At 45.0% G+C, this 144,179-nt stretch overlaps 2 protein-coding genes across 3 annotated transcripts; one reads left to right on the top strand and one right to left on the bottom strand.

The window, feature by feature from the left end:
* Positions 1 to 12,268: 12,268 nt before the first annotated feature.
* LOC148508311 (D-beta-hydroxybutyrate dehydrogenase, mitochondrial-like) lies at positions 12,269 to 33,959 on the bottom strand. The gene is made up of 5 exons (XM_088444818.1): positions 33,616 to 33,959; positions 31,679 to 31,789; positions 22,337 to 22,478; positions 21,250 to 21,402; positions 12,269 to 12,988 (listed from the first exon to the last, which is right to left on the bottom strand). The coding sequence occupies exons 1-5, from the start codon at positions 33,829 to 33,831 to the stop codon at positions 12,519 to 12,521; spliced, it is 1,092 nt and encodes a 363-aa protein (XP_088300944.1). The 5' UTR covers positions 33,832 to 33,959; the 3' UTR covers positions 12,269 to 12,518.
* A 35-nt stretch (positions 33,960 to 33,994) lies between these two features.
* BDH1 (3-hydroxybutyrate dehydrogenase 1) lies at positions 33,995 to 95,500 on the top strand. Of its 2 annotated transcripts, none has more exons than XM_088444819.1 (7): positions 33,995 to 34,096; positions 34,605 to 34,710; positions 77,029 to 77,098; positions 78,187 to 78,294; positions 82,842 to 82,983; positions 89,920 to 90,072; positions 91,767 to 95,500. In XM_088444819.1, exons 2-7 carry the CDS (start codon positions 34,640 to 34,642, stop codon positions 92,234 to 92,236), a joined length of 1,014 nt encoding a protein of 337 aa, XP_088300945.1. In that variant the 5' UTR covers positions 33,995 to 34,096; positions 34,605 to 34,639; the 3' UTR covers positions 92,237 to 95,500. The 2 variants fall into 2 exon arrangements, with proteins under 2 accessions (XP_088300945.1, XP_088300946.1); XM_088444820.1 differs by having other exon boundaries at positions 34,004 to 34,096; positions 34,568 to 34,710.
* Positions 95,501 to 144,179: the final 48,679 nt, after the last annotated feature.

Below are 144,179 nucleotides of genomic sequence, written 5' to 3' on the forward strand. Positions count from 1 at the left end.
TTTCAATCTCCAGCCAGGGGCATGTACGAGATCCGGGGCAGCCCTGTCTCTGGTCTTCCTCTGCCGGCACTGGAATGACGTTTTTGTGTATATTGTGGCGCAGCACACGTGGCGTCATGATTTCACGTGTGCCACACTGCTAAGACTTAAAAAGGACCCGCAGCAAGAAGATGAGAAGCCGGAAGACTAAGGTAAGTGACTGGCCTGGAGCCAGAGGGATATGGGGGACTAGAACTGGATAAACAGAAAGGGACTGGGGAGATACTGTGGGGCTGGAGTGAGACAAGCATGCTGGAGAGACACAAGGAGGCTGGAGCTTGGAAAACACTGGGTTTGGAGAGATACAACAAGGCTGGAGCTGTGAAGGCACTGTGGGGCTGGAGAGTCACAAGGAAGCTAGAGCTGTGGAGACACTTGGGTGCTGGAAAAACATAAGGAGGCTGGAGCTGGAGAGAACTAGTGATAGGTGAGGCTGGAAAGGCACAGGGAGGAGAGGCTGGAGGGACACAAGGAGGCTGAAGAGAAACAGTAATCTTCATTAAGGTAACATTCTAAAGAAACGATATTACTAATACAAATGGTATACTAAATTAGCAAATACTGTTTAAAATATAATATTGTTTGATCAGGGAAGGTCACATTTTGCCCTTCACCAGGGCCAGCAACAGAAATCTCTGGGCCCGGTACACTGATGCCTCTGGGGGACCACCTTCTCACCACCACCCCCGATCCTGCACATCCATCCCCTGCATGTGTGATAGGTGAAGCATGATAATGTTAACTGAAAGATATGCCAGCCTTTAAATAAAGTAAAAATACACTATGACTTAGCGCACTGTCTCTCTGTCGCTGATGATGCAGGCTGTAGTTCTTGTCTACCATCTCTTGCAAGGTCCACTTGATGACAGTACTGTGGAAGCCTCAGGGGTAGGAGGGATGGTGTCTGCAGTCAGCCATCCTCATTCCTAAGCCCCTCATCACCTTCCTCAAATTCAGTCTCTCATCACCATCCTCTGCCCCTATCACCTTCTGCCCCCAGCCCCTTCCTCTGCCACCATCACCTTTCACCTCGGGGCCTGGTACGGGTGTACCCTTAGTCCCTCCCTGTTGCTGGGCCTACCCTTCACCAAAACTTGTTACTATGTATTAGCTAGTTGAACCTCTGTTATAGGCTATTCCATATCAAATCAACACACTTTTTGTTAAAATGTTACCTCACCAGCTCAGATTTTGTTCAAATTTGGTATATGTAGAGTATATATGTAAAGTTTTCAAAAATCTATCAAAAACGCCAGCATATTTTCAAATCACCATAGAAGCTCTCCTATTTAAGCTAGAGAGGTGGGAGTGGTGTCATTTTACTGTGTTTTGTATGCCCTTTCCTATGATATACATAGGCTTTGTGAGGAAAAATTTTTCCAAATTCAAACTGAAAATTTTTGATCATAATTATCTCAAAAAGTGGGAAGATAATGGGTTCATAGTTAAAAATAACTAATTTTAAAGCAAGGTAGTTTATTCAAAAAACCCAGGTGTATTACAAGTAGTAAGGCAATAATAGATTTGATGGCTTCATTAGTTTAATTATATAAATCAAGTTGAGTAGAAATACTTGACATTGTATTAGTCAGTCAACAATGTTAGCTAAAGATACAGTAGTTTGACAATGCCTCAGTGGTTTTTAAAGTGTCATCAGGAGACATGACAAATTCTTCCAGTTGGAGCTATAGGGTCGACTTTGCATAAGACTTCGCCCAACACTTACCCACCTCCGCTGCCACGATCGAAGCTCAGCTCCGATCGAGCAAAAAAAAAAGGTAAAAAAAAAGAAAAAAGGCTGACGGGAGAGCCTCTGTGCAGCCGCAGCAGGTCCTCCCATAAGCCTTTGCGGAGCCTGTCAGTCACCACTGACGGCTCTGCCTCCGTCCAGCTCCTCTGCAGCTCAGCTCCTCTCCTCACCTACAGGACAGCAGTCTAAGCCTGCACAGTGACGCTGCGGCCGAGAGAAGCAGCAGGCAGCCAAAAAGAGCAGCTGAAGGTAAGTTGTGGCGGCAGGGGGTGGGGGCAAGGTTCAGACAAACACTGGGGCAGGTGGGAATGAGGCTGACACTTTTGGGCTGACCACACGGGCTGACACACAGGGGCAGGTGGAAATGAGGCTGACACACATTGGGGCTGGGCACACGGGCTGAGACACAAAGATGCTGGGGGGAATGAGACTGACACACATTGGGGCTAGGGCACACAGGGGCTGGGGGGAATGAGGCTGACACACATTTGGGCTGAGACACACACGGGCTGGTGGGAATGAGGCTGAGACACACACTGGGGCTGGGGAATGGGGTTGAGACACACACTGGGGCTGGGGAATGGGGTTGAGACACACACTGGGGCTGGGGGGAATGAGGCTGAAATACGGGCTGAGACACACACTGGGGCTGGAGGGAATGAGGCGAACACACACAGGCTGAGGCGCACTATGGCTGGGGAATGGAGTTGAGACACACTGGGGCTGGGGGGATGAGGCAGACACACTGGGGCTGGTGGAAATGAGGTGGACACACACTGGGTTTGAGACACACTCTGGCTGGGGAATGGGGTTGAGACACACTCTGGGGCTGGGGGGAATGAGGCTGACACACACTGGGTCTGTGGGAATGGGTCTGAGAGGCACACTGGGTCTGGGTGAATGGGTCTGAGAGACCCACTTGGTCTGAGGGAACGGGTCTGAGAGACACACTGGGTCTAGGAAATGAGGCTGAAACACACTGGGGCTGGGGGAATGATGCTGAGAGCTACAGGTGGGCCTGGGTATGGAGAGATGCAGGGGGTCCTGGAGAGAGACATAGAGGCCTGAAGATGGAGAGACACAGGGAGCCTGGAGAACCACAAGGGGCCTGGAAAACCACAAGGGGACCTGAGGATGGGGAGATGTAAAAGGGCCTAGAGTAACACAGGGGGCCTGGAAAGACACAGAAATTGTTTGATCAGGGAAATTCACATTTTGCCCTGCACAAAAACTTTTGTTACTATACACTATCTGTTTATGATGATGACATTGGTTATATTTCTACGTAAACAGGCATCTTCCAGACAGTCTGATCTACATGAATACCGTCTGAAGACGCCGGCCAGTGAGGCTCAAATTCTTCAGAGGTTCCCCGTTGCAAAAAGCCCGCCACATAGGTAAGAAAAAAAGACTCCCAAACTGACTGGCCTGTACCTAGTGTAGTGGAATGGGATCCCCAAAAAGAGTGCATCATTCAAGATTTCTGTCGCTGACCCTGCTCCCCTCAGTGGCTGGCAAAAGCCACTCCAGGCCCTAAGAGGGAGGAGGATCCTGCCCTCCTCCACAGACCCCACCCCCTCAACAGACCCACCCCCATAAGGGCTGCTTCCAGAAATTTCCCGGGCTGGTTTTCCATCCCAATCCACCCCTGGGTGAGCTCATCAGCTCCTTCTGCCTCCAGTATCGTCTCTATGCTGAATACACACTGATCTACCTTCTCCTACCCTGACCTTTTCCCCTCTTTCCTCACTCATATTTCTAGCTGTCTATCTGCGTTTTTCTCCTGGATGTCCCAGTGCTTTCTTAAACTTAACATGTCTAAGACTGACCTGACAATCTTACAACCTTCCTGAATAACCTCACCTCCCTCAATCTCAGTATCTATTAACAGCATCTTCTTCTCCTCTTGGCCACAAGTATGCTGTCTTGGAGTTATTCTTGGCTCCTCCCTCTCCTTTAAAACTTCATTCAGTACCTTTCGCAGTACTGCCATTTCCAACTCACAAACATCTGCAGGATCAGACCCTTCCTCACACCGGAGACAGTTAAGACCCTCATTGGTCATCTCTAGACTGAAATACTGTAACCTCCTCTTATCTGGCCTCCCTGTCACCCACTCCAATCTGTCCTCAATGCTACTGCCCGACTCACCTACCTCTCGAACTGCACTGGTGTGCCTCCCTCTCAAACAAGCCCTTCATTGGCTCCCCTTTTCACCCCAATTCAAACTCCTCTCAGTCACTTACAAAGACCTCACCCAATCCTCTATTTACATCTCTGACCACATCTCCCTTTACACTCCTGTTTGCTCTCTACAATCCACAAATGAACGCCACCTCTCCCCCAGCTGACTACTTCCTACTACTTATGCAAACATAAACAATGTATAGATAATATATAGAAGCACGCACATAAAAACAAGTAAAGTTTCTCAGTAGTGTATAATACAGGGTTAGCTCAGACCTGCCTACAAGATTTTGCCCATGCTGCTCTCTACCACTGGAACTCACTATCTTTCTAGAAGACTGCCCACCTCTCTAAATGTCAAACAGGCTCTAAATACTCACTTCTATATCACAGCTTTTCAGCGAATATAGATAATATATAGAAGCACGCACATAAAAACAAGTAAAGTTTCTCAGTAGTGTATAATACAGGGTTAGCTCAGACCTGGTATACAAGATTTTGCCCATGCTGCTCTCTACCACTGGAACTCACTATCTTTCTAGAAGACTGCCCACCTCTCTAAATGTCAAACAGGCTCTCAATACTCACTTCTATATCACAGCTTTTCAGCGAATATCCTTACCCACTGCTCCATGCTCGCTGTTTCTCAGCTCTATGTCAACCCTATCCGTCTCCCGCTCCCCTTTAGACTGTAAGCTTTCACGAGCAGGGCCTTCTTCCCTCATGTGCTTTTCCTTCCCTCACTTATACCATCATCTCTTTTCCATTGCTAACAACAGCACCACTGCAAGCCACTTTTTTTTTTTTTCTTCTCATACTGTTTGTTTACGTACTCTATAAGGTGCTGCAGACCCCTTGTGTCGCCATATAAGGGATAATAATGTTCAAATACTATGCTCATATTCAGAATAAATGATTTGATTGTGCATCAAACAACTAAGCATTATGCTGTGCTGCATGTACAGAATAATTAGCAAATATATGTACAATGGTCTCAATTAGACTAAAACACCGAACATTTCCAGTGAATGAGCCCTTTTTGATATACGGTTATGGAGCAATGTCAGCACTGGCGGATCCAGGGGGGGGGGGCGATTGTGGCGATCGCCCCCCTTAGAAGTCGGAGCAGATCAGACTCCGCTTCCGCAGGACATCGCTCCGCGTCCCCATAGAATCCAGCAGCTGGTCATGTTGTCACGCTGCTGCAGGCATTAGGGGGAGATCCGGGCACTAGAGTGTGACCTACTATAGTAGCAGATGTCCCCTGTCTATGTGCAAGAGTTAAGGAGCGACGGCCATTTTCCTAAGGCCAAGTTCCCATTGGGGTAGCATGCCCGGCTCCCAAGTCCCACATGCCGAATACACCAATCCCCCCTCTCTTCCTCTCTGTTATAGGTGAGGTCCAGGAGCTGTGGGGATCGAGCTGCTAGTGAGACTGAAACAGGGGACTGATTGGGGAGAGTGCTGGGGTGGAGACAGGCAGAGTGCATGCTGTGGAAGTAGTAAAGTACATCACAGGAGAGCACCCAGCTCAGGGATAATGTGGTACCATAACAAGGTAATAACAGCACATATGTTCCTTATATTTCAGTGTGTTTGTATTAGGGATGTGCAGGCTCGGATAGGTTCGAGTTTGCACGTGGAGTTCGGATTTTTCCCTCCAAAAAAACGGAACTCAGAACGAGGCAAAACGTCATCTTACATGGACGAACATCATCATTCCTGGACAAAAGACCAGTTTTGTTGGAAATGGTGAAGGCTGTGATCTTGCCTCATTATTGCTTTCTCATGGTTTCAAACTAGGGCCCAGATATCACTATCAAACTAGGCCCAGATATCACACCCACCTCATTGGCTGGCAAGGTGAGGGGGGAGGAGTCCGGACTGGAAAGGGGAGGAGTCTGTGCTAAACCAGAAACCAACACGCCCTAAAAGAAAAGTCTAGATCCATCACTAAATGCCAGATACTCTAAAAAATACCAAATAGCAGAGAGGAAATATGCTGGATTTTAGCCTTTGCGCAGTCTCTGTTCCATCAAAATGTACAAACTTTTCTGGTACATAATTCACTTTTCAAAATGTATTCAAATGTAACCCTCTCTCCCGTAACTTATAAAGAGACCCTAGGTTACCAGACTTTACAATATATATGCCTCCACCTAGGCTGGGGTTATAGGGCTAGCCTAGGAATGCCCTGTTTGAGTTATATGGTGTAATATGATGAATTTAATGTGACATGTAATTCATACAATACTGGTGCATTAACACTTTAATGAATTGACCACTTGTTACTTCTAGGAATTGGAGGAGCGTCATCGAGGGAAGCCTGTGGAGAAAAGTAAGTATTGCACAGTGCTTATAGTAGGTTAACACTTTGTATTTACATATGTTATAAATTCAGAGGAAAAACAAATTGATACAAGATTCATTACCTATATAACAACACCAATTTTACTTCCATATACAAATGGAATACCTTTTACACTAATATAAACTATTATAAAGTTTAATACCTTTACACAAAGTGTTGCTCAGAATTTTAGTCTCTGCCTATGAAGTTCATTAATGTAGCAGATAAATGTCCTTAATATGTCCAGAACCACCCGAGCATAAATCCTAGTACCACTTGGCAGCGCAAAAGGAAGTTCAAAGTCCATTAAAGTTCAACACAGTCTTCCTTAGTAATATTGCTGCAAATGTATATCCATATACACTGACAAATTTAGAAGAATTACATATAAGTCAGTAGAGGTAAGCCAGTACTATATATACAGCTAAATTATACTGTCTTTCTTTCTTATATAAGCCGGCTGAGAGCCGAAAGCATTCCTGAAGTGATTCTTCCTCAAACTACCTTTTCCTCCCCTGAATCCTTTCTAAATGATAATGTAAGACCAATAATTAGCTTCTGTCTCCATACAACGACTGCATTAGTCTTATAGTCTTATCCTTTCTGTTAGTCTGAAACTCAATGTCCGCAGTATGGGTGTCAGCTTCTATACTGTATATATTTCTCTCTGAGTTCAGAGCAATTAGTGGACTACTGTGGCTACTTAATGCTGCTTGCAGGGCAGTGTACTTCTCTTTATCTACTCACTCGCTCCGTCTTGCGCTGTGACTCAGCTGATCATGAAGGGTGGGCTAGGGCTTCAGTTACCTGTAACTGCAACTCTATTACACTGATTAGCTGATGTACAGGGATTGGAGGCCTTGCCCTCTGCCTCTGTAGCTGCCTGTCGTGGCTCTCCGCTTCTTCACCCTTATGATACGGCAGCCTGCTTACGACCGGCATCCGGATCTTCCGGAATAGCCGCCGCCCCTTTTCACTTCTGCAGATACAAAGTCCGCGGCCCGCCAGAGCTCAGCATGTCCTGCAGTGACTTCTCCCAGCTCACGGTAAGAGCCCTCACTGGCTTCAGTGCTGGAGGCTCTCCGGCGCAGCCACCAACCGTCGCTAATAGCCAAGCGGTACCAGAGAGAGACTATCCGACCTGAGTGCTCAAGGGGGAACTGCAGACTGACTTACCTGTCACCCCAGTGCCTATACCCCCACTCTACAGCCGTGCAACCAGTCCCTAACTACCAGCTGCACAAACCCTTCTCTCCTGTCCCTGCATTACTAATAGACTACCTAGCTGCTCATGCCATTTCTAGCACTTTCCTAGGTAGTCTCATGCCACTGCACCTGGCTCTACCTCCAGGACCCAATATGCTTGCAATGTTAATATACATATAATGCACTCCATTACATTTTATTTTATGCAGTTATATATTCTTATATATTCGATATATATATTTCCTACCTATATTACAGCGACAATCCTTTCTAAATAAATAACATCTAAACACGAGTTTATCCATATTTATCTGGAAATATACATCAAAAACATACAGATATGTCCACATACACTTCCCTAAATATTAGCCATATATAAAATATGGCTACACTGGCACCTAGGAAAATATTTACCCAATATGCCCTCTTCCCTGAGATTGTTACATGCAAATCAATAAATCTCTACATCTTTTAATTGATTCAGAGGATAGGTTATACAGAGGAAAGAACTCTTTTTAGGCGCAGTCTTATTAAGTCTGAAAATATAAAAAACTTTACTTTTATTAGTAATTACTAAAACACTTATGCAAACATAAACAATGTATAGATAATATATAGAAGCACGCACATAAAAACAAGTAAAGTTTCTCAGTAGTGTATAATACAGGGTTAGCTCAGACCTGGTGTACGTGGACCCAAATTATAGTCACAAACAAATCAAATGTACAAATTATAACCTCAGTTTGTAGAAAATCAGTCCATGGTCACCACAAAAATAGAATACATTGTAACCAAGATTGTTGTATAAACAAAAATGAATTATTGACCACATATTGTAGCAGAAAATACAAGATAGTGGGAGACGGAGAGGCTGTGGGTGATGGGAAAAGCTGACTGGGAGAGGCAGTGGGTGATATAAAAGGTTGATGGGTAGAGGCAGTGGGAGACAGGGAGAAAGAGGGTGATGCATTGGAGAGGCAGAGGGTGACAGGAGAGAGGGTGACGGGGGAGATAATGACTTAGGGGAGAGGCAGAGGGTGATGAGGGAAAGCAAAGGGTGACAAGGAGATGGTGACAGGGAGAGGCAGTGGGTAAGAAGGAGAGGCAGTGGTGATGCCAGGTAGTGGATGACGGAGAGAGGCAAAGGGTGATATATACAGGGCCACTGGGCTGGATGGGAAGGGGTAGTGAGATGGTGGTGGGAGGGGACACACACACACTAGGCTGGACTGGCTTGAGGGGTTCCTGCTGCAGGGCAGTTAGATGGGGAAGTGGGGGATCAGTGAGAGGGTGAGGGACACTGGGCTGGATGGGGGGCACTGGGCAGGATGGGAAAAGGGCAGTGAGAAAAGTGGTAGGGGGAACACTGGGCTGAATGAGGGGGGGATCGCTTTGACTGGACTGGCTGGGGGGGTTCTAGGTGGGGTGGGGGGGCAGTGATATGGGCACAGTGAGGGGGGGCAGTAATGGTGGGGAACACTGGGTTGGACAGTGCCTCTGAGACATAGGGAGCAGTCAGAGGTGTGTCAGGGACATAGAGAGAAGTTAGGGACCAGCAGGTGACAGGTCTGGGTAGCAGCGTATAGCAGGGCATGGGGCTGTACCACTGACCCGTGGGTGTACACCTGGCAAACAGAGACAGTAACTGACCAAAAAGAGCAGCAGCAGAGTCAGCAACAGCTCCAGTCCCGGCCTCCTGTATCCCATGTTGTGGCTCCTGTAACTTCCACTCCCTGAGGAAAGCATGTCACAGCACAGCGCGGAAACCGCAGAGTGATGTCCACAGCACAGCTCCTCCTCCCCCCCTGAAGTCCACAGCACAGCTCCTCCCACCCAATGCAGCAGCCACATTTATAGGTTGAGGAACTTTTGTAGGGAGGTGGACGCTGGTTCATGGGGAGGGGCCAGCCAACCGGAAGAGCATACGTAAGCTGGGGCCGGGTCATTAGGTTAACAATATCTTTTAATATATGTAAAAATATAAAATGTGCTGTCGCGGCCCGTGGATAGGGGCGGGACTCGGACGGCTACTGGCAGGCTGCTGTAGCATGAAAAAAATCCTGTCTACAGCAGCACAATAGATGCTGTGGGCCTGTTATGATTAGGGATGTGCAGGCTCGGATAGGTTCGAATTTTCCCACCAAGTCTGGATTTTTCCCGCCAAAAATCGAGTCTCTGAAAGAGGAAAAACGCCATCTTTCATGGACAAACAATCATTCCTGGACAAAAGTCCATGAAAGATGATATTTGTCCATGAAAGATGACGTTTTGCCTCTTTCTGAGACGCGATTTTTGGCAGGAACAATCCGTACTTGGTGGGAAAATTCTAACCTATCCGAGCCTGCACATCCATAGTTATGATGGGAGGTCCTGGAGCTGAAGCTCCACCGGCCCCATTGTTATTTTGGCCATGAGGATAACTGGAGAGGAGGATGCAAGGCTGCTTTGGTATGTGTACAGAAGAAGTCCTGTGTAGTCTGATGCACTTTTCACCAGCTGGCTTGTTCACAGAGTCAGTTCTGGGTTTGTAGCTTGGGTAAGTATAATCTTACAGATAATCTTAAATGAGTATATTGAACTGACATTAGTAGCAGCTAATATTAGGCTGTGAAGTCAGAGTGAAGGGGACATCTGGATAAAGAGGGCACGTTTTATATAAGAAATGCGGCCCAATTTACGGGGACAGCCCCCAAAGGCTCCAGATATGAGAAACCTTAGGCAAATATTTTACCAGATGTTAGTGCAGCTTTAAACCAATTACAACACCAAAATGAAAAGTTAAAATAATCAAGGTAGGAGAGGAATATGAAATAATAGTTTATTTATGCTGCTTTTTTTTTTTTTAGATCACCAAATGATTTAAGTAAACTCCACAGCAAAAGTCACTGAATCAAACATAATACAGGCTACCAGCATGTTAGAACCAGGAGCGTACAATCATGTTCTGATCTCACACGGTTGTCCTTACACATGTTAATCACACAGTGCAGATAACTTTATTTTTGGGGGTTATTTCTGTGATTAGTGAGGACACAGTTTGACTCATTACTTTAGTGACATCACACACTTCTCAAATAGAGGCTTATGAATGTAGCAATATTCACAGTTGGCAGCATAGCTGCAATACATTTCAGGAGCTTAGAATTGTGTAATATTCAGGTCAAAATAAATAATAGGATTGTTAGCACATGTGTATTGGAAGCTTAGGCCAGTGGTGCCCAAACTCTGTCTTCAAGACACCCCAACAGTCCAGGTTTTGAGGATATCCATGCTAGGGCATAGAAGGTTAAATCAAATTGTCTTAAGTACTAATTAAGCCAGCTGAGCTCAAGCATGGGTATCCTGAAAACCTGGACTGTTGGAGTGCTTTTAGGGGAGAGTTTGGGAACCACTGGCTTAGGCATATTTTCCTGAATGTTCTTAACAGATGATCATTCACAGCATTGTAGTCATTGGACGGCTTATGTTGTATCCACAAGGATCAAGACAACTCAAAACCATATTTAATGGAAGGCATTCATTACAGAATTATTTTATAACATGAACATTAGTTTAGACCAGTGGTTCTAAAACTCGGTCCTCAGGACCCCACAGTGTACATTTTCCTGGGCACCCAGCACTGGAGCACAGGTGTATTCATTACTCACTGACACAATTTAAAAGATTCACAGGTAGATCTAATTATTTAACTTAGGATTCTGTGAGGGGACCTGGAAAGCATGCACTGTTTGGGGTCCTGAGGACAGAGTTTGAGAACCTGTGATTTAGACCACAGGTTCTCAAACTCGGTCCTCAGGACCTCACACAGTGCATGTTTTCTAAGTCTCCTCACAATCACAAGTAAAATAATTATCTTCACCTGTGGATCTTTCAAAATGTGTCAGTGAGTAATGAATACACCTGTGCACCTGCTGGGTGACCTGGAAAATGTGACCTGTGTGGGGTCCTGAGGACAGAGTTTGAGAACCACTGATTTAGACAACTTTGTTTTCTTTCTAGATCAGGGGTTCCCAGCTCCAGTACCACCAACAGGTCATGTTTTGTGAATCTCCTTAATCATGCACATGTGAGTTAATCTATTTTGTTTGGTCAATAATTATCCTACCTGCTTCACAAAATATGACCTGTTGGGAAATCTTGAGGGATGAGGTTGATGACCACTGTTCCAAATGAATTGCCTAAATTAGTGAAGATGTGTATTCATGTTTCAACAGACAGAAAACTCTGTCTTCACTATTTTAAATTCCTCCTATTCAGAGTTTAGTCTGCTGTGTACTGCACCATTCTGCCTTAGGACTGCTGTAGCACCTGTACAGGTTCTAATGCTGGCACAATGGGGAGTGCAGAGCCACCAATAGACTGTCTGGGGTTCAAATAGAAATTCACAACTTATCAACTCAGATCCTATAAAACAGATATATAGAAAAGTAACATTTGCATGTTTTGACTAAACTTGAATTGTCACTATTTTGAAGCAAAAAATATATTTTTTTAAAATAATATATATATTTTTCACAAATCCGGAACTCAGATTAGAAAATATACAATTATACTTGCTCACGGAGCCTTCCTTGTGGTGTGGAACCCATTATGTATACAAGCAGCAAGAGGCGGCACTCAGAGGCTTCCAAGCAATGTGAAATTTATTCCACCACCATCAACGTTTCAAGGAGCGTATCCTGATGAGGATACGCTCCTCGAAACGTTGATGTTGGTAGAATAAATTTTACATTACTTGGAAGCGTCCGAGTGCCACCTCTAGCTGCATATTAATATATATGTTTTATTTATTTATACATAAAGCACATAATAAGAGCTTATAAAACAAATTAGTCAATAGAGGAGCCCCACATACATTTTCTTCACTTTTGGGTGGTAAGGCTAGGGAAGCCAGTGACCTACATTTTCCTGCAGCTTACATGGTGCTACACACACACACATTCGTTTTTCAACAATTGCTTGACAATTTATTTTTTTATAGTCTCTTCAGTGAATATAAATCAGGTCTGCTACAGCAGCAGGAAGATGTGACATAATCTGGAGCTTTATCCAGCAGTAGGTGTCGGTGGGATTGTACCGTGTGTATGGGTATTTAGAGCTCAGAGCATCTGTTATTGCATGAAGAACAGCAGTCATATCTTTTATGCCTGAGCTAACAAAGGCTTTCATTTTAGCAACCTGATGAGAGAAATGAGCTTTCCCATAATCCGCACGTACAACTTCTGAGGCGCTCCCCCACATTTCTTCTCCTCGTCTTTCCACTCCCTCCTTGGTGAATATGCCAGTAGCAGCAACAAAGTTTCCAGGCTCAATGGTAATGATCTTCACACCCCACTTGTACATTTCCTGCCTCAGGCAGTCTGAGAAGGCTTCCACTCCATATTTAGAAACACAGTAGCTAGATCGTGATGGACTGCCCATTCTTCCAAGCATGCTAGCCATGAAAACCACTCGACCTCAAGAAGAAAATAAACAAAAAATAAATAAAATAATGCATCCACCAATAAAAGCACTCCAGTAGAGGATAACCACACTGTATTGATAGAGGCTTACTATGTATGTATGTATGTATGTATGTATGTATGTATGAATAACATATGTTGGAAAGAGCAGTGCTAAATTACGGGCCTAATGAACCAGGTACTGACGTTGGGAATGGATGGGAGTGGCTGGTAATTCGGTGGGTGTGGTTTTGCACAGCAAATACAATGATTTAAATATTTTTATTTCAAATATGTATAACGAAATAAAATTTTGTTTTCTAGAACTCTATATAAAGCGACTCCATCATGTTGTGATAAGTATACCTCATTGTGTAATGCAAAGCTGCTTCATCTGATGACCAGTATATCTGCACAGTTCCAACATTATGGAGCCTGTTAGTGAATGGTGGAATTTGAGCCCCATAAACTACAATTTTTGTTGTTTGATCCTTCTACAAAAATAAATGATTTTTAGTGCACAGCATAAGTAGGAGCATGATATCACCTGAAAAAATGCTTATCTGCATATGGTAAAGCACAGGACTGTGTCAAGATTTCTGCAACTACAGAAGAAAGCACATTTACAAGAACAAATGTGACACATGAAAAATACAGTCCCAAGTGATTTGGGACCATGTAGAAAGCCACATGCTGTTTTAAAAGGCAAATTGTAATATATACCCATATTTGCCAATCTTTTGACTGCAGGCAAGTCGGCACTGCAGGGCTTTGGCAGATGTGGCAGAGTCTGGGGACGTGACGTCGCAATCACGTCATCGTGTCCCCTGCCCCCCCCCACTATGCAATGCCGAGATTACCAGAATTGTGGAATGGGGAGTGGAGCCACGATAACGCGATTCAACAAGAATTGAGCTGCCCACCTCACTGGGGAAGTGGGTGGCCGTGTTCCCTGGAAGACTTTGCCACCTTTCAGGGTGGCCAGGAGCGCCACCCGATTTTCGGGTGCCTCCCAGCCATTCCGCGAGGGTAGGAAAGTATGTAATTACCACATTTTCTTGCATAAACACAGTAGTGTTTCTGTTTTGCACTCCTCTGCCACATTTATAATGGATTTATACTGAGAGCATCAAGCAGGATGAACCTCTGCCCTGTGCTACTGCTTTCCTGCACCCCCTCTTGCTGCTCACTCACCTCTGCCTTTTGTTCTACTTTACTACTCCGAGTTTTGTTTTTGTTTTATATATTATTCATTTAATAGATGAAAAAAAAAAATACAATGGAGCCTACACAAAGGCTCTAAGTAACAGAATACAAAATTGACATCTCGTATAATAAATTTTGCTATACATACTATTTTCCTACATATTTTTTGTAGACAAAATTAGAGAGAGAAATAAAAAGCAAAACAGATAGAGAAAAAGCGTGGTGCGGCAGACCACATAGAAGAGAAAGAGAAGAGAGGGGAAAAAAAAAAAATAAAGACGTAAATCCAACTGGACTGCTGTACAATTCCATCTATATCTGTAGAAGCCCCTTATTGGTATGCTAAGGGTGTTTGAAAATTCGAGGTCCATGGATCCCATATTTTAATAAAACTTTTGGAGGAATTGCGTTATATGCTTGTCATATACTACATAGAATATATGTGCCATACCTTAGCTATGATCTCATGTATCATAGAGACTTGGTTGTTGTCCACGTTGTTGCAATACTACAGGTAGCAGCCGAAATAACATGTCTAATAAGTTTGTGTTGGTGAGGAGTGGCATCTGGGGCACAGAGAGGCAATAAAAAATACTGAGGATTAAAGGGGATATTTAACCCAAGGTGTGAAGGAGAAATCTAATTTCCACCCAAAGAGACAAGTTTTGGACAGGACCACCAGGTGTGTAAAAAATTTCCGATATCAGTGCCACATCTCCAACACAAATTTAAAGTATCAGGGAACATTTTATGCAGTCGTGATGGAACATAGGAGCTCATTCAGACCCGCTCGCTAAGATGCAAACTCTCGCTGCTGCCGATGGTATGCAGTGTGTATGTAACACAGACAATTGCTAAGGTAGCGCTAGTACCTATAGGCCCTACCGGGATGCTATCTGTGAGGAAAGAATAGGGGCTCACCTTCCCTAGATAGTTATATCAAAAAGACAAAACCTCCGGCGCTTCCTATAGTGCCAATATACAACTAGGGTATAGTAACGGTGCAAATCGGTAATAATATATAACATATCTTATTACCGATTTGCACTGTGTTACTACACCCTAATTGTATATGGGCACTATAGGAAGCGCCGGAGGTTTTGTCTTTTTGATGGTATGCGGTGTGTATGCATCGCGGTGCGTGCGCATACCTTAACGAAAGTTCACAATGCGTTCGCTTGCTGCGCATAGACAGCCCAGCAGAGTGAGTGACAGTGGAAGCAGTCTGTAGGTGGTAACAGGGGCTGGCCATTAAAAACAGGCGAGTGGAGGTGCAAACGTAGGCGTGCTGAGCAGGTCTGGTGCTAGGCATCTCGGCACCCTGTGCCGTCCAGTGTACCCCCCGCCCCTTCTCTCACAGCGCCCTCCCCCTGTGGTTACATATTTACTACTGCCGGACCTCAACGGTGTTTTAGAGCTGTGCATAATTAAGAGACAGCATCATACTACACGTCACCTGGCTTGTTTTTACACTGAATTGCTAGCAGTGCTTGCAGCAGGGTATAGTCAACCTCAAGCGCTGTGATCGCATCAGATGTTACCCGGTGTACCGACTGTTGCATACACTTCCTGGACATGACGTGCACAAGTGGGCATCTTAAGACAGGCTGGTGGGTGTCTGCATACACTATGTGATCACTCTCTAAGAAATACTGGGCGTGCTAATGTATTGCTGTGCGATTGCACTACCTATGCAATTTGCATACACATCGTGCGAGCAGCTCTGAATCAGCGCTATAGTACCACCTGTAGAAAAGTTTCTAAGCATTTCCTTTTATGCGGACACATAGGGCCAAATGTAATAGGGTGAGAGTTTAGAAAATGTGAGAGATTAGCAGTAAACTCTCACATTGGTTGAGTTTTATCTTCAAAATGGGAAAACATCTGAATGAAATTTTAAATCGTGAGAGTTTTTTAAGTCTAAAAAACATGCAAGTTCGCTCTGTTACTTTGTTTTTGGACTATTACATTGGCAAAGTTTAAATGGTGTCAGAAACTCTCTTTTCTAAACTCTCAAACTATTACATTTGGCCCATAGAGCTAGAAGCTACATTAGCAGAAATATCAGCCCAGTCCTCACTATCTAGGGTTCCATCTATATCCGCCTCCACAACAAATTCATGTGGGTATTTTAAATCAGTGATAAGCTGCCCATCCACTAGGCGAGCTGAAAATGACTGCACAATTACGACATTGTAATCGTGCAGTCGTTTGTCAGTCTGTGATGAGCCTACACTGAACGAGCAGTCGTTCAGTGCAGGCTCATCAATCATCTGCAAACATGCTCAACCTGACATTTTCGTCAGGTTGACCAGCTTGTTTGCATTATGATAGATGTCTTAACGACCAGCGGGCACGCGCATCGATGGTCGTTTTAGACATTTTAGTGAACAATCTTCAAACGATTAATGAACGATAACGACGTCGTTATCGTTCAATTTAATCGCCTAGTGCAGGGGTCTTCAAACTTGGCCCTCCAGATGCTGTGGAACTACACATCCCAGCATGCACTGCACATAGTTTTAGCATGCTGTTATATCAAAAAGGTGGCAGTGCATGCTGGGATGTGTAGTTCCACAGCAGCTGGAGGGCCAAGTTTGAAGACCCCTGGCCTAGTGGATGGGCAGCATAAGATTGTGAGAGCTCTGAGTATAACGTTGAGATAAGACCCTTAGAACTAGTGCCACGAAGGGATAATGATTTGCAGATGGTTAACGATCTACTAATGAGCCGATTTTTCATGGTGGAATGAAAGTGTCTTAGCTGTAAACATTGATAAAAGTGCTTATGTGGTATGTTAAAATTGGCTTGTAAATGTAGGGAATATTGAATCATGGGTAATATCGTTCAGGACCCTAATACCTTTATCTTGCCAGTGCCTAAAAGAAGCAGGACGAAAGCCTGGTAGGAAATCAGGGTTATCGAACAAAGGAACTATGGGGCTTGGATACGGAGCAATGTGAAATCGTCGATTAGCAAAATCCAACATTTCTAAAGAGAGTGATATGACTGGGTGGGCTGACACGAGTTTAGGTCTAGCCAACCGAGGAAGCCATAATGAAGTAGAAAGCGATTCTACTCGGATAGCGTTTGCTTCAAGCAGAACCCATACTCTTTACGATTTTGGTTGTCTCCACATTGAACAAGCCTGGCAGCAAAGTAATAAAGTTTGAAGTTTGAGAGACCTAGATGTAAGTTTATGCAAAATGTCACGTCTGACCCTCGGACGCTTTTTGGACCATATAAATTGGGAAGTAATATGAAGCAAATATTTAAAAACATATGAAGGGATCTGCACCGGTAATGTATGAAATAAATATATTAATCGCGGCAATAGGTTCACCTTAACTGCATCGATCCAACCAATCCACAAAATATAGCAGCCACCCCAGATGTCAATATCTGCCTTAAATTGTGTTAAAAGCTTGGGATAGTTAGCTTGGAATAATTGGTTATAGTCTCACTAAAAATTAACACCTAAATATCTAATATGTCGTCGATGACATTGAAATGGGTAACTACTCTCTAATATAGGTTTAAGATCTCCTGGAATTAAAAGTCCAGAACTTCCGTTTTTTGAGAATTGACTTTGTAACCCGAGTGGTCACCGTATTCTTCAATCTCTTTAAATAGATGAGGGAGAGAAGAAATCGGATTAGAAACAGTCAAGAGATCATCATCAGCGTATAACGCAATTTTATGTTCAACAATATTTACTCTAATACCCTTGATACTGGGATTAGACCGAATTTTAGCTGCCAAAGGCTCAATCACTAGTGCACAAATCAAAAGATACAAGGGACAACCTTGTCTTGTGCCATTGGAGATGTTAAAAGACAGAAACTTTAGGAGCGGCATTAAGTGCAGCAATACTGTCATCGAATCTCCTTCCAAAGCCCATCGATCTGAGGACTCTAAACATAAACAGCCAGGAGATATGGTCAAATGCTTATTCTGCATCTAATCCTAGAACCATAGCAGGAAGCCTTTGACCGTGTATGGAGTGGATCAGATCAATGGATCGTCGGGTGTTATCAGATGCCTGGCGACCAGATATAAACCCCACCTGGTCCAGGTGAATCAGAGAGGGCTTAATATATTTGCTAAAACTTTTGCATATATTTTTAGATCTACTCCAAGTTTTTGCGCACAGTGGCGCTTGTGGGCGTGCAGAGTTTTTAATACATTGGGTTTTTTTTCCTGTCCGGTGGTATGGCATTTACACAAGATGATACAGTACAACCATATTAACTTTAAAACAGCATATGGTTACTGATAATTAGTATTGGGGCTAAAAGTAATCACCATTTTCTTTTTCCTGTTTTATAGCTTATTGATAGGAAAATCCTATGCAATAAACATTATATCTTACTTTTAGAACAGTCATAAATTACTGAAGCCTCAGATAGGTAGCAATAAGTAATCCACAGTGCTAACAAATCCATCCATGCCTCTCATTGCAGACTGTCCCCACAGTGCTAACACATCCATGCCTCTCATTGCAGACTGTCCCCACAGTGCCAATACATCCATGCCTCTCATTGCAGACTGTCCCCACAGTGCTAACATATCCATGCCTCTCATTGGACACTGTCCCCACAGTGCTAACACATCCATGCCTCTCATTGCACACTGTCCCCACAGTGCTAACACATCCATGCCTCTCATTGCACACTGTCCCCACAGTGCCAATACATCCATGCATCTTGTTGCATGTTCCAACAAATATCTCCCAACCTTTTGCTCAGTACCTGCTCCCTTTCTGGTTTACATTACATTTTTGAGTAGGTCCACATTCTTATGGATTCAATATCTTGTACCAGAAAACTTTCCCCTAACCTCCAAATGGTCTGTAGTCAGGAAGCCGGCGGTCGAAATGCCTACCGCCGGCTTCCCGATTGAAATCCTGGCAAGGCAGTAATAGGCGTCTAAATACCGACGCCTATCATCAGCCCCACGCCGAAGTCCTGACGCCCGGCATACCGAACGTAGGTAAGCCTGGCGTCGGGACCTGTTAGCCACGGGGGGACTTAGGGTTAGGCACCCCTAAGGGAGGGTTAGGTTGTATATTTGCACTCTGCAGGGGCTGTGCTAACTTGTTTTTACATAGAACTTTAGTAAAACTTGCAATATGATCTCTATACAGTATCAGGGCTGGGACACAAGGGCAGAAGCTGGAATGCAAATGCTAAAAGTAAACTATGGCACCTAACATTTGTGCGACATTTCTAATTAAGTCAATGGGTACACACTCATTGGCGTTTTAGATGCATTTTTAATGCTACTAAAATTCATATCAAAATTCATGTTTAATATGAATTTTTACAATTGCATTAAACTATTTCACATGGGTTGAAACGCTGCAAACAGTTAAATTTAAAAAGTAGTATTCTGAAAAAAACTACTGCAGCATCAGTAATAACACAAATATATGTGAACTTAATTAGAACAATGATTTTTTTTTTTCACGCTACAGGTGTTAAAAATACATGGTAAATGTAATTCAGATGTCAGCAGGTGTGTACCTGAAAGATCCTGCTGGCTCCTATATCCAAGTGGCTTCTGAATTCCACATTATAGTGCTCACCCAGATGTCGCTTCTAGATCTAACCGACTAGCTTCTTAATCACATACTGTATATTGTGTAAATGAATACCTGCTTTGGGGGCCTATGCATCATTCTGTGCTTTTACATAAAATTATACAGGAAATGGTATGAAGAATTTTATATGGAAAAAAAAGCTCCTTAAAACAGTAGTCTCAACTTCCCAATAAAATTAAAAAGGATAACGACCAGGTTTCAAGAAAGCAACCCACAAAAAGCTACAAATCTGTTAAATGTCTACATTCTTTGTTTTTTATGATAAAGGCACCTATGATTACATATGGTATAAGTCTAGATTTTGTTCAAAGCGGTTCCCTAAGTGGCCTCCCACTGGCATCTAATTTCTACTGATTTTCGTCATCCTAAAAAAAAAAAAAAAGTGTCCACGTAAACACGTTACATATTGTACAGCACCTCCAGTCGTATTTTGTCTTTGCAGGTTTCACAACATAACTTAATTATAAAAGAATGTATGAATAAATTAATCCTTTAATCCCCACAAAGTCTGGGATTTAGCAGTTTAAAATCCTTTAATTCAGTAGTGAGTCAATTTTGGGAGACAACCCGGTTTACAATAAAAGGACACTTTACAATGAAATAGATTTGTATCTTTCTGCCAACCAAAATGATGACAAAATAAAACCCTTTTATTTAACGCACAGTGGAGTCAGTTATGGATTGTGCTGCGCTTTTGAATGTTTCTCAAAAGGAGAGCTATTTCTCAAATTTGGGCGTACCGTGGTGCCAAACCACATCTTCTAAAATTAAAGTGGACATGTCACATGCACACAGCTACCCATTAATCAGATGTCAGACAACATAACTAAACACGTTATGGCACAGTTTTCCCAGCTCCGCCATTACAGTCCAGATTATAAGATATCCATGCAGATGGTTAAATCAGAATGACTGAGATACTAATTAAGTCATCTGTGCTCAAGCATGGATAGTTTTAAAACCTGGACTGTAATGGCAGAGTTTGGGAACCTCTGCTTTATGGCATGTTACATTTACTGTGTGTATAACTGTGTAGTGACTAAATTCACATGCCTCTAAGAAGTTAGCCAAGACATGCATAGTAGACTCCAGAAAAACCATCCCGTAACAAACTATATGAAAAAGTTGGAATTTCAAGAATCTGAAAAATATAATTTAAATAATGCTAAAGATGCCAGTGTATAAAGTAAGCAAGGAAAGGTGTGACTCCGCACAAGACACAAAATAGTTGAGTCAAAGACAGCATGGGATTTCGGTGACCAAAAAAAAAACCCTACTACCTGTAGAAGAGTGTCCTACTGTTGAATCAGTTTGACCTGTCAACACAGGCTCTTATATTGTAAATTAATTTAGTCATCCTACAAACAATGTATTAGGAGAAAACTGCTATACTGTAGATCGAGAGGACAAGTTTTGTTAAAAAAAAATAATAAAAAAAAATGAATAAATCAAACCGAATACTACTTACCTTTACTGTGACGTACTAGCGGCAAGAATGCTTTTGTCACTCTTATAGTTCCCCACAAGTTCACATCTGCTATTTCTTTATATGTGCCCAAACTTGTAAACTCCACTTCTCCAAATGTAGAGATGCCAGCATTATTCACCAAGCCCCACAAACCTGCAAAACAAAAAAAAAAAAACCACACAGGAGCTGATTCAGGGCCGCTCGCAAGTGGCCCGATGGTAATGCACTGCGCATGCGCCGCGTCCAGCGTGCGTGAGTCCCGCTGAGCGACTGAAATTCAGTCGCTACAGGGCTCGCTACAAAATGGGGCGGCTGTCGATGGTGAGTGACAGCTCGCCCCATTTTGTGGGTGGGTGGCTGAACAAACGCAGGCATTCCCTTAAGAACGCCTGGAGTTTGTTGGGAGGGGTTACTGACATCACTACTGATGACAGTAGTGGACTTCCTGCTCTATTAGAGCAGGAAGCCCACTCGGGCTTGCGGCAACTATACCCTACCCGAGGCTCTCGTCGCAAGCCTGATGGTCGCGATAACCGCGATGGTCTCCTGCCCACTCACACAAGCTGTGGGTGGTCTCCCACAGCTTTGTGAGCAGCCGGAGATTTAAAAAAAAAAAAAAAAAAACGCCCAATTTCAGAGCGAGCGCCCGCCCGCCAGCAGCGAGCGGCTCTGAATCAGGGCCATAGTGCACCGTGAGCTGTATTTTATTGATATTGACTTTATCTAGTTTATAGTCAGGATAGATTTTCAGTACTGATGAACAGGTGTTTCTGTGTAGATGATGCCCTGCAATACTGTATATTATAAATATTGCATCATAAGTATGTACAACATACATGTAGTTTGTGTGAATATTGTGGGTGTAGTGGCAATTCTTCTAGTAATCTACATAACAGTTTCCTAGACAACCCAGCACCACTAAAGAAATGGATGTGTATGTTTCAAAACTATTAAAGCTGCTTCTGCTCCTCCACCTTCTACCTCCACGCTCAGGTTATCCATCTCCCCATTAAATTGCAGACATGCAGCAGCCAGTTTTGCTTGTTAACACTCTGAAAAACCGCACTGTACAGTATGTAAATTATACCTTTATCAGGGTCCTCAAGGTGCTTCCTTACAAACTCCACAGCTTGGTTAACTTCCTCCTCACTGCAGACATTCATTTGAAGCACTCTCATGCGGTTACAATGGAAACTTTCCAGCTCCTGGGCACCATCACCGTTCTTATCCTGCATTACAGGTGTGTTGGAATAAGATGGGCCACTGTGCATGGTGAAATTTGCAGCCACAATTCATTGTTCTATGTACAAAATATTATATCTGTGTGTAGCCAAATTGGCCACAGATATGGTAATTTGAAGCAGATTGATACGTCCAGATTTCACAGAGGTTCAATACATATTACAATAAATTTTCTATTAGCTTTTACTTACTGTACTCTGGAAATTAATGGATGTTTAGTCTGAGGACACCTTTAAATATCCTTCAGTATTACAGTGCTTCAAGTGCTTAGATATCAGCAAAAAGCATGGTCATTTTTGGTTCTATGCACTAATAATCGCAGCACTGCCGCGATTATTATGTATTCATCTCGCCAGGAATATTTTAATTTTTAATTAAAAATATCCTGGTTATGTACAACAGGGAACTAGATTGTAAGCTCCTAGTAACAGGGTCCTCCTCCCCACTATCTCACAGCCTTCTTTCTCTAGCACTTTTATTACAGCCTTCACCTTCCCAGCTGTATTGTGTATGGAGAATTGTGTTGCTAATTGTTACTTGTGTTCGGTTTATAATTTGGTTACTGTATTGTAATGTAATGTTCTGTGTACCCATTACTGTATGTACGGTGCTGCGGACCACTTGTGGCGCCCTATAAATTAAATGTAATAATAATAACTCACAGGGACAGCGGTTGCAGTAGCCGCTGTTCCTACGAGTTATATCATCGGCATTTAGCAGAAGTCTTTCACTGAAGTGAGAGACTTTCCCGGGGGAAGCTGACACTGTGCATGCGCACAAAATCAGCTTCCGGGACTGGCCGGGGGCGAGATCGAAAGATCTCTCTCCTGCACCGGGAGCCCCCATAGGCAAACAGTAGTTTACACCATCTGAAGATGGTGTAAACTTCCGGGGCTAATCTCCGTAAAGCTTCGCTTTTTGGAGTTTAGTATTTAGGCGACAGATCGTAGTCCCCATTGACAATAATGAGGACTGCGATCTGCAGCGTTAATTTGCACTTTGTACTAATGGCACAATGCAGGGGATTTCACAGAAATCTCAGACATAGGAACAATACATACAATTATGCAGAAACTACAGTTTCTGCATAATTTTATGTACAAAATGGCTCGATACATAGGGCTTCATTCAGAGGCGGCCGTACGGTCTACGACCGCCTCTATGTTTGTCCAGTGCGCATGCGCACGAGGGAGCCGGCTCCTTCGTGCGCATGCGCGAGACCCGCTACGACCGACAGCGCCGGTCGTAGCGGGTCTCTTTCCAAAGGGGGCGAGCTGTCGATGTTGATTGACAGCTCGCCCCGTTTGGAAGGCGGGCCGGGGGGGTGGCAGCCCAAACAGAGACGTTCCCATGGGAACGCCTGCCGTTTAGGGGAGGCCCCACTGACATCACTAGTGATGTTAGTGGAGAGCTTCCGACTCTGACAGAGCCAGAAGCTCTCCGGGGCTTACGACAAGTGAGACCCTACCCTAGGGTCTCGTCGTAAGCCCCGATGGTCGCGATGGTCTATGACCATTGCGACCATCACTCTAGCGGTCGTTAGAGCTGTGGGTGTAAACCCACAGACTAACGACCGAAACAGAGGCGGCCGGTCAGGATGCAAGCGGCCGCCCAGTTTCTGAGCGACCGCTTGCATCCTCCGACCGCCTCTGAATGAGGGCCATAGACCCCTTAGCGTGCTGCGTGTTATGTCGACATGATAATGACGACATCATTGAAATGTCAATATATTTGCATATCAAGAGTGACCATGTGTACACAGATGACATGTTGACATGAAAGAATGTCAACCTAATGTCCCTGGTGGTCCAGCGGTCACTAACTTGGTACTGATGAATGCGGCGGCTCCAACGCAGATTCTGTGCCCACCGGTCATGTGATCATCACTTCCGGAGCAAACTTCTAAGAGAGCAGCAGTATTTTAATGCTATCCCTAATCCCAAACCCTCTCCCAAGTGCCTAACCCCACATCCCTCTTAGCAGCCTAACCCGAGCCCTCCTGGAAACGCTTATTCGTAACAGTCAGTATTTTGAAAATGCTGACACTTCACGCTGCGACATTTCAGATGTGGCCATTGCGTATATGTCAACATTCTAAGGATGTTGAACCATGTTGAGATTGTGGTGTTGACATTATGTCAATATTTATTTATTTTATTTAGTCACATTTATTTATTCTGTGCCAGCATATTCTGTAATGCTCTGCAATAGTTAAATGTCCGTATATCCAGCACCACTCTGTAACATAATGTGCTGTATACTCGTCATTGACTGTGGCATTGTGGATTTGGACGAACAGTGGGGGCAGCAGAGGGCGAGAAAACTAATTTTACTGCATACTACCCACGAGCAGTACATATTTATCTTTTAACTTTAGTGCAGGAAACCCCCCAAAATAAGCCTTGTTTTCCCATGTCACTAACTGCAATATTTAGTGCCTTTTTATAGGGAACAACCAAATCTACAAAACTATGAGCTCAATACAGTTAGGCGCGACTATGTCATCCCCACGTGTAAGTGCGGCTATATGCCCAACTTGCAGTACCACCGGACTCATGGATAGGGCTACATACAAAAATTCACTTGTCTGGGGCAAGACTGGGCCACAAGAGGGGGGAGAGTTCTGCAGCTGCTGGTGTCTCTACGCTGTTGCAACAGCAACTCCCTCCCCTCCCTCCTAATTGAACTGAGTCCTTAGTGTGCGATTCTGCTTACAAAAAAAATGGGATTTTGGTACCTACCGGTAAATCCTTTTCTCTGATTCCACAGGGGACACTGGAGGTGCTTACGCTGGGGTACAGAGGCGTGGATAACTGGAGCTGGCACTTTAAAATAATCTAGAAGTGTGAAGCTCCTCCCCCTCTATGCCCCATCAGCCCTCAGTTTAGAAAATGAAGACCGAGAGGAGATGGAGAACAAGCGGAGTAAAAGGGAGAGAAGAACACACAATAATCAAAACATACAACATACGGAACAAACCGAACAGGCAGGCGAAGAGCGCTGAGGTGGGCGAATCAGAGAAAAGGATTTACCGGTAGGTACCAAAATCCCATTTTCTCTTTCATCCACTAGGGGACATTGGAGGTGCTTACGCTGGGGACGTCCCAAAGCTTTCCCCATGGGCGGGAGCGCTCTGCGGCACCTGCAGAACTAGGCGGCCAAAACGGTATGCCGAAACAGCGAACGTATCAAATTTGTAAAACTTGACAAACGTCTGAACTGAAGACCAAGTGGCCGCACGGCACAATTGTGACGTGGAGACTCCCCTACCGGCCGCCCATGACGCACCCACAGAACGTGTGGGATGAGCCGAAATGGACGAAGGAGGCCGGCGGTCGGCATTAACCTAAGCCTGATGAATGTCAGCCGGATCCAACGTGCCAAAGTCTGCTTAGACGCTGGCCAACCCCTCCGAACCGCATCATAGAGAACAAAAAACTACTCAGACTTACGGAGGGAAGCAGTCCTATCAACATAGATGTGGAGAGCTTCAACCACATCCAAGGTAGAAGAACCACCAGAGTCCTCCACCCAAGATGGTACCACAATAGGCTGATTAATATGAAAAGCCGACACTACCTTGGGAAGGAAGGCGGCTACCTTCCGGAGTTCCACCCTATCAGCATGAAACAGAAGGTAAGGTGGCTTATAGGACAGAGCACTCAATTCAGAAACTCTACGAGCCGATGCTAGAGCCAGGAGGAGGACCGTCTTCCAAGACAAGTACTGAATATCAACCTCTTCCAAAGGTTCAAACATGGACGACTGAAGAAACAGAAGCACCAAGTTCAAGACCCAGGGAGCTATCGGAGGTACAAAAAAAAAAAAAGAGGCTGCAAACGCAAGACTCCCTGAAGAAACGTCTGCACCTCAGGAATGAGGGCCAATTGCCGTTGAAAGAAAATGGAAAGGGCAGAAACCTGCACCTTTAAAGTTCCAAGACGAAGGCCAGAATCCAGACCAGGCTCTGGATTTAATATGAATTTGCATAAGGCTGGTTACACACCTGAATAATATCGGCCTGATTTGACCAAATTGGAACCACAAATAGGGCATATCGTGCAGTGTGTATGCCTGATTTCTGCACTCCCGCAGTCGCATGCGATATCATGTGATTGCCCGTGCTGCACAGTCAATCACACGATATTGCATGTGAGGCTGTACATATTAATGAGAAAAGAGAAAAAAAAAACCCAGAAACCGGGACACCGAAAAGTCATAGAGGGAAGATCCCGACTGGAACACCACAAGATATAAGAACGCCAGAGGCGATGATAATGCGCAGCCAAAACTGGTTTCCTAGCACGTAGCATGGTGGGAATAACAGAGTCTGGGATTCCTCTTTATCTTAGGACAACGGTTTCAAGAGCCACCCCGTTAAACGCAGTTACGCTAGGTTGGAGTGTATGAAAGGACCCTGCTGCAGCAGATCCGGGCGCAGAGGAAGGGGCCACGGATCGTCTGCCAATAGGAACCGAAGGTCCGAGAACCAACTTCTCCAAGGCCAGTGCGGAGCCCACGAGAATGACAGAGGCTGACTCGTGTTTTATCCTTTTTTAGCAGTCGAGGAAGAAGTGGAATCGGAGGAAAATTGTCAACGAAGTCATAGATCCACGGAACTGTCAGAGCGTCTACTGCCACTGCCTGCGGATCTCAAGTTCTTGACACGTATACCAGGAGCTGATGATTCAATCGTGACGCCATGAGGTCCACCTGAGGACATCCCCATCGACGTATCAGCGCTTTGAACACATCTGGATGAAGCTTCCATTCCCGGGATGGATATCCTGGCGGTTTAGGTAATCTGCTTCCCAGTTGTCCACACCCGGGATGAATACCGCCGACAGGATTACTGACTGGCTCTCGGCCCACCTGAGAACCTGAGTTACTTCTCACATGGCCCTGCGACTCCAAGTCCCTCCTTGGCGGTTGATGTACGCGACGGCCATCGCGTTGTCAGACTGAACTCTTACCGGAAGAGTTCTTAGAAACTCTGTTGCTTCTATCAGAGCATTGTAGATCGCTCTGAGTTCCAACACATTTATGGGCCACTTTTGTTCTAGAGGGGACCATCGACCCTGTAAATGATAATCAAGGACTACAGCTCCCAATCCTCGAAGGCTGGCATCCGTTGTTACGATGATCCAGTCCCACACTCCGAATCTCCGGCCCGCAAGATGATTGTTGGATTGTGTCCACCAGAGAAGGGCCACTCTGGTAGCTGGGCTCAGACGGATCTGGCAATGTAGGAGCAGATGAGACCCTGACCCCTGTGTTAGTAGGTCCAGCTGAATCACCCTGGAGTGTAACCGCCCGAACTGTAGTGCCTCGAAGGCCGCTACCATCCCCAGGAGACGCAGACAAAGAAGGAGGGACACCCTCTTTGGTCTGAGGACCAGCTGAACTAACAACCGGATATCCCGGGCCTTGTCTACTGGAAGGAAGATCCTCTGTGATGCCGTATCTAAGATCATGCCCAGAAACAAGAGCTTCTGGGACAGATTGAGATTTGATTTCTTGAAGTTTATTATCCAATTGTGTTGGAATGTGGTTCCCAGATGGGAATGTGGAGATAGGCATCCGTGATATCCAGGGATAATAGAAACTCTCCTGGTTCCAAGCTCGCAATAACTGACTGCAGAGACGCCATTTGGAACAGATACATCTTCAGATACAGGTTCAATGACTTGAGGTTCAAGATGGGCCTGACCGAACCATCCGGTTTGGGTACTACAAACAGGTTAGAGTAAAACCCCATACCTCATTGATGTTCTGGAACCGGAACTAGCACAGATGATACTACTAGAGACTGGATAGCCTCCTGTAGAACCCTGGCCTTGTCTGCAGGTATTGGCAGACTTGTAGTGAAGAACCGAGGTGGAGGGGGGACCTCGAAGTCTATTCGGTACCCCAGGGAAATTAGTCTGCGGATCCACGGTTCTGGCGACGCCTGGTTCCAAACTTGTTGAAATCTTTGCAGTCGGGCTCCCACTGTAGGTGGTCCCAGGTGGGACGGAAGACCGTTATGCCACCTGTTTCTCAGCTGGCTTAGGCTCCTGTCTACGTGCAACCGTGTGTGGGCGGCCTCTACTCTGTCGCCTCTTGCTTGGGAGGGAGCCCCTCTGGCTCTCCTACGAAAGGAAAGTGGCGCACGAAAGGAATGAAACGAAGGTCCAGCGTAAGCTCTTCTGGGAGCCGGTGCAGTTTACGGGAGGAAGGAAGATTTACCCCCCCGTGGCCTGGGATATACAGTTGTCTAATTCCGGGCCAAACAGCATGTCGCCATTGAATGGTTAACCCTCCACCGCACGCTTGGATTCTGCGTCCGCATGCCAGGCGCGCAACCAGAGGGCTCTGCGTCCCGAAATAGCAGAAGCAGATATGCGAGCACTAATCTGACTAATATCTTTTGACGCTTCTCCCAGGAAAACTGCAGACTCACGATGTGTTCTGTTAGTATGCGTAACCTGCTCTGGAAGTACCAGAGTCCAAACCTGTAATCAACTGGTCAGCCCAGCAAACCACAGCCTTGTTAACCCAAGCAGTAACAAGGGTGGGCCTAAGCTGAGCACCCGCTGCAGTATAAATAGATCTTAACGTTGTCTCCAATTTACGATCCGAAGGATCTTTTAGTACTGTGGCTCCCGGTACTGGGAGTGCCTTAGAGAGACAGACGCATCAACTGGAGGGAGCGTTTCCCACTTCTCCCTCATGGATGATGGAAAAGGGTAGCTAGAAGGAAACCGGCGCGGAATTTGGAACAGTTTATCCGGTTGCTTCCATGCCACTGAGAGCTGCTGTTGAAGATGCAGCGAGAACGGAAAAACCGCCGAACTCTTTGGTTGTTCATGAAATAATTCAAACTCCTGGGATGCAGGAATAATATCCTCAGGTAAGTTAAGGATTTTTCTGACCGCCAAAATTAAAGATTCCACCCCGGGAGAGGTGGACTCTAACTCTAGAGGGGTATCGTCCTATAATGCTTCCTCCAATTCCCCTTCCTCAGTATCCTCCGTAGCGAGGAATTCCTCGTCAGACTCTTCTGACTGGAGTATAGTCGATAAAGGACGCTTTTGTGTCGGTCCCTGTAAGGAAGTGGAGGGTGCGGACACAGCCGTACCCATTACCTGTACCACGGTGTCTAGAGACTTGGTTAGCCCAGCAACCCCGGGAGGCTGAGACTTGCGTGCCTCAGCTAACTCAGAGGTTAAATCCGTGATTACTCCTACCATGTCAGCGGCCCATGTAGGTGCAGGTGAGGCAGCATTAGCCACAGGTGGATCAATTGCTATACAAGCATCGCATAACGTGGACCCAGCCGCATGCGGCTTGGATAGTTTGTTGTTACACCTAGAACAAACAAACATCTTTTGAGACGCTTTTGTTCTGTTTGACATGGATACACACAGTCACCACACACAGAGGGACATACAGAAGTAAAGAAAAAAACAGAAGGCTGGCTTGGGACACAGAGGAGGAGCACACCCCACTCCCTTCCCACAGATCAGATTCCCTGCACCCCCAGTGTATTATGCACAGCCTCTGTACCGGAGCCTTCTGTGCTTAAATTGTAGCTTTTTAGCCAGGAATGGGGAGCAAAAGAATCCAGCCTTCAGTTCTGCTGCACTCTTCCTGGATAAGGGAGAGATACAGGCATGAAACAGTTAACAAACGGCAGCCACGCTGTTACTACAGCCGCTTGCCGCGTATAGTGGAGAGACAGCCCGCGCTGCTTAGGCTCTGCCCCCTTCTTCGTGCCTTAAGGGCTCCATTATGGCTGCTATGTGGTCCATCCCCCCTCCCCTCCGCGCTACCCGCATGTATCAGCGGGGAGAGGGGAGAAGCAGGGAGCCGCGTGTATCAGCGGGGAGAGGGAAGAAGCAGGGAGCCGCGCGTGTAGCGCTGTGTACACACAGCTTCCCTTAGACAGCGCAGGGCAGCACCGACAGCGGGCTTCCATTACACAGCACACAGATGTAGCGCTGTTTAACTGTGCTATGCACACACTAACACAGCGCAGCATGCTGTGTTAGCGCTGGGCAGCGGGGCAGGAGCCGGGGGATGCGCAGCTTGTTACTCACTGCGTGTCCCCTGTAGTCTCTCTCGGCAGGTCAGCAGTCTTCTCTTCTTGTTGTGAAGACCTGCTGTGGCGGTAAGGAGCTGTCAGAAGCTCTTGTAATGAGCCCTGTGCACTCCTTCCTGGTGTTTGCTAAAACACCAGGGCGCCAGGTACCCGGACCCCACCTTTTAGATAGGTGGCGAAGGGTACCTATAGGAGTGTAAAAGATGCTTTTAAATAAAAAAAAATTAAATAAAATAAATGTATTTGCTGGAGCACAGCATAATGTGACCAGCTCCATGAGGCACATTTTCTAAACTGAGGGCTGATGGGGCATAGAGGGGGAGGAGCTTCACACTTCTAGATTATTTTAAAGTGCCAGCTCCAGTTATCCACGCCTCTATACCCCAGCGTAAGCACCTCCAGTGTCCCCTAGTGGATGAAAGAGAAATAAAGGGTAAAGCAAAGAAAGGTTAATCTGGAACAGACATTTATAAGCCTAATCATTATCAGACCAGCACTTTTACAAAGCCTCATTTTCTTTCTCAGCTCCAGCACTTTTCAGCTCACACGGACCAAAGGTCTGAAGCTCAGTTACTTGGATGAATAACTAAATTCACATACTAATCTTACCAAGAATCCAGCTCAGCCCCTTCTTGTTAGCATATAAATATATACCAGATAACTGTTAGAAGGAACATGGCAAGTGGTAACACAACAATGTCCATGTAATTCTAGCACAAAATCAGTTTCTTTCTCCTCCCCGACAGTGGATTTAAATAATCCTGTCCTGCAAAATAAAACTGTGCAAATGTTCCAGGGGCAGTTAGCAGTAAGTACCCTGATCCACCCCACTCCCGCTACAACATTTGTGAACAATTGCAGAAGCAGGCATCTTGTCCCACTTCAAACATTTGATCTTTTGTAGGTTTGAAAATAAACCATATGGGGGTAGATTTACTAAAGCTTCTAAAACAGACAGGTGGTGGTTATGCCAGACTCTAGCTATCATTTGTCTATTGCATTCTAGAAAATGATATAATCTAATAGGTTTCTATGGGCAACACCACCACTTCTGTGTTCTAAGCTTTAGCACAAAATGACTACCATCATATTGATAGTACTCACCTTTAGTAAACAACCTGCAAATACTGTAAATCCTAAATTGTGCAAGTGTTTTGCCAAGGCCAACCCAAAACCTGTGTCACAGCCTGTGATTAGGACGGCTTTCCCTTGCACCTGAATGACAGAGAAAGAAAGAAAAATGTGTACTTGGTTATCAGTCATAAAAAACTCTACTCAACTACCCTACATACATCATTAGACGTTAGCCTTCATTGATAATATTACATAGAAATGCAATAACTGCATCCAGGTTAAACATATTTCTACCTCTTTTTAACTGATCATTTATTAAAGTACATAGTAAAATCAGAGTACTAAGCATTGCCAGTCTCATTAATGCCTCAGTATTAAGAACTCCTAATTCAGACAAAATTGATAATGTCAAACCATGTAACCATGCAGTACAGCAGATGGCTGATATATCGTTCATCTGCTGGCATGTCCAGGCGACCCGCCGATTGCCCGTGCACATGCTGCAGGGACCAGGCGGAGACTGACACCTCAACTGGGCGGACAAATTTAAATGCCCGCCCATTTGCCTGTCAAGCCCGGGAACATCGGGCAGACGATTGGCAAGTGTGTATACCAGTGGTTCCCAAACTGGGTGCCGTGGCACCCTGGGGTGCCTCGGGGAACTTGCAGGGGTGCCTCAGGTTGATAGGCACTGGTTTTGCCTATCAAAATAAATGGACAAACAGAAGTGCAGCCCTGTCAACTATCACATAACTGAACATAAAGGGTGCCATATAAGCACAATTTACTGCATTTAAATTTTGCTGAATTTCTCAATAAGAAACTTTTGCCCTAGGGGTGCCGTGGAAAAATGCTGATACTCTAGGGTGCAGTGATTCGAAAAAGTTTGGGAACCACTGGTGTATACACTTACCAAAAGTCAGATGGGTCGGCAGGTCGAACAGCATGCATCTAGATAGGGTGGACGCCTCAACTAGCACGATATACATTTGACACATTTCAGAAATTATTAAAAGCAGCAAACATCAATTGTAATGACATGATAGCAAGTGAGGGATCATAAAAATTAATAAGTTCAGCTTTCAGAGTTCTGGTTTTCGGTCCCTAACTATACTACATAGGGGTATGATCCCATTTGCAGTTTTAGTGCACTTTGCTGAATGCATGAAGGTTGAGAATAAAATGTGTTTATCCCAGATTAATAATCCCTATCAGATAAAAAGAGAAATGAGCACAGATTAGTTTTATTTTCGTATGCGTTTATTCTTAATGCAATAGGTAAATATTCACTATGGACCCTAAGGCAGGAGTAGTAAGGATGTGGAATTGGTAAAAGTTATTTTGATTGGAACATGGAGATGGACAGAAATAAAAAAGTGCATCACACAGCAACAAGCTTGTACAGTGAGCGTTGTAATGTTCTGACCAGAGAAAATAAGCAAAACCTGTAAAATCGCACATGGTAAAAAGAAACACTTCTGTCAAAAGTAAAAAAAAATAGAGAAAATTAAATGTAAAGTTTTCAATGCAGAGCTAGGACAGTGAGAAGGATCTGTGTGTGTGTATGACACCACTCTCCACATAGTAGTCTGCTGTCTGGAAGCAGATTGACCCTATAGTGCTAGAAGTACAAGTTCTGTATAGACCAGAGTTTCTCAACATCCGCATTACAGCGCAGGTTGTAAGGATATCCATGCTTGAGCTCAGGTGATTTCATTAGTACCTTAGTCAATTTGATTTAACCTTCTAGACTCAAGCATTGATAGCTTTAAAACCTGGACTGTAATGGCTGAGTTTGGAAAACTCTGGTATAGATAATAACTGTGTGTACGGTACAGTACCACACTGACAAAGTGCCCTTTACAGCATTAAGACTGACAGAACAGCTATTGCAGTTGCCTGTAACAACCCATGGTGCCATCTGGCAGCATATAATAATACAATATATGATTTATGGTATTACTCACTGGTAGGGTGCCCCTGGGCAGGCATGGCATGGCCACAGACAGCACTATCACAAAGTACAGGAATACAATGGCATGTGACGCGTTATCATAAGGGAACCCCAAACACCTGAACAGCAGCTTCAGAGCCTCTGGGAGCAGGAAACCCAGAGCCAAGGTCAGTCCCAGGGAGAGCAGCACTAGGAACACTGACGCCCTGGTCGCAGGGAGAGCCATCATCCCCTAGCCTAGCCGCCCTCTGCTCTGCTAAGGAAGGAGGGCACTACAGATACAGTCACACACACACACGGCTAGCACTGCTGCTGCCATCATACGGGGAGGAGGAGCCAGCCGGCAGCTTTGCTGTGCCTGTAATGCATATTATATCACTTCCGAGGGAGCCAGCCAGCTACGCTACCTCCCCGCCCTCCCCATACCGACACCCACCCCCCTGTACCCACCAATGTCAGCAGCAGGTTGAAGCTGCAGCCTGGGAACAGTCAAGGTTGGTTAGAGATATCCGTGTTTCCTAATATTAACTGACAATTATATCAGATCATCTGTAGATGCAGGAAGCTGCATTTGTATTTAGGTAGAATTATGCCGGTCAGATAGGCACCCCTATGTATGACTGTATGTATGCACCTACTACGGCATGCACTCCCCCATTGTTTCGTCCCGACAGCTCTGTCAAGGACGATCTACATTAGTACATGCAGGAGAGTCAGAACGTGGCGGCATCACGATTCATTAATAAAACTGGTTGTGTGTACAGTATATCTGACAGTTCCTCCACTAGCTAACACCTGTGCGACCTTTCACGTTTGCTAGTGTGCAGTAATGAACCCTGCCTGACATATTAAACTAAGTATAGTCACATAACTTTATGTTTCTGTAGTTTCTTATGCTTATAATTTATTTAGCTTTCTGACATGGTGATATAGTATATATTCTAGGGAGCAAATGCTGTTTTCAGATCAAATAAAGGAGAAGCTGGGTTCTTTCTGTCATAGTAGTGAGAGGTGAATTGGAAACTCACAGAAGAACAATGCTGTCTGCCTGGACCTGCTTCCACATCAGAAGGACACTGTACATCATGGATCATGCTACTAATTTCAGGTATGGAGTGGGTATAGCACATTGTTCTGCTGCTAATGGGCTACACATACACAAACATTGGGTAAATAAAACCTGGAAAAATGTTTTGTTTAATATTAAATGCACACATACACATTTATTTATTAATAATTACTTATATAGCACCAGCATATTCTGTTTCACTTTAGAATTGGGAACAAAACAGTAATACAACAAGTCTAAACAATAATAGACATAGAGGTAAAAGGGCCCTGCTCACCAGTTTACAATCTGTAGGGAAATAATAGCCAAATTTACAGGTGGGTATACATTAGACTAGGGATGGGCAATAAGCACCCAACCAGCTGTTGTAGAACTACACATCCCAGCATGCTCTGCCACAGTTTTGCTATTTGACCATGGTAAAACGGTTGCAAGGTATGCTGGGATGTGTAGTTCAACAAAAGCTGGCGGGACACTTACTGCCCTCGTCTGCTTAGACGATCAGCAAACGATGCGATGGGTGTCTTGATTTCCCTTGAACTCCCAGGGCGGGATCCATGATGCATCGCATATGGGCTGCGATGCATCCTGCCGCTGTTGCATGCATGCCAGCGTTCATTACGCAGGTATGCATGAAAGAATGTGCAGAGGACCACTCTCTCGGTAAGAGCAGTTTTTTGCAAGTGAGGGATTACCAGGTCTCTGACTCAGAAGTCCCTCTGGCGTCCTTCTGTGCACACATGCGCAGCAGGGGTGCTGGGAGGGATCCGATTGGATCTCTCTCACAGCACTCTCCCGATAGTAGCCCATAGGCTTCTACAGACCATCTGAAAATGGCGTTACCCACCGCATCCAAGCCCCAGAATGCATTGCCTTCCAAGGATTGCCGCCTATGAGAAATGCGGTCATTGGACAAACGATATAGTGCATACACACTATGCAATCTACCAAACAATATAATGGGCCTGATTTAGGTTGGATCGCAAGGCTGTGTTCGCACGCACCCGCTAGCTGCGAAAATATGCTAATGAATGTATACGCACTGCCACCGCACCATATTATGAAGACGCCCAGCACTTCAAAAAGACGCCCCCTTACCTTAACTAACATCTGTTATACTGTGCAAGATTGCAAAAACATTGGCACAATCGAGAACCATCAGACCAAGACGCAGAATAGTGGTTGACCTGACCCTCCTGCAGGAATTGCTAAACTTCCTGCACGCAGTGAGTACTCAGGCTGCGTATGGGTTCGCCGTGGATAATTTATGCACGCCCCTGCAACGGCGTTCGAACGCACTGACACGCCTGCGTTTGCACAACCACACCCCCCCCCCCCCTCCGTCACCACCCAAAAAGGGCACTTCCTGTCAATTACTAAGTACTGGGTCTGCGTACTGCCTGCAGTCGCACTCCTGATCGCAGTGCCTGGTTCGCGCACTGCGCCTTATACGCATGCGCAGACTGCAAACATCGGTTGGCTATGTGCGAATGCGGCCTTGCGATCCAACCTGAATCAGGCCCTTTGTGCGTTGTTCAATAGTTAACTATATAATGTTAACATATCGCCTGGTCGTTCGGTAGGGCGTACACACTGCACGATTTAGCAGCATGTAGGGGCGACCTGAAGATGCTACAGACAACTCCACGGAAGCGTGCATAGTGTGTACACACTTGACGAATTGAACGATTTGTCGCTCCGATCCGTCGGAATCTGCAAACATTTTCAAAATATCGTCTAATGTGTACCCAGCTTAAAACTGGCAGTGGCTTAATATTTGCTGTATTTCGTGAAGCTTATATTTAAAAATTTACTTTGAAAGAAAAAAATTAGCATTTAAAAATGGCAATTTAAATCCAACAAGCGCTAGCATCAGTTTTTTTTGGGACAGTTTATTAAATATTTCACTAGTTTTAAAAGTTTTAAAACATATTTCTTCTTCAGGGTCCATAGGGCTCCACAGGGAGACATTGGAGTGTAGGTGGGACCTGGGGGACCGGACACCAACAGCAAAGCTTTTCAATCCCAGGATGCTCCGGTCCTTCCCCCTATACCCCGCCCACAGCCTGAGGGCATGTCTGTTTCGTTGCCGTCCGGCAGGAGCTGGACCACCATTATAACTGGGCTGCATTAAGCAGCCTAAAGCTGGGTACACACGAAAAGATCTTCTGTCTTATTTAAATTTTGTGGTCACACTTGCTAGGGCACCCTGTTTTTCAAATGTAAGACAAACTTTTTTCTTTTTCCAGGTGCTTATTAACTGATAGCCCTGGGTGTGGTCCTGTCTCTTTAAGGCAGGACCCAGTTTCATCTTTAAAATGTATGCAAGCTTGAGCCAAAGGTGGCAGATCAAGTTTATTTATCTGAGAATCAGTGTAGGGACTGGCCAGATGGGAACGACCGTGAAGCGGTGGCCAGCTTAACAAATTATTGCAATATTTTGGAACCAACATTCCCTATGTTCAAAGGAGTTGCAGTTTGAAAAGCATGTGAGTGCCGAGTTTGTGTGATATTTTTTATGTAGATGGTGTGGTCACATGCCAAGGGCACCCCAGATGGTTGAGTGCCGTGGATTAAGCCTGTCGTTATATATATATATATAAAATAAGCAGAATGAAGATCATAAATCTATAGCAATAAACGAAGTGCAGCTCCCAAATAAGGTGTAGATGATAAGATAGGGGTGCTCACATGTGTGCTTACATGGAACAGGCGTAGTATTTTCTTAGAAAGTTATCTTTAGAAATATCCCGTTGTCACTAGCAACACCTCAGTGTATGAGTAAACATATAATGCTTACACTTCAGCTTACATGTAAAAACATTTTCCAGTCGCATCAAGGTTTCTTTAATCCCATATTCATAGATATGAAAACCGAAAAACTCCTCATATTATCCAATGTTGTATGCAAAAACAAATTATATATATGTGAATTGCTGCTTCCAAATAGCTGTAGATGATAAGATAGGGGTGCTCAAATTTGTGCTTCCATGGAATAGGTGTGGTATTTTCTTATAAAGGTATCTTTAGAAATCCCTGTTGTCACTAGCAACACCTCAGTGTATGAGAAAACATACAATGCTTACACTGCAGCTTACATGAACAAGCGTTTGGCAGGCACATCAAGGTTTCTTTAACTCCATATACATAGAGATAAAAACAGAAAACTCCTCGTGGTGCAGTAAAAAAACTTTAATAAAAATTCAAATAAAATAAAAAGGAGAATGATAGCCCCGTTCCAGATAACATGCAATGATCCAGAAGTACCAGCAAAGCAGATGGAACCCGGGTATTAGCTTCTTCTGGTGGCGTTCTGGTGGTAACTGTGGCTGATCAGACCCTTATATCACTCCTCCAACATGTTTCGACGCCATAGGGTATCTTTTAAAGGTGGAGTGTAACTAGAACAGAGGGGAGTATAAATTCCCCTGGACAGGAAATGATCCGCCGGAAGTGTAAATGCCACGATATTCGGGCAATATGTAAAAATTATATTTACCACAGCAAATGGTCACAGAGCCTACTAAGCACCCCACTGCCCACTCACAAGAGACCATGGGCCGTATTCAATTAGTGGCGAAAAGTCGGAACCCGCAAAAAAGTATCGCTGATGGCGACTTCTCGCCAGGCGGAAACTTATCTCCCTATTCAATTGCATTCACTTTTCACGTACGCGAAAACGCAATGCAATGTAATAGGTGAAAAAGATTCACCTATGAATAGGCGTCGAAAAAAAGTGCAAAATCGCTATTTAGGGGTGCAAAGGCGGGGAAACCACACAGCACCCTGGTCACAGCCCGCCAAAGGATAACTGCGTTAAAAAAAACTAAAAAGAGAGGAACACCCCCAAAAAACCTTAGAAAATGGGGGCAAAGAAGTGTAAAGTGGGTGTACAAACTAGCAAAATAGACTTTTGGGGGTTCTGCAAGTAGTGGTGAGGTGTTTTTTTGATTGCAGGTGCTTACTTCAGGTGCGTTTTTTTAAACTTAACTTTAGCGACTTTAAACCATGCTCACACCCATTTTCAAGTACCCCAAATTTGACAGGACTATTTTCTCAAAAATAAAACTGCTTAATGCTATTCTGCACCACATGTGCAAAGACGCAAATTAGAAGATATTGATACACCTTAAGTACCCCAAATAGCTTTATTAGGCCTAATCGGGGGCATGTACATTGATCCCCATGGTTAGTGCATCATTTAGGGGGTGTCTGGCTGATTACCCCATTTCTGGCAGCACTTTTCGCCTGGTTTGCATTCGCTGGGTAGTGTTTTGGAATTGAATACAGCGAATCACAGAGACGCGCGCGAAAGGTTTCCGCAGCAAAAATACGCGATATAGGCGAAAGGTCCGGCATGCAAAAAAGTATCGCGGATGCGAAACTAATGGGATACGGGGCCATGTGTAGTGAGAGGAGCAGACAGCGGCACTGATAATATCGGGTGGGTGTCACTATGGGGGTCATTCAGACCCACTCGCGAGCGGCAGTACTCTTGCAAGTGGGTCGATGGTCCCCACTGCGCATGCACACGACGGAGGGAGCTCCGTCGTGCGCATGCGCGAGACCCGGCGAGCGAAGGACTTTCCATCGCTCCGGGTCTCGCACCAAAGGGGGCGTGCTGTCGATGTTGATTGACAGCACGCCCCCTTTGGTGGGCGTACCGGGGGCGTGCCTGCCAGACGGAGGCGTTCCCATGGGAACGCCTACCGTCTGAAGCCAGCCCCACTGACATCACTAGTGATGTCAGTGGGAGTGATTTTGGCTCTGATAGAGCCAAAATCACCCCTGGCCTTGCGGCTGGGAAACCCGACCGCAGGGTTTCCCTCGCAAGTCCGATGGTCGCGATGGTCAAGACCATCGCGACCATCTTTTTGCACACTCGTATATGCTGTGGGTGGTGACCCACAGCTATACGAGCGTCCAGGAGGACGCTCCATATTAATGGAGGAGGGCCCTGATTCAGAGCGAGCGCTCTGGTCAGAGCGTCCGGCTCTGAATCAGGGCCTATGTGTGCAATTAATAAAGTTGTACAAACCATGTGACCCACTTGTATCACACATAAAGGTCATGTGATCGGCTGTCAACTGTGGGGTCTATTTACTAAGCAGTAAATAGACGGCTTTGCTGGTACTTCTGGATCATTGCATGTTATCTGGTACGGGGGCTCTCATTCCCCCCTTTTTTTTTTTATCTGAATTTTTATTAAAGTTTTTTTTACTGCACCACGAGGAGTTTTCTATTTTTATCTCTATGGATATGGAGTTAAAGAATCTTTGATGTGCCTGCAAAATGCTTGTTCATGTAAGCTGCAGTGTAAGCATTGTATGTTTTTTCATACACTGAGGTGTACACTAGTGGAATTAATTCTGGGCACTTTTAGGAAACATTGCAAATTTTGCGTTTAGTCATTATTTTTGCATTATAATCAGTTATAATATATATTCCAATCGAAGTATATGTTAGTATAATCATTTCTATTTATTTTTAAGTTGTCATTTGTCAAATTTCCAGTGAAAACTTCAGTAAAACCACAGTTTTACGGGTATGCTGTTATTACGGAAAAAATAAGCATTTTCAGCAACACACAAAATTGATATTTCATTGGATATCCTCTGTGTTAAGAACAGCTTTGATTAGTCAAGGCATCGAGTGAACCAGACGACCCAGATCTTCAGCTGAAATCATGTGGTACCAGGCCTGGATAATGGTTTCGACCAGCTCTTTCTTGTTACTTGGATTTTTTCGTGATACCATCACTTTAAGCCACTCGTCGGGGGACAGGGGTAAATTACCCCAAATGGAGTAAAAATGAAATTCCTGGGGGTAATGGACGGACAGCCGGGCATGTATATTAATCATTGCATGCCCGGCTGTCCGTCCATTACCCCCAGGAATGGAGATCACTGGCGCCGGGTGCGGCACCAGTGACCTCCAGCCCGGCGCCATAGGGAGGCTCTAAGCCGGACGCCCGCTGAGATGTTATTACCAGCGGGCGCCCAGCTCCTTTCATGCAACGCCGCGTTAGCCGGAGGCTGGAGTTCTCTTCTGAACTCAAGCTTCCGGCTCTCCCCAATGCGCACTATGGGAGAGACGTCATGACGTCTCTCCCATAGTTCCGAGGAGCAGCCGGGCGGACAGGACGGTGGCGGATGCAGGAGCGGGGATAAAGGTAAGTGTTTTTTGCTTTTCTTTGTACAACCAGCACTACAGGGACACTATATGGGGGCACTACTACAGGGGCACTATATGGGGCATTACTAAAGGGGCATTATATGGGGGCACTACTACAGGGGCACTACTAAAGGGGCATTATATGGGGGCACTGCTACAGGGGCATTATATGGGGGCTCTACTACAGGGGCACTATATTGGGCATTATATGGGGGCACTACTAAAGGGGCATTATATGGGGCACTGCTACAGGGGCATTATATGGGGGCTTTACTACAGGGGCACTATATGGGGCACTGCTACAGGGGCATTATGTGAGGGCATTATATGGGGGCACTACTATAGGGGCATTATATGGGGGCACTACTACAGGGGCATTATATTGGGACACTACTAAAGGGGCATTATATGGGGGCACTGCTACAGGGGCATTATATGGGGGCACTACTCTATGATTTCCTTCCTTTCAAATCAAGGGGGTAACGTCGGCGTATCTAAATATATTTTGGGGTAAAGGGTAAAAAAGTTCCCTGACCCCTGCTTTAAGCCTTGACCAAAGATTTTCTATCGGATTTAAATCCGGACTATTTCCTGGCCAAGGCAAGACAGTGATTTGGTGATCACCGAACCACTTCATGGAACTGTTGGCGGTGTGGCATGGCGCTCCATCCTGCTAAAAGATACACTTCCGTGGGTCAATTTCGAACAAATCCTCGATTGTGGGCAACAGTTTCGCCTCCAGCACTGCTTCTTGATACTTTTTGGCATTGATATTGCCATCAATGACAGCCAAACGTCCCACACAATGGCTGGCCATGCTGCCCCACACCATCACAGTCACTGGGTGCTTCATAGTTGCCGTGGTGCACTCGAGCAAAAGATCTTCCCCAGGCCGACGCCAAACAAATTTCACTCCATCACTCCCGAAGATGCTGATTTTGGTCTACTCGCTCCAAATAATCTTGTCCCAGTCTTCTTCTGTCCACTCATTGTATGCCAGAGCCCAATCTATACGTTTCTGCCTGTTTCTGCTTTAGATACGGCTTCATTCTTGGGGACCTAGCTCGCAAACCATTGTCACAAAGTTTTTTTTCGTATGGTTCGGACACCAGATGTTTTCATTATGTTGTTGATGGCTTTTGCAGACCTTTGACGGTCCTGCAGGGCCAGGCGACAGATTCTGCGCTCATTTTGTTTTGTAAGAGTGGGTGTCCCCCAGTTCTTGCTGCCGATTTCGTCGATCCACTGCGCTCAAACCTTATACAGAGTTTCCTTACACCTGACTTCGTTGCCCCCCGCCCAACCTTTTTGCAATATCTTCATAGGTATACCCTTCCTCACGAAGCATCATAGCTTTGCCTCTCTTCCCAGGCTACCAGTCAACCTGTTTCGAGGTATTCATAGCCATTTTAGTCGTTATTTACACTTTGACCAGAGCTGCAACTAGTTTTGAGGATTGATTGCAAAGGCTGCCACAGTCTGGATGAATTGAGTGCTGAACAAAGCACATGAGCCTGCATGGATGCTGTGTGGGACCTGCTCCCAGATCCTGTCAGCATGCTGCCTGCAGTGACTGGTGACAGCCTGCATCTTCACCACTGACAGTGGCTGGTAAGTGTATTTCAAAACTTTCTCTCTTTTCTTTCTCCCACTCTGGGCCTGATTCAGACCCGGTCGCAAGCGCTGAGTGCTCGCAACCGGGTCAATGGTGGCCCAGAGCGTATGCGCATGATGGAGCCAGCTCCATCGTGCGCATGCCCGAGACCCGGATAGCGATGGGCAATCCGTCGCTCCGGTCTCGCACCAAAGGGGGCGTGCTGTCGATGTTGTGTGACAGCACGCCCCCTATGGTGGGCGGGTCAGGGGGGGGTGGCTGGCCAGACAGAGGCGTTCCCATGGGAACGCCTACCGTTTGGGGGCGGCCCCACTGACATCACAAGTGATGTCAGTGGGAGAGCTTTCGGCTCTGTTTGAGCCGAAAGCTCTCTGGGGCTTGTGGCCACGAGACCCTACCACAAGGGTCTCGTCGCAAGCCCGATGGTCGCGATGGTCTTGGCCACTCGCATTAACTGTGAGTGGCAACCCACAGCAATGCGAGCGGCCAGGAGGCCGCTCCATTAATAAAAAAAAAAGACGCCCTGATTCAGAGCGAGCGCTCTTTCAGAGCGTCCGGCTCTGAATCAGGGCCTCTATCTCTCTATCCCCTTCTTTCTGTTTCCTCTCTCTCTCTGACAAATCATGTTAAAATATTAAGTTGAAACATCATAGATTAAAATAAAAACATTAAAGTATTGATTTGGTATTGCAGAATATGAATTTTCTGCATAAATAATTAATCCAGAATTAATTCCAATACTGTAGCTAGTGACAATGGGGGATTTCTAAAGATACCTTTATAAGAAAATACCACACCTATTCCATGTAAGCACAAATGTGAGCACCCCTGCCTAATCACCTACAGCTATTTGGAAGCAGCACTTCATTCATTGCTAGAAATCTCTGATTATTATTCTGTTCATTCACATATATATAATTTGTTTTTGCATACGACATTTCTCTGAGGACAATATTTATTTATTTATTTATTTATTAACAGTTTCTTATATAGCGCAGCATATTCCGTTGCGCTTTACAATTGGAAACATTGATAGAACAAAACAGGGTAATAACAGACAGACATAGAGGTAAGAGGGCCCTGCTTGCAAGCTTACAATCTATAGGGAAACAGGCATTGATACACAAGGATAGGTGCTATATATATTGCAATTTGGTCTGGCCAGAATGCAGAGTTTCTTGGTGGGCTGCATGATCCAGTCACATAGGAATGTCGGCAAAATGTCAGGATATGTGGAGTTTTTCGGTTTTCATCTCTATGGGATTAAAGAAACCTTGATGTGCCTGCAAAATGTTTTTACATGTAAGCTGAAGTGTAAGCATTATAGGTTTATTCATACACTGAGGTGTTGCTAGTGACAACGGGGTATTTTTAAAGATACCCTTATAAGAAAATATTACACTTGTTCCATGTAAGCACACATGTAAGCACCCCTATCTTATTATCTACACCTTATTTGGGAGCTGCACTTCGTTTATTGCTATAGATTTATGATCTTCATTCTGCTTATTGAGATATATTTATTTTATTTATTTTTTCCTTTGCATATAACATTTCTTTGAGGACTATGGACCTCATTCAGAGGCGGTCGTTAGTTGCAAGCGGTCGCACTGAATCAGGGCGGCCGCTTGCATCCTGAACGACTGCCTCCTTGTCGATCGCTAAGGTGTGTGTTAACACCCACAGCTCTAGTGACCGACATGGGTGATGGTCACGATGGTCAGGACCATCGCGACCATCGGGGCTTACGACCAGACCCTAAGGTTGGGTCTGGGCACTCGTAAGCCGCAGGGAGCTTCCTGCAGGAAGCTCCCCACTGACATCAGCAATGATGTCAGTGGGGCAGCCCCCAAACGGCAAGCGTTCCAATAATCAAACTAACAAAACATAAAAATAAACCCTAGGCCGTCTGGGCACTAACTAGACAGGTAACTCCCTCTCTACATGTGGCAGAGCCTACTGCCTTACCACAAACATAGTACATACCAATGTCACAGTATCTCAGAACAAAACCTCAGTGTCTTTTCTCCCCAGGGTGTGTGAGACACAGCATCAAAACTCTTACACAGCTATATTGAGCCACTTCCAGGTGTAAACCCTAATTAGCCTGCTCTCAAGCTGAAAGGACTAACACCTGAAACGGCCCTCTGGATGTAGCCCTCCCTTCTCTCTCACATCCCCACCCCCAGGACCCATTCTCCGGCTTTTACCAAAAGCAGACACTCAGATCTGTTTGTAAACAGACTTTTCCTGGGGGTTAAAGTACATATTACAGGAATCTGGGACACATATACACGCCATCCCTAACTTTTCTAGTGCCCCTATCACTATATATATATATATATATATATATATATATATGTATATATATATATATATATATGGGTGTGTGTATACAGTCAGGTCCATAAATATTGGGACATTGACAGAATTTTCATATTTTGGCCTCTATTCACCACCATAATGGCTTTGAAGTGAAACAAATGTGCTTTAACTGCAGACTTTCAGATTTAATTTGAGGGTAATTACATCCAAATCAGGTGAACGGTGTAGGAAATACAATGGTTTCTATATGTGCCTCCCACTTTTTAAGGGGCCAAAAGTAATGGGACTATCAACTCAAAAGCTATTTCATGGACAGGTGTGGGCTATTCCCTCGTTATTTCATTATCAATTAAGCAGGTAAAAGGTCTGGAGTTGATTCTAGGTGTGACATTTGCATTTGGAATCAGTTGCTGTCGACTCTCAATATGAGATCCAAAGAGCTGTCACTATCAGTGAAGCAAGCCATCATTAGGCTGAAAAATCAAAACAAACCCATCAGAGAGATAGCAAAAACATTAGGCATGGCCAAATCAACTGTTTGGAACATTCTTAAAAAGAAAGAACGCACCGGAGAGCTCAGCAACACCAAAAGACCCGGAAGACCACGGAAAACAACTGTTGTGGATGACAGAAAAAATTTTTCCCTGGTGAAGAAAAACCCCTTCACAACAGTTGGCCAAATCAAGAACACTCTCCAGGAGGTAGGTGTATATGTGTCAAAGTCAACAATCAAGAGAAGACTTCACAAGAGTGAATATAGAGGGTTCACCACAAGATGTAAACCATTGGTGAGCAACAAAAAAACAGGAAGACCAGACTAGAGTTTGCCAAACAACATCTAAAAAAGCCATTATAGTTCTGGAACAACATCCTATGGACAGATGAGACAAAGATCAACTTGTACCAGAGTGATGGGAAGAGAAGAGTATGGAGAAGAAAAGGAACTGCTCATGATCCAAAACATACCATCTCATCAGTGAAGCATGGTGGTGGTAGTGTCATGGCGTGGGCATGTATGGCTGCCAATGGAACTGGTTCCCTTGTATTTATTGATGATGTGACTGCTGACAAAAGCAGCAGAATGAATTCTGAAGTGTTTCAGGCAATATTATATGCTCATATTCAGTCAAATGCTTCAGAACTCATTGGACGGCGCTTCACAGTGCAGATGGACAGTGACCCGAAGCATACTGCAAAAGCAACCAAAGAGTTTTTTAAGGCTAAAAAGTATAATGTCATGCAATGGCCAAGTCAATCCCCTGATATGAATCCGATTGAGCATGCATTTCACTTGATGAAGACAAAACTGAAGGGAAAATCCCCCAAGAACAAGCAGGAACTGAAGACATTTGCAGTAGAGGCCTGGCAGAGCATCACCAGGGATGAAACCCAGCGTCTGGTGATGTCTATGCGTTCCAGACTTCAGGCTGTAATTGCCTGCAAAGGATTTGCAACAAAGTATTAAAAAGTGAGAGTTAGATTTAGGATTGTTTAGTTTGACCCAATACTTTTGGCCCCTTAAAAAGTGGGAGGCACATATAGAAACCATTGTAATTCCTACAGCGTTCACCTGATTTGGGTGTAATTACCCTCAAATTAAATTTGAAAGTCTGCAGTTAAAGCACATCTTGTTTGTTTCATTTCAAAGCCATTGTGGTGGTGAATAGAGGCCAAAATATGAAAATTCTGTCAATGTCCCAATATTTATGGACCTGACTGTATATATATATATATATATACATATATATACAGATATATGTGTGTGTGTATGTATATATATATATATATATATATATATTCTCCTGTTTGTGTCCTCTCTATAATACACCATGTCTGAGGGTGAGGGGGGAGTGAGAGTGAGAGAGGTCCTGCCTGTGTCCCACTCAACACTACAACCTGCCTAGGGGTCCTCACAAGTGGAGCACATAGTGTTTTTTTCCCTTTTTATTTCTGGGGGCATTTTTCAATTTGACAGCAATGGCTGTGGAACTGCTAAGACTCCATCTCCACACTTTCGCCTGAGGTGCTGGAAAGTTGATCTTGGGGAAGGGGAGGCAGTAGGCAGACGTTTTGCCTAGGGTGCCAAGAAACCTTGCATCGGCCCTGAGTACAGAGCTTGGCTAATATCTCTATGGTTTTCAGCAAATGCTGCAAAAGGAAAAGCCTTTACCTACTAAATGTAGTAAATGTGCCCTGTTATCTGACCAGTCCACTCAGTTATCTAACTCTGACATATCATCTGGGGAAGCCGCAGACGCAGACCTCTCTCACTTTCTGTCTCAGGAGAAGAGGAGCCACCCTCTAAACTAAATATACCTGCTCTTGTGAGAGCGGTAAAACCTATTTTACAAATAGAAGAGGATGAACCTGCTTCTAAGAAAAAGAATGCACTTTTTAAAAGACAAATGGTAGTTTTACCAGAATTCCCTCAATCAGACCAGCTATCTGATCACATGAGTGAAGCATGGAAAATGCCTGGTAAAAGGTTTCAAATTCCATAGCGATTCAGTTCTTTTTACCCACTTCCAGCTGCTGATTGCACTAAATGGGAAGTTCCCCTAGCGGTGGATTCTCATGTAACACATCTGGTTAAAAATGCCACATTACCCATTCATACTGCAACCTCCTTAAAGGAGACTACAGATAGACATATAGAAGCTTGTTATGGATTCATTTACTCTCTTACAGGAGCTATTACTCATCCTGCTAGGGCTATGGCCTGGGTGGCGAAAGCCATTAAGAGTTGGGCAAAGGCCCTAGAAGAGACATTTCCCACTGATGCTTCAAGGGAACAGCTATCCTTCATATCTCACATTAGGGATGCAGCCTCCTTTTTAGGTGAAGCAGCTATGGACACGGCTCTCCTGGCCTCCAGGATATCCGCCACTGCAGCAGTGGCCCACCGTATTGTTTGGCTCTGTTCCTGGAAAGCAGATTTGGACTCAAAGCGGGCTCTGGAGTCTCTACCTTATTCAGGAGACATCTTATTTGGTCCAGATTTAGATAAAATTGTGACTACTTTGGCAGCTTCCAAAACGACATTCCTGCGCTCTACATGTAATGCTAAACCTAGGACGTTATCCTTTCGTCCGCAAGGTCAAGGATCAGTCCTTTCCATGGCAACAGACATCAGCCGAGGCTTCCAAGCCTAGGTCCATACAAGCCTGGGTTACTAGACGTCCCCCTGCCAAGTCTGAAGACAAGCCTGCAGCCTGACGGGACGACCTCGCCCAGGTTTGGCATCAGACCACATCAGATGCTTGGGTAAGAGAAGTGGTCTCCCACGGATAAGCCCTCTCCTTCCTGAGGCGACCCCCCCCCAACTGTTCTTTTGCACAGGGCCTCCATTGAACTCGACCAAGGCCTTGCTGCTCCAAAAAGCCATTCAGTCCTTAGTGAATTCAGGGGTAATAATTTGGGTGCCCTCCTCACAACGGGACAAGTGTTATTATTCTACACTTTTCTTAGTTCAGAAGCCCAATAGGTCTCATCGGCCTATCCTAAACCTCAAATCTCTGAACAAGTTTATCAAGGTACCCAGGTTTAGTATGGAAACCCTCTGTTCTATTATCCAAGCTGTGGAGCCCAGAGATTTTATGGTATCCCTAAACATTCAGGATGCTTACCTACATATACTTACAGTACCAGTCAAAAGTTTGGACACACCTTCCCATTCAATGGTTTTTGTTTATTTAAAATATTTCCAACATAGTAGATTAATACTGAATACATCAAAGCTATGAAAGAACACATATGGAATTATGTTGTAAACAAAAAAGTGTTAAATCAAAATATGTTTTATCTTTTAGATTCCTCAAAGTAGCCCCCTTTTGCTTGGATGACAGCTTTGCACACTCTTGGCATTCTCTCAATCAGCTTCATGAGGTAGTATCCTGGAATGGTTTTTCAACAGTCTTGAAGGAGTTCCCAGAGGTGCTGAGCACTTGTTGGCTGCTTTTCCCAGCTCAATGGGTTTAGGTCGGGTGATTGTGGAGGCCAGGTCATCTGACTCAGCACTCCATCACTTTACTTCTTGGTCAAGTAGCCCTTACATAGCCTGGAGGTGTGTTTGGGGTCATTGTCTTTTTGAGAAACAAATGATGGTCCAAGTAAACGCAAACCAGATGGGATGGCATGGCGCTGCAGAATGCTGTGGTAGCCATACTGGTTAAGTGTGCCTTGAATTTTTAATAAATCACCAACAGTGTCACCAGCAAAGCACCCCCACACCATCACTCCTCCTCTTCCTCCATGCTTCACAGTGGGGACCACACATGCAGAAACCATCCGCTCACCTTCTCTGCGTCTCACAAAGACATGGCAGTTGGAACCAAAAATCTCAAATTTAGACTCATCAGACCAAAGTACAGATTTCCACTGGTCTAATGTCCATTCCTTGTGTTTCTTGGCCCAAACAATTCTCTTCTTCTTGTTATTCATCCAATGTAGTGGTTTCTTCGCAGCAATACGACCATGAAGGCCTGATTCACGCCGTCTCCTCTGAACAGTTAATGTTGAGATTTGTCTTCTACTTGAACTCTGTGAAGACTTTATGTGGTCTCTAATCTGAGGTGCTGTTAAGTAGCGGTTTCTGAGGCTGGTAACTCTAATGGGGAATCAGTCGGGAAGCCGACGGACAAAATCCTGACCGCCGGCTTCCCGACTGGCTAATCCCGGCAAGGTACTAATGACAGGCATTGAAATCCCGGCGCCTGTCATTAGACCTACGCCGGGAGCCCGACACCCGGCATGCCGATCGAAGATAAGCTGGGTGTCGGGTGCGGATAGCCACCCGGAGGGGGGAGGTTAGGTGCTCCCGGGGGGATTTAGGGTTAGGCACCCCCCTGGGAGGGTTAGGCTAGGGGAAGGGGGTGGTTAGGATTAGGCACTCCCCTGTGGGAGGTTAGGATTAGGCACCCCCTGGGAGACTTAGGGTTAGGCTGCGGGGAAGGGGGGTTAGGTTTAGGCACTTAGAGGTGGGTTAGGGATAGGCACTTGGAGGGGGAGTTTCGGGTTAGTCACCCCTAAAGGAGGCTTGGGGAATTAGGTTGGCGATACTTACCATAAAGAACAATCAGGATCTTCACCCCTGCCAGGCTGCTGCTGTCAGGATTAGAACCATCTAATGAACTTATCCTCTGCAGCAGAGGTAACTTTTTATCTTCCTTTCCTGGGGCGGTCCTCATGAGAGCCAGTTTCATCATAGCGTTTGATGGTTTTTGCAACTGCACTTGAGGATACATTCAAAGTTCTTGAAATTTTCCGTATCGACTGACCTTCATGTCTTAAAGTAATGATGGACTGTCCTTTCTTTTTACTGAGTTGAGTGGTTGGTGCCATAATATGGATTACAGTAGTAGTCAAATAGTGGTGTCCACTGTGTACTAACCCTACCTCTGCACAACACAACTGATGGTCTCAAGCTCATTAAGAAGGAAAGTAATTCCACAGATTGACTCTAGACAAGGCACACCTGTTAATTCAAACTCATTTTAGGAGACTACCTCATGAAGATGACTGAGAGAATGCCAAGAGTGTGCAAAGCGGTCATCCAAGCAAAAGGGGGCTAATTTGAGGAATCTAAAATATAAATGTTGATGTGTTTAACACTTTTTTGTTTACAACATAATTCCATATGTCTTCAGAATTAATCTACTATGTTGAAAATAATTTAAACAACCAAAAACCATGGAGTGGTGTGTTCAAACTTTTGACTGGTACTGTATAGCGCCTTCTCATCAACAATATCTCCGGTTTGCTACACTGCAGAAGCATTACCAATTTCAGGCTCTGCCATTTGGCCTCTCAACGGCCCCTCAAGTCTTTACCAAGATCATGGCAGTAATGGCGGTCTCTCTTTGTCATAAAGGGATTAGACTGCTCTCATACCTGGACGATCTCTTGGCCAGCTCCCCAGAGACTTTTCACTGCCATCTGCAGATAACCATTGCTTTTCTACAACAGCACGGTTCGCTGATCAACTGGAAAAAGTTCTCCCTGTACCCTCTCAAAGGATGGTACATTTGGAAGCCCTCCTGGATTCTCGAGTTCAGAGAATCTTCCTAACGACTGACAAGATTTCAGCACTACAGCGCACTCTACGCAGACTGCTCCACAATCGGTGAGTGTCGATTCACTCTGCAATGCTGGCCTTGGGATCAATGGTGTCCACCTTCGACATGGTGGAATTCGCCCAGTTTCACTCCAGGCCTCTACAACAACTGATACTCCTGAACAGGCTACCCCATCTGCTCAGATCCCAGAAGATGAGCCTCCCCCCAGAGGTTCACCTTTCCCTAGCCTGGTGGCTACAGACTTCCCATTTGAACAGGGGTTCACCCTTTTGGATCCCGGAATGGGTTCTCCTCACCATGGACGTAAGCCTCCGAGGGTAGGGTGCAGTAACCGGTCAGCACTCCTTCCAGGGTCGATTGGTCCCCAGTCGAGGCAGTGCTGCCAATCAGTATCTTGAAACTTCGAACAATCTACAGAGCTCTCACTCTGGTTCAGTATATTTTGAACAACCAGCCAGTAGAAGTATAGTCCGAAAACGCCACGGCTGTGGCCTACCTCAATCACCAAGGGTGCACTCTAAGTCAGTCAGCGATGACAGAAGTGTCCCGCATTCTCACATGGGCCGAATGCAATCTCACAGCCATCTCCACAGTGTTCATCTCGGGGATTCTCAATTGGGAAATGGATTTCCTTAGCCATCACGACGTGCACACAGGAGAATGGTCTCTACATCCAAACAAATTGGGTCTTCCAGAAGTGGATCTAATGGCCTCAAGACACAACAACAAACTTCCAGTTAATGGAGCCAGAACAGATGACCCCGAGGTGGCCTTCATAGACGCCTTGTCGAAGAAATGGAACTTCCCTCCAATATCCTTGCTTCCTCGAGTGCTTTGGAAGTTCAGACAGGAGGAGAGTACAGTCATGTTAATAGCTCCAGCTTGTCCCAGACGTCATTGGTACTCTGATTTTCACAGGCTCTCCATAGATGTTCCTCTTCAACTTCCTCTATGAGTAGACCTGTTGTCTCAGGGTCCATGTCTACATCCGGACCTAGCCCGTCGGCTAAGGGTTTCTCCAGCTCTAGTCCAGATCATGCTCTGAGCATGTAAACCGGCCTCAGCCAAGATTTACAACAGAATTTGGCATACATATTTCCAATGGTGTGCTCCAAGAAACTATGGCCCTCATTCAGACCCACTCGCGAGCGGCTGTCCGCTCGCAAGTGGGTCGATGGTCCACACTGCGCATGCGCACGACGGAGGGAGCTCCGTCGTGCGCATGCGCGAGACCCGACGAGCGAAGGACTTTCCTTCGCTCGGAGTGTCTCATCAAAGGGGACGTGCTGTCGATGTTGACTGACAGCACGCCCCCTTTGGTGGGCGTGTCGGGGGCGTGCCTGCCAGACGGAGGCGTTCCCAAGGGAACGCCTACCGTCTGAAGCCGGCCCCACTGACATCACTAGTGATGTCAATAGGAGTGATTTTGGCTCTGATAGAGCCAAAATCACTCCTGGCCTTGCGGTTGAAAAACTCAACCGCAGGCTTTTGCTCGCCGTTTCGATGGTCGCGATGGTCAAGACCATCGCGACCATCATCCTGCACGCTCGTATATGCTGTGGGTGGTGACCCACAGCTATACGAGCGTCCAGGAGGGCGCTCCATATTAATGGAGGTGGGCCCTGATTCAGAGCGAGCGCTCTGGTCAGAGCGTCCGGCTCTGGATCAGGGCCTATGGAGTCCCCTGGCAACGCGTCCGGCTCTGGATCAGGGCCTATGGAGTCCCCTGGCAACGGACGGGGAGTGTCCGGCGCCGGCTGCCGATATGGCCAGCTCCCCCCGCTGTCCGAGCGCCGACCTACAGTAAGATTTAAAGGGACTCTAAACGTGAAATCACGTTTGGGTGCGAATTGAACTCCTCCCTATAAGAGGGAGTCTCTGGCAACAGACAGGTGCCAGAGTATAGGCTCCATTACCTTACTCCAGTGTTCCTGGGAATACCCCGCTACTCGTTTCTGACTTTGGCTTGATGTGACTCCGATTACGTCTGCTTCCTGGTACTGCGTTTGATATCTGGTTCTGACCTTGACCTCCGTGATCCACATATGTTTGCCTCCTAGTACCGTCTTGTCTGTTTGGTTTTGACCCGGCCTGTCGACTACGCTGAAGTGTCCTCCACTCCATCCAGAGTTCACCAGCACATGTATATGGGGAACCTACCCTGAGGGCCGCAACCTGTGTGTTGGATGCAGCCAAGTCCATACCGTCTTGCGAGGGTCCCTGGTGAATACCGTCGGCACATTAGACACCGCGCCTCAGAAATAGGTCACGCCAATCTCCAAATACGGGTCGCATCTATTATCCACCCGAGAGTTGCGACACTTTGTCCTATATGGATTCCATAAGAAGGGATGGCCAGCTAACAAACAGACTCTGGTCAGATAGATTCGCATGACTATCTCAGACTTACACGCAGACTGGCCTTCCTGTGCCAACTACAGTCTGCTATTCTACTCGCTCTGTTAGGCACTCGGCAGCAGCCTGGTGTGGCGCCTCAGCTGAACAGCTATGCAAGGCAGCCACCTGGTCCTCTGTCCGCACCTTTCTTAGGTTTAATGCCTTTGATACTTTTGCCTCACTGGAGAACCCTACGCCAGATGGAAGCATCCTATCAGCTCAGGAGCATTCCCGCCCTTGAACAACTGCTTTGGGACATCCCCAATGACTACCTGTGGAGACCTATGGACACTGAAGGAGAAAAGGATAGTTATGGTAAAACTTTCCTTTTGTTAACTCTTTCTTTGAAGTCCATAGGGACCCGCCCTGATGTACCTAGCTTCTATGGGCTTCTCCTCTTGGTCACTTGTTCCCTTCTCTGCATGAGAGTGTGATTCCTCAGTGTACCAGTCTTCTCTCCTGTCCTGCTCCTGCCTTGGGTTTTTTAACAAAACTGAAGTGCCCTCAGGCTATAGGCGGTTTATAGGGGGAAGGCCTGGAGTATCCTGGGATTGAAAAGCTTTGTTGTTGGTGCCTCTTCCTCCATGTCCCACCTACACCCCAATGTCTCCCTGTGGACCCTATGGACTTAGAAGAAAGAGAGTTAACAAAGTTAAGTTTTACCATAACTCTCCTTTTCTGTTTGATTTTTAAGCATTCAGCCCACAATTATGTGGTCATTCAGCCTCACATTATGGACATGGTTTTCAGAATCAGTCTTTCAGTGCCCCAGACTGAATTAATTTATCTCTAAAGACAGCCCATATTTTACTGTGGACTCATGACACAAAATGCAGAGATTTATCAAATCTTGGAGAGAGATAAAGTGGAGAAATATACCAACCAATTCGATTCTAAGGGGTATATTTACTAAAGTACGGCTTTTTAGAAGTGGAGGTGTTGCCCATAGAATCAAATCAGATTCTAGAAGGTGCTAGATAAATGATAAGTAGAATCTGATTGGTTGCTATGGGCAACATTGCCACTTCAAAAAACACCTCACTGTCACTTTAGAGGCTAGGCTACAAAAATGACATTTAGAAGCTGATTGGTTGGTACTTTTGGGGAGATGTATCAAAGCTTGGAAAGAGAGTGGAGAGAAATAAAGTACCAACTATCTGTCATTTTACGGCTGTGTTTGAAAAATGACACGAGCTGATTGGTTGGTACTTTATCTCCACTGTATCTCCAAGCTTTGATACATCTCCCCCACTATCTCTCTCCAGTTTATCTCTTTCCATGATTAGATAAATTTCCCCCAAAGTCTTATGCGAGTAACAGGCAGGCATTTATGTTGTCAGAAATTTCAATAGTAGGTATGTTTTTTTCATTTATAACTAGCTGTTGCCCGCGGCTGAAATTGCTTCTGCCAACATTTCTTTATTTGAGGTGTTCTAGTTGTATTGCTTTGCATAAGGGCCCTGTTGCAGGAGTGGCCCACATGACCAGCAGTGCTATACATACTGGTGGCAGCAGCACCTTCACCCACCACTCACACCAATGTCACTTTGTACCCTGTGCACAGACTGCTATGTAGCCTATTCTATTTAAGTAAACGCAGGGCCAATGCACCTCTACCCCCACTCTTGCATTGATGTCAATAAATTTAGTTTTTTGTTATTGCTCAGCTTTAACTTGACAGATCGAGATGAAACAAAATGCAGATTATTTCTAATAGTGGGTACACACTGACAGATACATTGGCTGATCAATTGATCGGCCAATATATCTGCTGCACGTTGGCCAGTGTGTACCCGCGATATGTCGGTGAACGCCGTCGTTCACCGACATATCGCATTGGCTGTGCTGCAGAGCCGATTGACAGATATGTCTGCAGACATGTCTGTCCATCAGCTGGTGTGTACGGGCTGTCGGCAGACCCAAGGGTACAAGCAGATGATGGCCGTTCAGTGTGTATGAATGACCATCATCTGCAGATATATCTGTCAGGTGTGTACCCACCTAAATGCTGCATACACAAGGTCAGATTTTCTGTCAGATCTAAATGATAACGATTCAAAAAATCGTTCATATCTGAAAGAAAATCTGACATGTGAGCCTGCAACAATGAACGATGCACGTTCCCGCTTGTCAGATAATGATATCTGACATCTGATGTGTTTGCAGTCAGATTTGGACGATTCCATTGTGTATGCACCATAAGGCTGGATACACACGTAAAGATTTTCTGTCCAACCAACCAACCAACTAGCTGATTGGTTGGAATGAAAATCTGGTAACGTTTGGGAGCAACTGATTATCAGCAATTTGCTCCTAAATGCCAGAAAACAGATGAAAATGGTCGTCAGACAAGTTTGTTAAATGTTTGATTTAAACAATTGTTCAGACAACAATTTTTGTCCATTTTCCGGCGTTTGGGAGCAAATTGCTGATTGTCATTTGCTTTCATACCTTACCAGATTTTCATTACAACCAACCAACTAGTTGGATGGTTGGACAGATAATCTTTGCGTATGTATGCAGCTTAAGAGTTTCCACTACAAAACAATGTAGTTTTCATGAAAATATGTTCAATAGTTTTTGTACCAATTATATTAGTATAAGGGAAATAATATGACCATTATGTGATATGCATATACACTATAAAGACAGGAATAAAGTAATACAACTAGCTATTGAAATTCTCAGTACATAAGTCATAGAATAAATAGTTGGGCTCAATCTGTATAAAGGTGTTGACTTTATTACAAGACCTGTTACATCCAATTTAAGCCTGGTCTATAAACAAAATCAAAGTTCAATATACCTGGCAACCAGCAGTAGGTGAGGAGCCAGGAATAAGATAATGTCTATCTTAGTCAAGGTTGTTCCTTTCTTTTGACTTTACAAATATGAACAAAATTATGCTTTCTACTTCAGGGTCCATAGGGTATCCACAGGATACCTTGGGGTATAGGTGTGACGTCAGTCGCAGGGCACCAAAGAGTTAAGCTTTCAGCCTCCCAGGATGCACTAGGTCCCCCTCCTATACCCCGCCCCCGGGCCAAGGCACCTCAGTTTAGTTTGGTGCCCGGCCGGAGTCGGGTGCACCTGTTGGAGTGGGGGCTAGAAGAGCCCCTGAAGCTTATTCTTCATGCAGCTGTGGCTGCACAACTGGATGAACAGCATGGACAGTCAGTCCTGACGTCCATGCTGTCTTCCCTACACCCCGCCGGTACCAGAACGCCGGTACTGATCCGGGGATGCTGGTGGGCGTCTGGGGTCACAGCTAGCGGTGACCCCAGATGCTCCGGACCATGGCCGGATTCAAGGGGGACAGAGGTAAGCAGCGGGGTCCCGCGGTGGGTCCCCGCTGATCACATGGTCCTAAGTCCCCAGGCAGGGGGCTCCCTGGGGACTGGCTGCAGCGTGGAGCCAGGCGACCAACCTGCGCTTCCACTACCCCCTGGGACAGCGGACCGCAGCAGAGCGGTAGCGCTGCGGCGTCCCAGGGGTTAAATGCATGCCAGGGGAGCGCGCCTTCCCTGTCTCACAGCCGGCGCCTCCCCCGCTGCACACAGCCCTCTCTGCATGCTGCCGACTGGTCCTGTGGCAGCGCTCCTCCCCCAGGCCAGCCTCCTCTCTGCTCCTCGGCGGCCATCTTCTCCAGAACGCATGGTGAACGCTGCTGGAAGCGCTGGACGGAAGCATCGTGGTCTGGGTCCCCCCGCATACCTCTCCTCCGCTGTGGTCAGGTCTGTGTATGCAGCGCTGTGTCCTACCAGGCCCTGTGTCTGTGTAGTTGAGTGATCAGCGCTGTTAGTGCAGGAATTGTTATTTTTCTGCATTGTATGTGACTGTGCTAGCGCTGCTGCCTGTAATCTTTTCTTCTCTAAACTGTCAGCTTTATTACTGTCCCTGTTCTTTCTGCTAAAGCCCTTGCGGTGCGGTGCTGCAGGGTGGTCTCTCGCCTATTTAATACTTAATTGGTGAGAGAGGTCACATACGTGGTGCCATCATGTCTGAAAGTGATTTTCCCCTCCGGCTACAGTGTACCACGTGCAAAGTACCGTTAGCGGAGGGGGAGGGTAGCGCGGAGGGCCTTTGCCGGCAGTGTTTGTCCATGGCGCGGCCTATTACGGTTACAGCACCGGTACAGGAGCCGCCCTGGGCTTGTTTCGCTCAGGCGTTAACAGCTTTAGTGGGCCAGTTAGCTCCGCAGCCCGCGTTTACTCCGATGGGTTTGTCCCAGCAGTCTGTGGTGTCGTCACCCATGCAGGGGTTCCCACGACAATTGGTGGTACCCCACAGTCTCCCTATTTCCCCGCTCCCGGGTTCTCAGGAGCCAGCGTGGGTTAACTCCCTGACGAGTTCTGTACAGCACTTGTCGGATGTGTTGCAAGGGGAGTCTGTGATGCGGTCTCATAAAAGGCCGGTGGCGTCTCTGTCCGCTCCTTATGAGGATGACGAAGGGACGTCTGATGATGGGGAGATTCTAGATCCTTACGATCAGGAACCTCTCCATACTAAGGACGCTGATGCTAAGTCCAAAGTATATATTCCTGGACTTATTCGGGCGGTCCGCACAGCCTTGGTGATTGAGGACGAAGTTCCCCCAGCGGCTAAATCTAAGTATGCCTTTTTCAAAGATGTGAAGGGCGATGCCACAGTCTTTCCTCTTTCGGGTCAGTTGGTGGACCATTTAGAGGAGGCGTGGAAACAACCTGGCAAAAGATACCAGCCGCAGAGACGCCTGGCGGTGGCTTATCCGTTCGCGGATAATTATTTTGCGAAGTGGGAATCCCCTCCACAGGTGGATTCTCACGTGACCCGTCTTGTCCGTAGTGCCACATTGCCGATGCCATCCATGTCCTCCCTTAAGGATGCTACGGACCGCAAGGTAGAAATCTGCCTGAAGTCCGCTTATTCCCTTGCAGGGGGGGCAGCACGGCCGGCTATGGCCATTTGCTGGGTTGCCAGAGCGATGGAGCGCTGGGCGGATTCATTAGAGGCTTCTTTTGAATCCGACTGTCCGGCCGATCAGGCGGAGTTGATTGGCAATCTCCGTGATTCGGCCACCTACATCAACGAGGCGGCTCTAGACATTAGTACTCTGGTGTCTAGAATTTCTTCAGCAGCGGTAGCTGCTCGTCGCACCTTGTGGCTGCGATCCTGGAAGGCGGACGCAGATTCCAAGAAAGGTCTGGAAGCGTTGCTGTTTACCGGAGAAGTTCTCTTCGGTCCGGATCTGGATAAGATTGTGGCCACGCTGGCGGCAGCCAAATCTGCCTGTCTCCCGTCGGCCGCTGCTCCTTCTGGTTCGGGACCATCGTCCTTTCGGTCATCTAGGGCCCAGGGCAGGCCCAAACCACAGTCGTTTCCTCGACAGGCTGGCCCTAAGAAATCGGTCAAGCCCCGGAAGCAGGCATGGAGTACCAGACGTCCGGCCCCCAAGCCAGATGACAAGCCTGCGGCCTGACGGTCCGGGCCTCCCTTTGGGGGATCCCGGGGTGGGAGGCCGCCTGCTACAGTTCGCCCAGTGTTGGTCGACCACTACGACAGACACTTGGGTTCTGGAGGTGGTTTCCCATGGATACGCCCTCTCCTTCCGGCACAGACCCCCGGCTCGCTTCTTCACCACGGGTCTCCCATCAGACCGGAACAAGGCTACGGAGCTGCGGAAGGTATTGCACACTATGCTCCAGGCTGGAGTTATAGTGGCGGTTCCATTCTCCCAGAGGGGCCAGGGTTTCTATTCAAATCTATTTTTGGTACAGAAACCCAATGGGTCATATCGTCCGATTCTCAACCTCAAAGCACTCAACAAGTCTTTGCGGGTCCCGAAGTTTCGGATGGAGACCCTACGGTCCATCATTCTGGCGCTGGAACCTGGGGACTACTTGGTGTCATTGGACATACAGGACGCTTACCTGCATGTCCCTATTCTTTGGCGCCATCAACAGTTCCTCAGGTTTGCAATCAGCAGCGACCACTTCCAGTTTCGGGCGTTACCTTTTGGCCTGGCAACAGCACCACGTGTTTTCACCAAGGTGATGGCGGTCATGGCGGCTTCTCTGCGGCTGCAGGGAGTCCGCATGTTGCCGTATTTGGACGACCTGTTATTGGTGGCAGGATCTCCAGAGCTCCTGTTACGCCACTTGGACCTGACCATTGCACTGCTGCAACGGCACGGCTGGCTAATCAACTGGCAGAAGTCCACTCTAATCCCGTCTCGGAGGGTTCTGCATCTTGGAGCCTTATTGGACTCGGGACAGCAAAGGATCTTCGTGACGGAGGACAAGATCTCTGCTTTACAGTCAAGGGTGCGCAGTTGTCTGCACAGCCGCCGGGTGTCCTTACACTCGGCGATGAGGTTACTGGGCTCCATGGTGTCGGTGTTCGACATGGTGGAATACGCCCAGTTTCACTCCAGACCTCTGCAGCACCTGATCCTGTCCAAGTGGAGCGGGCTGCCTCAGTCTCTGAAGTCCCAGACGATTGTGCTCACCCAGGAGGTTCGCCTGTCCCTTACGTGGTGGTTACAGACGACCCACCTCAACAAGGGACGTCCGTTCTGGGTTCCAAATTGGGTCCTGTTGACAACGGACGCCAGTCTTCGGGGCTGGGGAGCAGTTTCGGGTCCACACTTGTTCCAGGGCAGGTGGACGCCGACAGAAGCGGAGCTTCCAATAAATATCTTGGAACTCCGTGCGGTCTTCAATGCTCTCCAGCAGGCACAGCGGTTTCTCCAGGGTCGCCCGGTGCAGGTCCAGTCGGACAACGCTACCACCGTGGCCTACATAAACAGGCAAGGAGGAACTCGCAGTCGGGCGGCTCTCGTAGAGGTCTCTCGGATCCTGGTTTGGGCGGAGCGCAATCTTCCGGCCATATCAGCGGTCTTCATCCCGGGAGTGCTCAATTGGGAGGCGGACTTTCTAAGTCGCCAGGACGTTCATCCGGGGGAATGGTCCCTGCACCCGGTCGTTTTTCAACTACTGGTGGACAGGTGGGGTCTTCCAGAAATCGACCTCATGGCGTCCCGGCACAACAACAAGTTGCCGGTGTACGGGTCTCGCACAAGAGACGAAGGGGCGTCTCTGGTGGATGCTCTGTCCGTCCGGTGGACGTTCCGGTTCGCATACCTGTTCCCTCCGGTCTCCCTTCTTCCACGGGTAATCCGGAAATTCAAACAGGAAGGAGGGACGCTCCTGTTGATAGCTCCCGCGTGGCCCAGACGGCACTGGTTCTCAGACCTTCAGGGTCTGTCCGTGGACATTCCTCTGCGGTTGCCGCTACGACCGGACCTTCTGTCTCAGGGTCCTTGCCTTCACCCGGACCTGACTCGGCTGTCTTTGACGGCGTGGCTGTTGAGACGGCCATGCTGAGGTCCCGGGGGTTTTCCAGCTCTGTGGTGCGTACCATGTTGCGAGCTCGGAAACCGTCTTCCGCGAGGATATACCATCGCGTGTGGCATACGTTCTTCCAGTGGTGTCGACCGAGAGGTTATGCACCGCGGGAGTTTCGTCTGTCTCGGATTCTCGCCTTCCTGCAAGCGGGACTAGATCATGGGCTTCGCCTTGCTTCTTTGAAGGTACAGGTTTCGGCCCTATCTGTCTGGTTTCACCGTAGGATTGCTACAATCCCGGATGTGCGCACCTTTATGCAGGGTGTTCTCCGCATTCAGCCGCCCTTTGTTCCACCTGTGGCGCCTTGGGATTTGGCTGTGGTCCTGAGGGCTCTCCAAGGACCGCCGTTTGAACCACTGGGCTCAGTGGATCTTAAATGGCTAACAGCTAAGACTGTTTTCCTTCTGGCCATTGCTTCGGCCAGACGTGTTTCTGAGTTAGGGGCTCTTTCTTGTAGACCCCCTTTCTTGGTTTTTTATGGGAACAGGGCAGTGCTCCGCACTCGGCCCGAGTTTCTTCCCAAAGTTGTTTCCCAGTTTCATATTAACGAGGAAATAGTTGTTCCGGCCTTTAACTCACCGGGTCTTTCCGTGGGTGAGGCCTCTTTGGATGTTGTGCGGGCCTTAAGGACTTATGTTGACCGCACTTCTTCGTTTAGGAAGTCGGACGCTTTGTTTGTCCTCTTTGGCTTCCGTAAAAAGGGTTGGCCTGCTTCAAAGCAAACTTTGGCAGCCTGGATCCGTATGGCTATTTCTGAAGCTTATCTTCATGAAGGCCTACCGGTCCCTCCTTCTCTGAAGGCTCATTCCACTAGGTCTGTGGGTCCTTCGTGGGCAGCTCGACGTGGTGCCTCGGCAGTTCAGATCTGCAAGGCTGCTACGTGGTCTTCTGTCCATACCTTCGTGAGGTATTACAGGTTTGACACCTTCGCCTCTCAGGATGCTTCCTTCGGGCGGCGGATTCTCCTTTCTGCACAGGAGCGTCCCCACCCTTAAAGGATACTGCTTTGGGACATCCCCAAGGTATCCTGTGGATACCCTATGGACCCTGAAGTAGAAAATATGAGATATGGTAAGAACTTACCCTTGTTATCTCTATTTCTACGAAGTCCATAGGGTTCCACAGGACTCCCGCCCTGTCGCACCTGTGCTGCAGATGGGCTTTGCTCTGGTCACCGGTTTTCCGTCTCCCTCTGGTGAGAATGTGATTCTTGTATGTGTCCAGATCTTTGTTCTCTCTCTTCCTTCTCCTCCTCCGGCCTATGGCTTGGTAACTAACTGAGGTGCCTTGGCCCGGGGGCGGGGTATAGGAGGGGGACCTAGTGCATCCTGGGAGGCTGAAAGCTTAACTCTTTGGTGCCCTGCGACTGACGTCACACCTATACCCCAAGGTATCCTGTGGAACCCTATGGACTTCGTAGAAATAGAGATAACAAGGGTAAGTTCTTACCATATCTCATATTTTTTATAAAATGTGTGCCATATTTGGGAAAATAACACTTTATCTACAGTGGCTTTGCTGAACCTACAAAATCTCAACCCCAGAAGACTGCATAATAAGGGAGTGTGATTCATTTATCTGGTATAGATGTTTAGAGCAGAACTCCTACACCAAGGGGCTGTTTCAGACGCAGATTCTAGTATTCACATAGTCTCATGATTATCGGGAATCTGTGTATCAGCAGGACCCGTACTGAGCATGTGCAGAACGGGTCTTGTGAAATCGCACACAGGCTCACCTATGCCTCTGCCTGATTAACAAGCAGAAGGGTTTGTGGGACTTGAGTGGCCTGCGTTCCCGAAAATGGGGGCGTGTCGCCCCTGTTTTCCTGGAGGCACGAGACCAGGGTCAGAATTCATAGATGCAGACTTTCTGGCCTTGCAAGCCAGCCAGTCTGTGTAAGCTGAGGCTTACCCAGCTGGCAGGTGTCGTACACTATCATGACCAATGGTGATCCTAGGCAGCTACCTCGGTCGCAGCGCTGGGATCGCAGATACTGACAGGAGAGATCTCTTCACTTCAGACGCCTCTTGTCGCATTTGAATTTTAGCAGGACGGAATTGCAAAGCAGCTTGTGTGCGGCTTTCCAATGCCGTCCACTGCTGAATCACCCCCAAGTGTGTTGTCTACAGAGACTGGGTTAGACTATAATATGTAAGGACACATACACTGCATATTTAGTGTGTGTATATATGAAATATAATTGACAGTGGTCGAAGGGAGCTGCCCCATTTCCTACTGTTTTGATTTCTAGACTGTCAAAATGCACACCACAGCATTATGCAAATATATAGATACTGTATATACACTGCTGTACAGTAGAGTGTGGGTATTTATCATATCGTGGAGAGAGATAAAGTACCAACCAATCAGCTTCTAATTGTCATTTTTCTAGCACAGCCTGTTTATGACAGAAGCTGATTTTAACTCTCCCCATGATTTGACAAATTAATCAGTAATTCAACATATAGGAAAATGAGGCACACAGAAGCCAACAAACTAATTCTCGTGGTTTAAAACCCCTTTTAGATATATGGTTAAAATCAAGGCATTAGAAAGTGTTCATTCATTCTCTTTTGTATTTAATGATATAATTGCAGCTGACAATACACAAATATACAACAAAAAAAACACGCTACCACTAATTGTGCAAGAACATGATTCCTTTTTTGCATACATATTTGCTTCGTAGATTATGTTGCATCATGCATAGTCGTATTATATGTTTTATGGATGACTATGTTTATATCTGTAACAAAAATTGTACTGCTATTGTGATTTACAGCTCTTATTCATTGTCAGAGCCTTATCCATCTCATATGGCTGTTCATTTAGTATCAGAAATATAATTTATATCCAGTCCTGTACTTTGTGGGTCCCTAGCAAATAATTCTTGTTAATTAAAACAGATAAGAAGAATAAGAGTAAAAATTATGAGAAAATAGGAATGTATGGGTGGCACCAGATAGGGTACCCTTACCTCTGCAGCCTAAGGAGAGAGGGTGTTTCCCAGCCGACCCCCATAAATGGAACTGAGCAAAAAATAGAAGTATCTCTAGTGCTGGAGAATAGTATAAATGACCTGAGTTGTAACAAAAGGTAAGATGTGTCTGTGGGCCTGATTCACTACCGATCGCAACTGTGATTATGCACACAATCAGCCGATTGTTGCGTTCTGCATATGTATTGGAGTGTGCAAGCCGGCCACTGCCATCGGGACCGCGAACGCAGTGACTACGCAGACCCATCGCAGAGTGATTGACAGGAAGTGCCGTTTGTGGGTGGTGATCGGAGAAACGCAGACGTACCAGTGCATTTCAACGCTGTTGAAGGGGCGTGCATAAATTATCCACTGCAATGCCCTACGCAGCCTGAGGCCTCATAGCATGCTATGAAGTTAGCAATTTCTGCGTAAAGTCAGACCTTGTGCAGGTGTGCATGAGGCTGCGATGGTACTCAATGTTACCGATGGTTTTGCAGTCTTGCTAAACATTACGGATGTGTGTGAGGTAAAGTGGGCGTCCTTATGTTGTGCTGTGGCGGCATAGCAATCGCAATGGATTAGCATACTGTCGCAGCTGAACTATGGCCCTCATTCAGAGCCGTACGCAAACAGCAGTACGCTCGTTGCGTTCCGATGTTGACTAACCGCGCATGCGTCGGTGTAACACTGCGCATGTGCGTACGGCAGATTGCGAGCTTTTTTTGTCTCGTTCGTCAAATAGCGTACAGGAAGTGACATGTCAAATGTGATTGACAGAACAGGGCGTTTTTGGGTGTTGACGGGGGTGGAGATGGAAAAACGCAGGCGTGGCGAGGCGTTTTTGGGGCGTACATACATTAGCAGATGCGAGCGTAAAATGTGTACGGACCGACTCGTACGTCACTGGATGATCCTCTTTCCCTTCAAAATGCTCGCACAGCTTAGGGTCTGGATTAGTCGACCACATTGGCGATGGCCTTCTCCTCCATCCCGGCACTCCACGATGTTGCAGCGATTAATCGCGGGAGGTCAGAACAGCAATTAGTGTTGGATTGAAAACCGGCTTGGTATGTGTTTTGAAAGCAGTTTTTTGGGTTAGCACAAAAGCGTACGCAGGTGGAAATCATAGCTGCTAATGTGATGATTACACAATCAATTTACGTACATTTGTGGGTGTTTCTTTTGGGCTCAATTTGTTGGTTAGGGCCTATTGTAACAATAATGTCATCATGTTTTTTTGTTTTTACCTTTTTCTTTTGGCCTGTTGAATTTGCATCGTTATTTTAAATTTTAAACGTTCCTTAAAGAGGCCTTTTTTTTTTGGGCATGTAAAATGTGGTTTTTGCCAGTTTTTGCCTTTTGGCCCAGGATTAAATGTAATCCATTTTGACAATAATGTAAGAATACAATGTCAGTTTTTTAATTTTTTTTTATTGCTCAAACAAAAACTAAAATAAATAACCGATTTGTGGCAAAGATTTTTTGCAGGGTTCATTCCCAAAGTTACAATAATTGGGCCAACATAAAAGATTTATGAAATGTAGAACACAAAATTAAAAACAATTCACAAGAAAGGAGAGGGAAGTTTTGACCAGAAAGGAATATGAGCCAAGCACAGAAGGAGTGTGGGAAAAGTCGCCATTGCTGTCACCGTTTTTTCACCCGTTTGGCTGGGGGAGGGAGGGCGCCAGACCGGGTCCGGGATGTCATCGGGCTGGCCTGTCCAGAGGCAGATGTTGTGGCCTCTGGACTAGGCACAGGGCTAGGCACATTTGGAGGATTGGCTGATGTTGTGCCAGAGGTGGAGGATCCTGATGTTCCGGCAGGAAGGGAGGTCGGCTCCACCATGTGCTGGCGAACGAGCTGCTCCAGGGCATTGGCGATGCGGATGTTGGCCCTGGTATTTTCCGCCAGGGCCTGACCAATGGTCACGTTGGCCGCAGCATTTTGCTCCAGGGCCTCAGCCACCCGTATTAGACTGGCGTCCATCCTCTGCAGAATCTCCGTATGGGAATCCGATTTGAAATTGAGTTCTGTGAGGAGGGCCACTGCCTGCGAGGGGGATTGCCCTGGACTGGCTTCAGCAGGGTCCTCTGCCGGATGTACTGGTTCCTCCCCTGCAGAGCCAGCAGAAATTCTGCGGCCAAGGCTCCCCTCTGGAGCAGACTCATCCGCCTGTGTCTCTGTTTGGAAAAATGAGAAAAGACTCACATTAGAATCTACATATTGGCACAATAACATTTCAGAGTTGGTGACATCACAAGATTTACCTGGGACATGAGGAGCCGCAAAGTCTGGCATGTCCGTATCCATGTTGGACACGCCAAACACCTCCACAGGCTGCACACACCCCTGTGCCAGCTCTTCTAAATCCGTCAACTCCAATGACACAGGGGTGGGACCCCCACCTGTCCCCCTTGCATGCCTAGCCCTGTCCGCCAGTTTTTGCTTTAGGCGATATTTGAAGTCGCCCCATCTGTTGGATAAAAATGGAACCATTATCCTTTTGTTTAAAATGGGGTTTGTTTCTAGGGGGGGCAAGTGTTTACTTACCGCCGTTTGACATCCCGGGCTAGACGGACATAATCACCCACCCTATTGACAGCAACGACTACCTCTTCCCACATTCTCCACTTCTGGCTTGTACTCATATTCCTGTCTGCCTGTGGCAGGATGTCCACACACTTCTGAATCAAAACCTCCATCTCCTTTCTTGTGAAATGTGGCTGCCTTTTCTTTTAGGCAGCTTTGGCCGGAATACTGGGCCCAGCAGCCTCTTCCATGTCATCCTCCTCACCTATTTGTGTAAATATGCAGATTTCTCAACTTCACAACTTGCCCAATATTATGTTTCAAATTAATCATTGAGTCAAAATGCATGAAAGACTTACCGCCTGACTCTTGTCCATTGTTTCCCTGGTCTGTAACCATGTCTGTGCTCCAAACAAGAAATACACCAGAATTTAAATGTTGTTTCGTGACGTATTTATACATGCGTCCTTATTTTGCGGCCGCATCATTGATTGTGCGTTCCTATGATCCCTCCTTAATTTTTGCGGGAAACGAAACACTATTTATGGCTTGGTGTGTCTCGAGTCGAGGTGGCGTTTTTGGATTGTTGGAGGTTACCTTGGTTGGAGTTTCTTGTTTGCGGATTAAGGAGTTGGCGTTTGGAGTTTATTTTGTTTGCTAGAGTTGCGTTTTTTTTTTCCGGTCGCTTTTTTTTTGGATATTTTTTTGGCCTCGTTTCTTGATTTGGTAAGTTTTGTGAAGTCTAACTTTGGTTCAATTGGTGTCTCCTTCTGTTTGTTATTGTTCTTAATTTTTTTAACCATAATTTCATCTATTTTAGGTTTTTTTTTCTTTCGGCCCCAAAGACCTTTTGTTTGGGAATCTTATATATTTGCTCTTGGTAAGTCCATTTTTTAACTTGTATTTGCGAACTAATTAGCGCATTTTTCCTGTTTGTATAGTGACTTGTATTTCCGAACTAATTAGCGCATTTTTCTCTGTTTGTAGAGTGACTTGTATTTGCGAACTAATTAGCGCATTTTTCTCTGTTTGTAGAGTGACTTGTATTTGCGAACTAATTAGCGCATTTTTAAATGCTTATTCATCCTGTTAAATTGTTTGTGGTTTCCCTTTAGCATTTTTGGCTGACATTTGACCCCAATTTGACGTACTGTGTGCAATGTCGTTTTGCTCGTTGCCCAAATGTGTGTTTCGCCTATTTTATGTTTTGTCTTGCACCAAATTTAGAAACATAAATGCACAGACTAAACTTTTTAAAATTAATATTGGGAATATTTTCAGTTTGGACGTATCATGACAATACCCCGGCATGTAAGCAGCAATGGATGGTATCATCAAGCTAAGTTGTTTTAATTTTCCTTTGGGGTGGGTCCAAAGCCTTACATTCAAATCTTGCCATTTCAGGTTGATCTGGGGCGGATTGTTCTGGCCATGCTCCCGGAAGCCGACCAACCTCAATCTCGTCCCAGGCGTAGGCATCGTAGGCGTGCAAGGCCCCAGATATTTCGAACACGTGTCACCCTTTTTGGAATGCCCGATGATGAGGTTTTAAGACGCTACCGTCTTCCTCCCAAAATCATCATAGACACTCTCTCATTAATAGAGAGTGATCTTGAGCTGCAAATTAACAGTCCAACAGCAATACCACCACTTACGCAATTTATGGCGGTGTTACATTTCTGTGCCTCAGAATCGTTTCAAACAACGGTGGGAATAGTGGCAGGCATCTCACAATCCTCCTTTTCCAGGATCCTGAGGGCAGTGATGGAGGCACTTTTCAAGCACCTCCATCATTTTATTAAAATGCCTTTGGATATGGGTGCCCTTAGTGTGGCCAAGGCCAATTTTTACCAAATAGCTGGCTTCCCACACATCATAGGGGTTGTGGATGGTACTCACATACCACTTCAGCCTCCAGCACGGCTGGAGGCCATATTTCGCAACCGTAAACACTATCACTCCCTGAATGTAATGGTGGTATGTGATGCCTCCCTCCAGATCCTGTCCCTGAATGCAAAATTACCAGGAAGTGCACATGACTCCTTCGTCATCTGGCAATCAGGGATATGGCACAAATTAACCAACCTACAAGCTGGTGATGCGTGGCTTCTGGGTAAGTGGAGACCTTTAGTACATAACAATGTTAAGCTTGATACACAGTGATCCTGATGTTGTCTATTCTTTTTCACAGGAGACAGTGGCTACCCTTGCATGCCCTGGCTGCTCACTCCTTATTTGGCTCCCACACCAGGCCCACAAAGTGAGTTTAATACCGCACTTACAGCCACCAGGCAAGTGGTGGAGCGCTGTATCGGCCTTTTAAAAGGCCGATTCAGATGCCTCCACCGCTCTGGTGGCGAGCTCATGTATTTGCCGGATATGGTTTCGAAAATTGTGGTCCTGTGTGGGATATTTCACAACATCGCCATAAGGAGTGGTGTCCCAATGCAGCCAGAGGATGCCTTACCTGAGGATGGCCTCCCCGAGGTTGGTCGGAGGTCAGTATGTGGGGGGGCCATACGCGATGATGTGGTGGCCCGATATTTTAGGTAATTATTGACCAAACAACAGTGTTTATACCCAATGTGTTACGGTTTGTTTGCGTTCATCTTTTTTTATATTAATTTTGCCCCATCTTCTGTTTGTTTGCATAATCTTTGGCACTCCCACGATGACTACTTCCTGCTACCCTTCAAAAACCTTTATGTGGAAACTTCTGGAATATATTATGACACCCATATTGCAACGCCATATTTTTGAAATCATGTGGGCATGGACCTTCGTCAACCAGTTCTTGATTTGTTGTGTGTTTGTTTCCTGTTTTTGGTATGTGGTGTATTTCTGATTATCACTGTGTGTTTTGTTTTTGAGTGACCACTTTGTTTTTTGATTTCTGTTGTGAATAAATATTTGGAGAGTGTAATTTGTTTCCATTTTTGGCACGTTAGAAGCAAGTGTAACCAAACTCACACACGTTAAATTTACCTAAGGGGTAACCCAGTAATGAAGCAAGTGGAGCTAAAATGTAATATGTTTTCGGGGTACTAACCAACACACCAAGGTATTCTGTACAATCAGTTGGCTTCGTAAGATCGGCCTAAGCAGATTGCCCACCAAATAGGAACCTGTAAAATGTTGTAAACTATCATGTTGTCCACCCCAAAAAAGGAAAATGACATTGGTACTGGTAGGTGTTTCTTGTGCCTGTTTGCCTTCAAAATACAACACACAATCTGTAGTGAGATTAATTGGCAATCCTTGCTTGAAGAGTCTACTTATATCAGTGTAAAGAATCTTGGATTTACTAAAAACGCATGAGACAGAGCGTGAATTAAAACTGATTTATTTGTAAACAATTTAAAAAAAAAAAAAAAAAACTAATTCCTAAGGAGGCCCGCCAGATGGTCAAGGCCCTGCAGCAGCCCGGCGACTTGCTCCCGCATACGGGCCACACACTGACAGATTTCTGCCCGACGCCTCTGTTCCTCTGTGGGTGACAAAAGTTTGGGGATTAATACATCAATAATGAAGCAACATTCAAAAACAACACAAAACAAGCAAAACAAAACGTACAAGCTACTGCCAAAAAAAAACATTACACGGATAAAACCCAGAACCCCAAAATGTTGTAGGCCAAAAATACAAGGGCCCAAAAAAAATGCACACAGGTGTGATATGTGTATGGTGAAATCAGCAGGAACAGGTAAAGACAACCCCCAAAAATTCCCAAAGGCGACAGAAAGCCCACAAAAATGGGGACGACACATGATTACATACAAACAGTTTGTGGTGCCCCCCCAAAAAAACAAAAAACATACCGTTCTGCAAAACGCCAGAGCGAGAAGCCACTCCCTCGACCACCTCGGAGGTGGCTACATTCCCCAAACCTAGGGGCAGGGTGTGGGCAGAATCCTGGGAGGGGGTATTTGGAGGAGGGGCGGTTGGAGGAGAGGGGGAATTGGGCTGGAGGGGAAGTAGACCCGAAATCTCGGCCACAGGGTCTGGGGAGGAGGGTGTAATTGAGGAATTGGGGGTTGGAGAGAGGGGCCGGGACCGGCGTCTTGTCTGCCGATGACGCCGTAGTCTTTGCTGTGCCCCTAAAAGATGTAAAAAATATTGTGGTTAGTTTCAACAGGAATCCAAATACAAAAAAAAAAAAAAATCATGCACATGCAGATATGAGTACAATGACTAAATAGGACAGACATGAAAACATGCACATGCAGATATGACTACAATGAATAAATAGGACAGCCATGAAAACATGCACATGCAGATATGACTACAATGAATAAATAGGACAGACATGAAAACATGCACATGCAGATATGACTATAATGACTAAATAGGACAGACATGAAAACATGCACATGCAGATATGACTACAATGAATAAATAGGACAGACATGAAAACATGCACATGCAGATATGAGTACAATGAATAAATAGGACAGACATGAAAACATGCACACACAGTTAGGGCCCACAAGATAAACTTGCAAACCACAGTCCATAAAACTTACTTACCTCGATCTGCATGCGAAAGCATGCCAGCAAGCGGGGCGTACGCCGGTGCAGGTCCGACCACCTGCGCTCCAGCTGGCCAATATGTCGGCTTGAGCCGAAGGAGCGCAGGCGGCGACGTACCTCCGCATATGCGGAACGCTTTCTGCTATTTGAGATGGGTGGAGGCTGACTGGTGATCCTCCTGTCCAACACCTCCGTGAGCACCAGCAGTTCGCGCCTGGTGAATGCGGCGGATCTCATGATGGCAATGGTGTATTTTTAGAAAATTATTTTTAATAAAGCACCAAAAAAAAATTTGATTGGCTAATGTATTTGGGAAATTAACAGGACAAATTCTATTGGTTAGTGTATGAGTCATGTGTTCGACAGGGCCACAAATCTCTTGAGAGTTATGATAGGCTTGATACAGTGACATGCGTAAGCAAATTAAAATAAAGAAATGAACCACAGAAAATTTGCGGGGATCAAAACAAATAGAACAATTGTTTAATTGGGGCTAACATGTCTTTTGAACAATAAAAGCGAATGTTTAAGCCGTACGTATTCTGCGGGTAAACACAAACACGGACAAGATTAAAGTTTATGGCATTGTGTTGAAAAAAAAACCAATTAAGCTAACTGATACATTGATTGCCATGATACGATTGAGGGAGGTAGGCAGAAAAAACGAGCAGGTAATCGGAATCTGACAGTCCCACTTCCGGTTTATACTTGTGCGTGCGTTCCCTTCAAGCCATTTCGGGGATGTACGCTCGCTATTTGGCACGCTCGTTAGTTAGAGGAGGGGTCGCCTGAGTTTGGGGCGGATTTTTAGCTGCGTACGAAAATACGAGCGAGTGCTTGAATTTAAATATTTTTTTACGTACGCCGAACGTACGAACGGCCACTTGCGAGTGGGTCTGAATCAGGGCCTATGTGCGTAATCGCTATTGCAATCCCAGTTGTGATCGGCAGTGAATCAGGCCCTGTAACACTAATGCTGTGATTAAATCGTCCCTTAAGCTGGGTACACACTATACAATTTTGATAATAATACCTCAGTGCTCAACCTGTATGTGATATAGTAATATGAATAAATTGCTAAGGGTCTGTGTGTTTCTTTAAAATCGTTTAATTGTCAATTAATGTTAACACCGTCAAAAGTTGATATATGCTGATAACAGGTAACCTCCAATATTTTCTAAATTACTATTAACAGATTAGATATAATTTTGTAATAATTTTGTAAAAAATCACAAGTATATAATTTTATATATATATATATATATATATATATATATATATATATGAGATACAGGTGAATAAGCCAATTATTAACAATGAATGAATAGTTTTGTATTTAGAAAATGGATCAAATTAGCTAATTAATTACAGAAACATGTATAAATTGATGCTTAAGTGCTGTGAAACCGCCAGCTGGCACTAAGCTGATATAGGACGTCCACATATAACATCACAGTACATATAGATCACAAACTGACATGGGGATGGGTGGGTGTGTGGGAATGTGTGGTTTAGACAAATACTGTGGTGCTATGTGTAGGTGCTGGGGGTAGTGGGAAATGGGGGGAGGGGTATGGTTAATGTCCCGATGGTGTCAAATATGCTTTGTCCAACTATGTCCTGCACAGGGAACCCAGGATGCTTGCTGCTGGAATAGTGGTATGCTGCTTGATGGAATAATGTTTTGGCCGCTGGGGTCCGGCCGCTACCTGCCTCGTGGGTGACTTACCCTAACTGGGCTGCAGAGACTCCGGTCTCTATGCGTTGTGGAACGAGATGGTCACCGCTGGAGTTCAGCCTCTGAAGCCCCGTGGGTGAAGCTTCCCTTCCTGGCTTGATGAGACGCCGGTATCTCTCTATGCGGCGCGTTCCTCCGGATGGTTATTGCGGTGAAAGTCTGCTTCGTCGGCCACGTGGTCATCGTGTTGACACACTAAAGCTGGCCACACACTAGACCAACTCACATCCAACCAGCCAACTTGTCGATTGGTTGGAATGAAAATCTGGTAACGTATTGGAGTAACTGATGATCAGCAATTTGCTCCTAAATGCCAGAAAACAGATGAAAATGGTCGTTCAGACAAGTTTGTTAAATGTTTGATCTAAACTATTTGTTCAAACAACAATTTTGGTCTATTTTCCAGTGTTTGGGAGCAAATTGCTGATTGTATACCTTACCAGATTTTCATTCCAACCAATCAACTAGTTGGCTGGTTGGACAGATAATCTTTAGATGTGTGGCCAGCTTAACACCCAAGCCACGGCCCGACCAAGCCGCAGGTGCAGTACTAGCACACTGACAGCCAGGCATTCCAGTGGGATCCCGGACCACGTGGCCGACGAAGCAGCCCAGGAAGGGTAAGTCACCCACGGGGCAGGTAGCGGACGGACCCTAGCGGCCAAAACATTATTCCATCAAGCAGCATACCACTAAACCAGCAGCAAGCATCCCGGGTTCCCTGTGCAGGACATATTTGGACAAAGCATATTGGACACCATCGGGACATTAACCATACCTCTCCCCCCCTATCCCACTACCCCCAGCACCTACACATAGCACCATAGTATTTCTCTAAATTACACAATACCACACACCCACCCATCCCCATGTCAGTTTGTGATCTATATGTACTGTGATGTTATATGTGGACGTCCTATATCAGCTTAGTGCCAGCTGGCGGTTTCACAGCACTTAAGCATCAATTTATAAATGTTTCTGTAATTAATTAGCTAATTTGATCCATTTTCTAAATACAAATCTATTCATTGCTTGTTAATAATTGACTTATTGACCTGTATCTCATATATATATATATATATATATATATATACTTGTGATTTTTTTACAAAATGATATCTAATCTGTTAATAGTAATTTACTAAATATTGGAGGTTACCTGTTATCAGCATATATCAACTTTTGACGGTGTTAACATTAATTGACAATTAAACGATTTTAAAGAAACACACTGAGCCATATCAATTTATTCATATTACTATATCATATACAGGTTGAGCGCTGAGGTATTGTCAAAATTAAAGATCAACATGTGAATTGAGGGTGGTTACCTCATATACCCACAGCTGCCCCCACCACAAGATTAATTGCCCTTAGAACGTTTGTACATACATAGATACATTAAAATTGGAGACACACTATATAATACCCAGCGACGGAATGATGCAATGTAACATATCGTGAGCGTCGTACACACTACCCAATCCGGTGTACGGCTGCGCAATATATCGTTACATACTACATTTAGCAGCATGGTGTTGTTCATTGTATCGTCCATCTGCTGTGTAGCACAGCAGTTAGAAAAATGCGATGAACAACCGGCGTGCACGTACAGACGTTCACACTATATGATTTGCATGATATATATCGCTCCGATCCCCGTTCGAGCGATATATCGTACAATATATCTTATGCTGTGTCCGCACATCTGAACGCCATTTCAGGGGCGTGCATAAGTAAGATGCTGCGTCAGCATACATGTCGCATGGCTAAATTACACACTGTAGCACTCGCAGTGCTTGCGGTAGGGTATGGTCAGCCTCAAGTGCTGCATATGGGTCCGATGTTACTTGATGTTACCAATTGTTTCAAACACTTCCTGGAGATGACATATGTTACTTAGGGAAAGTGGGCGTCTTATGACAGGCTGGTGGGCGTCTAAATACATACTGCGATCGCATGGCAAGATATAGTGGGCGTACTAATGTCTTGCTAGCGATCACGGGATTTGCATACTTTGGCTGCTGACGGCTGCGTGCAAGCACAACTTAGCGAGCGGGTCTGAATCAGGCTCAAAGTTCTCAGAATCAGGGATGGATCTCTTTTATGAAAAGTATTTGTTCTCTTTGCAAGAAATTACTAATAAAACTGTCACTGGTATTTTGGTCACTTTCATAATTTTGTGCTGTGTTCTCAACCCTGCTACCACCACACACCCCTGTAACCACCACTCAAAAATCAACCCTGATCAACATTAAGGGCTCATTTTCAGAATATACCGTTCCATTTAAACAGAAGCTGCTAGGCACATTGGTGACTAACCTAACAGAGCTTCACCGGAACCTTGGTGGTCATTCAGACCCGCTCGTGAGGGAAGTTCGCTCACAAGCGGGTCGATGTTTGGGGCATGCGCATGACAGAGGGAGCTCCGTCGTGCGCATGCGCGAGACCCGGCGAGCGACGAGAAATACGTCGCTCGGGGTCTCGCACCAAAGGGGGCGTGCTGTCGATGGTGAGAGACAGCACGCCCCCTTTGGTGGGCGTGCCGGGGGCGTGGCTGCCAGACGGAGGCGTTCCCATGGGAACGCTTACCGTCTGAGTCCGGCCCCACTGACTGGTAACCCACAGCTATGCGAGCGTCCATGAGGACGCTCCAGAAACAGGTAGGAGGGCCCTGATTCAGAGCGAGCGCTCTGGTCAGAGCGTTCAGCTCTGAATCAGGCCCCTTGTCCTTTCTGAAGATCCAATAATTGGAACCAGGCAGCAGAATAGCCAAGATCACGTACTAGATAATGGATTATAATTGAGGTCACAAACTGAGATAACAGTTGAAAATGAGTGGCTCAGTCAGGTCACTAGGGTTGGAGAAAAGAGTGGTCAGGTAGGTCAGCAACAACATAACAACAACCAATGGCATGGTCACAGCAAGTGCTTAGAATGAATACCTTCCTCAGGCAAGAAAAACTGGTGCCTTAAATAGGAGGAATTCAAGTGTAGGCACGAATGAGAATATGCTAGATACTAAATAGTTGTAGCAACAAATACAGGACGTTATCATGTATGGGTTTCATGTGTACCTGAAACACTCCACCAAAACCTAGCGACAAAGCATGCTGGAAATCCAGTTTAGATGAGGACTATTAGCAGTACCTAGACTCCCTTAATTCATTTGAGAGTAGAGTTTTAAGGTTTGGGATTCTGACTCTCTGGAACTCGCTTCCTCTCAAAGTTTGAAGAAGCCACCACTTTAGAAACCATCAGAGACAGACTCAAGACTTACCTGTTTACTCAATCATTTCACTAATTACCCGCTAACTTAAAAAAAAACGAAAATACAACACAGATACTTAGTTCTCTTTTCTATATGCTATTAATATGTGTTTTGCATCTTGTATTTTTTTAACATGCAAATATATAGCACTTTGAGTCCTGTTGTGAGAAAAGTGCTATATAAATAACTATTGTTATTATTTTAGAGTAAGTTACAACACCCCTTCACGACCTTTAGGGAAAACCTCTAGATGGTTTGCTAGGATTTTTGTGATGAAACGCTTTTGTCAACCTAGAAGGGTGAAGTTCTAAAGCATCAATTCAAGATCTATGTCCCATGCTGTAACCTCGCTAGTGTGCCAAATATTGACATGAGATTCTAGAGTACAGGATATGCTGTTCTCTGTACTGTAGATGATTTTTCATTAAGTAAGAGAGGCAGTGGTAGAGCAAGAAAAACACAATTTGTAATTTACAGCATAAGAAGGGACAAATCGAATACTGGGCTTGATTCAGACCCGCTCGCAAGCGGGTCGATGTTGCCCAAGTGCGCAATGCGCACGAGGGAGCCGGCTCCGTCGTGCACATGCGCGAGACCCGAATAACGACGGCCAAGCCGTTGTTATGCGTTATGGGTCTCGCAGCAAAGGGGGCGTGCTGTCAATGGTGATTGACAGCACGCCCCCTTTGGTGGGCGTGCCAGGGGCGTGGCTGCCCAGACGGAGGCGTTCCCATGGGAACGCCTACCGTCTGGGGCCGGCCCCACTGACATCACTAGTGATGTCAGTGGGAGTGCTTTTGGCTCTGATAGAGCCAAAAGCACTCCAGGTCTTGCGGCAGCGAGACCCTACCGCAGGGTCTCATCGCAAGCCCGAGGGTCGCAATGGTCTTGACCATCGCGACCATCATTTTGGCCGCTCGCTATAGCTGTAGGTGGTCACCCACAGCTACTGTATGCCGCTCCAAAAAGGAGCAGGGACGGCCCTGATTCAGAGCGAGCGCTCTGTCAGAGCATCCGCCTCTGAATCGGCCACTGGTTGTAGGGAATTCCAAGTAGTTGTAAGAAGTGACAGGCTCTCTGGGACATTGTAGGGAGCAATATATTTTGGGTGTTGATGCAACTGTTAGTTCGTAGTTGAGAGGCAAACCTGGTTGGATTTACTTGCGTCTCATTAGCATACATGTGTAGGAGCCTTTTAGAAATGTGGCTCTAGTCGTGTATTTACTAGTTTATTAGGTCAGCTTTGTAGTAATACAACATTGTGAGCATGCATAAATGCATACATAGCATATCATATCCTTTAGCTAATATATCCTAATGTTTCTCCTTCTAGACTTCTGCAGAGGTTGTCTTCCGTTGTGACCTCAACTGCAAGCCGTTCCTATGCAAGTCACACTGATGGGGTATGTCATGTAATGTTACATATGATGTATCATCATATACCGATTTCACATACGCTGACAATACACTTTACCGATTGCCATATTTATTCATGGACCTCTCATTTCCCATTCCATTTCAATGCACCCACTTTCCCACATTTTACAAAATATTATTTCAGAAACAGTACTATAGAACTGTACAGTAGTTTTATTCTTTATTACTGCAAACGTAGATATAGTGGGTAGGTCACTGGCACATACACTAAGGGGTTCAATTGTACTTAGGGGGTGATTCAGCATAGGACGGAATTGCAAAGCCGCACACAAGCAGCTTTGCAATTACGTCCTTGCTAATATGCAAATGTAGCAGGAGGCGTCTGAAACCCCTGCTGCATTTGCGATCCCAGCACTGCGACCGAGGTCGCAGGCTGGGATAACCATCTCGACCATCGATCGCAATGGTGGACGGCGCCAGCCAGTTGAATAAACCTCAGCTTATGCAGGCTTGCCGGCTTGCGAGGCCAATAAGCTGCATTCGTAGACGCAGATCTTGGCCTTGCCACCCCCGTAAACTGGGTCCACATGGCCCCATTTCCAAGAACGCCGGCCGCCCTGCAGAGGCATGGCAGGGGCTGCATGCAATTATACAGGATCCATTCTGCACAATCACAGAACGGGTCCTGCACACGCACAGATTCCCAGTAATCGGGAGTATGAGGGTCATAGTCACTCCCTCACCTAGCTCCCCTGTGATCCCCGGCTTGGGCTGACCAGCTTGGGGTTTTAATGCTTTGGCCGGGGACATCCAGTGAAAGGGTCCCCTAGCTGTGGCATTACACCCTGGGTATGTTGAGTCCGGTGCTGGTTAAAAAATAGGGGCGAGCTGTCGATCAACATCGACAGCCGCCCCTTTTGTAGAGAGCTCCAGAGCGAGAGAGTTTCTCTCTCGCTCCGGGGCTTGCGCACGCGCAGTGCGCCTGCTGCGCGTGCACAGGGCTAACCATCGACCTGGTTGCGAGCGCATCGGCGCTTGCAACCGGGTCTGAATGAGACCCATAGTTTAGAGAGAGAGATTTACTAATATATTAATATTTGTTTCAATTGTGCAGGCTAATAAAGCTGTGCTTATCACAGGATGTGATTCAGGATTTGGATTTTCGTTCGCTAAGCACCTACACAGCAAAGGATTAACTGTGTTTGCTGGATGTCTGTTCAAGGTATGAAGATATCAATTTAAGGTCTGTCTACTGGGCTTCAGCTAAGTACTGAGCTACAGCTGTCCTAGCCAAGCACTGAGCTACAGCCGTCCTAGCCAAGCTCTGAGCTACAGTCGTCCTAGCCAAGCTCTGAGCTACAGTCGTCCTAGCCAAGCTCTGAGCTATAGCCGCCCTAGCCAAGCTCTGAGCTATAGCCGCCCTAGCCAAGCTGAGCTACAGCCGTCCTAGCCAAGCACTGAGCTACAGCCGCCCTAGCCAAGCACTGAGCTACAGCCGCCCTAGTCAAGTACTGAGCTACAGCCTCCCTAACCAAGTACTGACCTACAGCCGTCCTAACCAAGTACTGACCTACAGCCGTCCTAACCAAGTACTGAGCTACAGCCGTCCTAGTCAAGTACGGAGCTACAGCCGTCCTAGCCAAGTACTGAGCTACAGCCGCCCTAGCCAAGTACTGAGCTATAGCCGTCCTAGCCAAGTACTGAGCTACAGCCGTCCTAGCCAAGTACTGAGCTACAGCTGCAGTGATCGTGCTGAGCAACTAAATATGTGGGTCCGAGGGACCCACCAGCTTAAAAAAAAATGGGGTCCTACCTGCCTATTTCTGGGTCCCTTCATAATTTATTCTTTAGAGCTCCCCATATACCCTTCAGACCTCCCCTCATACCCACATACCACTAGAATTCCCATCTGATACTCCAAATAGCAACAGTTTTGTACCTAGAGGTCAGACTGCAGTCCCTATTGACAATAATGGGGACTGAAGCCTGCTGCGGTAGTTAGTCTTCTTCAGGAGATTTCTGTGAAATAATCTGCATTAGACTGTTCTCACATAGCAGTGATACATAAAATTGTGCAAAACCTGTAATTTCATCATAAGGGAGCCAGTGACTGGAGGATTCGGAGAGGGGAGCCAGGGACAGGAGTAGGAGGTGGGAAGCCAGGCACAGGAGTAGGAGGTAGGGAGCCAGTGACAGGAGGATTCGGAGAGGTGAGCCAGGGACAGGAGTAGGAGGTGGGAAGCCAGTGACAGGAGGATTCAGAGGGGAGCCAGGGACAGGAGTAGGAGGTGAGGAGCCAATGACAGGAGGATTCGGAGAGGGGAGCCAGGGACAGGAGTAGGAGGTGGGGAGCCAGTGACAGGAGGATTCGGAGAGGGGAGCAAGGGACAGGAGTAGGAGGTGAGGAGCCAATGACAGGAGGATTCGGAGAGGGGAGCCAGGGACAGGAGTAGAAGGTGAGGAGCCAGTGACCGGAAAATTCGGGGAGGGGAGCTAGGGGCTGGAGGGGTAGGCAGGGACAGGAGAAGGGGCTGGGTGCCATCGGGTATTAGAGGCTAATGGGTGCCACATACAGGAGATGGTAGAGGTGAGCTGGGGACAAGAGGGATAGGCAGGGAGAGCAGAAGGGGCTGGGTGACACCGGGCATTAAGGGTGGGGGGGAGAAATCCGGGAACTGCTAGGGCCAAGTGCGCTGCGATACTCCCACCCTCATTCGCAGCAGGCACCTGGCTGGCTATTCAAAAACAGGCTGACACTCTAGCCTATGGCCGCGCTGTCCTCAGGCAGGGGAGACGAGAGACTCAGGGCGGGGCCTCACGTCTCCACTGTGCTTCTGGCCGTACATAGAGAGTGGGCGGTGCTGCGCATCTGCACTGTCCTACTGGCAATAGATAGCCACCGTGCTCCTGCAAATAACAGCGGCTGGCCAAAGGTGTTAAAATGGGACCGGCCAGTGGTGCATCGGTCGCTCTGTCCCCCAGCCCAGCCCGCCTGCCCCTTCTGCTCCTGACTGTACAGTGTGGGATCTGAGTTCACTGTAAATAGACTCCCGGGTCACGTGGGAGAGTGGTGATCGGGCGAATAAATATATGAATGACTGCCGCAGAGTTTCTATTCACACAGGCATGTAGCACACTGCCTGTGCTTGGTCCGTGTCAGTGGGTGCCGGGCAGGAGTGTAATACTGCCGGTTTTCCGCTTCGTTGGATACAGGGAAAGTGAAGAGGTCAGAGGTCACAGCTGAAAGCTCAGCGTGGTTAGTTCTGGCTCAACGCGTTTCTGTACCGGCTGGTACTTTCATCAGGAGCACCTTTGCAATGAATAAAATCACCTATTACTTTCAGCTGTGAATGTACCATCAGAATTGGCTAGTTAGTGCTAGTGACCCTAATGCACCTCCAATTGTTATGGCTTTGGCAGGTGTATATGTATACCCGTGCAGGTCTTCATTTGTTCATAATTCTGCAAACACCCCATTACTATACTCAGCTTGCGTTATAATGCCCCTTCACTCTTCCGCCTGTACATGAGCTGGGTCTCCGGCTCCACCTCTAAATAGCAGTTATGGCGACAGTGAATGATATTTCCTCCAGCTTTTGAAGGGTGTAGATAGTAGGTTCCTATTGGCTGCAGCGCACAGCATCTCAGCTGAACCAGGGATTAGCCGCAGTGGAGCGTGTCCCTGGGGACCCACCCATTCTGCAAAAGTGAGTCCCCGGGCCTCAATAGCGCGTAAAATATGCGCTATAGTGCGTATTTGCAATCACTGAGCAGTCCTAGCCAAGCACTTAGCTACAGCTGTCCTAGCCAAGTAGACTTGCTGAATCTCTTATTATTTATTGTATACAGTATTATAGACCTCCAACCTAAACTAAAAATAATCTTAAAAACTAGTATCTGCTAGAGTTCAACATGTAATCAAAGAACCTTTGAAAAGTCTTTTACATTTCAATTAAACTCTTCTGTATATTAATACCAATTGAATGTTTTAAGCTGGCAGCAGTGTTTCAAGCCTCTTCCTTGTGAACTTCCCATTAATAAAATTTGTCTTTTTTTTTTCATTTGGAGATCTCACGTAGGTGTCTTTACTCCATAGTTTATTAAACAATTTTCCCTTTGGGTACAAAGTGACTATTCTGAATTGTATGGACACAATGTATGTAGTAGTCTTTGCCTCCCCTCCCCCCCCACGTCTGGTCTGCCAACCTTTTTCTTTCATGTCTTACTCTCCTCTTTCCACCTGCCCGCTTAACTGCATCACCTCTCACCTTCTCCAGTCCCTCCATTTTGTCATCTTGTTAACCTATACCTCTTATTTGGTTTATTCCCCTCTTCCTTCAAACATTTCCTGCTGTTCCCCATTCTGAAGACCCTGCCTTGATCCTCCCACTCCCTCTAATTACCACCCCATCTCTTCCTCCCTTACAACTTAAAGCTCCTTCAGTGAGTTGTATATAACCAACTCACATCTTTCCTTTCCTTCCATTCTCTCCTAGTTTCCTATTTTCATTCTTTCCACTCCACTGAAATTGCCCACAGTAAAGTCACCAGTGACCACGTCATTGCTATTTCTAATGGCTTCTACGCTATTCTCATTATCCCCAACCTCACGGGAGCTTTTGACACCACCTTCCTGCAATGCATCATTAAAATGGCTGCCGCTTTCATGGTTCACCTCTTATTTGTCCTTCTCTGTCTCTACGTCTACCTCCACCTACTCTCCTCCTTTCCCTTCCTATTGGTTTTGCCCAAGCATCGGTTCTTGGTCCCTTTTCTCTTCACCCTCTTAACTTCTTTCCTCTGAGTGCTCATCAGCATCTTTGGACTCTTGAACTCATAGTCTTCCCCCAGCTTCCAAATACCACTCTCTCTCCCTCCCTGCCCTCACCTCTGTCTCCCAAGTTCACTGTATCGGTGTCTTCCTTCACTCTGCCCTCTCCTTCACACCCACCCTCCCCACCCCTCACACACCTTCAGTTCAGCTCACAATCCTGCCGCTTTAACCCACTTCTGCCTTTCCTCACTTTAATTCATCCTCAGATCTGCTAATCTCCTCAGTTTCCCCTCTCACAGCTCCACCTCTGCAGTCCTCCTCTGTCAGTCTGCCCACTCAATCCCAACCCTATATTATGTCATATTCAAACTCTTCACACTGACCTACAAAGCCCTCAACCACTCCTGCCTTCAGAATTTCTCCTGTGTTACTTCCAGCCTCGGTAATACCCTCCCACATTCAGTCATACTTTTGCTTAGCATCTCAGCCGATAAATGTGCTCTTCAAACTCCCCTTTTTACTGTATACTCTGCATCACATTCTCCTAACTCTCAAACCTGAGCACCCCACAAGTCTGATCTCTTCACCCTTTTGCATTCACCCATATCCCCTGTAGAACCTATGTAAGTTCTCTCGAGCAAGGCCCTCTTTACTTTTGTTTTCCCTATGTAATTCTGTAATCTCTATAATAATGCTACAAAGGCTGTCACGAGTCAGACATGCGCAGTGGGAGAATGTCTGACTTCACACCTCCGAACGCTAAAGGCCCCCATAGCAGAGGGACGGAAAAAACAGACTACATTATACTGTGGCCAGTGGAAGTGGTGTTGGAGCCCCTCGGAGAATGTGTGGTCCAGTATGCTAGTTATGTGTATATCTTAATTTGTGCATGTGACTATAACTGTCTAATGTGATCACATTATACCTATGTAATCTTGTTGTATGTTTTATTACCTATGTATGGAATCCTTATTGCACCATATAAATAATAATAGGACAAGGGAGATGCCGGTGTGAAGCAGCTGGATAGTATGAAGAGTGATAGGATGAAAACTATACAATTGAATGTTGTGAAGCAAGAAGAGGTGGACAAAGCTGTGGAAACTATAAAAGATAATTTAATAGAGCCTGATAAGGGTGAGTCTAGTTACATATGCTGCTTTTTACTAACACTATAATATGAAAGATACACACAACTGCATTATTTTGCTGAACATTGAAGTGGACATGTGTCCATGAACCAACAGTTTCTGGTTTTAACCAGTAGGCTGAGCTTTGCCCCCTGAGACTTTGTTTTGATTCCCAAGATCCCAGAAAATCTCCATAGATTCTCTTTTATGAAGTACATTTCTTTAATTGAGGCTTACTAAAGACAAGAAACCATTTTTGCACATGACTAACGCTTTTCTTGGTACTACTCATAAAATCGCTCCAACTACTTGTACCCTATGACGGTGTCGGTGTGTTTCATGATAGAATGCCTAACAAACATTGCAGGCAAAACACACATGCGTAATATAACATCATTTCTTCTTCAGGGCCCATAGGGATACACAGGGATCCCATGGGTATAATGTGGTTGGAGAGGTCAAGGCATTAAACAGTTAAAGCTTTCAGCTCCCAGGATGTCTCTGGCCCTCCTCAATATATACCCCACCCTTAGCCACAGGCCTTCAGTTGTTCGTTTGATGCGGCAGGATTCAGACGCACCTTTGTAACGGGATTGCTAAGGCAGTCCTAAACTTTTATTTTTACATTTTATTTTCTTTTCTTTGTTTTTGGGTTGGCAGTACTGAGCGTCTGGATTAAGACTCCTCCTACCTCCGCCGGGCCGAAACACCAGTAATAGAGCTGGTGATTCCGACGGGTCTTGGCTGAGTGTGCTAGCAGTGATGCTGGGACCCGGAGTGCAACCGGACACACGGAGATGTCAGGTAAGGCGATTCCTCGCTACGGGGAATCTCACTCGGCAGTCCTTGCTTCCGGCGTAGGAGACGCACCAGAAGCCACTACAGTCAGGACCTGGAGCGTCCACGTCCTCACTAGACCACTGGGGCCTTATCGTCTGACGACGGGGATCGGCAGCAAAGACAATTCTGCTGCCACTAGGCCAGCATACCCGGTCAGCTGACGCAGCTTAGGGGAGGTAGGCTCTCCCCCCGGCAGCTCCGACCCAGACACGGTCTCATCAAAGGTTTTTGCGCATCTGGGTCGCTCCTCCTACCCGCCTCGTGAATATGAGACGCTCACAGTCCACTATTGGTGCGCTGTTGTAGCTGTTGGAGGTTTTGGGTCAGTCTCCCTTTCCTATGGGTCAAAAAGAGAAAAGAAGACTCTTTTTTGGTGGCACTACTTGTTTGTTTTGTTATAATATTAAAAATTTACTTTTAATAATGTACCTAAGATAAGATTGGACATACAGCGTATACACAAGTGGGAATAATTCCCAAACACTCAAATAAAAACCATATAGGAAAATGTTCTCATATATATATATATATATATATATATATATATATAATATATCCACGAATGCGGCACACTCCTTCCCATACAGTTCAAAACGCCGCGGTGCCTGCTAGCATATGTATGTACAGATCCAAAAGGCGGCACTCAACGGGCTTTCAATAAGGACATTACTACAACTCCTTTTGCAACGTTTCGGGCTTTATTGCCCTTCGTCAGGCTGCATACACATCAATACAGACTTTGTGTAAAAAACTCACCTTAAATACCTGCTGTTCCTCCTCGGTCTGCTCCAGGTCCCGCTGGCCACCCGCCGTCCCGCGTGCAGTACTTCCGGTAAGAGCCGGAAACACCTCAGCACATCAGTGACGCGGCTGTCACCATGGAAACCCGGGGCCTGCCGAGAGAGACAACATAACATACACCACGTGAAAATAAACAAAAACATATGAATACACTAACAAACACAGATATACAATTAAAAACGGAGATCAGTGCTTAAACTATCAAAATGCGGAATACTTTGGAATATAACACATAGTCATTCGTAAATGCATTATCAATAAACTAAGAGACTTATGATTACTTCACTTGTAGAAATAGAAATCATCTACACCCGAAGAACAACAGAAGGCATAGAAAAGGGTCTCTAGCAAAAAATATTATAGTTTAACTGTTCATTCAGACCCTTGGGTCTGACAGTATCCAGATAATGGATCCATTTGGCTTCCATCATCAGCAATTTTTTATTTCTATCCCCCCTCCTTCCATCTTCCGGAACATGATCTATTATCATATATTTTAAGCTAGACAAATTGTGCTTGGCCTCCACAAAGTGACGAGCCACTGGTTGTTCCGTCCCCTTGCCATTAATGGCAGATCTGATCGCTGATCTGTGTAGGGCCATGCGTACAAAGTAAAAAATCCACTGCACTCGCCACTCCTAGATTTGGGGTGCAGACCTGCACTCGCCATTCCCAGGACTGGGGTGCAAGTGGCCTGTGACCACATTGCTTAAATAAATAAAAACAGAAAACCCAGCACTCACCATGTTTAAACACTCACAATGATGTATAACTAAGTAAATATATATACACACAAGGAGACCCCTGTACCCCAGGGACCAGGCGGCACTCAGCGGTCTTCCAAAAAAGCAAACAGATTTTAATCCATAGATCGACGTTATATATATATATTCATTCAATGCCCTGGTGCAACAATACAGTGTTGAATAACACGTTCTTCCAGGCGAATTTATATTCAAATAATTCTTTCAATATGATGCGTAATCAGCAAATGATTTATTGAAACAATACACAAAAAAGTACCATTGCACATGCAATTTAACCTGCTTAATAAATAATTATTTGAATAATAAGCTATCTCACATGTATAACACCAATGACATTATCTATGTATGAATAACAGTGCTAATAGGTTACAGAATATTAACATGGATATAGCAGCCATACTATACTCCCAATATGAGGGGAGCTATACCATCATGCTTGGTAATAGGTTTATATAATAGGCAAAAACACTGCTACACCGCACCTGATGGCATGATATATCCTGTGGGACTATTATCAAATCTGATATGGTTAATAGAATCCTTAATATTACTCCTAAAAGATTTTAGTATCCTCCACACCTTTTCCCAGTGATCTATGTAAGATAGCACGATCAGGGCTACTCTTATCTATACAAATCATGTTTCTGGTGCTCTAGTGACACCCACTTTTCCACTGACCACATGGCCCTCCATGAATGGAGAGAGCATTTGTCCAGGGGTGTATCTAGGGATCCAAGCGCCCCGGTAATGTAATGGACTGTCACCCCCCCCCCCTCCCCTATGCAGTGCCCCCAGTAGTAACCCTCCAGTAGCAATCCCCCTATGCTGCATTGCCCCCATTAGTAGCCCCCCCTATACAGTGCCCCCAGTAGTAGTCCACCCGTACTACATGTCATCTCCAGGAAGTGTATGATTAATCAGTACCATCGAGAACCATCGGAGTTGCACGCAACCATTGAGGTAGAACCTACCCTGCCAAAAGCACTGCGTTAACTGCAGGCTGAAATCTAACCAGGGGACATGTAAAATGACTATTCCATGCTAATTATGGACGCCCATTAAACGCCGTTTTGACGCCTAGACACGCCTGCGTTCGTAGCACCACTCCCCCGTTCACAAGCACCTTCCCCTGTTAACACCCACAAATGGCACTATCTGTCACTCAAAGTAGCGTCCAGTCTGTGCACTACGAGCGCACAATTCCCAAGCGCAGTGAGCGACTCGCACATGCGCATATTGACGCATACGGGCAACAAGCGCCCGTAGCGAGCGATCGCGGCTTAGAGTCCATCCCTGAAACAGGCCCAGAGTTTCCTAAATCTGAGCAGCTCACTGAGCTTTATGGAAGAGACATGGGGTAACCTGGGTAAACGGTTTTATGTGCATAAAAGATTAACATCGTATCCTTCCCCAGCATCTGAATGTACTCAGTGGGAGGTACCTCCTACTGTGGATGCTCATGTAACGCACTTAGTCAGAAATGCTACGTTGCCTATTCCGTCAGCATCTTCTTTTAAGGATTCTACAGATAGGAAAATTTAAACTTGTCTTAAGGCAATATTTTCATCATCGGGTGGCACTACTCGTCCAGCTATGGCTGGAGCCTGGGTAGCCAAAGCTGTTGAGGAATGGACGGGGCATTGGAGGATTCTCTATCAGATGCTACCAGAGAACAGATTAAGTATATATCCCTCATACAGGAAGTGGCCGCCATTTTGGGAGGAGCTGCAATAGATGCTGGAATTTTAGCTTCTAAAGCATCAGTAGTGGCGCGCAAGGTCCTTTGGTTAAGATCCTGGAAAGCTGATACAGGATCAAAGAAGGCTCTGGAAACTTTTTATGGAAATATACTTTTTGGAGCAGAGTTAGACAAGATAATAGCTACTCTGGCAGCTTCAATATCTGCAGGTCTGCCATCTACGGCTACAATGAAGTCTAAGCAGTTTTCTTTTTGTTCTATTCGGCCACAGGGATGAGCAAAGAAACAGTCTTCCTCCAGGCAGTATAGTTTTCGCAGGACAACCAGGCGACAAACTAAGAGGTCTGGACCGGCCAGACGTCCAGCTTCTAAGCCGGACGATAAACCCTCGGCCTGATGGGGCGGGCCTTCTCCTGGGGGATCCCAGGGTGGGGGGCCGACTTCTTCAGTTTGCGGTTTGCCGGCATCAAACAACAACAGATGCCTGGGCCCGAGAAGTGGTCTCGGGTATGCTCTCGCTTTCCGGAGGCATCCTCCCCAGAAGTTTTTTGCACAATTCCTCCATCAGGTGCGGTAAAGGTGGCCATTCAGGAGGCCATTCATTCCCTGCTACAGGCAGGGGTAAAAATACCAGTTCCTGAGTTACAACAAGGAAGGGGTTATTATTCCAATCAATGGGTCTCATTGCCCTATTCTAAATCAAGAAAGTCATCTGCCAATAAACATTCTGCAACTGCGAGCAGTGTACAAAACACTTAGCATGGCACAGGACATGCTCCAGGGCAGGCCGGTCTAGATCCAGTCTGACAATGCGACTACAGTGGCCTATCTCAACCATCAGGGAGGCACAAGAATTTATGCAGCAATGAAAGAGGTGACAAAGGTTCTGAGTTGGTCATCTTCCGGCCATCTCGGCAATATTCATACTGGGAGTACTCTATTGAGAAGCAGACTTCCTAAGTCACCAGGACATACACGCCGGAGAGTGGTCTCTACATCTGGGTGTGTTTCAGCTCCTGGTAAACAAATGAGGTGTACCAGAAATAGATCTCATGGCATCACATCACAACCACAAGGTCCTCAGGTACGGGTTCAGGTCCAGAGTCCCATCAGCAGCCTGGGTGGACGCACTAGCAGTAAGATGGGACTTGAAGCTGGCGTATCTCTTTCCTCCGATTTCCCTCCTTCCAAGAGTGCTCAGGAAATTCAAGCAGTATGGCGGAACAGTAATACTGGTGGCTCCTGCTTGGCCCAGACATCATTGGTTCACTGACATACAGAATCTATCTATAGACAGTCCATAACTTCTTCCTCTACGGCAGGATCTAATAACGCCGGGTCCCTGTTGGCAACCGGACTTACCTCGTTTGGTTTTGATGGCGTGGCTCTTGAATCTTCCATCTTAAGGCCCAAAGGTTTTTCCAGTTCTGTAATTCAAACAATGCTTAGGGTACGAAATCCTGCTTCTGCCTGTATCTATTACAGGATTTGGCATTCTTTTGTTCAATGGTGTTCCCACAGAAAGTACAGTGTGATCCTAAGGTGTTTAGGATTTCCAGAGTACTGGCTTTTCTCCAGGCAGGTTTAGACCGGGGTCTATGCCTGGCCACTTTGAGAGTGCAAGTTTCTGCACTAGCAGTCTGGTTCCAGAGGAAGATTGCCTCATTACAAGATTTTTTTTTTCAAGGAGTTCTGCGAGTTCAGCCTCCTTTTGTTCCACCAGTAGCACGGTGGAATTTGTCTTTTGTTCTTAAAGGGTTACAAGCTTCCCCATTTGAACCTCTGGACTCTGCAGACTTGAAATGGTTGACAGCGAAGGCACTTTTTCTCCTCGCTATCTCTTCTGAACGGAGAGTCTCTGATTTGGTAGCACTCTCTTGTCGCTCCCCGTTTATTATTTTTCACCAGGATAAAGCTGTTCTTTGTACAAGGGAGGATTACCCTACTGAGGTAGTGTCCCATTTCTTTTTGAATGGAGAAATTGTAGTTTCAGCTTCTAAGGTTCCAGATCTTTCTGCAGGTGAATCCTCCCTGGATGTAGTTCGTACTCTCTGTATCTATGTAGAGCACACAAACTCAGATGCTCTTTTTGTATTATGTGGTTTTCACAAACGAGGATGACCAGCTAACAAGCAGACTCTGGCGAGATGCCTACGCATGACCTTCTCCCAGGTGTACATACAGGCTGGTCTCACTGTCCCAAGCACGGTGACAGCACATTCTACTTGGTCTGTAGGGCCATCGTGGGCATTTAGTCGTGGTGCCTCTGCTGAACAGTTGTGTAAGGCAGCCACGTGGTCTTCTGTCTACACTTTACTTAAATTCTATGCCTTTGATACTTTTGCCTCTCAGGATGCTTCCTTTGGGTGACGAATTCTCCTTTCTGCTCAGGAGCGTCCCTCACGCTAGGGGAACGGCTTTAGGACATCCCCATGGTATCCCTGTGGATCCCTATGGACCCTGAAGAAGAAAATTAGAGTTATGGTAGACTTACCTTGATAACTCATTTTCTTCGAAGTCCATAGGGTCCACAGGGCACCCACCCTGACGCACCTGGCTGCATTGGGTAATTTTACTTTTGGTCACAGATTGTTTTTTTTGTAAAAGTGTTTCTGGTGTACGATTGCTCTTCCTTCTCCTCTTTCCTGAAGGAAGGAGTGAGGTATATATGGAGGAGGACCCACGGCATCCTAAGAGCTGAAAGCTTTAACTTTTTGGTGCCTGGATCTCTCCAACCACATTATTCCCATGGTATCCCTGTAGACCCTATGGACTATGAAGAAAATTAGCTATCAAGGTAAGTCTACCATGACTATAATTTTTTACTTTCCATCAGGATTATGGGGTGTTGTTAACAATGCTGGAATATCTACATTTGGAGAAGTTGAGTTCACCAGTATGGAGACCTACAAGGAAGTTGCAGAAGTGAATCTGTGGGGCACGGTTCGGGTTACTAAGGCCTGTCTTCCGCTCATCCGCAGGGCTAAAGGTAACATTAATTTTATTTGCAATGGCAATGTGCAGTCGGCAATTATTAATTATATTCTAATACTTTTTTCCTTAATATTATAATATAATAATTATTAGAATAGCCTGTTGTCAGCACCTCATTACTAGACTCCCAATTACTCTGCACAGCAGAGACATAGAGACATATTTTGAAATTGAATACTATGTAAAATTAAAGTAAAGAACATCCACCCAGCCCCTTTAATGTTTGTATTCCACCTGCCTCTATGTACACAATATGCCAGGTGATATAATGGGTCTGATTCAGAGACGCGTGCTATTGCAGCCCCAACTGCGACTTTTTGCAGGGGTAACAGTGACGGTAATATGCAAATGCTAGTTACAGCCTTCCCCTTGTGTACTAACGAAAGTGCAAGCCCTGGGATGCCCACTTCCAATGCCAAAGGACGGTGCAACTCTGCAGGTAGTTCTGAACATTCCATCACCAGCACGCCATCGACACTTGCAGCAGCCAATGGCAGGCGCAGTGTCTCCTTCTGCAAATTCCACTGAACTTGGCCTCGGTGGCCATGGCCTGATTCAGAGAAGGATGGAATTGCAGAGCCACACAAAAGTGGCTGTGCAGTTCCGTCCATCTCAGATGGATATGCAGAAGGAGTTCTCAGACACCTCCTTACTGCATCTGCGTGATTCCAGTACTGCGACCGAGGTCACAGTCTGGGATCACCATTGGTTACGATTGTTGTCCCTTTGACCATATCCTGGTGTCTTGCGAGGCCAGGAAGTCTTCGGCGATGGATTCAGACCCTGGCCTCAGCTACCCAGAGAATGGCGTTGACGCGCTCCTGTTTCTGGGAACGCAAGCCGCTCCCGCACGTCCCCTCAAACGCTTCTGCCTGTCAACCAGGCAGAGGCTTAGGGAACTCCGTGCAGTATCGGAGGATCCGTTCTGCACATGCGCAGAATGCTTCCTGCGCAGAGTAGGAAACATCGGAGATGTGTGTTTACCATCGGGTTAGCGTACTTCTCTGAATCAGGCCATAAGACAGCAGCTTATTTCGCTGACACTCCCATGACACACCCCTGAGACAGACTTTTTTGTGCACACTTCAGGCCATTTTCCCTGTCACCACCCAGGAACGCCCATGGTTTTACCCTGCCGCTCCTAATGCCATCTCTCCCTGTACGCTACAGCTTACACTCAGTGATATGCATGCGCTGTAGGGGCTTTCAGTATTTTATGCACATGCACAGTAGCAAATAATGGCTTAGCTACACCAACATCGGCATTCTGTCCATCCCTGAATCAGGCCCAATGTGTCTGCAGTGCACAAATATCAGGAAATACAGACTTGGTAATAGTTCCTTTGTGGGAGTGATGAGGCCCCTCGTGATTCTATGGGGTATATTTACTAAAGTGCAGGTTTATAGAAGTGGAGATGTTGCCCATAGCAACCAGTTAGATTCTACTTATCATTTATCTAGCACCTTCTAGAAGATGATAGCTAGAATCTGATTGGTTGCTATGGGTAACATCTCTTCTAAAAACCCGCACTTTAGTAAACATACCCCTATTTCTCTTAACAGTTGCCAGCGTCGAAACACCACAATGTTTATCCAAGATACAGTATTACTATAATAGATATGATGCTAGAGTTCCACGCCTATTAGTTTCTGACCCATAATCCTTTTGATATCTATGTATTGTTACAGGCCGTGTTGTGAATGTCAGCAGTATGTTGGGTCGCATGGCAAACCCCGCTCGTTCCCCTTATTGTATTACCAAGTTTGGGGTGGAAGCATTCTCTGACTGTTTGCGCTATGAGATGCACCCGCTGGGTGTGAAGGTCAGTGTGGTTGAACCTGGGAATTTCATCGCAGCCACCAGCCTATACAGCTCAGAAAAAATAAAAGCTATAGGAGATAAGATGTGGGCTGGTTTGCCTGATACTGTGAAGAATGATTATGGAAGGAAATACTTTGAGGAGAAAATTGCCAGGATGCACACATACTGCAATAGCGGCTCAACGGATACATCGCCTGTTGTTGATGCTGTCACCCATGCCCTGACAGCTGCAACTCCATATACTCGTTATCACCCTATGGATTACTACTGGTGGCTCAGAATGCAAATCATGACTCACCTGCCTGGTGCCATATCTGATAACATTTATATTCATTAGGGATTATTTGTTGAGTGTCAATGTAATGAAAATAACTACATTTTACTAACTTACATAACAGACCAACCAGAATGCTGTATTTTGTAAAATGTCATGTGCCTTTTCATCTGGTAACAAATCTCATGAAGCCTTATATATAGCTCCCATATATAGTATGAGTGTATGGATCTTTCTCCAATTCTTAAGATTTGATTTTTTCACTACACTGTAATATCTTTACCAAGGCTCGATTTGCATATTTTATATGGTAGTGTGCTTTGACCAACAGATTGTTTTGCAAGGTAATTACCTGTTCTATCACTTAAGGAAAGCACAAGATCTTACAATTCACCCTTTTACATAATATGTCAAATTATTATTTTTTGGGTGTAGCTTTATTAAAGCTATTAGAAATTTGGTCAGTCTGCCTATTTCAAAGGAAATCTACCTCATTTATAATGTTTGTGTGATGCCTTAGCTAAGCGTAACATGTTTATGTATGTAATCTATATTAAGGATACAAGCAGCAAGACATGCATAGCAGAAGACTCTATAGTGCAGAATATGAAGACATCCTGACATGCCCTTAGGGAATGGCTACAGTTGCCTTTTATTTCACTTCGTATGAAAATGATTTTATTGTAACTGGGGTGGTGATAGAGTATTCACATCTCTATATACAGTATCCTGGTTGCATACTAACTTGGTGCAACACCCTGTACCTTGCTATGTTTTTCTTTTACTATGTAAATTTTAACATTAGACGATGATTTACTATCCTGCAGTTTTTTCGCAGGTTTTCAGATGCTTTGTTTTCCAATCTGAAGGCCTGATTCAGCAGCAAACGCAATGCTGATATTTACACAGATCGAGCGATGATTTGCCATTGCACATGCATTTAAGTCACACTGCGCACACGTCGTGATTGGTTTGCGATTATGTTCGCACAGAGGAACCATTCGCAAGGTGAGTGTCATGTGGTCAGCATTTGGGGGAGGTAAAGGGGGTTGATTAGGTATATGCAGGCTGTGCTGACCATTTAAATAACGTTTGCTGGGCATGAATATGTTAGCCTTAGCAATCTTCCTTGCAGCATGAGACCTCTGTGTGTGAGGAGAGCTGCAGTGTTTGAGGCGGGTCAGACTTGCCGTACATGCTGCATGACTGCCTGATGTGAGTTGATGGTACCGATGCCTGTGCAGGAGTGCGATATTGGACAGATATGAGAAGGCAGCAGTGGGTGTCTTTATGTTGTGCTTTGGCAGGCATTAGCACGTTCTATGTAGGATCGCAGCTGCATTTATATTTGTGTCTGCTGCTGAAACAGGCCCTCTGCTGAAACAGACCCTGAGTGTGTTACTAACAGGCAAACCACACAACAGAGCTCATCATTTTAAACCACAAGATTTTAAATCTCCATATCAAACTGTCCAAACCGCATTGCTGTCCATAGCGCAAAGTCATGGTTCACGCAGGTGAGATAACTAAATGTACAAAGGAAAATAAATGATTGCGCCCCCTCACCTAGAGAGGATTGGACCAATGTTGAGTATCACTGGACTCCTCTTAATATACCTGGCTGGTGGGTACTGGGGACAAATGGCAAGATATCATACAAGTGCCAGTGTGCACGTACAGCTGTTGACTTTTCTCACACGCTGGTGCATTTAGAACTACAAACACACATATATATATCTGCACCCTTAGTAAATACTAACCTTACATCTTCATCCTGTCTTGTCCAACATAGTCCACTGAGAAGAATCTAATTTATATGGGAGAGGAAAAATATAATTTTAAAATGAGGGAGCACTTCTAAGGAGCACATGTTGCAAACTGATTCAAACTCCAGTGAGCTAGCTACAGTACTTTATAGTCTGGCAGCTAGTCAGGAGCAATCTTCTACAGCCTCAGTTACTCACTGAGACCCACAGTAGGTGTATGGCAGCTAGTCAGGAGCAATCTTATACAGCCTCAGTTACTCACTGAGACCCACAGTAGGTGTATGGCAGTTTGCATATCACACACAAAAGTAAATCTCCCCTTTAGTATCTTTCTATAATGATGAAGTAATTACTAAAATCTCTGAAGTATGAATAAAAAAAAAAATAAAAAAAATCACTTTTTATTTTTGTAACACATTTCTATTATATCTCATATAACAATGTGTACCCAGCAGACCTGTCATGCAAGTGGACCCGTTGAGGGTCCCGGCATCAGCAAGTACATACACTATTGCAGATGTTGGGAGCTGCATCAGTCAGCATGGCCCTAGTGGACAATGTCGCCCGTCGGACATGCATGCGGGATTCCGCATCGTCCACGACATTGAGTGTACACAGTAGACGATGTTGCCGACATGACGTCCGATCCGGCCGAATATCGTCTAGTGTGTACCGGCCATTAGAATATGTAGATTTTACTGGTGGGTAGGTTTGGTATTCTTACTGAAAACAAAATGTGTACATGTCACAAAATTAAAACATTCTAGCATACAACATATTGTTTTGACTGATTGCCAAAAGGCATCTGGGTTCATGTTCAATAAAGTGACAAAGAAGTTCTTTGCGCATCATCCTAAGCAAATAACATTGAGATACAGTGGATAGTATTGCTGACTCACAGCACTGGATTCACACATTAAGTTCCAACCAAGGCACTATCTGTTTCTGTGGGTCTCTTGCCACAGTCTAAAAATATTCTGGTAGGTTAATTGACTGCTTATAAAATGGACCTTGTCTGTGTTTTTATGCGGTAAAGAATTTAGACTGTAAACTCCATGGCAGGCAGGGACAAATGCAAATCTATATAATATAATTAATTGCTGATATAAAATATGTCATCACGTTGGCGCACACGTGCACATCAGATCATGTACATGACTCCTGCCAACATTAATTACAAATAAAATAAAATTCCACACACTGTGAACAGGAAGTTCTGCCCTGGCAGTATCCCGCTCCTTGCAGCCATTTGCAATATAGGTTAATTGTTCATAATTTAGGACTATTAGGAATCGAGACATTGTCTGAATTAAAATATCATAAATGATTATTTTAGATATATGTACTTTATAGTAAGAAATATATTAAACAGGTTTGAATGTATAAGTTAAATGTTTAGATAGCGTGTATATAGATTATATATTTGTGTTACTGTAAGACTATTGCTGGGTACACACTAGCCGATATATTGGCCAGAGTGTACAGACTTTATGTCTGTGAACAATGGGCCTGATTCAGACCCACTAGCGAGCGGCTGTCCGCTCGCAAGTGGGTCGATGTTCTGGACTGAGCATGCGCACGACGGAGGGAGCTCCGTCGTGCGCATGCGCCAGACACGACGAGCGAAGGAAAGTCCTTCGCTCGTTGTGTCCGATCAAAGGGGGCGTGCTGTCAATGTTGATTGACAGCACGCCCCCTTTGGTAGGCGTGTCGGGGGCGTGCCTCCGTGACGGGGGCATTCCCACGGGAACGCCTCCCGTCAAAAGCCGGCCCACTGACATCACTAGTGATGTCAGTGGGAGTGATTTTGGCTCTGATAGAGCCAAAACCACTCCAGAGCTTGCGGTTGAAAACCTCAACCGCAGGCTCCGGCTCGCAATTTCGATGGTCGCGATGGTCTCGACCATCGCGGCCATCAAAATGCACGCTCGTATAGCTTGTGGGTGGTGACCCACAGCTATACGAGCGTCCAGAAGGACGCTCCATTTTCATGGAGGCCAGCCCTCATTCAGAGCGTGCGCTCTGCTCAGAGCGTACGGCTCTGAATGAGGGCCAATGTCATTCACAGACATATCGCATTGGCTGTGCTGCACAGCCAATAAACATATATGTCTGCAGACATATCTGTCCATCGGCAAGTGTGTATGGGCGATCAGCCGTTTCTCCCATACACAGGGGTGCAGAGAGGGGGGGGAGCCACGAGCGGGTACTACTTACCCAGGGTCCGGCACAGCTCCTTATCCACAGCAGCCCCCTGGGCTGCACTGAGAGACTGTCCGAGCCTGCTAAACCAGCAGCCTGAGCAGTCTCTAATGATCACACTGATCGTGCCCCCCATTGGCTGTTCGCCGGGTTGAGGGGCACACAGCGTCCCCCTCCCCAGCGCCGCAATGTTTTGTGCTTTCCACGATTAGGCCATGCCCCCCCCCCCCTGGCCGCTGGGACCCGCTGCAGCATGCAGATTATGGTCTTCAGTGTGTATGAATGACCATCATCTGCAGATATATCTGTCTGGTGTATACCCATCTTAAAGCTGGGTACACACTGACAGATACATTGGCCGATCAATTGATCGGCCAATGTATCTGCTGCTTGTCGGGCAGTGTGTACCCGCTATATGTCGGTGAACGCTGGTGTTCACCGACATATAGCATTGGCTGTGCTGCACAGCTGATGGATAGATATGTCTGCAGACATATCTGTCCATCGGCAGGTGTGCGAGCGGGCTGCAGACCGCCCGTACACACAGCGGCAGCTGCGGGGAGGTGGTGGGACACGCCTCCTGGTCGCCGGGACCTGCGGGCAGACACAGATGATGCTTGTTCAGTGTGTACGAACAACCATATCGGCAGATCACTCGATCTGCAGATATATCTGTATAGTGTGTACCCACCTTAAAGCTGGGTACACACTGACAGATATATCTGTCTGGTGGAAAGGAAAATCTGGTCAGTCTTCCAGGGTTTTGGAGCAAATTTCTATTGGTATTTGCTCCTATACTTTACCAGATTTTCCTTCCCACCAGACAGATTGGATCTGTCAGTGAGTACCCAGCTTTAGGCTCATTGTGTAATAGACAGGGTTTTACTGTGTAAGCCATAAAAGCAGAATATATAATACAATGGACATCACACAAATCGATTCTACACCTTGAGCATGTGTAAACGAACTAGCCTATTGTCTAGTGGTAGTGTAGACCAGAGACAGTGATAACATATAATCAGTTAGAGTACCACACACAGGTCACTATTGTTGATGCTAACACCCCAGGGAAACTGATATATTTACAATTCAAATAATCCAAGGAACATCTTTAATGAAATACCCCAAAATACATTCCCTGTCTGCCAGAGCAAACTGACATATGTTAAGACATGTTGGAAACTGGCAACCCTATAGTTATCTATTACAATGGAAATATTTGAGTTAATGGATAGTTTAGGGGTATAAATATTAGGCACTTGGAAATAGATGGGAGTCAGTACAGAGGAAGATAATGTGGATCCTATATCATCAACAACTATATACTTGCAAGTATAAAATTCATGTTAGTAATTGTCTAAATTTGTTAAGTTGTTTCTTAAGTTTTGTCTTAAGGAAGCATAAATATAATTAGTATATATATCACTACTGTGTATATTTATTATGTATGATTTTGATTTACCTGTAAATAAATATCAGATAATCAGAGCTTGAATTACAGGTCTGAACTCACTGGAATTATAGTTTCATATTTCATACATGTGAGTACTGCATATATGTATCAGCCACCTAGCTTGTGAGCCTGACATAATATATTTGTGTGTGTATGTTATATATATATATATATATATATATATATATATATATATATATATATATATACAGTAAATTCTTTGACAGCTTGAATTCCCTCTACATGCGGGATGTATGTATACAAGTTTGTACATCAAGCGTACATAGTACATTATCCACTGGCAGGTGTGTAAAACTATGGAGTTGCATCACAAAAGAAGTGGTGTACTTTAGATATGTTTTTTCAGTAACAATGCATGGTTGGAGTATCAAACCCAAATACTGTGAAGCCGGCTGATATATCGATCTTCTGGCCGATACAATAACACAGAAATGTGGACTTTGCACATGTATCGGTAAACCTTTTAAATACAGCCTCCTTTGTTTCTAGTTTCTAAGTCCTGGAGTGCCCTCCTTGATTGATTGATTGATTGATTAAATGAATATATATATACCCCTCCGTGGGTTGTTTTATTTTGTTGTTTGGATTTATCACTATGGTAACGCAATGTATGCCGTGTCGGGTGTGACGCACCCTTGTGAGTCGCGCTCTGATGATGCTTGCATTCCCCACACCAGCATTGCATCAAGCAGCACATGGGTGAGTGGTCTTTTACCTATAAATGTATCTGTTTGTTATATGTATTTTGTCCCTGAGGAAAATCTTGTCTATAAAGATTGAAATGTTGGAGCACTTGGTGACTCAGTAGTCCTGTGATTGAAAGACTTATGAGTGCCGCCATTTTATATATATATATATTATAAATACCTTTACAGTTATAATTTATATTGGAAGATGATATGGCATTTTACCCGACTGATGTTTATCTATATTGGCTCCAGGTATTATACTAATAGTACAGCAGATGGCGCCCTTGTGTCCACTACAAACCATTTACTTCGCTTCTGTGCGTGGTTCACTGAGGTTGTTAAAAGTCTGAACTAGTGTTTCTTTTATAGAATGTGGGCCTGATAATGAAAGGGAAAGTGTGGGATTTCTTGCTGTTAATGTTATACTTTTGACTAACGAATCATTCTAAATGACATCTGTGATAATCTGCAGGCTGGTTACATAGTAACAGCAGTTGAATGTCTTTTATGAATGTTTCTTTTGGTGGATACGTGGGTTTAAAGTCAAATATATTGCACAGAGACCTCTCAAGTGAGCCTCCCACCTTATTTCATGTCTGCTCTTTATAAATCAGCATAAAACCCTGTTAACTATTTCATGCCTGCATATTCCTCTTGTTCTGTGAATGGATTGAAGCTCCTCCAAACAGAAGCAAGTAGAGACAACCTTTGTGTTACGTTATGATATCATAGCAGCAATGCTTTGGTAAACATAGAGGGAATGAAAACAGAAAGCATTTGTCCCCCAGTCAGCCAGGACCCTGCTGGAGACAGTTTTCCTGACTTGGGTCTAGTACACAGTGATACTGAGTTACAGCCACAAAGCAGCCATTCTCCTCAAAAGGAATGAAGCAGACATTTGTTCTTTATCATTGTGACACAATTTGTCATAACTCCTTCACTTTTCCTTACACACAATAAATGATTCCTTTCTTCTTTCCTGTGTTGATTTAATGGTTTTGTGTCACATTCATGAAATATAACCAACTACTATAGAGTAGAATTCACTGTAACAGTCTGCTGCTCCAAAGGCAAAGAATACTTTCAGATTAGTATGCTTGTCATGGTGCATACACACGGTCAGATTTGTTGTCAGATATGAAAGATAACGATTTTAAAATCATTCATATCTGAAAGAAAATCTGACATGTGGGCCTGCAACGATGAACGATAAGCGTTCCTGCATGTCAGATAACGATATCTGACATCGTCTGTGTTTGCAGTTAGATTTTGACGATTTCATTAATTTTAATACTGTCTGAAATCGTTCAATCAATCAAATCCTTGGTAAAATTGTTCAATCATTCATCTGACAGATCTGACCGTGTGTATGCACCATTAGATTGCTTTTAAAAATAATTTCTACATCAGCTGTAATAACAATAGTTGTGTATATGTCAGTATGTTTATGATATATTATAGAAAATGAGAGATAACATCACACAGTGGGGAGCAATTATTGAATTTGTCATATACAGCAGTAAAAAAGTACTCTAAATGAAGGATGAGTGGGTTCGGCTTTTCGAAATCCAAGCCCCCCCGATCCGAGCCGGGAACTGAGTCCGGCTCGGGTTTTCACGCCAGACTCGGTTCCCGGAACGAGGCAAAACGTCATCATCCTGGTGTCGGATTCTCGCAAGACCCGGACTTTGCACATTTCACACCTCCCGCCATCTTCGCTCCAGTCCTGGAGAGGGTAGTGAGAGGACGTTTCTAGTGTCTGTGGGAAAGTGGCTGCTGTATCAGTCTTGTGGTACTTGCTCTACTGTATCAGTCCAGTCCAGTGGTGCTGTCCTGTGCTGTATATACTATATTCAGTCCATATCATTTTTACAGGGGCTGCCCTGTGTGGTGTAGGGGTACACTGCCCTTCATACAAATACATTTTACAGGGGCTGCCCTGTGTGGTGTAGGGGTACGATGCCCTTCATCCAAATAATTTTTACAGGGGCTGCCCTGTGTGGTGTAGGGGTACGCTGCCCTTCATCTAAATATTTTTTACAGGGGCTGCCCTGTGTGGTGTAGGGGTACGTTGCCCTTTTTACAGGGGTGATTCACTACATAAAAACAAAGCACTCCATAAAAATAATGGAGGACAAAAGTTTGGAGGATAAAATAGGGAAAGACCAAGAACCACTTCCTCCTAGTGCTGAAGCTGCTGTCACTAGTCATGACATAGACGATATGAAAGAGGAATTGCGCTGTGAGCATGCTTGCAGAGAGGTATGCCGCTGTCTGGGGAGAGGGTGTCACGGTAGTGGTTCGGGGGAACCACTACCGTGACACCCTCTCCCCAGACAGTGGCATACCTCTCTGGAAGCACGCTCACAAGGAAGGCCTGGAGACAGATTCAACGCTGTTGTTCATTCCCACGTAGAGGATAGCCCAGTCCAGAGCACCCCTTAATTTCTCCGGCCACCGAACTGCCTACCCTGAGAAGTTATACCCAGGCAAGGTCGACACCGGAGACCCACTGTGCAAATTATTCTGCATCTATTAACTTTCATGAGTGGAAGCGGGACGCCGCAGCCACTCTACTGAATAACTGACATTTATTCCTAATACACATCAATTAGTATTTGGATTAGGCATCCACCTATCCAACAATGGCTAATAGCTGGACACCAATTATTTGTTACTTTGCAGGGAATTTGAACACCATTCACTCTGTACATTGTCTATCACATATTGGTATTGATTTACTCCTAATGTTCTGATCTGTACCCAAGGTAACAGAGAAAACTATTTTCTGATTAATGACAATACTGTATGTATTCATTTTTAGCACCAGCAAGTAAAGTATATTTTATAAACACATTACAGTCTATTTATATATGTATTTTTTTCATTCCTAAATGCATTCAAAGACATATGGTGATACATACACATAAATGATACAAGCAACAAATAGCACTATTTACTAGGCTGAGCACAGCACAATTCCTTCTTCATTATGTTTCTACTGATAGTCAGCTATCTCAGTGCGGCAGCTCACCAGACACAACAAGTTACCCTCTTGGTACGCAGGTACACTATTTCCTATTAATCATGACATAGACAATGAAATGCCATCAACATTGTCTGCCAAGGTCGATGCCCAATGTCATAGTAGAGGGCATGTAAAATCCAAAAAAGCCAAAGTTCAGTAAAATGACCCAAAAAAATTAATTTAAATCATTTGAGGAGAAACTTAAACTTGCCAGTATGCCATTTACAACATGGAGTGGCAAGGAATGGCTAAGGTTATGGCCTATGTTCATGACTAGTTGTTCAGCTTCACATGATGATGGAAGCCCTCCTCCCGCTAGAGAAATTAAAAGAGTTAAGCTGGCAAAAGCACAGCAGAGAACTGTGCGTTCTAAGAAGATATCACAAATCCCAAAGTAGAGTCCCATCGGTGGTTGCAATGTCTGACCTTCCCAACACTGGACAGGAAAAGGTGGCTCCTTCCACCATTTGCACGCCCTCTGCAAGTGCTGGAAGGAGCACCCACAGTCCAGTTGCTGATATTCAAATTGAAGATGTCACTGTTGAAGTACAACAGGATGAGGATATTGGTGTAACTGGCGCTGAGGAAGAAGTTGACGAGGAAGATGGTGGTGTGGTTTGTTTACATCAGGCACCGGGGGAGACAGTTGTTGTCCGTGGGAAGCTCATTGTCATGCCTGGGCAGAAGACCAAAAAATCCACCTCTTCGGTCTGGAAGTATTTCTATCCAAATCCGGACAATAACTGTCTTGCCATATGTAGCTTATGTAAAGTGTAATAAGTAGGGGTAAGGACTTTAACCACCTAGGAACATCCTCCCTTATACGTCACCTGCAGCGCGTTCATAAAAAGTCACTGTCAAGTTCAAAAACTGTGGCTAAGACCATAAGCAGTCCAGGGACACCTAAATCCCTCTGTCCCGTTGTATCCAAGTGCCTGCAAACCACACCAGCAACTCCCTCCTCGTCAATTTCCTCCTTAATCAGAATCGGAAGTAGTTCTGCAGGCCATGTCACTGGCATGTCTGACTCCTCTCCTATCCAGGATTCCTCCTCCGGAGGATCCTGCATTGCTACGCCTACTGCTGCCGCTGCTGTTGTTGCTGCGGATAACTGAGTCCTTGACAGCTATGTTGGTGTTAGACGTGCATCCGGTATCTTCCATTAGTGCAGTGGGATTTAGACAGTTGATGGATTTAGTGTGTCCCCAGTACCAAATCCCATCTAGATTCCACTTCACTAGGCAGGCTATACTGAGAATGTACAGAGACATCATAAAAAATAGTGTCCTCGGTGTTCTGAGAAATGCGGTTGTACTCAATGTCCACTTAACCATGGACATGTGGACAAGTGGAACAGGGCAGACTAAGGACTATATGACTGTGACAGCCCACTGGGTAGATGTATTGCCTTACACAGCAACAACAGCAGCGTCACCAGTAGCAGCATCTCAGAAACACCAGCTCATTCCAAGGCAGGCTATGCAGTGTATCACCGGTTTCAGTAAGAGGCACACCGCCGACAACCTCTTACAAAAACTGAGAGAAATCATTGCCCAATGGCTTACCCCACTTAGACTCTCCTGGGGATTTGTGATATCTGACAATGCCACCAATATTGTGCGGGCATTACATCAGGGTAAATTCCAGCATGTCCCATGTTTTGCTCACACAATAAATTTGGTGGTGCACAATTTTTTTAAAAACAACAGGGGTGTGCAGTAGATGCTTTGGGTGGCCCGAAAAATTTTGGGCCACTTTCACCATTCAGGGACTGCGTGCCGAAGACTGGAGCACCAGCAAACACTTTTGAACCTGCCCTGCCATCACCTGAAGCAAGAGCTTGTAACGTGGTGGAACTCAACCCTCTATATGCTGCAGAGGATGGAGGAGTAGCAAAAAGCAATTCAAGCCAATACATCCACCTATGACATATGCAAAGGAGGGGGTATGCACCTGACTCAAGCGCAGTGGACAATGATTTCCGTGTTGTGCAAGGTTCTCCAGCCCTTCGAACTTGCCACACGTGAAGTCAGTTCAAACACTGTGAGCTCAGTCAGGTCATTCCCCTCATCAGGCTTTTGCAGAAGCAGCTGGAGAAAGTGAAGGAGGAGCTAAGATGGAGCGATTTCGCACAATATGTGGGACTTGTGGATGAAGCCCTTCATTCGCTTTCCCAGGATTCGAGGCTGGTCAATCTGTTGAAATCAGACCACTACATTTTGGTCACTGTGCTTGATCCTAGGTTTAAAGCCTACATGGTGTCTCTCTTTCCAGCAGACACAAGCCTGCGGAGGTGCAAAGACCTGCTGGTGAAAACACTGTCAGCTGAAGCGGAACGTGACACGGCAACAGCTCCTTCATTTTCTCCCACAACTGGGGCTGCCAGGAAACAACTTAGATATCCTAAACAACCTGCTGGTGGTGATGCAGGGAAGACAGGACCAAGTTTGGATATCTGGTCCGGACTGAAGGACCTGCCAACAATTTCTGACATGTCTACTGTCACTGCATATGATCCTGTCACCATTAACAGAATGGTGGAGGATTACATCGGTGACAGCATCCAAGTTGGCATGTCAGACAGTCCGTACCTGTACTGGCAGGAAAAAGAGGCAATTTGGAGGCCCCTGTACAAACTGGCTCTATTTTACCTAAGTTGCCCCCCTCCAGTGTGTACTCGAAAGAGTTTTTAGTGCAGCTGGGAACCTTCACAGCGAAAGGCATGAGGTTGCTTCCACAAAATGTGGAGAAGATGATGTTCATCAAAATGAATCATCAATTCTTCCGGGAAGACCAGCCTCCAGAAAGTACAGAGGGTCCTGTGGTGGTGGATTCCAGCAGGGACAAATTAATACTCTGTGAGGATGAGGATGTACACTGAAGAGGGTGATGAATTGGTGCATGAGGGTGAGGAGGACATTTTGCCTCTGTAGAGCCAGTTTGTGCAGGGACAGATTAATTGCCAGCTTGTTTTGTGGGGGGCCCAAACAAACCAATCATTTCAGCCACAGTTGTTTGGCAGACCCTGGCGCTGAAATGATTGGTTTGTTAAAGTGTGCATGTACTGTTTATACAACATAAGGGTGGGAGGGCCCAAGGACAATTTCATATTGCACCTCTTTTTTTTGTTTGCATTATGTTCTCTTTGGGGCCTAGTTGTTCAAACTGCCATCCTGTCTGCCACTGCAGTGACACTCCTATATGGGCCATGTGTTTGTACCGCCCACTTGTGTCGCTTAGCATAGTCATCCAGCTACCTCGGTGCAACCTTTTCACCTAAAAACAATATTGTGAGGTGTGAGGTGTTCAGAATAAACTGGAAACGAGTGGAAATTAATGTTATTGAGGTTAATAATAGCATAGGAACAAAAAAACTCACAAATTCTGTGATTTTAGCTGTTTTTATGCTTTTTTCCCAAAAAAATACAGATCCAAAACCCGGAAGGGTGGTTTTGGCAAAACCAATCCAGATCCAAATCCAAAACACAAAAAGTGGCCAGTGCACACCCCTACTTTAAATTGAACCGTTAAATGCTTAAAATGAGCTTGACAGTGATGATGCTTGTTCCAAGCCAGATCATTTTGGCTGGTGGTAGAGCCCCTACTACACTAAAGTGCAGACTATTATCCTTGAGTAATTCAACATTTGTTGGACACTGTGCTGTTTTGATTTCAATATGTAACAACCCCCCCCCCCAACCTTCCCACCCCAGTTTTTTTAATTTTATTACCTCAAATAACCATCTCTATCAATGGCTTGCAAGATAACAAAATGGTGCCGGCAGTCTGATGTGTTCAATAGAACCAAACTCCCTGATGCCCTAGCTAATGGCAGACAATGATAAATCTGTCTATCAGTGATGCACCTGTCTCAGCTTCTATGATACTGTAAGTTCCCTATTCAAGGAATTCAAAACTGATCTAGAAAGAAATAACATGTTGTGATAGAAGCACTGGTAAAGTACTAAATGGCATATGTTTGTCAAAGGTTTCTGACCTATATATTTTAAACCCCCAAAGAATGTCTGTTTCTGCTTGATTAGAGTTTGGGCTTTAAGTATAAGCCAGATAATGGGTCCTGGGGGTGTGGATATAAAAGAGAAGGGAGAGCTCCATCCACAAGGCCATTTCAGGTTATGAGACTTTGAGCCTGAGAGCAGGCTAATTAGTGACTCCAGCTGTGAGAGGCTAATAAAGTGTCACCTGGCCCTTGAGATTTCCAGTCAGGGGACTGGGAGTTGAGGGGACTAGATGGGGAGGCAGCAGAAAATAAGGAGGAAGTGTAAAAGACTTCCTTATTGGCTAATTCTGGGTGTTGACAAGAACTGACCAAAGGCGCAGGGTCTAACTCGGTGGTTTTCACCAGTGACCCCTCCAAGTGGGATATGGTCTTAGATGCACCCAACAAGCAGGTTACAGCCCCCTGGTCAGGGACCCAGGAATTAGAAACTGACAGGAAGACAACTGAGTGGCTGGAGATTAACACTAGAGAATATCGGTAGTGACCGATGTTGAACAACACTGGAGAATATCAGTAGTAATCAATGTTAAATGTCACTGGAGAATATCTGTAGAGAACGATGTTGAATAACACTGGAGAAGATATCGGTAGTGACCGATATTGATAACACTGGTGAATATTGGTAGTGACCAATGTAGCACACTGGACAATATCAATAGTGACCGATGCTAGTAACACCGGAGAATATCAGTAATGACTGATACAGGTAACACTGGAGAATATTAGTAGTGACCGATGCTGGTAACACTGGGGAAATATCAGTAATGACCGATGCTGGTAACACTAGAGAAACACAGCAGAGACTGGACAAGTGCACTGAGGATACAACAGCGTGGAGCCTGGAACAGCGATCCGATGCAGACAGCTACTGTAGAAGAGAAGTTGTTCAGACAACTTCCTGTTCCTGGAGTCCTGCTTTATACCCTTAGGTAGCTGGTCATTGGACGAGAGAGTCAGCTGAGAGACCGCAATACTACCATTGGAGGAAAATCTGGTCAGGTGAGAAAGACATGACCTTATTACAATGTATAAAATAAAGTAAGGTACAAATGAAAGAGATGGTAGATAGAATAGATCAACAGCAAAGAAAGTTAATTCAAGATCACAATACATTTATGGACATGGTAGAACACATGTGCGATGACCCCTGTGTTTTGGTTTTGGATCTGTATCTCCTTGTGTTTTGGATCTGGATTTGATTTTGCCAAAACCGCCCCTTGCATGTTTTGGTTTTGAATCTGTATTTTTTTTTTTAAATATTGGTAAAATCTGCTATAATCACATAATTTGTTTTTTTTTTTTGTTCCTACAGTATTATTAACTTCAATAATATTAATTTCCACTCATTTCCAGTCAATTATGACCACCTCACAGCTCACAATATTTTTTTCATCCAGTTTAGGCCCAAAATTTGCACCAAGCTAGCTGGCTGACTAAGCTAAGCGGCAGCAGTGGGCGCACAAACACGTGGCAGTTCAACTTCCACATGGCACATCAGGAAACAAATGTTTTTATTATTCAAGAGGCCTCAGGGAGTTGGAGTATATATGTAGTTGAAGGCAGGGACAGGATAGGTTGATTGGTAGTAAATGTAATTGAATTTATTTTATTTCAAAGAAAATTTATGAGGGAGGAGGGGAGGCATTTACAAAAATAGTTTTACTCATTCACATCAGTCCTTGCCCCAGAACAATCCTTGAGCACCATGCCTGCTACTGCTGCTGGGATTGGATTTTCATCCCAGAAGGGGACCAGGAAGACTACTAGTAGTGCTTTCCAAAACAATTAACTTAAATAATCCTTTGCAAAGATTCCACTTGAAAAGCATTTCCCAACCTATACAGGGATATTAAAAAAACATAGTTAGTGGCCTCCAAACTGCCGTTGTACCCACTGTCCACTTAACCACAGATATGTGGACAAGCCAAACAGAGAAAATGCAAGATTTAAGGTAATTCTTACATTATGGGGTATATTCAATTGGGTGCGAGGTTTAGCGAGGCTAAAACCTCACGCCCCTCGTGGCCAATTTCAGAATCCCATTGGTATGTGCACTCCCGATACCCACGGGATTCAATTAAAAAAACAGTGGATGCTGGGTTTTCATCAATAAAAACCCAGAGCCACGTAAATTGAAGAAAAAAAAAAGTCACTTACCTGCCAGGGTCTGCTGCTCCCAGTGGCTTCCCCTCTCAATTCTTACTGGAGAGGGGGCTGCTGGGAGTCAGGGGGCTGATGGGTGGATCAAGGACTGCTGGGAGATGTAGTTCTCCCAGCGCCCATTCCGGGGGGGCCACACACACCGCACCGGGTGTCACACACACACTCATGCACACACTCACTCACTCATACACGCTTACATACACCACACACACTGACATACTCACCCTGCTGCAGAAGAGCCAGCTCCCGATGCTGGATGCAGAAGAAGATGCAGAAGACAGCGTTGAGGAAGGTGAGTAATTAAGGACTAATTAAGCTAATTGTATACTTCCAATTGCTTAACTAGTCCTCAGGGGGGGTGCCGCGGGAGTGTCAGATCAAGTTCTGGTGATTTTTCCTTAAATCATCGATTTTAGGAAAAATCACGCATGCTCAGGAGGTGCGTGAAAAAAATATTCCCAGTGCGTGTTTTTTAAAAAACCATACACCTAATAGAATAGCAAAAAACACGCACCTGCAGAAAAAACCTCGCAGGTGCGGGCTTTTTGCTATTCTCGTACACTATTGAATATGCCCCTATGTGTCTTTCTTAAGATTCCTTGAGCGCCATGCCTGCTGCTGCTGCTGGGAGTGGATTTTCATCCCAGAAGGGATTAAGTTGTTGTGTCTTTCTTCCCAATGGACACAGATCTGAAGAGATGTAAAGAGCTGTTGGTAAGCAAATTGTCAGCTCAAGTGGCACATGATGCAGCAATGGCTTCTACCTTCAGTTTCTCCAGCAAGAGCATCTGCCAAGAAAAAACTAAAAACTTTCAAAACATCCACTGGTGATGCAGATAAGTCAACACAACCAAGTTTTAACTTTTGCCATCTGGTTGGGTCAGAATTGCCTACAATTAATGACACCTCTACCGTGACTCCATCTGATACAGTCACCATTCAAAGAATGGTTGACAACTATTTAAAAAATTTTAATGATAGCATCCAAATAGGCATGTCAGACAGTCCATTTGACTACTGGCAGCAAAAAAGGTACTTTGGAGGACCTTGCACAAACTGGCTTTGCTTTACTTGAACTGCCCACCACCCTCCAGTGTATACTCAGAAAGAGTTTTCAGCACAGCCGGGAACCTTGTCAGTGATCGGCCTATGAGGCTACTACCCCAAAATGTGGAAAAGTTGATGTCCATCACAATTAACTACAAATTCTACGAGGAAGACCTTTACCATCAATTATGTGCAAAAATTATAGAGGCACCTGTAATGGTGGATTCCAGCGGAGACAAATTAATATTGTGTGAAGATGATGTACTGTATACACTGATGAGGGTGAGGATAAGCATGATGATGATGATGGCGACAACATCTTGCCTCTGTAAAGCCAGTTTGTGCACATAGAGATCATTGCCAGCAATGTCAGCTGTCCACTGGTAGCTTGTTTTGTGGGGCCCAAACAAACTAATCACTTCATGCGATTGCAGATGACGTAACAGGGTGGAGGTTCTTAGATGGTTATGGTTCCTATCTCTATGAATTTTGTCTTTACAAATGCTACAGATGCCTTCACAACTGTTGTCAGGATTTGGGTTAAAATAATTTCATACCCAAGATGTGGCTTTTCTGGTCTTATGCCCAGGTATCACCCCAGCCTGTAACCCCAGTTTATATATCATTACCCAAGCCTATACCATCACCCCAGATTATACCAGCACCCAATCCTATATAGTCATCCCATCCTGTGTTGTGTATAAATTACAGCTGCGCTCCCTGTTAGATTGGGGATTCATTGTCCATTTTAGTCCATATCAGCACACCCCCTACACGGGATGTGTTGTTACGTGACCAGCGGCCGCAAGGCCACCGATCACAATCCCGACGGCAGAATGCTGGCTAGGGATTTACGACAGGCATCGAAATACAGACGCCTGTTTTTTACGAATACACTGAGTTTTCCACTTAGTCACAATATTTTTTTATGAATATACTACGTTTCCAATAACAGTATCAATATTTTTTATGAATACACTGCTTTCCACTTAGTGTCACAATATTTTATATGAATACACTGTGTTTTCCACTTATAGTATCACAAAGTTTTTTATGAATACACCGCGTTTCCACTAACAGTGTCAATATTTTTCACAAATACACTGCGTTTTCCACTTAGTGTCACAATATCTTTTACGAATACACTGCATTTTCCACTTGGTGTCACAATATTTTTTATGAATACTGTAGACTGCATTTCCACTAACAATGTTTAAAAAAAATTATGAATACACTGCGTTTTCCACTGACAGTATCACAATATGTTTTACAAATACACTGCATTTTCCACTTACAGTATCACAATATTTCATATGAATACACTGCATTTCCACAAACAGTTTCAATATATTTAACGAATATACTGCGTTTTCTACTGATGTGTTACAATATTTTTTATGAATACACTGCGTTTTCCTCTGACAGAGTGACAATATTTTTTATGATTACACTGCCTGTGTCAATATTTTTTACGAATACACTGCGTTTTCCACTGACAGTGTCACAATATTTTTTACGAATACACTGCGTTTTCCACTGTCACAATATTTTTTACAAATACACTGCATTTTCCACATACAGTATCACAATATACGAACACACTGCATTTCCACCAACAGTGTCAATATTTTTTTACGAATACACTTAGTTTTCCACTTAGTGTCACAATATTTTTTACGAATACACTGCGTTTCCACTAACACGGTCAATATTTTTTACAAATACACTGTGTTTGCACTAACAATGTCACAATATTTTTTACGAATACATTGTGTTTTCCACCTACTGTAGTGCCACAATATTTTTTATGAATACACTGCATTTCCACTAAGTATCAATATTTTTTATGAATATCACAAAAATAAGAAGAGAAAGGTAAGTAGTTTTGAGGGTGCACTAGCGACCACAAAAATATAATTTAATAGTTGTAAACTTTATTGGTATGTATTAAATGTATCAGTCCTCATAAGTTAAAGAAAGAACATGAAAAAAGGAATGAAAAATAGTAAAATGTATCAAAATATATGTTCAACAAAACAACCATTGTCTGTGTCGTTCCGTTTCTGTAAATCACTTATTATAGCTAATTGCTTATAAGTAATCACACACTGTTATGTCTTAGTTTCATAAGTTATGGCCAGAGAGATTAATAGAATGTTATTCCCTCACTAAGGAAGAGATGGGTATTGTGTAGTCTAGCCCTTTAAATGTATCCAATCAGTTCCAATTAGGTAACTGCATAATTGGGCATAACACCTTTGTAATTTCATCATTCTTATAATATTCTTTATTAACCACATGGATTTTTACTGTTCTACTCAAATGTATTCATGTCCTGCTATTTAGGATTCATATAATATCCCACACAGGTACAACTCAGTATGAATTAATATATATTCTTAATATCTATTATCACATTAATCACCAATTAGGTTGTGGCAGGTTAGGGCTACATATGCAGTATCAATTAGCTTCTGCCATTTGATCCTAGCATATTGTTATCATTTTATCATTTCTTTTACTCGTGTGCTTCTATATTACCCTGTCCTCTGCCAAAGCTGTCGGTGCTTTCTCATTGCTTTGGTTGGAGGCGGCTAAAAATTCACCAGGTATACAGTGTAACACACGTATCACTCTCAATCTAACAGCATAAACAATAACAGTGTGTTTCAATATATTCAGAACATAGACAACGGCTATAGGGGCCTATTCATCATTACTAAACTTTCCCTGGAGGTAATTAGGTTTAGAACTCGCATGGAGTTATACCTAATTACCAGAGGAATTCATCTGTCCTCCTCCCTATAACTATCTATTCCGAAAAGCTGTAATTTTTGCGATGACAGCTTTTCAGGAAATAATTTTCCCTGCCTGTTCTAACTTACTGCAGCTGGAAACAGTGCAGCGCATGCGCTGTTAAATTCGTTAACCCAGCGCATGCACAGCACTGCCTACACATGTGGTAAGTTTGTGTCCCCCCCCTCCGCTCACCTGCCCCCCTCCCCCCGCTCACCTCCCCCCGCCTTCAGCACTTACCTGTCCGCGCAGCAGCCTCCAGCTCCGTCCTGCTGGTCTGTCACATGGTCTCCCAGCACACCAAGGTACAGATTAGAAAAAAAAAAAGTTTTTTTTTTTCCTAATCTTTATTGTGTTCTGCTGGGAGAACACGTGTCTGCACAGCCTCCGGAGCCAGAGGAAGCACCAGACCGCTGGAGGAAGACGCCGGGGTACCTGTCCAGCTGGAAGCAGGTAAGTTTCACCTGCTATTCGTCACCTCACAGTGGCGCATAGTACCTCCATCAAATTCCGAAATTCATAATTTTCTGAATTTGATGAATACCATAATTTCCACATCCCCATACTAATGTATGGGGAGTGTGTAAATTAATGCAGGGGGACTTAGCAAGGAGATATCAGTGATATCTCCTGTGCTAAGTGGCTTCATGAATACTAAAATAACGTTATTTAAAGAAAATGTTCTTAAAAACGTTAATTTAGTGTTGATGAATAGGCCCCATAGGGAGACTACGGCAATTTCACCATTCAGGCTTTGTCAAGGCATTACCTGCTACCTCATTTCCACTTCCTTTTATCCCCTGCCCAGGGCCCTGATTGGTTGTCTGTTTTCCATTCATAATATGGGGATCTAGTACATCCTATCATTTACATGGTATACAAAATTGCAATCCTTGTTCATCCAATAAACTATGCACCGGAATGAAAAAATATTTGTATATATCTTAAGTAGGTATGACATTTTAATTAATGATGTGCTCATTTTAGGTTATTAATACAATATAGCAGTAAAATAAATACAATACGTTCCTAGTATATAAGTTCAGATAAACACTCTCAAAATGAGTATAATTATAATCCTTTAACATCCATAAATATAAACATCAACTGGGGAAACTATTCTTACATATCAGAAGAGGATGTAATGTCACCATTTGTGATGTAATCATTTTTCTGCTCCTATGTTTTCTAATATAGAAATTAAATGATTTAATGTATGATTAATACAATCTCACCATTTTCTTCCTTATTACTGTATAATAAGATTATTATCTGTGTCGTAACATTTATTAAATTCTAACATGATAGTCTAATATCTCATCTAGAATAGTGCATAGTCTTATACGTTTTTTTCCTATAATTATGGCAGGTTTATTATATCTCTAAATGTAATCCATCATCATCCATCTGAATAAACATTTTCTTTACAATTTCATTATCCAAACAGTTGAATGGTATCCCTCATGTTTTTATAATGCTATTATTTCTATTATCCCACATCATCTGGTGTCATCGATTATTATATCCATTGTTTTAGGGTTGGATAATTGTAATCCTTTAACAATCATTTTAAATATAGGGAGCTAATAAATACTATCATTTGCAAATTATCAAAAGTTGTTATCCTTAGTCATCCATTTATCTACTCATAAGTAAAAAAAAATATTAGTATATATCTTTAGGGGGTATGATGTTCTAATTTATAATATACTAATTTTGGATATTTATACAATATAGAAATTAAATAAATACAAGACATTCATAGTAGATACATAAAACACGAAATATGGGCATGATTATTATAATGCTTATACATCCATGAATAAAAGCATCAACTAGGGAAAAATATTATTGAAGAAATATTATAAGAATAAAGAAAATCAGGATATTCTGATCCCTAACAGCCCAGTTTTAGAACAAATGGATGAAGAGGCCATTACAGCCTTCGAGGAACTGCTTCTTGAAAATTTAACTACAGATACAAATTGCACCCTTGACACCAGGGACTAAACTTTGAGGAAGAAATCAATTTGTGTTTCCAGCTTCCAGTCATGCCCACAAGCAAAAATATATCTTGATTTGGTTTCCAGAGATATTGTTACAAGTCACGGTCACGACTTGTCTCCTTCAAGCAGATTACCCAGTCAGGACATGGTTACTCCAGTTTCTTCTGTTGCTAGGTGATCGGCACGCCTCAGGAAGTGACATATAATCCTCAGAGCAGCATGATTGGTCCATCCTCCTATTTGTACACACTGGACTTTTGCCGCCTCGCCAACTATAGCGTTCCTGTGGTTTTTTTTGGCTCAGTGGCACAAGCAGTATCCTGTCGAATCTGCTGGAAGGATCTCCGTCTCGTTGGTTTTGTCTCCCAGCTGCTTCCGAATCTTGTGGCCTCTCCTACAGCTCCCTAGCCGCATCATCAACTCCCATGCTGTGCTCCAGCTTCCATATCCCACCTACGGCTTCCTAGCTGCACTGGCAATGACAGCCCTCCAAGCCGAATCAACATTCTCGGCAGGTCAGTGGACGCTAATTTGTACACAAACTTGTACTCAAACCTATGTTTTTTCCGTCAGGACTTTGAATGCTAATTTGTACCAACCTGTACACAAATTGTACTCAAACCTATGCATTTTTCGTCAAGTCTGTGGATGCTAACTTTTAAAAACTTGTACACAAACTTGTACTCAAACCTACGTATTGTCTGTCAGGAATTTGGACGCTAATTTGTACACAAAAATTGTACTCAAACTTACGTACTGTCTGTCAGGACTTTGGATGCTAATTTGTACACAAACTTGTACACTAACTTGTACTCAAACTTACGTACTATTTATCAGGACGTTGTACCTTGTTCAGTGCTCAAGCCACAACATCAGCTCTCCAAGCTAAATCTATAGTCATATTCTTCTGTACGGACTCTAAGCCACAAAATCGGCTCTCAAAGCCAAATCAGTTATCAAACTCCTCAGCATCGGCTCCAAGCCACACCAGCGGCTCTCAAAGCCAACTCAAATATTTTCCTCTCCTCAGCATGGGCTCCAAGCCACAACAACAGCTCACAAAGCCAAATCAGTTATTAAACTCTTCAGTACGGGCCTCAAGCCATTTTTTTCTACTCATAACAATTCCACACAACCTACCAACAGAATCTTGAATCAGCTTCTTGCCGCATCTTAGTGTACCACCTCCTGTTCTGGATCTATACTCATATCTACTATCCATGATTAGTCTCCATTCCTACTGTTGCTCTCACCATTGAATCCTTTTGCTCATCCATGTGAATTGCTACTGCCTCAAGCTGTAAGTCCAGGGAGCCGCCTAAAAACCGGTGAACGTATCCCAGTTCTAAGGGAACAAAGGACGGTTGTTATTGGCAGACGATCTTGCTAGCCTGGTTCTAGACTTTTCACATGGAGTAACAATTGGATATCGCAACATTATAGTCAGCCTAAAATAGATAAATACAGTTTCAGAGCACAATCATGGAACAAGGACAGAGCATTGCCCAGGCACTCGCCACTCAAATCCAAACCCTAACTCAAATTGATCTTTCTCTACGAGTTGAAGAAAGTCGACCTTCCGCAGTATTCGTTCCTCCCAGCGAACCCAAAATTAATTTGCCGGATCGGTTTACCGGAGATCGCCGGAAATTCCTCAACTGCCCTTTTATATTTCAGGCTTTGTCCTGTTTCCTCTGTGACAGAATCACAACGACTAGGACTGGTCATCTCCTTACTCCAGGGGGATCCACAAACTTGGGCCTTCGGGTTGCCCTCTACTCACGCAGCATTAGTCAGTCAATGCCTTTTTTACTGCCATGGGCCTACTGTATGATGAACCCGATAAACCTGCCTTGGTTGAGTCCAAATTATGTTCCCTTTAAACAGGGTCAAAAAGCAGCGGAGGACTATTCTTCTGATTTCGGCAGATGGGCTACTGACTCTGGATGGAATGATCCGGCGTTGCGCAGTCAATACCATTTCTTTCTCTCTTATGCCGTTAAGGATATCCTCGTCCAACTTCCTCCTGCTGACACATTGGACGACCTCATGCAGAAGGCTATTAGGATTGACCGACGTCTCCGGGAACATAGACGTGAACAAAGTCTTGCCACAAGGTCGCCCCGCTCTCTTTCATGGGTTCCAGCATCAGATCCAGAGGAGCCTAAGCAAATTGGGGCATCACGACTGTCACCTGATGAGAGACGCAGAAGACATTCCCTAGGCCTTTGTATGTACTGCGGAGACAAGGGACATACTGTAAACAACTGTCCACTCAGACCAGTAAAAGGCAAGGCCTAAGGCCCTCATTCAGACTTGCTTGCAAGCACCTATGTGCTCGCAAGCGGGTCGATAGTGGGGCACTGCGCACGCGCCGTGTGCATACGCCACGTGCGCAAGCCCCGGAGTGAGAGAGAAATCCTTTCACTCCAGGGCTCACTACAAACGGGACGGCTGTCAATGTTGATCAACAGCTCGCCTTGTTTTGTAGGCAGGGAGGGAGGGTGGTTGGCCAAATGGAGGTGTTCCCGAAGGAATGCCTGCCGTTTTTGGGCGGACCTACTGACATCACAAGTGATGTCAGTAGTGAGCTTCCGGCTCTATTAGAGCCGGAAGCTTACTGGGGCTTGGGGCAGATGAGACCCTACCAAAAGGGTCTCGTCGCAAGCCCAAATGGTCGCGATGGTCGGCTTTAAAAAAAAAAGCAGCTGCCCTCATTCAGAGCGACCGCTCGCTTTTTACGAGCAGCTCTGAATGAGGGCCTAAGTGTCCAGGGGGAATTACATTTAGACCTAGTTCCCGTTTCCTCCAAAAATTCAGTATTAGTTCCAGTGTCAGTCCAACTCCTCAAATCTACTCATGCCACTGCAGCATTTCTGGATAGTGGGGCAGCTGGTAATTTTATGGATTTTCATTTCTTTCAAACCTTGGGTGTTCCCGTTAGAACAAGAGATCCCGGTCTGCAGACTGGATGGGATTTTGTTTTCGTGTGGTCATATCAAATTCAAAACACCTCCTCTCCACATGAAAGTTGGAGTGCTACACTTGGAAGTGCTTTCATTTTATCTTCTCCAGTGTCCTTTGGCCCAGTCATCCTGGGTCTCCCATGGCTAAGGGATCATAATCCCATCATCAACTGGTCCTCTGGAGAGAAAATTAAATGGTGTCCGGCTTGCCATGCCCATTGCTTGGCCATTCCAGTCCAATCTATTCTTCCTGCGGTTGCTAAAACATCTCCCACGATTCCTCCAATACCGTGATTATGCTGACGTTTTTTCTAAACATTTCGCAGATGCTCTTCCTCCTCATCAGTCCTATGATTGTGCAATCAACCTGGTTCCCGGTGCTAAATTACCTAAAGGTCGGTTGTACTCTCTGTCAATACCTGAAAATAAGGCCATGCAAAAATACATTGAGGACGCGTTAGCTAAAGGGTTCATTCACCTCTCAAATCACCATTGGGGGCTGGCTTCTTCTTTGTAGAGAAGAAGTATGGGACCCTTCATCCCTGTATTGACTACAGAGGCCTCAATAACATCACCATAAAAAATTCATATCTGCTACCTCTCATTTCCGTACTGTTTGACCAGCTGCGCCAGGCTAATATCTTTTCTAAAATTGACCTTCAAGGAGCTTTTAACTTGATTCGTATCAGGAGTGGTGATGAGTGGAAGACTGCCTTCAGTACTCACTCAGGGCATTATGAGTACTTGGTCATGCCCTTTGGACTATCCAATGCCCCGGCAGTCTTCCAAGACCTGATTAATGACGTCCTTCAAGATTTTCTAGGGAAGTTTGTCATTGTGTACCTGGACTACATTCTAATTTTTTCCCAGTTGATTGATCAACATCATCAGCACATACGTTTGGTCCTTCAAAACTTGCGAGAAAACCATCTGTATGCCAAGCTGGAAAAATTTGATTTTGATGTCACCCAGATCTCTTTTTTAGGATACGTCATTTCGTCCCAAGGATTTGCAATGGATCCTGGTAAAATTGAGGACAACTTCTCTCAAGGCAATCCAATGATTCCTGGGCTTTTCCAATTATTATCGCCAATTCATAAATTCATTTACCAGCATTGTGGAACCTATTGTGGAACTGACCAAGAAAGGAGCGGATACCTTAAATTGGTCAGCTGAAGCAGTTCAGTCCTTTGAAACACTCAAACTCGCATTTACTCAGGTACCAGTACTCCGTCACCCAGACCCTGATCATCCTTTTGTTCTGGAAGTAGTCACGTCTGAAGTGGGGGCTGGAGCCATTCTTTCACAGAAAGATCCTGCTGATGATAAATTGCACCCCTGTGCCTACTTTTCTTGCAAGTTTACTTCTGCAGAACGTAACTATGACGTAGGAAATCGGGAGTTGCTCGCAATTAAATGAGCTTTCGAAGACTGGAGGCACTGGCAGGAGGGGGTCAAACACTGGATCACAGTTCTTACTGACGATAAGAACCTTTCCTATATCCAATCTGCTAAGAGGTTGAACTCCTGGCAAGCACAATGGGCACTGTTTTTACCTGGTTTAACTTCGTCATTTCCTTCTGTCCAGGTTCAAAATACATCAAAGCGGATTCCCTCTCCAGGAGCTTTGAACCAGTGCAATTGGTTCCCAATTTTGACAAAGCTATTCTTCCGGACACATTCTTCCATTGTGCAATCACCCGAAATTTGGTTGAACTCATTCATGACTGTCAGTCAGAGGCACCTCCAGAAAGACCTGCTGGTCTTCTTTTTGTTCCAGAGTGGTTCAGAAGATCTATTTTATTGGATTTTCACTCCTGTCGAGCTTCTGGTCACCCGGGAATTGGAAAAACCTTGGAATTGCTTTCCCATTCGGTTTGGTGGCTTTCTTTGTCCAAATATGTGCGGGAGTTCATCCTTGCATGTGAAGTCTGTGCCCGGAACAAGACATCTTGAACAGCTCCTTCAGGTCTTCTGCTTCCTCTGTCCATACTGAAGATTCCTTGGTCTCACATCGCAATGGATTTCATCTTCTACCTTCCAGTTTCTGACCAATGTTCCGTGATCTGGACGGTGGTGGATCATTTTAGTAAAATGGCGCACTTTGTACCTTTATCCAAATTACCCTCTGCTAAAGAACTTGCTGATCTGTTCCTTCAACATGTCTTCTGCCTTCATGGTTTACCCAGGATATTGTTTCGGATTGTGGTACACAGTTTGTGGCACAGTTCTGGATGGCCTTCTGTGCTTCCTTGGGCATTGACATTAGCCTCTCTTCTAGATACCATCCGCAGTCCAATGTGCAAACTGAGCGAGTCATCCAGTGTCTGGAACAATACTTACGTTGCTACATGTCCAAGTGTCATAACAACTCGGTGTCTCGTCTGCTGTTTGCTGAACTCGAGGTTAACAACTCGTGTCATTCAGCATCTTCAGTTCCCCATTTTTTTGCATCACCAGCCAACATCCCAGAGCCAATTCTTTTGATTCCGGATTTTCTATGTCGCCCTCTGTCTCTCGACTCCGTCGCATTTGGATCAAGGTTCATCAAAGCCTTTGGAAGGTCTCTCTTTGCTCCAAGAAGACCGTGGACAAACATCGGAGATCATGTAATTTTAAGAAGGGTGATCTGGTTTGGCTCCCCACAAAAAATATTGAGCTTCGCCATCCCACTCAAAAATTGGGTCCTAGACTCATTGGCCCGTTTCGCATAATTTCACAGGTAAATCTAGTAGCCTTCAAACTTCAGTTACCCAAGTCTCTCTGCATCAATAACACCATTCATTGTTCATTGTTTAAACCAGTCTTCAGGTCAGACAAGTTTAAGCCTAAGTTCCCATCGAGGCCTGCCTCAGTTCTGGTCAACGGTCAACAGGAGTTTATGGTAGAAAAGATCTTGGACTCTGAGATTTCCAAGGGCAATCTGTATTTCTTGGTCCATTGGAAGGGCTATGGTCCGGAGGAACATTCCTGGGTTCCTAAAAGGGCTCTACATGCTCCCAGGCTGAAAAGACTCTTCTTCCTAGAATTCCCAAACAAACCAGGTTCTGGGGGTTCTTCACCCCTGTGTCAAGGGGAGGGTACTGTTACAAGTTGCGGTCACGACTTGTCTCCTTCAAGCAGATCACCCAGTCAGGACATGGTTACTCCAGTTTCTTCTGTTGCTAGGTGATCGGCACACCTCAGGAAGTGACATATCATCCTCAGAGCAGCATGATTGGTCCGTCCTACTATTTGTACACACTGGACTTTTGTCACCTCGCCAACTATAGCGTTCCTGTGGGTTTTCTTGGCTCAGTGGCACGAGCAGTTTCCTGTTGAATCTGCTGGAAGGATCTCCGTCTCCTTAGTTTTGTCTCCAAACTGCCTCCGGCTCTTGTGGCCTCTCCTACAGCTCCCTAGCCGCATCATCAACTCCTGTGCTGTGCTCCAGCTTCCATATCCCACCTACGGCTTCCTAGCTGCACTGGCAATGACGGCCCTCCAAGCCGAATCAGCATTCTTGGCAGGTCAGTGGACGCTAATTTGTACACAAACCTGTACACAAACTTGTACTCAAACCTATGTTTTGTCCGTCAGGACTTTGGATGCTAATTTGTACTAACCTGTACACAAACTTGTACTCAAATCAATGTATTTTCAGTCAAGACTGTGGATGCTAACTTTTACAAAAACTTGTACACAAACTTGTACTTAAACCTACGTATTGTCTGTCAGGACTTTGGACGCTACTTTGTACACAAACCTGTACACTAACTTGTACTCAAACTTATGTACTGTCTGTCAGGACTTTGGATGCTAATTGGTATACTAACTTGCACATTAACTCGTACTCAAATCTTGGTACTATTTATCAGGACATTGTACCTTGTTCAGTGCTCAAGCTACAACATCGGCTCTCCAAGCTAAATCTATTGTCATACTCTTCAGTACGGAATCTAAACCACAACATCGGCTCTCAAAGCCAAATCAATTATCAAACTCCTCCACATCGGCTCCAAGCCAACTCAAATATTTTCCTCTCCTCAGCACGGGCTCCAAGTCACAACAACAGCTCACAAAGCCAAATCAATTATTAAACTCTTCAGTACGGGCCTCAAGCCATTTTTTTCTACTCATAACAATTCCACATTTACTACCAACAGAATCTTGAACCAGCTTCTTGATGCTTCTTAGTGTACCACCTCCTGTTCTGGATCTATACTCATATCTACTACCCACGATTAGTCTCCATTCCTACTGTTGCTCTCACCATTGAATAATTTTGCTCCTCAATGTAAATTGCTACAACCTCGAGCTTTAAGTCCAGGCAGACGCCTAAGTACCGATGAACATATCCCAGTTCTAAGGGAAAGGGTGGTTGTTATTGGCAGAAGATCTTGCTAGGCTGGATCTAGACTTTTCACATGGAGTAAGCATTGGATATCATAACATATATATAGACAAGCTCTTTGTGCAAAATAAGACCAAACAGTATAACCTTACTAAAAATGAATACAAAGCACTAAGAGAAATTGAGTCATGGGAAGATACTGAGGTGAAACCATCTGATAAAGGCGGAAATGTGGTTTTGTGGAAAAAACAGATGTACCTAGAGAAAATAATGAGGCAACTTGACAGCCTTGAAAAAGCTGCCTACAGCAGTGAAACGTGTAGGTGAATTCCCTAGCTTGCCTCAGTGTGGGACCATCGCTAATTAAAGGACATTGTGAAACTTTCATTTCAGTGGGTAATTATTTTCAGCACTGCCATGCTGCTTAGCTGGACTGTTCATTACTACACAGTGCTGCAGGCTTCTCACCATTAATCAGTGTCTCAGGGTACTTAGTAGCCAATTGTTGCTTTTAATAGTATTTTATGCTCTCTTCTATACAATTTATATGTGTTTATAGTAAATTCATGTGATTTTTATGATTTATTTGGATATTTATGAATTAAACCATTACATATGTGCTAGTACAGCACTGCTCTTTCCTTGTTTTTTTACAACTTAACAACAAAGAATGCTATCAGCAATTAATACTTAGGCCCTTATTCAGAGCCGTATGCTCTGAGCAGAGTGCACGCTCTGAATGAGGGCCGCCCTCCATAATTATGGAGCGTCCTCCTGGACGCTCGTATAGCTGTGGGTCACCACCCACAGCCTATACGAGTGTGCAGTTTGATGGCCGCGATGGTCTTGACCATCGCGACCATCGCCACTGCGAGCCGGAGCCTGCGGTTGAGTTTTTCAACCGCAAGGCCCGGAGTGATTTTGGCTCTATCAGAGCCAAAATCACTCCCATTGACATCACTAGTGATGTCAGTGGGCCGGCTTCTGACGGAAGGCGTTCCCTTGAGAATGCCCCCGTCAGGGAGGCACGCCCTCGGCACGCCCACCAAAGGGGGCCTGCTGTCAATCAACATCGACAGCACGCCCCCTTTGATCAGACACAACGAGCGAAGGAAAGTCCTTTGCTCGTCGCGTCTGGCGCATGCGCACGACGGTGCTCCCGCGGTCGTGTGCATGCGAAGTGCACAACATCGACCCACTTGCGAGCGGACAGCCACTTGCGAGTGGGTCTGAATCAGGCCCTTAATCTTATGGCAAACTTTCTGATAAAATATCAGAATATGATTGAAAGAAACTTTAAAGAAGGTGTAATCACAAGGAGAGAAAGGGACTATCCATGGGTTGAACACCCCAAATTACCCATATTTTATGCATTACCCAAGATACATAAAAACAAAGAGTGTCCCTCAGGGAGACCTATAGTGTCAGGTATAGGAGGACTTACTGAGAAAGCAAGTATATTTGTAGACAAACAACGAGGATTTGTCTTCCAATTACCCTCCTATACCAGGGATAACTTGAGAATATGGTACAGGTACCTAAGACCTGGCTGTGTACATGTGATATTGAGTCCCTTTACACCAGTATAGATCACACCAATGGAATGAAGGCCATGGAATATTTTCTTAAGATGAAAGGTATAAATGCACTTTTATCCTCCAATTGTTAGACTTTCTACTAACTAAAAATGACTTCATATTCAATGAGAAATACTACCTACAGACCCAAGGTACAGTGATGGGCAGCACGTGCACCCACATATGCCAACCTGTACCTCGGGTGGTGGGAAAAGGAATATGTTTTCTCGGAAGAGAACGAGTGTTACACTAAGAACATATTGAGCTGGTTCAGATACATTGACGATGTATTGATTATATGGGAAGGAGAATTGGACACACTGAATAACTTCCTAACTATCCTCAATGACAAACCTAAACCCTAAACCTAAAAATGACATCAGAAATGAGCCAGACTTCTGTAACATTTTTAGACGTGACTATAGAGGTCGATGAGGATGAAAATATCACCACAGACCTCCACTGCTACCAACAGCACCCTCCACTCAGAGGACCTCATTCTGAGCCGGTCAATGCGGCCGCACGGTCGTACGCATACGATGTTTTTCTTTCTGCACCTGTGCACGGCTAGCAGTGCGCATGTGCGTACGAGATCTATCGATGAAAAATACTGATGGTCGTAGGGCTTCCAACACGGAAGTGGATTGCTAAAGTTGATTGACAGGTAAGACTGTTTGTGGGAGTATACGGGGGTGGTGGTCTGCAAACGGAGGCGTTCTTCAGCATTTCCAGGCGTTTTAGGGGAGTGCATAAATTACCTGCTTCGTACGACCAAGAATTGCGGATGCATGAAAACGTCACTCTACGAACAGGATGATCGTCCAGGCTAAGGTAGGCAAGAAGCGTCCGTAAGCCACAACAGTACAATCGTTAATCTGATGTTACCTGCGATGTTTCGATTTGGAACCACACAAACCAAACAGCTAAGATTGCTGCATTGTAACTATTAACACTGCTAATTACCTTGTAACTCATTTCACTTGCGTGTGCATTAGAGAATTCGTAACACAAATGTTTATTTGTGCTTTTTAAACCTTTTTTTTGTAAAACAGTTTTTAAAACATCTAGCATTGTGTTTTGCGTAGCAGCCTTTTCAGATACCACACTTTTTAAACCTTTTATACATTGATATAGTTAAAGATAGACATTTTTGGTATAAATTTTTTTTCTTTTTTGGAAATTTGCCTTTCAGCACAATTTAAAAAATAATTGTTACGGCAACATTTGTACATAATTTAAATAATAAAAAAAAACACAAAACATAAATTTAAAGAAAAAAAAAAAAGAGCTTGAGATATTGGTGACAAGAAATATGGGGACTGGACAACAGGTGAGGGAGGAGATATCCAGGGCTACTTTCGTCATTTGGGCCGGCTCAGAGGAAGAGGTAAGCTATGGACAGCCGACTGGCGTGTAACACGCCAACTGGCCTGGCCAGAGGTGGATGGCATTTCCTCTGGCCTAGGCATGGGGCTCTCCATACTTAAGGGGGTGGCTGTTGGGCTGCCAGAGGTGGTGGTCCTGGGAGGAAGGGAGTCTTGCTCCATCATGGCAGGTGGGTTGGCCTGCTCCTGGGTATTGGCCAAACAATCTAGGGCCCCAGCAATGGTCTCCAGGGCCACCGCCACCCTCACCTGAGTGAACACATCTGTTCTCCTGAGTTTGGGATACCAACCTGGTGAGGAGAGGCTCTGCTCGGTCTGATGTTTGCCCTGGAGTAGACTCCACAGGGTCCCCAGATGGAGTACTTGGATCCTCCCCTGCAGAGTCTCCATCTGTGCTGGACCCAGACCTGACCTCAGGAGCAGGCACTACCTCCTCTGAGTCTGGAATATAAAAAAAAATTTTTTTATTTGTTTTCATGAAAAAAAATTGCATAGACGTTTGAGCTTTATACTTTTTGGCTACAAAAAAAAATTACCTTCTTGCACATGTGGAGCGTTGAAGTCGGCCATGTCAGTGTCCATAGTGGACACGCTGACTATCTCCTCTTCCGTCACACATCCCTGAGCCAACGTCTCCCACCTCGTCAAGGCCAGCTCCTCAAGGATGGGACCACCACCTGTCCCCGCAGCATGGTACACCCTACTCCGTAGCTTCCTCTTCAGTTGCTACTTGAAATCCGTCCATCTGTCAATGTGATTTTGGAAATTTTAAGTGTTAGTTTATTTAAATAAGATCAAGCTTTGGACTTCAGTACACTCACAATATCATTTTCTTTCCGTTTTTAATGACTTTTATGGTTCTGTAGGTCGTCCCCACAGCATTAACAGCCCTGGATATCTCCTCCCAAATCCTTTCTTTGGCTCCAGCCCCCATATTTCTTGGGGCATTGACAAGGTTCTCCATTGTCATGGTCACCAATGTCTCAAGCTCGATCCGTGAAAACGGAGGATTTCTTGGCCTTGGCCTGCTTGGGCCCGCCTCCTCCTCCTCTACTGGTGGAATTTGATTCCCAGCACCTACAACATTGTTTAAATTAGATAAAATTATAAACATTTTTTAAGGGAAATATGAACAGATCTTGTGTTGTCGAAAAAATGTGATTCGCACTTACCTGGCTCAGTTGGCCTCTGCTCACCATGCTCCTCACTTGACATTCTGCTAACTGGTGAGAGAGCATGAAGAATACTGCTTGTGCAGACTTTTTAATAGATGTGATCGCATCCCTGGATTGGTTACCCGTGCATCCTTATTTGCCTAACTACAAATGCACACCTTTCCTGCATTCTGTATTTACTGCGTGGGTTGTGCTAGATGTGATCGCATCCCTGGATTGGTTACCCGTGCATCCTTATTTACCTAACTACAAATGCACACCTTTCCTGCATTCCGTAATTACTGTGTGGGTTGTGCTAGATGTGAGTGCATCCCTGGATTGGTTACCCGTGCATCCTTATTTACCTAACTACAAATGCACACCTTTCCTGCATTCCGTAATTACTGCATGGGTTGTGATAGATGTGAGCACATCCCTGGATTGGTTACCCGTGCATCCTTATTTATCTAACTACAAATGCACACCTTTCCTAAATGATTCAATAATTGGGGTTTTATTTCTTTATTTAAAGCAAAGCCAAATGTTCCCTTACTTGTGGGTTGTAGTTGGAGTGATTTGTGGTGCAGGAAGGGATTGTTAGTGGTTACACTGTTTGGAGTTGTTTGAAAGGTGCTTGCGTGAGTTGTTTGAGAGGTGCTTGTGTGAGTTGTTTGAGAGGTGCTTGTGTGAGTTGTTTGAGAGGTGCTTGTGTGAGTTGTTTGAGTGTTGCTTGTGTGTGTTGTTTGTGTGTTGGTTGTGTTTTTTTTTTAATTTCTTTTGGTTCTGGGTGTTTTTTTGTTCCTTTATTTTTGGTGGTGTTTTTTGTGTTCCTTTATTTTTGGTGGGTGTTTTTTTGTTCCTTTATTTTTTGTGTGGTTTTTTTGTTCCTTTATTTTTGGTGGGTGTTTTTTTTGTTCCTTTATTTTTTGTGGGTTTTTTTGGATCCTTTATTTTTGGTGGGTGTTTTTTTTGTTCCTTTATTTTTGGTGGTTTTTTTTATTTTGTTGCTTTATTTTTGGGGGGTGTTTTTTGTGTTCCTTCATATTTGGTGGTGTTTTTTTTATAGTGTTATTTTTTTGGTGGTGGTTTTTTTTTTCAAATTTGTTTGGTGCAGACAGTTACAAAACCCCGTTACTTGTTGTGTTTGAGCCGGTTACTTGTTCTGTTTGGGTGGCCGGGCTTTTGTAGCCTTAAAAAAACAACCTGATTAGAAGACTCAAGTAAGTGTGCCAGCCTACTGCATTTTTTGTTTTTTTTCTTTTTGTTCTACAATCCTAAAAAAATAAAAATTTTTGTTACTAATTTTTTTTTTTTTTTAATTTATTAAAAGTGTTTAACAGTCCATTTTGTACTTGAATCAGGTAAGAGTCTATTCAAACCTACAATTATGTTTTTTTTTTTTCTTTTAATAATGTTATTTTTTCTATTTGGTAAATGTAAATTCGTACATTTAACAACAATTCAAATTTCCCAATTTAAAAGTTAAGCTTTGTTTTAACAATAATAGTAGTAATATTTGTTTGGACTAAAAAATTATCAAAAATTTTTGTCTTCCATAAAAAAAACAACCATACAATAAATACACATGCAGGGATTTCCGAAGATGGCACTGCCCGACCCTGTAAGAATATGCACCATTATTATAAAGCTAAGTATTTTTGAACAAATAATGAAAAAACACTCTGTAGAACCAATTTTAAATATAAATTTAACTTTACAGAGCGATGTTGGACAGCTAATAGTGGATATCCTTGCACACCCTGGCTGCTGACTCCTTATTTGACTCCCACACCAGGGTCCCAAACTCACTATAATGCCACGTTTACTACCACCAGGCAGATGGTGGAGCGCTGTATCGGCCTTTTAAAGGGCCGGTCCCGGTGTCTCCATCACTCTGGTGGTGCACTCATGTACTCGCCGGATTTGGTTTCTCGCATTGTGGTCCTGTGTGGGATTTTACACAATATTGCAATAAGGAGTCGAGTATCCATGCAGCCAGAGGAGGACTTGCCAGAGGATGGCCCCCCGGAGGAAGGTGTTGTGATGCTGTCAGGGGGGGGCCAGACGCGATTATGTTGTTTCACGTTTTTTTTAGGTAGGAATATTTACTTTTTTTTTAAACAAAACACTTTTTGCAAATGTATTTTAATGTGCACCTTTTTCTTTCGTTTTCTTTTCCTACCAACCAAATCACAACACTTTCCAAAACCTGCAAAAATAATGGAACCCATTGGCAATACCTTGTATGTTTTTGGACAACTAACACATTTTTCACGGTTATACCCCAACTTGTTTAGTTAATTTGCCTTTTGTTTTATTAATTTATATGTTTCCCATTCAAAAATCTGTTTGTTTTTTACTATAGTTGTTTATGTCTGACTAAGCCAGATGTTTTATTTGGCCAAACCCTGAGGACATTTGTTATGTGTGAATCTGTTCTGAAATTATTTTTACGAGTAAAAGCCTGCTGGCAACATGTTTGTTATTTACCTAACTACAAATGCACACCTTTCCTGCATTCCGTAATTACTGCATGGGTTGTGCTAGATGTGAGCGCATCCCTGGATTGGTTACCCGTGCATCCTTATTTACCTAACTACAAATGCACACCTTTCCTAAATGATTCAATAATTGGGGTTTTATTTCTTTATTTAAAGCAAAGCCAAATGTTCCCTTACTTGTGGGTTGTAGTTGGAGTGATTTGTGGTTCAGGAAGGGATTGTTAGTGGTTACATTGTTTGGAGTTGTTTGAAAGGTGCTTGCGTGAGTTGTTTGAGAGGAGCTTGTGTGAGTTGTTTGAGAGGTGCTTGTGTGAGTTGTTTAAGAGGTGCTTGTGTGAGTTGTTTGAGAGGTGCTTGTGTGAGTTGTTTGAGAGGTGCTTGTGTGAGTTGTTTGAGTGTTGCTTGTGTGAGTTGTTTAAGAGGTGCTTGTGTGAGTTGTTTAAGAGTTGCTTGAGTGAGTTGTTTGAGTGTTGCTTGTGTGTGTTGTTTGTGTGTTGGTTGTGTTTTTTTTTTATTTCTTTTGGTTCTGGGTGTTTTTTTTGTTCCTTTATTTTTGGTGGGTGTTTTTTGTGTTCCTTTATTTTTGGTGGTGGTTTTTTTGTTCCTTTATTTTTGGTATGTTTTTTTTGTTCCTTTATTTTTGGTGGGTGTTTTTTTTTTGTTTCTTTATTTTTGGTGGGTTTTTTTATCCTTTATTTTTGGTGGGTGTTTTTTTGTTCTTTTATTTTTGGTGGGTGTTTTTTTTGTTCCTTTATTTTTGGTGGGTGTTTTTTGTGTTCCTTCATTTTTGGTGTTTTTTTTATAGTGTTATTATTTTGGTGGTGGTTTTTTTTTTCAAATTTGTTTGGTGCAGACAGTTACAAAACCCCATTACTTGTTGTGTTTGAGCCGGTTACTTGTTCTGTTTGGGTGGCCGGGCTTTTGTAGCCTTAAAAAAACAACCTGATTAGAAGACTCAAGTAAGGGTGCCAGCCTACTGCATTTTTTGTTTTTTTTCTTTTTGTTCTACAATCCTAAAAAAATAAAAAGATTTGTTACTAATATTTTTTTTTTAAATTTATTAAAGGTGTTTAACAGTCCATTTTGTACTTGAATCAGGTAAGAGTCTATTCAAACCTACAATTATGTTTTGCTTTTTTTCTTTTTTTTTTCTTTTAATAATGTTATATTTTCTATTTGGTAAATGTAAATTCGTACATTTAACAACAATTCAAATTTCCCAATTTAAAAGTTAAGCTTTGTTTTAACAATAATAGTAGTAATATTTGTTTGGACTAAAAAATTATCAAAAATTTTTGTCTTCCATAAAAAAAAAACGTACAATAAATACACATGTAGGGATTTCCAAAGATGGCACTGCCTGACCCTGTAAGAATATGCACCATTATTATAAAGCTAAGTATTTTTGAACAAATAATCGAAAAACACTCTGTAGAACCAATTTTAAATATAAATTTAACTTTACAGAGCGATGTTGGACAGCTAACAGTGGATATCCTTGCATGCCCTGGCTGCTGACTCCTTATTTGACTCCCACACCAGGGTCCCAAACACACTATAATGCCACGTTTACTACCACCAGGCAGGTGGTGGAGGGCTGTATCAGCCTTTTAAAGGGCCGGTTCCGGTGTCTCCATCACTCTGGTGGTGAACTCATGTACTCGCCGGATTTGGTTTCTCGCATTGTGGTCCTGTGTGGGATTTTACACAACATTGCAATAAGGAGTTGAGTATCCATGCAGCCAGAGGAGGACTTGCCAGAGGATGGCCCCCCGGAGGAAGGTGTTGTGATGCTGTCAGGGGGGGGCCAGACGCGATTATGTTGTTTCACGTTTTTTTTAGGTAGGAATATTTACTTTTTTTTTAAACAAAACACTTTTTGCAAATGTATTTTAATGTGCACCTTTTTCTTTCGTTTTCTTTTCCTACCAACCAAATCACAACACTTTCCAAAACCTGCAAAAATAATGAAACCCATTGGCAATACCTTGTATGTTTTTGGACAACTAACACATTTTTCACGGTCATACCCCAACTTGTTTAGTTAATTTGCCTTTTGTTTTATTAATTTATATGTTTCCCATTCAAAAATCTGTTTGTTTTTTACAAGAGGTGCTTGTTTATGTCTGACTAAGCCAGATGTTTTATTTGGCCAAACCCTGAGGACATTTGTTATGTGTGAATCTGTTCTGAAATTATTTTTACGAGTTAAAGCCTGCTGGCAACATGTTTGTTATTTACCTAACTACAAATGCACACCTTTCCTGCATTCCGTAATTACTGCATGGGTTGTGCTAGATGTGAGCGCATCCCTTGATTGGTTACCCGTGCATCCTTATTTACCTAACTACAAATGCACACCTTTCCTAAATGATTCAATAATTGGGGTTTTATTTCTTTATTTAAAGCAAAGCCAAATGTTCCCTTACTTGTGGGTTGTAGTTGGAGTGATTTGTGGTTCAGGAAGGGATTGTTAGTGGTTACATTGTTTGGAGTTGTTTGAAAGGTGCTTGCGTGAGTTGTTTGAGAGGTGCTTGTGTGAGTTGTTTGAGAGGTGCTTGTGTGAGTTGTTTAAGAGGTGCTTGTGTGAGTTGTTTGAGAGGTGCTTGTGTGAGTTGTTTGAGAGGTGCTTGTGTGAGTTGTTCAAGAGGTGCTTGTGTGAGTTGTTTAAGAGTTGCTTGAGTGAGTTGTTTGAGTGTTGCTTGTGTGTGTTGTTTGTGTGTTGGTTGTGTTTTTTTTAAATTTCTTTTAGTTCTGGGTGTTTTTTTTATTCCTTTATTTTTGGTGGGTGTTTTTTGTGTTCCTTTATTTTTGGTTGTGGTTTTTTTGTTCCTTTATTTTTGGTATGTTTTTTTTTTGTTCCTTTATTTTTGGTGGGTGTTTTTTTTTTATTCCTTTATTTTTTTATTTTTTTTATCCTTTATTTTTGGTGGGTGTTTTTTTTGTTCCTTTATTTTTGGTGGGTGTTTTTTTGTTCCTTCATTTCTGGTGGTTTTTTTATAGTGTTATTTTTTTGGTGGTGGTTTTTTTTTTCAAATTTGTTTGGTGCAGACAGTTACAAAACCCCGTTACTTGTTGTGTTTGAGCCGGTTACTTGTTCTGTTTGGGTGGCCGGGCTTTTGTAGCCGTAAAAAAAAACAACCTGATTAGAAGACTCAAGTAAGTGTGCCAGCCTACTGCATTTTTTGTTTTTTTTCTTTTTGTTCTACAATCCTAAAAAAATTTGTTACTAATTTTTTATTTTTAATTATTAAAGGTGTTTAACAGTCCATTTTGTACTTGAATCAGGTAAGAGTGTATTCAAACCTACAATTATGTTTTTTTTTTTTCTTTTTTCTTCTTTTAATAATGTTATTTTTTCTATTTGGTAAATGTAAATTTGTACATTTAATAACAATTCAAATTTCCCAATTTAAAAGTTAAGCTTTGTTTTAACAATAATAGTAGTAATATTTATTTGGACTAAAAAATTATCAAAAAATGTTGTCTTCCATAAAAAAACAACCATACAATAAATACACATGTAGGGATTTCCGAAGATGGCACTGCCCGACCCTGTAAGAATATGCACCATTATTATAAAGCTAAGTATTTTTGAACAAATAATCAAAAAACACTCTGTAGAACCAATTTTAAATATAAATTTAACTTTACAGAGCGATGTTGGACAGCTAATAGCCCTGGCTGCTGACTCCTTATTTGACTCCCACACCAGGGTCCCAAACTCACTATAATGCCACGTTTACTACCACCAGGCAGGTGGTGGAGGGCTGTATCAGCCTTTTAAAGGGCCGGTTCCGGTGTCTCCATCACTCTGGTGGTGCACTCATGTACTCGCCGGATATGGTTTCTCGCATTGTGGTCCTGTGTGGGATTTTACACAACATAGCAATAAGGAGTCGAGTACCCATGCAGCCAGAGGAGGACTTGCCAGAGGATGGCCCCCCGGAGGAAGGTGTTGTGATGCTGTCGGGGGGGCCAGACGCGATTATGTTGTTTCACGTTTTTTTTTGGTAGGAATATTTACTTTTTTTTTAAACAAAACACTTTTTGCAAATGTATTTTAATGTGTACCTTTTTCTTTCGTTTTCTTTTCCTACCAACCAAATCACAACACTTTCCAAAACCTGCAAAAATAATGGAACCCATTGGCAATACCCTGTATGTTTTTGGACAAATAACACATTTTTCACGGATATACCCCAACATGTTTAGTTAATTTGCCTTTTGTTTTATTAATTTATATGTTTCCCATTCAAAAATCTGTTTGTATTTTACTATAGTTTATGTCTGACTAAGCCAGATGTTTTATTTGGCCAAACCCTGAGGACATTTGTTATGTGTGAATCTGTTATGAAATTATTTTTACGAGTAAAAGCCTGTTGGCAACTTGTTTGTTATTTAATAAATGTTTTCAATTAAATACAAATGGTGTTTTTTGTTTTTTTTAAAACAGAAAGCCATTTTGAGGTGGATAATGTATGCCAACCCCTAAATAAAAAATATACAACATTACTGCAAATGTTCTTAAGGTTTACTAATACATTTTTGCAGTTCTTACACTATGGAAAGGCACCCACCTTTGTTCACAAAGTTTTTAAAATGCAGAATTACACCCTTTAATGTGTGGCAAAAAAGAGGACAAATGTTTGAAACAAAAACTTTAATGTATTTTTTTTAATGAAAAATGCAAAAATATGTAAACAAAATAACTAAAAATCCAGCAAACGCCCCACAATTATTTGGAGGCAGCAGTAGGCCTGCATTAAATAGCCAGATGTGTCTCGAAGCTCCTCCCTTATTCCCCTCAGGATGTGGGTTTGATATGTGGACTAAAACATTTTTTTTTTTATTAATTACATTAAAATTACAAACATTTGAACATTACACATTATTCAATGTACCAAAAAGTGGTTAAACACAATGATGTTACGGTGTGTTTGAAAGTATCAGCCACACAACATTATTAATAGGTTTATACTTTTATGTTGTTAAAATAATTTGAAACCCTAACTATGTGGCTTAAGCCAAAAACCACTTATGATGATGTTAAAAATAATGGGAGGTGTATTCTTAAGTCATGATGGCCATATCCTTAAAACACAATGCACGTATTCACTTCTAGAATGTTCTTGATAATCCTAAAATACAGTGTGTTTGTTTGCTATGGCAAACATCACTTTTCCTAAGTACATTAGTACATTTTAAACACAGTGTACACAACATCAACAAGGGTAGTCTGGTTCCTAGCACCTTACCAAGTTGCGTGACATGTTTTTTTACATTGTAAAATACTAATCCTAATGTAATTATTATTTACTAAAGATACAAAAAATTTTGTTAAAGACCACAAAACCTATATTTTTGTGGCCCACAATAAAAAAAAGGCCCAGGCACAAAACCTAAGGTCGCAATTATGAAAAACAGCATTACTGCGCAATGTTTTTGACACCCATACTGACATTACACCAAAAAACAAAAAATGTTAAAAAATTAGAACAAATACATGGATAACAACAACACCCAAAAAATAATAATAATTTAAAAAAACACAACCACAGATGTCTCCGGAATTGCTTCCGGAGACGGGGAATACTGTGGAGTTGGGGGAATGGTGGAAGGGGAAATAGAGCAGGAAAGATCTAAGGGAGGGGATATTTGGGATGAGTGGGCAGGGGAGGGAGGAATACTCGTGGAGTATTGGAAGAGGGAGGGAGGATTACTGGGGGAGTGTGGTGGTGGGGAGGTAGGCAGTGGCATCTCTCTCCGCGGTGACACCCGGTGCGGGGAGAGACGCTATGCGCGCGGCACCTGACAAAAGGGGGCATGACCTTTGGGAGGGGCGTGACAATAGGCGAGGGGCATGACATTACGGCCCTGGTCTTCAAGGAAGGGGCGTGACACTAAGCGAGGGGCATGGTCCCGCGGCCCGGGCCCGGCCCGTGGTAACCAAAATCAATGAATGGCGTGGTGCCGGTGGGGGATGCAGGAGGCACGGGCATGTGCGGTGCTGGCTCCCTCACTGACAGGAACCGAGTGCTGCACTTAATACTAAAGTGCAGCACCCGGCTCCTGTCACTGAGGGGGAGCCTGCATCTTGGTGTCACCCCTCGGCGGGTGACACCCGGGTGCGCGCCGCACCCCCCTTGTGATGCCACTGGAGGTAGGGCTGGGTTGAGGAGATGGTGAGGGCTGCACGTTGGCACCTGCATTTGTTCGCATTCTGCATGCCCTTCTCTGTCTCCGCTGTGCTTCTAAAATGTAATCATAAAAAAAAAAAGTTTAGTTTTGAATTTCGGCTACACAATACAAGTACACTTTATACATTCAGGACAATAGGGACAACATACAGGAGGGTTTTATAACATTGACTAAAATAATTAGCAAAGGAACATACATTTTTAACAGTCCACTAATTATTACTTTTAAACAAACGCATACTTACGTCTGCGTAGTTGCGCCCGCAAATTCATCAGAAGTGCAGGCGACCGGCGGCACAGATCGGTCCAGTGCCTTTCTAATTGCACAATATTGCGCCTGTAGCCCGCACTTCTCAGCGTTCGCCTCACCTCCAATAGGCCGCCCGCTTTATGCGGTTTGAAATGGGCGGCTCTGCGGATGTAATCCGCCTGTCCAGGATATCTACCAGGACCATCATGCTCTCTTGATGGCAATGGCTGATTTTTCAGAAAACATGAAATATACATGGGGTAAAAAAAAGATGATTGGCTAAAATATTTACACATTTTCCAAAAAAAAACACTATTGGCCAATCCTTTAATCATGTGGCCCGAAAAATAAGGTCACATTTGATTGGCTACAACACGCAGTCTGCAATTGCAAACATAAGAGTGCAAATGATCCTAACGCAAAATGCACATGTATTTTTAAAGATAACACACTTATCAACAGTACATTCACAGATAATAAATCTTACTTTGTTTTTTTAAATTGTGTTAAAAAAAAAAGAGAACGGAGAAAACACTCACCTATTGAACAATAAAGTTTATTGACACATGATAAAAAAACTTGTTTTCAAGAACAGCAAAAGTTAAACACTCTTAATTAGATAATTGACAACAAGCTCATAACAAACTGATCGATAGTCCATGTAAACATGACATGTGACCATCAAAACAACACATACGGCCGCAAACATCAGAACATAATTAGCATATAATGACTGACAGCGCCTGACTACGATTGTTTCGTTCGTTCGATCAGATCAGTCGGTAGCTAGAGGAGGTGCAGTGCTAACGAATGGGCGTCACTTTGTTTACGATCGACCTGCCGTACGATCGGAATTTGCGGTTGTTGGCCGTACAACCGTGCGGCTGCAACGACCGACTCTGAATGAGGTCCAGAGAGTGCTCACTTACCAGCTACTATAAGAGGGATCCATAAAGGGGAATTTCTCCGCCTTAGGCGGAATTGTTCAAGTGAAGAAAGATTTGAACAAAGAGCGAAAGAATTAATACAAAGGCTTGAATAAAGAGGGTATAGTATGAGGATAATTCAAAAAGAGTATAGAGCCGCAGCCAACAGAAAAAGACAAAATCATAATCAATAAAAAGAATACTCATAAGAACACGGCAGAAATAGTAAGATTTTGTGGGTACTTATTGTGCTGAATCGAAGGAGATTCAGAACATCCTCCAAAAGCATTGGAATGTGTTGACAACAGACAATGATTTGATGGAGATGCTGGGAAACAGAGTATACACTAGTTGGAGAAAATCATCCAACATAAGAAGCACACTGGTACATAGTCACAGATGTGGACACTGCAACACTTGTAAATATAGCAAGCCCATGAAAGAATTTAAAGATCAATATGGCAAAAAGCACACAATCCAAAGCTACATTAATTGTAGATCTGTAGGAGTTGTCTATTGTTTGTCTTGTCCCTGTGAAAAACTGTACATTGGAATGACCAGCAGAGCCATGAGAATAAGGGTTATGGAGCACCTTAGAAGCATTAAGAATGCTAAAATGGACCAGGAAAAGTTTAAGACCCTGACGAGTGTTGCCAAACACTTCTTAAAAACCCCATGGGGGTAACCCTGCAATGCTGACTGCATTTGGGGTGGCTAAAATTAATTAAGGGATTAGAGGAGAAATACAAACCAGGAATTATTAAAAAAGTGTCACGGCCAGGGTTTCTTCGCATGGTAGTCACTGGGTATTACCTGTGAGGTCGTTATGGCGGGGGGGTCTCTGGCAGCGGTGCTGGTGTTTGGCAAGGGGCATTGGTGGCGCATGGTTCTGTGCAGGCACATTGTCACTAGGACTGGTGAGGTCTGGTGGTGTTTCCGTTTCATTGGCATGGGCGCCACCATCTTGCCTGCGGCCATGTGATTCCGGCTGTCCTATCCTGGTAGGTCATGTGCTCATTCCAGCCAGTCACAGCACGGCACTGAGTATTTAGGAAGGTCCAGAGCCTTCCTTCCTTTGCCAGTGCAACGTGTTTCTCAGCTGCAGCTGAGAGAGAGTACCTGTGCCTTCCTGCCTGCTTGTTATACGCTCCTAGCCTGAACCTTGCCTGCTCCAACCTGCTGGACTTACCCTGCATCCTCCATATACCTTCTTACCTGCCTGAGTATCTGAACCTGCTGTTTCCCTGCAACTTGCCTCATTTCACTCCCAGCTGGACTTCACTACCTCTGCCTGCATCAGTTACAGCTCATCAAGCCTGCATTCAGGGCTGTCTTAACAGCAGTGTGGGCCCTGGGCAAAGCAATGCACTGGGGCCCCTACCCACCCATTCTTGGGGAGAAAATGTAAATGGTCAATAAAATTAAACCTTTAGATTTAGTAGTACTTTCAACAAAATCAGTTTAAGTATAAAAAAAACTATATTCTATACCTTTATTAAAATAAATGAGTTCTATCTAACAATTGTGGGGTTTACACCAATTATATAGCATCTGCACACTATGGGGGTGACGGAGTATTCATTGTTTTCCTTCTGTGTGTATTCAGGGATCACTGCGCATATGTATCAATTAAATTGCATGGAGATCCATGCAATTCCGATAGGCTGTTCTGTGTGGTAACTGGGAGGGTGGGTAACAGACGGGGACGTGCTGGTGACTGGATGTGTAAAGGCAGCTGCGCTGATACTGGAGTCCATGGTCCCTCGGATAATCTGCGCCTGTCATAGGCAGGTGCAATATCTGTTGGCGAGGCCGTCAGGCCGTTGATAGTGCATTATTGTTCGCATATCGGCGGATTCACGTTGCTGCTGGAGGGAGTCTCAATAGATTGCCCAATGGCCGTGGCATTAAAATAAAGACGCAGCAGCAGCTGTAACAAAAGTCGCAGAAGCTACTGTAACTGCGTCCATCTCTGAATAACCCCCCATATGCTATGCAGAACTATGCCCCCCAACCCCTTCTCTTATCTAAATCTTCACTGACTGTCCCTTTACTGATATCAGTTTTGAGCAGTGCCCCCTCTGTTCTCCTTCAGGGACAGGCTGAGCACACACGCACAGGCTGAGTACACACACATATATATATATATATATATATATATATATATATAGCCACTGACCATGCACAAAACTAGAACTTAGTCAATCAAACTAAATCATTTCCCCGCATGACAAAGGTGCTTCTGTATGACTCACTTACTGAGGAGATTCGGCGTCCTTCTGCTCCTGTTGATTGCGCACCACTCCGGCTCCTCTGCTCTTCTTCATGGGCACGCAGTCAGTGAGAACTACACAACGTGACATCATGTCACCTGCGCGTCATCGGCAGAAAGCCCATTGATTTGAGAAAGCGGACAGGGGAGGTGGAGCCAGGGCCGGCAACAGAAATTTTGGGGCCCGGTACACTATCATCTCTGGGGGCTCCAACCTCCCCTCACCCCCCCATCCACAACAGCCCCCGTCCCTGACCCCACCCCCACCTATAAATATTATATATATACATAAATACACACACATACATATATATATATATATACACACACCTATATATATCTATCTATTTATATATATACACACAGTATATACACATATATATCTATATATATACACATATCTATATATATATATATATATACAGTATATCTATCTATATCTATGTGTATATATATATATATATATATATATATATACAAAGTATATAGCTATTTATATATATCTGTCACTTGATTTGACTTACCACGCACTCCACAGTCTTTTGATGCATGCTCACTCAGGTTGCTGTGCTGTCAGTCACTGTCAGTCATTCTGGCTGCTGGCTTGTGGATGTGACTGTCATCCAGTGAGAGTGTGTGTAGAGGAAGAGTGCTGGCACTGCAGGCCGGCTGTTGATGCTGGGCGGAGCTATGCTGTGCCCAGCAGGTGGTGATTACATCCTGAACCCTGTGCTCTTATTCAGATCACCGCGCCGTGGCGGCATGGATGGGGGGGGGCGCCGCCTGGCGCAACGCGCATCATGCAGGGACGTCACGCGCTGGCGCTGCGACGTCATTCTGTGCCGGACCAGACCAACTGACGGGGTTAAGTGAGGGGTTTTAAGGGGGCTTAATACATTTGTTTTGCCTACATGTGCCGGACAGGCAGCAGCACCGTTTAGTTTAAAAAAAAACTATTAGTCGCCACAGCCCCATTTTGTGCCCCTGAGCATCGGGGCCCCTCTGAACCTCGAGGCCCGAGAAGGGTGTACCTTTCATCCCCCCATGTCGCCGGACCTGGGTGGAGCGCAGGTTGAGAGGGTTGGCAGTCACTGACTGCAGTCAAATTAGTAAGTGTTCCCGGAAGGTCCTCCTGAGCGGAACAAGGAGGTTATTTCAATTTAGTTTGTGACTAGCTAACGGGTGGTCCGTTGCACACCCAGGTGCGGGGGGGAGTCGATCTTCGGGGGGAGGGGGCAGGCATCTGGTGGATCGGAACACAGTGATTAAAAAAAAAGAAAATCATTTACAAACTGGCTGCAGCTGCAGGGGGGCTGGCGGGCCCCTTTAAGCTGCAGGCCCATGGGCAGCTGCCCAAAAAGCCCAATGGAAGAGACGGCCCTGCCTGCATTTAGTTACAGCTTGTCATACCTGCATTCTGTTTTCTGCTCACCATACTTGTATACTGGACATTTTCCCATTAACCCCCACTACAGTTATCAAGTGCACTTTAGTGCTATACCTGGACTTTTTATTTGTCATTCCCATGTCTTCTAAGTCACTTATTAACTCCACTTTTTCATTTAAGTCTGCTTCTGTGTCTGCTCCTATCACCACCCAGGGTCCACAACAGATTCAGAACCTCACAGTTTGCACTGGCCCCATGGATCCAGCCATGGGACAGGAGCCTGGAGTGGATTTAGGCCCTGATTCAGACCCGGACGCAAGTGGCCGTTCGCACGTTCGGCGTACGTGCCGAAATATGTTAATTTAAGCGCTCGCTCGTAATTTCGTACGCAGCTAAACTTCCTCCCCAAAGTCTCCCAACCCCTCCTCTAGCTAACGAGCGAGCCAAATAGCGAGCGTACATCCCCAATGTGGCTTGCAGGGAACGCTCGCACAAGTACAAACCGGAAGTGGGCCTGTCAGATTTCGATTACCTGCTCGTTCATTCTGCCTACCTACTTCAATCGTATCATGCCAATCAATATATCAATTAGGTTAATTGCTCTTCACATGTGTTCAAAACCTTTTTTTTTCATTTTCAATAAACTTTACTCTTGTCCGTGTTTTTGTTTACCCGCAGAATAATATGAGATATGGTAAGAACTTACCCTTGTTATCTCTATTTCTACGAAGTTCAGAGGGTTCCACAGGATACCTTGGGGTATAGGTGTGACGTCAGTCGCAGGGCACCAAAGAGTTAAGCTTTCAGCCTCCCAGGATGCACTAGGTCCCCCTCCTATACCCCGCCCCCGGGCCAAGGCACCTCAGTTAGTTACCAAGCCATAGGCCGGAGGAGGAGAAGGAAGAGAGAGAACAAAGATCTGGACACATACAAGAATCACATTCTCACCAGAGGGAGACGGAAAACCGGTGACCAGAGCAAAGCCCATCTGCAGCACAGGTGCGACAGGGCGGGAGTCCTGTGGAACCCTATGGACTTCGTAGAAATAGAGATAACAAGGGTAAGTTCTTACCATATCTCATATTTTCTACTTCAGGGTCCATAGGGTATCCACAGGATACCTTGGGGATGTCCCAAAGCAGTATCCTTTAAGGGTGGGGACGCTCCTGTGCAGAAAGGAGAATCCGCCGCCCGAAGGAAGCATCCTGAGAGGCGAAGGTGTCAAACCTGTAATACCTCACGAAGGTATGGACAGAAGACCACGTAGCAGCCTTGCAGATCTGAACTGCCGAGGCACCACGTCGAGCTGCCCACGAAGGACCCACAGACCTAGTGGAATGAGCCTTCAGAGAAGGAGGGACCGGTAGGCCTTCATGAAGATAAGCTTCAGAAATAGCCATACGGATCCAGGCTGCCAAAGTTTGCTTTGAAGCAGGCCAACCCTTTTTACGGAAGCCAAAGAGGACAAACAAAGCGTCCGACTTCCTAAACGAAGAAGTGCGGTCAACATAAGTCCTTAAGGCCCGCACAACATCCAAAGAGGCCTCACCCACGGAAAGACCCGGTGAGTTAAAGGCCGGAACAACTATTTCCTCGTTAATATGAAACTGGGAAACAACTTTGGGAAGAAACTCGGGCCGAGTGCGGAGCACTGCCCTGTTCCCATAAAAAACCAAGAAAGGGGGTCTACAAGAAAGAGCCCCTAACTCAGAAACACGTCTGGCCGAAGCAATGGCCAGAAGGAAAACAGTCTTAGCTGTTAGCCATTTAAGATCCACTGAGCCCAGTGGTTCAAACGGCGGTCCTTGGAGAGCCCTCAGGACCACAGCCAAATCCCAAGGCGCCATAGGTGGAACAAAGGGCGGCTGAATGCGGAGAACACCCTGCATAAAGGTGCGCACATCCGGGATTGTAGCAATCCTACGGTGAAACCAGACAGATAGGGCCGAAACCTGTACCTTCAAAGAAGCCAGGCGAAGCCCATGATCTAGTCCCGCTTGCAGGAAGGCGAGAATCCGAGACAGACGAAACTCCCGCGGTGCATAACCTCTCGGTCGACACCACTGGAAGAACGTATGCCACACGCGATGGTATATCCTCTCGGAAGATGGTTTCCGAGCTCGTAACATGGTACGCACCACAGAGCTGGAAAACCCCTGGGACCTCAGCATGGCCGTCTCAACAGCCACGCCGTCAAAGACAGCCGAGTCAGGTCCGGGTGAAGGCAAGGACCCTGAGACAGAAGGTCCGGTCGTAGCGGCAACCGCAGAGGAATGTCCACGGACAGACCCTGAAGGTCTGAGAACCAGTGCCGTCTGGGCCACGCGGGAGCTATCAACAGGAGCGTCCCTCCTTCCTGTTTGATTTTCCGGATTACCCGTGGAAGAAGGGAGACCGGAGGGAACAGGTATGCGAACCGGAACGTCCACCGGATGGACAGAGCATCCACCAGAGACGCCCCTTCGTCTCTTGTGCGAGACCCATACACCGGCAACTTGTTGTTGTGCCGGGACGCCATGAGGTCGATTTCTGGAAGACCCCACCTGTCCACCAGTAGTTGAAAAACGTCCGGGTGCAGGGACCATTCCCCTGGATGAACGTCCTGGCGACTTAGAAAGTCCGCCTCCCAATTGAGCACTCCCGGGATGAAGACCGCTGATATGGCCGGAAGATTGCGCTCCGCCCAAACCAGGATCCGAGAGACCTCTACGAGAGCCGCCCGACTGCGAGTTCCTCCTTGCCTGTTTATGTAGGCCACGGTGGTAGCGTTGTCCGACTGGACCTGCACCGGGCGACCCTGGAGAAACCGCTGTGCCTGCTGGAGAGCATTGAAGACCTCACGGAGTTCCAAGATATTTATTGGAAGCTCCGCTTCTGTCGGCGTCCACCTGCCCTGGAACAAGTGTGGACCCGAAACTGCTCCCCAGCCCCGAAGACTGGCGTCCGTGGTCAACAGGACCCAATTTGGAACCCAGAACGGACGTCCCTTGTTGAGGTGGGTCGTCTGTAACCACCACGTAAGGGACAGGCGAACCTCCTGGGTGAGCACAATCGTCTGGGACTTCAGAGACTGAGTCAGCCCGTTCCACTTGGACAGGATCAGGTGCTGCAGAGGTCTGGAGTGAAACTGGGCGTATTCCACCATGTCGAACACCGACACCATGGAGCCCAGTAACCTCATCGCCGAGTGTAAGGACACCCGGCGGCTGTGCAGACAACTGCGCACCCTTGACTGTAAAGCAGAGATCTTGTCCTCCGTCACGAAGATCCTTTGCTGTCCCGAGTCCAATAAGGCTCCAAGATGCAGAATCCTCCGAGACGGGATTAGAGTGGACTTCTGCCAGTTGATTAGCCAGCCGTGCCATTGCAGCAGTGCAATGGTCAGGTCCAAGTGGCGTAACAGGAGCTCTGGAGATCCTGCCACCAATAACAGGTCGTCCAAATACGGCAACATGCGGACTCCCTGCAGCCGCAGAGAAGCCGCCATGACCGCCATCACCTTGGTGAAAACACGTGGTGCTGTTGCCAGGCCAAAAGGTAACGCCCGAAACTGGAAGGGGTCGCTGCGGATTGCAAACCTGAGGAACTGTTGATGGCGCCAAAGAATAGGGACATGCAGGTAAGCGTCCTGTATGTCCAATGACACCAAGTAGTCCCCAGGTTCCAGCGCCAGAATGATGGACCGTAGGGTCTCCATCCAAAACTTCGGGACCCGCAAAGACTTGTTGAGTGCTTTGAGGTTGAGAATCGGACGATATGACCCATTGGGTTTCTGTACCAAAAATAGATTTGAATAGAAACCCTGGCCCCTCTGGGAGAATGGAACCGCCACTATAACTCCAGCCTGGAGCATAGTGTGCAATACCTTCCGCAGCTCCGTAGCCTTGTTCCGGTCTGATGGGAGACCCGTGGTGAAGAAGCGAGCCGGGGGTCTGTGCCGGAAGGAGAGGGCGTATCCGTGGGAAACCACCTCCAGAACCCAAGTGTCTGTCGTGGTGGTCGACCAACACTGGGCGAACTGTAGCAGGCGACCTCCCACCCTGGGATCCCCCAAAGGGAGGCCCGGACCGTCAGGCCGCAGGCTTGTCACCTGGCTTGGGGGCCGGACGTCTGGTACTCCATGCCTGCTTCCGGGGCTTGACCGATTTCTTAGGGCCAGCCTGTCGAGGAAACGACTGTGGTTTGGGCCTGCCCTGGGCCCTAGATGACTGAAAGGACGATGGTCCCGAACCAGAAGGAGCAGCGGCCGACGGGAGACAAGCAGATTTGGCTGCCGCCAGCGTGGCCACAATCTTATCCAGATCCGGACCGAAGAGAACTTCTCCGGTAAACGGCAACGCTTCCAGACCTTTCTTGGAATCTGCGTCTGCCTTCCAGGATCGCAGCCACAAGGTGCGACGAGCAGCTACCGCTGCTGAAGAAATTCTAGACACCAGAGTACTAATGTCTAGAGCCGCCTCGTTGATGTAGGTGGCCGAATCACGGAGATTGCCAATCAACTCCGCCTGTTCGGCCGGACAGTCGGATTCAAAAGAAGCCTCTAATGAATCCGCCCAGCGCTCCATCGCTCTGGCAACCCAGCAAATGGCCATAGCCGGCCGTGCTGCCCCCCCTGCAAGGGAATAAGCGGACTTCAGGCAGATTTCTTCCTTGCGGTCCGTAGCATCCTTAAGGGAGGACATGGATGGCATCGGCAATGTGGCACTACGGACAAGACGGGTCACGTGAGAATCCACCTGTGGAGGGGATTCCCACTTAGCAAAATAATTATCCGCGAACGGATAAGCCACCGCCAGGCGTCTCTGCGGCTGGTATCTTTTGCCAGGTTGTTTCCACGCCTCCTCTAAATGGTCCACCAACTGACCCGAAAGAGGAAAGACTGTGGCATCGCCCTTCACATCTTTGAAAAAGGCATACTTAGATTTAGCCGCTGGGGGAACTTCGTCCTCAATCACCAAGGCTGTGCGGACCGCCCGAATAAGTCCAGGAATATATACTTTGGACTTAGCATCAGCGTCCTTAGTATGGAGAGGTTCCTGATCGTAAGGATCTAGAATCTCCCCATCATCAGACGTCCCTTCGTTATCCTCATAAGGAGCGGACAGAGACGCCACCGGCCTTTTATGAGACCGCATCACAGACTCCCCTTGCAACACATCCGACAAGTGCTGTACAGAACTCGTCAGGGAGTTAACCCACGCTGGCTCCTGAGAACCCGGGAGCGGGGAAATAGGGAGACTGTGGGGTACCACCAATTGTCGTGGGAACCCCTGCATGGGTGACGACACCACAGACTGCTGGGACAAACCCATCGGAGTAAACGCGGGCTGCGGAGCTAACTGGCCCACTAAAGCTGTTAACGCCTGAGCGAAACAAGCCCAGGGCGGCTCCTGTACCGGTGCTGTAACCGTAATAGGCCGCGCCATGGACAAACACTGCCGGCAAAGGCCCTCCGCGCTACCCTCCCCCTCCGCTAACGGTACTTTGCACGTGGTACACTGTAGCCGGAGGGGAAAATCACTTTCAGACATGATGGCACCACGTATGTGACCTCTCTCACCAATTAAGTATTAAATAGGCGAGAGACCACCCTGCAGCACCGCACCGCAAGGGCTTTAGCAGAAAGAACAGGGACAGTAATAAAGCTGACAGTTTAGAGAAGAAAAGTTACAGGCAGCAGCGCTAGCACAGTCACATACAATGCAGAAAAATAACAATTCCTGCACTAACAGCGCTGATCACTCAACTACACAGACACAGGGCCTGGTAGGACACAGCGCTGCATACACAGACCTGACCACAGCGGAGAGGTATGCGGGGGGACCCAGACCACGATGCTTCCGTCCAGCGCTTCCAGCAGCGT

This window comes from Taudactylus pleione, unplaced genomic scaffold, assembly GCF_031769625.1.
Source record: "Taudactylus pleione unplaced genomic scaffold, aTauple2 ptg000372l, whole genome shotgun sequence".
Taxonomy (NCBI): domain Eukaryota; kingdom Metazoa; phylum Chordata; class Amphibia; order Anura; family Myobatrachidae; genus Taudactylus; species Taudactylus pleione.

Excerpts from the sequence above, each read along its gene's own strand:
- LOC148508311 (XM_088444818.1), bottom strand. The coding sequence starts at position 33,831 with ATGATGGCTCTCCCTGCGACCAGGGCGTCAGTGTTCCTAGTGCTGCTC. Across the intron at positions 22,479-31,678 it reads TTGCAGGTTGTTTACTAAAG|GATAAGAACGGTGATGGTGC; the intron begins GTGAGTACTATC and ends CCTGTAATGCAG. Across the intron at positions 21,403-22,336 it reads CCTTGAGGACCCTGATAAAG|GTTTGTGGGGCTTGGTGAAT; the intron begins GTATAATTTACA and ends TTTGTTTTGCAG.
- BDH1 (XM_088444819.1), top strand. The coding sequence starts at position 34,640 with ATGCTGTCTGCCTGGACCTGCTTCCACATCAGAAGGACACTGTACATC. Across the intron at positions 34,711-77,028 it reads GATCATGCTACTAATTTCAG|ACTTCTGCAGAGGTTGTCTT; the intron begins GTATGGAGTGGG and ends TTCTCCTTCTAG. Across the intron at positions 78,295-82,841 it reads TTGCTGGATGTCTGTTCAAG|GACAAGGGAGATGCCGGTGT; the intron begins GTATGAAGATAT and ends AAATAATAATAG.